Source organism: Neopsephotus bourkii, unplaced genomic scaffold, assembly GCF_033783945.1.
Source record: "Neopsephotus bourkii isolate Nb327-2 ecotype Australia unplaced genomic scaffold, CSIRO-AGI_Nbou_v1 NB_1624, whole genome shotgun sequence".
NCBI classification, from domain to species: domain Eukaryota; kingdom Metazoa; phylum Chordata; class Aves; order Psittaciformes; family Psittacidae; genus Neopsephotus; species Neopsephotus bourkii.
Window position 1 is genome coordinate 10,605,807 of NW_026902099.1, and position 144,179 is coordinate 10,749,985.

At 37.1% G+C, this 144,179-nt stretch overlaps 1 protein-coding gene across 7 annotated transcripts; it reads right to left on the reverse strand.

The window, feature by feature from the left end:
- Window positions 1–23,490: 23,490 nt before the first annotated feature.
- On the reverse strand, window positions 23,491–76,498 carry MDFIC (MyoD family inhibitor domain containing). Of its 7 annotated transcripts, none has more exons than XM_061373061.1 (6): window positions 76,350–76,497; window positions 74,111–74,266; window positions 63,713–63,844; window positions 40,924–41,199; window positions 36,417–36,455; window positions 23,491–27,142 (listed from the first exon to the last, which is right to left on the reverse strand). In XM_061373061.1, exons 2-6 carry the CDS (start codon window positions 74,199–74,201, stop codon window positions 26,895–26,897), a joined length of 786 nt encoding a protein of 261 aa, XP_061229045.1. In that variant the 5' UTR covers window positions 74,202–74,266; window positions 76,350–76,497; the 3' UTR covers window positions 23,491–26,894. The 7 variants fall into 7 exon arrangements, with proteins under 7 accessions (XP_061229045.1, XP_061229047.1, XP_061229046.1 ...); XM_061373063.1 differs by lacking the exon at window positions 76,350–76,497 and adding an exon at window positions 74,715–74,858; XM_061373062.1 differs by lacking the exon at window positions 76,350–76,497 and adding an exon at window positions 74,557–74,636.
- Window positions 76,499–144,179: the final 67,681 nt, after the last annotated feature.

Below are 144,179 nucleotides of genomic sequence, written 5' to 3' on the forward strand. Positions count from 1 at the left end.
CCTGTGCAAAATCTCATCACAGAGGAACTGCTGATATTCATGGAGCCCAAAGATTCAATTATTTTTCTTGTTTTAAAACGGAGAAGTAAATGTTCTCTCCAGCATAGGCTTTGGCACCAAGTAAGCACAAAGTACCAACTCCTAGTGTGGTACTACAGCTGTTTTCACTTTATATTCTCCAAATCTCAGAGTGACCTGTTTCCAGGCCTTTTAGATAGCAAAAGCTGGTTCCTTGGCTAAAAGCTGTACCAAGATCATAACTTAGAAAAGCACTTCAGTACTTCCTAGGTTAAAGCATACTACATATTACTTGAATTTACATTAAAATTTTCAAAATTATTAAACAACAGGAGCAAAACTAGAATATAAGTTAAAGGTGAAGGACAGAACCCTCTTGTGCCTCTCTCACGTTCTGTAGGGGAGAATGTAATAACTATCCATTCTGCCCAGCATATGATTACCAAATTCTTTTTTTATAGAGTGAACTATTATGAACTAATTTTGGATATATTTGACTGTGAATATGTAGATTTTTAAAATATATAAATCCAAATTTTACATAATATAATGGTGACAGTTCTTGAAAAAAATTATGTATTCTTAGAAAAATATTGCATGCAATTTATAGAGTATGTTTCCATAAGTTCTTCCAAGGTCAGGGACCAGATCATATAAGAAAGATTTCAGCAGTGGAAAATATTATCATTTGGCATATTGTACTTATCTTCCAAACTGGGATGTTGCTTTTTGTCTCTGGCAGAGGTCTGTACTGAGCACTACTGTCAACATTCCCACTAAGAAGAATACTACCAAAACAGATTTGGGTTGTCTAAGACCTACACAGGGGACAAAGCTGCCTATGGGGGTCTTTACCTTAATACTGGCATTGGGCCTAAGCCTTGATTTAAGTTCCCAGGAAACAGATCTATTAAAGCTATATTACTAAGGTTCACACTGCCCCTGAGAGCTTTATTAAATGATTATTTCACAGCATGGAGGGAAATCCATTGAAAATTAATATCCAGCATCAGCCAGTCATGGCTCAAAGCTGAGACATGTTCTTTGTGTCAAAAAAAGTAGAATTTGCCAAATAAGAAAGTTCAAGTGAAATTCCTTTCATTAACTTTAACTTTCCTAATCTGACTTCTCAGGCTATAATCAATGAGGAGAAATGGACATTTCTAGAGTTGATGTCATCTTTCCTCTGTCTTAGGAGGCCAGTCTTGGGTAGGATACGTTGCCCTCTGGAAATGTCCCACTGCTTCTGAAGACCACAGAAGTATCCCTTCTGCCTTACCAGAGTGGCTGAAGTTAAACAACATGAACCCCAACTTATGTGAAAAGAGTAAGATTTGATGTATCCATCTGACCCATGGGATTCTGACAGAAACAAAAAAACATCTTAAATACACACAGGATTTAGTCTATTAGTTTATCCTTTCTGTAGAAAACAACTAATACCAAGTAAAATCATGCCCACACATATTTCTTCAAAAGAATTGTCCAGAAACAGTTAATTAGCTTCTACAGTGTTTCCACAGTCAGAATGTACATATTTTCTCACATAAAAACACAATTACATGTTTTATGAAGGTGATTTTTTTAATCAACAGTTAAGACCTCTAAATAATTTAAAGATACAATTTAATCTTAACAAAGTTTGTCATTTTACATTATTACACTGTTAAGAAATGTAATAATTTGGATCAAACAGTCCTAAAGTTATGAACAATTAAGTAAATGGGTAAGTTCTCATGCTGACTTCAATCAATTTGGAAGGTAAAGATAAGAGCCCAGGCAGGCAGCTCCTACCCCTGTGAGCACCAGGTGGCAGTCCGGCGTTGACTGACAAGTCCTTATTTCCTCCTGCGCTCCCCAGACCAGAAGCTTTTCTTGTCACAGTACTTGTGTCACTAGCCCTGTTCTGAAAATCTTCTACACTTTTCTATCTGATAAATAAATATATTCATCCTGGGGACTTATACTTTTTGCAGAGAATAAGATTAGTGTTTTTCATAAACACACTTAACACCTCAGTGACACTAAAATGCCACAGAATTTCCCTCACACAAATCATGATGGTTTTTCAAACTAAGCTCTGAATTTTGCTGCTAGACCAGACCCTACTAACATGACCCAAAAGTTTAAACAACCTACAAAAGCACCCACAGGAAATATGAGGCATATAAATCTTTTATTTACTAGGTCACGATGTTTTTCACAGCACCCATAACAAAGATTGGTCAAAAACTCTGTTATTCAAAATAAAAAACAAAAACAAAAATAACCCACACACACCTAAAATCTTCACAGCTCCAAATTAACACTTAAAAAAATACTGCGTAAGAGATAAGCATACATTACAACACAGTACACATACATGTAAGTCAAGTTGAACTAGTGTAAAACCAGTATCTTTGTCAGGAAATTTCATGGTCCAAAAAGTCGTGTTTTGGCTATGTAAGCTATTACACCTTACAATCTGACAAGCTGAACTGATTTTATATACCTTTTCTTACTAACCTCTAGAAGAAAAATATATATTGTTATATATATATAAAAATATATATTAAGGTGTACACCAAATTTCTCAGACATCTATGGATACTACCCTACTTTGTTACTCATTACTGCATCTTTTTGATTAGCCTGGTGATCCATTTAATGATTGAATTTTGTTAACAATGGAGGTAAAAACAACAAAAAAATTGAAGGAACATTAAAAATCTTATAACCTCCCACATAGTGAAAAACATCTTCTTAATATCAGAAAAACAAGTTTTATTAACAAATAGAAATGTTTCACTGGAAATTTACTGCTAAATTCTATCTATATAAACATGCAAGTCATTCTTTCCCACATGAGCTTTTCTGATAAACCAAGAAGTCACTCTTCACCTTGCAAAATTGTGTTCACATGTGCAGGTAGATCAAGTTTCTAAAAAGTACCACTAATAATAATATCTTAAATAATTTATTTTTCATTTGTCCATTTGGTAATCTGTTATTTGAACTGCACAGTGCTCCCTGTCCTCATCTTTATGGAACCACTGAGGGAATTTCTTGCATCTTCTCCAGAGGATACCTGAACTATTTCTGAAGCTGAGAAGACTGCATTTTAATAAGAAATTTTGTTACTAAACATTGCTGAAAACATAAAAAATACATGAATTTATAACCTGTGACAGTATATATGAAAGTGAAGGTACTGAAACGTGTGGTGGTTTGGTTGGTTGGGTTTTTGTGTCAGAAAAGTTTGGTTTGGAAAGGTGTGACCATGTTTGTTGAATTACTAATTCTGTTATATTTTCAAAGGTTAAAGTTGGTAAGCAGCTATTATTCTAACAAGTATTCACCAACAAACAACTCAAGCACTGTTCAGATTACGTGCAAAAAAGCAGAAAGCCTGTGGTTATAATCTTGACCAGAGTACTGAAGAAGTTTACTATTTTTCTATCATATATACATTCATTTGGTGGGAGTGGATACATCAAGAATTTTAGCCTATGTTCCTCATACACTTTTGTTAAATTCTTCCCCACCTAATTCTAAGTTCTGTGAAATCTCATGTTATAATTCTTGTGAGATTCTGCTCACAGTGAGAATACGCAATACATTTATAAAAATTACATATAATTCATCTCACAAAGAAACAAATTGTTTCTTCCAGAGTGCTCTCATGTGATTATACTCCACTTTAGGGAGGTTTAAAAATTATAGACTGAGGACAACTTTAGTATGTTTTATTCTCTCTTTAAAATACACCTGTGGAAATTTCAATGTGCACAGACTATTCTCTTTTTTTTTAATGCTGTTGTGACAGCGTGAAAGAACTTTATAGCCTTAAGTAAGTCTATAAGGGAAAGCCTGTGATGCAGACTGTGTAAGACAACTGCTACTGTAGTATATAAATGCTGGTGGAGGACTCAAAGATGGAGGCCTCTAATGAAGGGGCAGGAACAAAGTCCATAAGGGATTCCAGCTATAATTATTTCTCAGGGAAGTGGGGACAGTCTTTAAAGGTCATACCTGCTCTTAAACACTTATACAAAATATTATATGATCAAAAGTAATAGATTTAATACTAACTAGTTTTCAGTTGTAGCTGAGGTGGGACAAAGATCATACCTATGGCCCAATGACCACTGATTAGCTGAGAGGCAATACATTGCTACTGTAACTCCAAAGCTTTCACTTTCTGTGTCCACACTCTTAACTTAGCAGAGCACAATGTTGATGTAAAGATTTTTTTCTCACATTTTGGTTTGAAAGTTGCACCTTAATTGCTTAGCTGGCAAACTTTAGCTAATATCAATGAGCCACAAGTAAAATAGAGTAGTCCAGCACTTCTCAGAAGTGTTTTTTTTTTACCCCTACCCTGAAATGTAACCATGTCTGAGTAATAATAGCACAGTTTTATTCCACAGAGCCAGTCCTTTTGAGCATTCTGAGCAGGATCTGCTGACTTCAATAAGGAGAAAATAAAAAGTTTTAATGCTTTTTATTGCATCTAGACCTGCAAAATGAGCACAGATAAGATGGATTCTGTTCCTTCTTGTTCATCTTCAATAGAATTCTTTAAAATGCCAATGAAAAAAAATGCCTAGCTGTCATAGGTCATTAAATGCAGAAGTTCCCAGGCATGAACTGTGCTAAAGAATAGCTGCACCTGCATATAGGCTTGCAGGACAGGTGCTTCATAAATGACTTGGAAGAAATGCATATCTTCTCTGAATCAAACATCGTAGGGGACACCCATCATGCACTAAAAACCAGCTTACATTCCCAAAGTCACTGAAACGCAATCATCAGCCTTTTCCAGACAAAATCCCAGTGGCTCTGAAGCAGCTAAGGCAACCTCATAATCAAGTGTCCTGTGCACAACTCTAGACCAGGCTCTGGTGTCCAGGCTGCCCCACACCATCTCCATACCATCCTATGTCCTTATCATCCACAATGCTGAACACAGACTCCCCCTATTATTGAAGAGAGAGAACTGCTGACAGAATGCTTTTTACAAAGGTCTATTGACACGGGAACTGGCTTTTGCCATTGATCTGCCACAGCGTTGACTTCCTACTCTTTGATATGTAACAAAGGCTGTTTTCCTCGAGTCACCTTTAGTACAGCTCAGAGCTTCAGTTAAAGGGATGTATATTTTTTTATGGACTATTTTCTATTATATTTACCTTCAAGTTTTTATCCACGTTACAAATTGAGACAATGCCTGTTAATATAGCTATGGAGCAAGAAGTGCATGGAAAGGGCATCTATTGAGACTTTTTCATCAATCAAAAATAAATGTTTTTTAAACCCCATATGCAAAATTCAATTTGCTATTACATGAACTACTGCTTGTCATTTTAAAAATTAGCTTTAATTGATTTTCAGATTTCAAGCATCATTGCAAAGACCTGTTTTTATTCTATTGCAATGGTTTCAACTTTATTTTTTCATTTTATGCTAGTCTGTTGAGATCTCTTTATGTGAGGTATTTTCTTCTTAGCCATATTTTATTGAAATGTCAACTAGTACTAGGGATCTTTCTATGTTTTTTTTGAAACTTAGAAATAGCTTGGCTCTTACATGATACTTTAATAATGTTGCCAATCCTCTGATAAGTTGTTCACATCAGATATTTAGCCCCAATACCTAATGCCTCAGAATCTACATTGATTCTCTTCACGTTCCGCCTCTGCATTCCAAGATTTATGAATATTAAGTTGTGCTTGCCCCAAAGCAAAAGTATACTCACTAAGATATTTGCTGAGATCAGGAGTCTCTCTGCCCCATTTTTAAAACAAAGGCATTAATAAGGAAGCACTATAAAATGTATGATACTGAAAAACTAAGGAAAATTCAGTACTTTTAATAAAGTGAGAAAAAAAATCCTCTAGTTTGAAACCCCTTATCTGAGCTATCCCAAATAATGTAAAAAAGTAACAATTTATGACACTTGTATGGGAATTATGACTGCTAAGTGTGAATAAACCCTGATTTCTATAAATATGACCATTATTTTAAAACCAGTCATCACTTATGTTGAAAAGTTATTGTTCTCTATAATTTTATCCCTTAAAAATAAGTGTTTAAATTCTACCTACAGCATCTACAAAAGTCAGTTAGAGCCACTGGAAATGGTTGCATCATTACAAAGCACAGAGAGAATTATGCTGTATACCAAGCACAATGCATAGACTTAGGTATACTGTACACATATGCATCTTTCAGTGCTGAAACATCTTCCACAAAAACTGAATTTTAGAATTTTAAATGCATATGTAAGCATGCTTACTTTTAAAATTCCTGAAATATCTTTCCTGTTATTTTCTAATAATTTCATTTCTTAAATTCTGTTCCAAATGCTCTCATCCTCCTTTGTGATTTTGTTCATTTTTATGCTTGCATGAAATTAGGGAATTTATTAAAAACAAGCTGAAACTGGTGTAAATGAGAAGGAAAAAAAAATGACAGAGGAAATGTGAATGAGGTGGTTTACAGGTTTACCAACAGGTGGGATAAAAGTGCTGAAGCAAAACCATCCTATTGAGATAAGTGCTGAAGCAAATACTAGTAATTTATGTAGGCATATATTAAGATACTCAAGGCTCAGTTTCTAAACTGTGACTACATGATATTACTTCTGCTTGTTTGCAATTACATTGCTTTCAGTTGTGTATATTAAACAGTTCCCCAGATGCTCTTTAGAAAATACTAAATTGGTTAATTTTAAGAGCAGCCACACATGGTTAAGATAATTCAAGAGATACAACTGAATAACGTAATTCATCTTTTTTTTTTTTACAAATCTTTACATTAAACTAAAAATAGAGCTCTACTGTGTTTATTACAGTAAATATTCTTACTGAAATCAATATCATATGAGCTATTCTCAGCAGGTGCTGTATAGCCATTATCGAAATATCTCACTGCAATTACTTTTCAGCAGTATCTTCCCACTGTTACTCTATATGTTACAATATATTGGACAAAAAAATAAGGTGTTGGTATCTCTCAGTATAGCTTCTATTGGGTTATGAATTAAGATAGGTATACACTGGATTATAAATTAAGAAACATGAAAGGCAAGACACCTATTGGATATAGAAAGCTCTCTGTGTAGCGGAGACCTCACTTCCCCACCAGCATCAGGGCTGACACTTGAGACACTTCAGAGTAACACTCTCATTCGCCACACCAGCAGAAATAAGAAATTCCCTGGCTTCAAGAAGACTAGAGAAATTTATTCTTCTCTTTACTGGCAATTGCTATGTAGGACATTATATGGATTCCCGGATAGCATTAATGGTTCTGTTTTCTTCATGCCTCGGGCCACAGGGCTGTGATTACTTTTAATCAGTTTCAAGACTCCCCACCCTTAGCTGTGCTTTGGTTATCTTCAGACTGGATCAGTACATTGTAGCCTCCCTACCGTAACACTTGCAAGTTTCCCCCAGGCTTTCAGGCTCCGCAGAATGCAGCCAAAATGAAAGTTTAGCTCTCTTTCCTCTCCTTCCTCTCCTTACAGGAACTTTGCTGACTGTTCCCCATTTCCCATGAGTAGCCTCAAGTATAACACAGGAACAAGAAATTCTGCCTTCTTTTGCAAGGCAATACCATAAAATAAAAATAAAGGAAAATAAATAAAAGAAAATAAAATAATAAAATAAAATAACAAACTATTTTCTTGGAAGCTTGCACTGTTGTTTCTAATTTATATAATTCATAAATTCCTTCTGAATACTCATGTAAATACATGTAAATTCACTTTATTCATGTTCCTGATAAAGAACAAATCTCAAAATCATCAGACTGTGTGATCAGAAATAAACTTTACCAGTCTTCAATCCCCAAAAGTCAGTTTAACAGGTTCAACTAGGACACAATCCTTGGTATTTGCCCATAAAAACAGTGAAACAGATTCTGCCACTCACGCTTGCTCCTCAGTTTTTAGCTTTCTTCATTTCAGCAAAGCTGAATAAAAAAAAAAAGTTTAATTCACCTCTGTCAATATAACAAGCACACGTTCATTTTCAAAAGATCTATAAATCCTTGCACAGAGGTGCTGAAACTTAACACAAATCTTTAAAGAGAGTGTACATTCTTGACAACAGTAAAATAATTTTCACTACCATGTGCTAACTATCAGTAGTGTAACAAACACCAAATTTTCTATCATTGTGGTAAAATCATGTCAGTAGAGGGGCTAGGGAGCAACTGGGAAGATGTAGTGACAGTACCCTCTACAATTATTATTCTTCAGAAAAAGAAAGAAGAGAAAGAGGAAATGTATTTATTAAAAACCCTGGTGAATAATATATTAATTATCAGAAAGGGCTCAGCCAAACACTCAGACAGTTTATAAGCACATCAGACAAAATATGCCAGCTATTGAGAAAAAACCGAGGCAGATGAGATTAGACTTGTGCAGGTTGTCTCACTGACATGCAGCATTCTAGACAACCAAGTGAACATGCTACCAGACAAGCAAGTGAACATATTACACAAGGACCTACGCAAAGTACAAAACAATCAGAGACAGCCTCAATATCATAATGTAAAATTGTAATGGGAAGGCAGACAGGATGATAAAAAGAAGCAGATCTCTTTGAAATGTGAGTCAAGAGAAAGAAAAAAAGAAAGTGGCAGGATCATAACATTTTCAGATGAGAATTTAAGATTATGGCACCTTCTGCAAGGACAACATAGGAAGTGAACACCAAAACATGCAGCTGTTAATACAACAAGATTAGCTTAATTTTTACAAGCTATAACTCCACTACTAGAGAACTCAGGTAATTCCAGAAAGGAAGATATCCAAGGACAGACGGATGGAAGAGCTAGTTAAATGGAGAGCAATGCTGCTAAATAAAGTCTAGAGTGGTTTTCTACCTTCAGTAAAGAAACTGTAGTCTCCTATAAAATAACAGGACTGTGCTCCTCTGATTCCCAGCAGCATTCCAAAAGCAAGAAGCTCAAAAGCTCTTTCTCTTTCAGTAGTTTTGTGATGAGCAGCCATAAACTCAGGTTTAACTGAGAGTTTTGCAATTGAAGTACCACTAGCTTTCTAAAAGCTGTCCCTTGCAGCATTGGCTGTGGGAACTCTAATGCAAGATTAAGACTCCAGCTGCAGGAAACCATGTGGGTTTTTTTTTTTAATGCTGACTATGAAGCTTCTCTTTAGTCATTGTTGAAATGCAGGCTGCAGGAAGAACAGGGGTTTTTTGTTCAACTGGAAAAGTACCCAAGTTCCAGTTAACTCCTGCTGGCAAGACTGGCTGACTGGATATGCTGTGCTGAAAGAACAAGGACAGAAGTGGCATCCAATTCAAGAAGAGATTGTCATAAACAGCCATGAAAAAGGCCAAAACACTTCACAGTGTGATAAAGGGGATTGAGAAATAAATACATAAAGACAAATTAGAGATAGAGACACAGCTGCATTACATTGAAAAAAGCAAAACTAAAATCACTGTTAAACTATCTGTGGGAAAGGTACTTTTCATACACTGTGAAAAGATGAATGTGGTTGCTTCACATATGTTGTAAATCCTCTGGTTCCAAAATAGTACAAATATTCCTGTTAAAATCCCCTGTCAAATCAAAGACTTGGGACAATTTCCTAGGTTTTGATGGATTCTTATTTTGGCTGCCTCTTACAGGATTTCTGTAATTTAAATCTCTATCTTGAGACACAGTAAAACACCAGGTAGCAGGTTAAAATTTCATCTCTAAGTATCAGCTGATTTGGTCTTACCAAGTTAACACAGTTTAATATATAAATACAACACTATAGAATCATAGAATCATAGAATAGTTAAGGTTGGAAAGGAACTTAAAGATCATCTAGCAAAACAAAGTTGCAGGTTCAGTATTAGGCTGTACTAATTTTGTAGTAAGAAACAAATGTTTGGTATTAAACAGAAAACAAAGTGAATTCTTCTTTTATGATCAAGCTTATGGAGACAGACATGGAGACAGACATAATCAGGAATATAAGCTGCTTCTTGTGTCTGCAAGCACGATTCAAATACCTGAAGAGGTGCATTGGTTACTTTTCAAGATGAAATATTACCTCTTTTATAATCTCTTTGAGTATCTCTTTCTTGACTTGCAAGTGAACACTGGCTCAAGCCCAAAGTAGCAACAACAAGAAATCAAAACAACGTATAAAGTAAATATTTAGAAGCACAGGTAGTACCAAGGAAACCAAAGGGGGAGAAGAAGGATAAGAAGAAATAGGTTTTCTCTGGGTGCCAGCTGGTAGGATGCATGCTGTAAGGCCCATGAGGAGACAGATTGTCTGGCTCACAGAAGCTTCAGAATCCACAACTGTGATTGGAGGCAGAAAGCAAAACTTCAAAAACCTTTAAACAAAAGGATCAAATTCAGCAATTCAATTGGATGTTTATTCAAAATTAAGATATATTTTTTCCTAGGGAGAGCAGCAATTTACTTCTGCTGTGTATTTACTTTGTATGAAAGACAGTGATTTGATGGTGTGTGCAGGGAGGGTAAGGAAAGAAAAGGTGTTCAAGTTTTAAAATACATAGTTATCAAGAAATGCTTGGCTTTGGTCCAATAGTCCTTTTGTTTACACACTGTGACCTTAATAAATTCCTAAGTAAAGCAGTTCCTGCAGAAGAATGTTGCATTTCTGATGGGCAAAACTTCTGTATTCATGTGTTGGCTTAGGAGGTCAAGGTGGAAGGCTTTTTTGAAGGCTTGGTGGGGTATACAATTTTTCTCATTTTGAGCTTTTAAAGGATAAATGTTCATAATCCTTCATTTCTGTGGAATCCTTAGAAATGTTTTTCTGCACTTTAGCTGCTATTGTGAATGATTCCCTTGCATAGCTCCACAAGCTACTCTTGTACAAGGAGCAGAAGGACAAGTTAAGAAAATGGTAAGAGAAGTGACTAGGGAAGACAGTACTGCACTGTACATTAGAGAGATCAGAGGGAGCCCAGAAGCAGAACTAGAAAGAAATCTTGGTTCACAACATGCATCACAGTACAGAAATTCCCAGAAAACTCAAACACCATCATTGTGATTTTTGAAATCAAGAAAGCTGAGGGAAAAAAACATTGCAGAAGGGATCTGATAAAAGTAAAATCTAACGAGTCACTTCAACAGAAAGATTTTATTGAGACATTTGACGTTAAACAATGGATACATTAGATTTTTAAGTCCAGAAAGCTACTAAAACTTGCATATTTTTATTTCCTCCTGTGAAAGGTATTCACTGAAACAACCAAACAAAAAAAAATTTTCAGCCTAAGAAAACAAACAGAAATTGCTTTAGAAAGAGTTCAGAGCAGCATATTCTTCCAGAAATATTTACCGTGACGACTTGTAAGCATTTGGTGAGAGAATGTGTCCAAAACACTGCTGTGTTAAGGAAACAACCCTTAAGTTTGTACATACACAACAATATAAATCACTCAGTTTCATTTGTTGTTGCCTCATTACAAAAGTGATAGAACATGTTTCATTGGTGTGTTTACCAGGTGTTAGAGAACACCAAGAATAGAAACCAAGTGGCTGTTTTTTTTAGAAATAGGAATGAAATTGAGAAAAATGCTTTTAATAACTAACCGGAAGAAAATGTGGAACAAGTAAGGAATCTACCTGGCAACAGACAGAAATCAGAAATCATTGTGAACTAAATGACTAGGGTGACCATTCAGAAAAGCTGAAACGCAATTTGTGCTGAACCTGATCACTTCCTATGTAAGTTACTGATCAATAAACTGAGATCCAGTACATGAAGGCTTTTAAAAATTATTTTAGTGATGCTTATGGAACACATCTGAGAAACAGGCTGCAAGTTGGTGCAAAATTTGCTGATCAGCAAAACAAGGAGAAGGAGGAGGTCTCAGCTAGGGCAAGCATTGCAAATGAAATATCATTGTAAGCTGCACAGTACCTTGTATTGTCTTTTAAATGCCAGATATTGGAACGATTCATATGAGAATCTTTGTTTTTTGACTTTTTCTTTTAAGTTATTTTTTGCTACTGCTTTTTAAGGAAGCAGCCTCTGTGATTCTGAAGCATGAAGATAAAAGCTGTGTTTGCAGGTATCCAGCTACTAGTTTGTAATTCAAACTCTACATAGTTATAGATCATAAAATAATAAATCGGTGATCTCTGTGATTTAAGATATTCTAATATATGACAGTTAATTAACATTAGTACATATAGATTTGTATTTCTGTACATAAACATTCTAGACCATTTTAATTTGTGATATTCTGACATTTTGTTTATTTGAAGAAGAAAAAATAAACCCAAACCAAATACGAATTACAGTGTGTCTAAGTTGGGAATTACAGTCTACAGAACGGGTGATGAAGTCTATGTCTTTCATTTAGGAAGCACAAATTAAAATACATTTTGCTCTTTCCTGGATGGTTAGAGTTGCAATGTTACTATGATCCAGAGATGTCCAACATCTCCATGCTTACATGTGATACTCCCCTGATGCAGTCTCTTCCATTAATCTTCTAAATGTTGTGTGTGATTCTTTCTGTGTGCAAAAGCTACAGGGCAAACTGCGATCAATGTGCAATTTGACTTGATGCCCTTTGAGTTTCCCAGTACTCTGAAACAGGCAAAATCACTTAGAGTAGCTGCCTCAATTTGTCAGGCAGCACTGTGTGTACTGGCCCTAATTCAGCTCTAGCAGAAGAGTGCGTCTTGTCAGTCTGTCAGCACATTGGGTCATTCACACGATCAGGACAGTGTAGAACATGAACCATAAGCAATCCAAGCAAGAATACTTACTTAGAGAGGAAGGCATATGCATGTACAAATATTAACATTTACAGATGCATATCAATACATTTTGTGGAGATAAATTCAGTGATGGTAGATACTGAAAGTTCACAGGACAGGTGCTTTTCCATGTACCTCACTGAAGGAACAAAAAAACCTCTCCCTGTGGCTGTTTTTGAACATGGTTTCCAGTTTTCTAGGCTACCACCTCTCAGAGGCTTTGAGGGTTTTCTTTTGGTTTTGGTTTCTGTTTTGCGTTATTTGGGTTGGGTTTTTTGTTTGGTTGGTTGGTTTGGTCCAGTTTGTTTTTTTTTCCTCTTCAACTGCCTGACACCATCTGTCCCAGTACTCAGAGGCATATTTCTGAGCTGGGAAAGGAAGAGAGAGTTTCAGGTTCCTCCTGCAATGGGGGGGGGGGGGGGGTGTGTGTGAAAGAAAAACACCTTAATAAAAAAAAAAGCCCTTAACATTGGTTTCAACAGTGAAGTTCTTTATACAAATCAGCAAAGGCAGAAGTTCCCATGCCATAGCAGACTGCTACTCTACTGTTAGACCTTTATATTCAGTGTTTGAAATAAGCTTAGCAATAGAAAATTATAATGGAACAAACAGTGCATGTCTGTTAACATATTAATGTCAGGAAGTAGCCATTCACACTAATTGTATCAACATGTGAGCAATAAGTTCCATTGTTCATGGTTTAAAAATCCGCTACAGAAGACTATGTAATGATACGACCTCCTTAATTCCAGGATTTACCTGAAGGCTATGGTAATATTCATACAGGTAGGCAGACAGTGGGCCTATGACAATGCAGATGCACATTTGTAATTCCGTTTCATAAATAATAGCTTTATAAAATATACAAATTAGGTGTTTGAATTATATCCCAGAATCATATCTTCTGCTTGAAATATGGTGGAACACCTTTGCCCTCTATTGAAAATACAAAAAGATCTAACCTGAGAAAAAAGTGAGATATCCTACATTTATTTAAACCACATACAACACTGAAGAATCTTTTACCAAAGATGCAGGAGTACTTACCTATCCTGATACACTATTCCTTGAAATGTCAGAATCCCAGAGAATTTCCATTAAGCCTCCAGACAGCATGTGCTTTCTCTGATTTTCTCCTCTATTGTTTATCTGAGCTCAGAATTGGGCCCAAATAATTCAGACACAAGGCTTCAACAAGCACATTAACCCAAGCAGTGCCACATACAGTGTTTCATACATCATTAGCAAAACATCAAGCATCTGACACACAGTCAGCACAGACACTGCAAACAAATTGTGCCCTTCCCATTTTAATTTTAACAAAAGGCTTCAAAAAGTCTTTACACTTCTGTGCAAATTGCCTGCCCTTTGTGCGCCAGCATCCTCACTGGGGTGCTGATAGACTACTCAGGGCACATACAGTCAACAAGATCTGCTTTTCACTACTCTGATTAAGTAAGTAATGTTCACTTTCCAAGAATCCCCCACAGAGCAGCAGCATTCCAATGTGCCCAGCTGTAAAACCAGTAATGACTGGATTTTGAGAGAATTTGAAAACTTTCATCAAACACTTATTTCTGTTTTTCAACCTATATTCAAAAGATACTTTGGCATTGTTATGTGATTTCTGATGGGGATACAGTAAATTCATCACGTTAAACTGAAATGTTTCTGTTAGATGTCTACTCTGCCAGCAATCAAACTATGTGTACAGTAAAATGTGACAACCACAGTGCTACTTCTACTTGTAAAAATTACACGTATAATATTTATTAATGCTAACTGGGAGCATAATTATGCAGTATATATTTTTATTTTATTATTAGAGATTTTTTATTGCAAGAAGTTGTTTCAGTATATTACATGGAATTAAACCTTTAAAAATTTAGTCTTGAGTCAAAAGTTGTTATTCTTAGAAAGAAAATAAACAAATGCATTCACTAATAGAATCATAGAATCATAGAATAGTTAGGGTTGGAAAGGACCTTAAGATCATCAAGTTCCAACCCCCCTGCCATGGGCAGGGACACCTCACACTAAACCATATCACCCAACGCCTCGTCCAGCCTGGCCTTGAGCACTGCCAGGGATGGAGCATTCACAACCTCCCTGGGCAACCCATTCCAGTGCCTCACCACCCTCATAGGAAAGAATTTCCTCCCTATATCCAATCTAAACTTCCCCTGTTTAAGTTTGAACCCATTACCCCTTGTCCTATCACTACAGTCCCTAATGAAGAGTCCAACCCCAGCATCCCTATAGGCCCCCTTCAGATGCCGGAAGGCTGCTATGAGGTCTCCATGCAGCCTTCTCTTCTCCAGGCTGAACAGCCCCAACTTTCTCAGCTTATCTTCATACGGGAGGTGCTCCAGTCCCCTGATCATCCTCATGGCCCTTCTCTGGACTTGTTCCAACAGTTCCATATCATGTTTTCTTTCTCAACCCCTCAAACTTTTTTTTCTTAGCCAATATCAAATTATCTTTTTCAGTCATCCTGAAGGCTACTCTGGAACAATGGATTTAGAAAGCTATTTGGTGGGGAAAACCCATAATCATTAAAAGGGAATACCATCACTTTTTCTAGAGCAAACATTAGAAAACAGGAGACAAAGAAGTAGCAATTATTTTGAAAGCAATTTAATTTATTTCTATTTACAGAAGTCAAGCTTATATCACACAGACCAAGTTGTTTCATGAGCAGAATTAATTTTTATTTGTGTGATTTCAGCCTCTCAGCTTGATTCCCTTGCATTTAATAAAATGGGAACTTCCTTCAGTAAGACTTCAGTAAGACTTACATTTTCAGTAAGTATCCCTTCTGTGGATTCTCTGACAGCTTATAAGACCTGAGAAAATTCTGTAAGTGCCCCCTCAGTGAGGTAAGAATAGCCTCATTCTCCTTTGTTAGGTTTTTCTTTTTTTAATTCTTTCTCATTTTTCTCATGGCATAAATGGGAACAACAGGTCTAAAAGTTATCAGCAGGGAATAAAATGGATAAGCACACGTGCAAGTATATACATCACAGTGGATTATTAAGCCCTTTGCTCTCTGGAAAACAGTCTACGAAGGGGAAAACTCATGTCTGTCATTGGAGAAACCCACGCATGTCTCACAATACAGTCTAACAAACTACTTATGATTTCCACAGGGGTCACTTTTCATTTTATCATTTGACTCCCTGAAGTACACCACTGAAGCACATGAGGGAGTAGCCTGAGGGAAACAAACAAACAGGAAAACAAACCGAATGGTATAGTTTGTGAGTTAAGTTTCTCCTGGAGTAGGGGAATGCAAAACTATTGCTGAATCTATGTAACACAGCATTGCACTAGCCTCTAACTGAGTGGGGAAGAGAAATATGCAGTAAAGGTTCTACACACGCCTGACCTTTCTACCTGCTCTATAATTTCTTGCATTTCAGCATGGAAAGGATAGCATACAAAAAAAGTCAGTATCCACTTCTTTCCCCCAGCCCAGAGGAACGGGACCTTATATTTTTGCTCTTTTAATATTTCAGAGTAGATCTGTAATGGTTATGCCAAGCCTACTGACAGCTCACAATACACAAGCCCCAGTGGTCCTTTGTTTAATACACTGGAATGCATTTTGTCTTGTAAATTTTCCATAAACTTCTATATCATAGATTAACTTTCCTGCTTTATTTCAGTGTGAGTGGACTATTTATCATAACACTGCTGCTAACCTCCTTTCACAGCCAATTTTATTAACTTTTTTATGCTAAGTAAATTCACTTTTTATGTATGATGTTTGTTTTACAGGTAATTCATCTAACTTAAAGTATTTTCTTAAGAACCTCAATTTAGCTTTGCCCTTGACATTAACATTTAATATTTTTTACATTTTTACAATAGAAATTAACCTTTATTTGAATTATTAGTCCAGAACTATAACCTACATTCACCATATCTGAATGTTGGTATGGGAAACATCCATGACTGTCACATTAACCCAGAGAGTTGCCATGACAAGAGGACATACACCTTTGTGTTGCAGAGAACCTGCACTAGCAAAGAAAAAGCACCATTTCAGTCAAGTCTGACATGGTCTAGGGTGAGGTGTCCCTGCCCATGGCAGGGGAGTTAGAATTAGATGATCTTCTAACCCCTAACTATTCTGTTTCTAAGTCTGTTTCAATGGATTAGACAGATATACTGATACCTCTCATGCTCCCACCAGTAAGGGGAAGGAAAGAAAGAATAAAACCCACCAAATAAAACCCCAACCCACAGAGATGTTGTAGAATCTGTTACAGGAGCAATCCACCTTGTAGGCCCATGAGACCTGTCCCTGCATTATCTGACGCATGTACCCTACTTGCAGAGCACAGATCAGAAAACGTCACTTCCTCATTAGGTAATCTCTCTAAACACTGGTGATAAAAATAGCACAGAATACTGTTACTTTTCTTATATACCTAGAGTATATAGAGATACTCTGCCAATGAAATTTTTATGGAAAAACATTTCCTTCTATATTTTTTAATGTTTGACAGAAATAAGAATTTTACAAACCTCACTCAAACAATTAAAAATGTTTACTACTGCTGTCAGACAACAAAACCATGAGGTATTACCTCACCATCTCATCTAACCTCACTAATATGAAAGGAAATAAAATTCCATCCAATTCAATGATTATTGATGATATATATTTTCTATATTTTGTATATATTTATTATATTTAATTTTTTCTATACATGCAATATATATGTATGCAGCCTTTGAAAGGTAAGCAGAAAAGCATTCAGTTGTGAGCTAAGACTGTCAGGAGTTTGGTAATCAAATTCTGGATTTGGTACTTTGCCCTACTCATTACTACCCTCACACTTACATTTGGGTAAGAAACTAGACATGACTTTTCATTCAGCCTTAGATTTTAGCTCTTTCTGCATCCATCTGGTGCTTCAGAACACTACAATTTGTGCCTGTGAAATTACTGGTACAGTGTGATGAAGTCACACCTCAGTCTTCTGCTGGATATACTTGAGTAGAATAACCTCTGCGATTCTCACTTTTAAAAGCAATTCTATGTCTCTAAGTAACTTCCGTGGCTCTGTTTTGGACTATTTATGTTTTTCAGAACAAGAAATGCTGAAAGCAGTCTTCTGAAGCTGATTTCCTAAGTACACTCTCCCCTCCTTCCACTCACTGCATATATATTTAAAAATCAGAAGGTCACCATGAGAGGCCACAGCATTTCTGCTGAAAACTATTGCTCACTATTGTTCAGAACACTCTTCAGCATAATTTTCAAGTCTTTTCAAAGTGTTTAATCCTTTTTCTATGAAGTAAACTCTACATATTTCCTTTCCATTTCATAGCATGAAAAAATACTTCCTTAGAAGAAGTCCATCCTACAGATTGCTCTAAATAAGCTCCTATTAACAAGGGACGTATTTAATTTATTGTTCCATCAGCTACTGATTCACCTAAAAATTCTGCCAGAAATACTTAGAGACTGAAGAGTAATAAGGTAGCATCCACCTTTGGAAATACAGTTAAAATCTCCTCTTGCCCAAGGTCTTAAAACCATTTTATAAGGCTACCACAAATTTCAGGGAAGTTCAATAAGCAAAGGCCCCAGTATTGTGCAGGGCCTTGGGTTTTAGGGTTTTTAGCTGTTGTTTGTTTGTAGTGTTTGGGGGGGATTTTTTCACCAGAGAGAAAAACATATTTATTAATATATATTTATCAACATAGGCATCAAAGAAGCAATGAGAAACAATGTAACTGGGAAGGAAGTTTTAGTGAAAACACAGAGGACACTGGATTAGTAAACAGAGTTCTGAACAAAAGTGGCAAGAAGCCGAAAGCTGAGACAGAGTAAAAATACAGAAGTAACAAGTGGAGATAAGTGTTAATGACATGGTAGACTTATTTCTTGTGTTTGTTTGTTAAGACACTTGTGGTTCTCAGCCCTGGAAATTTTAAAAAGTGTGGTACAAATCCCATTAAAATCTTCCAAGCGTTTATGTAGGAGATCATAATGCTGATTCTTTGGACGGTTTCCTTTACAAAAGTCCAACACCTATGTTTCCCATTAGCGGAGAAAGTTGCTTCACAAGTTATTTCCACAGTCTTAGAATCAGAATAGTTAGGGGTGGAAAGGACCTTAAGATCATCTAGTTCCAACCCCCCTGCCATGGGCAGGGACACCTCACACTAAAGCATGCGACCCAGTCTTGTGATACTTTAAAATGAGAAGCATAGCTCACACAGTCTATAATGGCTGAAATACTGAAGAAGACAGGTTGAAGAAACTGGGCTGGATTTCTTTGGACTAAGTAAGACAAAACTAGGTAGGACTACATAGTCTGTATGAAAGGTTATGTTATGAAAAGTCATGACAAGTGCATGGTGAGTATCCTAGACATTCACTCACTGGGAATACATTGGTCTTAGTTGTAGTAATGAACATAAGATTAAATGGGATGTTAGGAAAAAAAAAAAATCTATCTGTAAGATTACTATAGCACTACTGCAGACTATCTCTAGATAGGGTCCCAAATCCCCTTCATTGTAGGTTTTCAAGAATATGCTTTTAGACACTATTGGAGCTTAGACTGCTGAACTAGAAGTTCTCTAGAAGTTCCTTCCAACAATGTACTTGTGTTGCCAGAATATTTGTGTATGCATTTTGGAATTAATATCTTTCAGTATTAGACTTATTTTTACAAATGATTCTGCAAAATAATTTCCAGAAAAATTTAGAAGTTAGTAATAAACAGAAACACAGTATGTTTTTGTCCTTTCCAAACAGAATGTGAGATACAAGTTCAGTATATTATAGCCATTTTTTTCATTTACACATATATTAACTACAAAAATACTACAGTCCTGGTTTCAGATACTATAAAAATATCAGCTTAAAAAGGAATTGAAACATGTGAAAATATAATTTTAACACCAAAACATACATTTTCACCACAGGTTTTTGTAACAAGACTTGCATTCGCAATGTATGGAACAATTTAAAAGTCATTTTGATGCATTATGAATCATCTGTAAAAAAATAAATAAGTGAAGACATTCTCAATTTTGGTAAATATTTATAGAGCCAAACAATATGAAGTATATGTAACAATCAAATTTCTAGTGAAAATGTGTGCAAGTAGGTTTATTTTGAAAGGAAAATTCCTACTCCCAGTGTCATACCCAATTAAATTCTCCAGGTAATGACCCCATTTGCATAGAGAGCTGAACCCACAAGTGGGAATTTTAATGGGCACACCACCTGAGTACATTAATTGAGAGTGACACTACTTGAACTAGTTTTGTGCTTACCCCACTGAAAATTCTACTCATATTATTTTTAATGTCAAGCTACAAGTCAAATTTCAAGATGATGGATTTGTTCTTTTTTAAGCATTGAATTTGAATAAAAGAAAGCTTTAATTCTGTTATGCATTGCATAGCTTTAACTAATCTGTAGTTCTGATTCTCACCATTGCTTCGTTTTTTCAGTGATTGGAATTTAATTTCATTCATTAATTTGTGAATAATTAGATAGAAAATAATGCTTTCAGCAGCTAAATTGCTTTTGGATTGCTGTTTAATGTACTTTTACCAGAATACATGTTACAGTTAAACTGGCATAATAGTTTACTAAAATATAATTGCGTAAATATGTCTAATTATGCTTTCTGAAGAAACAAGACCGAATATAAAATTTCAGTCATGGATACCTTAATTTTCTTAAACTTAACCCCAAGAAAGCTTGGTAGCTGCAAAGCAGATTACTGATGCAGAGACAGCAGTTGTCAACAGTAACGGAATACTTGCACTGTATTTCCCTTTATCCTTCACACACTACTTGTAATGACCTTGAAGTTATTGTGGATTCTGAACCACTGCTGTTAGTGTATATTAAATATGTAATCAAGGTGTCTCCTCCTCACATGAGGAAACAGACAAATGGAGTTGTGTTTCCTAGGGAAGAAAGCAAATTCATGTTGTGTAATACATTTCTTTTTCCCGGCTTGCTCTTATCAGTAGCAGACAATGTAGAGCTAGCAATATATATGCCACTGTAAAACGTATTAAACTAATGTACCAGTCTTATTCTTGTGAGTAGAACTATTTTGAAGACTGCCAGTTTCCAAGACTCTGCAGAGTCCATCTCAGCAGAAATTTTGAGGTTTTCATTTGAATGAGCAAGACAGACTTAACGTATTTTGAACTGCATATATTCAAATATAAACCACTGTTGAGCTACAGTTACTTAGATACATTCTAAAGTTCCAAAGGTATCACTTTCACAAGTCTGTCTGATCTAGGAGTCGCATATAGCAGTGAACACAGAAAAGATGGAGAAATAACTTGCAGTGTAACTTATATCTTTGTATTGTTCTAGATGTCCATAATTAAAGCCCTTTGAACACCAAAGATTTAAAAAAACCCCAACTAAACAAACAAACAAACAAACCACCTTGTGATAAAGCATAAGAAACAAAGGTAGGCATTGTGGAAAAATACTACAATGTGAAACACTTTGGAGTTTGTGTTCCACTTGAAACACAAGTTGGAGTGCAGTGCATTCACAGTGTGGTCACTTCGTGCAACTTGGAGATGAGACAAATTGCAGAAGCCTACACCACTGATTGAAGAGGAATTGTATAGTGCTTGGGCACCAATTACATAGCCTACTGAGATGATATAAAGAGCCTCAATTACCTCAATTATAGTGGAGTATTTTGTCAGTTAAAATAGCATATGCATATCAGAATAAAAATTAGCAAGATACTATTACAGGTATAAAGATATACATTTTTTTTCTTCTAACATCCCATTTTTATGAGTATCGAATAGTAATATACTAGTAATAGCTACAATATACATACATAAAGAAGACAGAATTGTATACAGTGTTTTATTAAATTAAGTTTTAAGTGAGGTGAACTGATATACTAAAACCATATAGAGATTAAGAACACCTAATCAAACTCAACATCTGCCTGTTTTGTAAATGGTAATTCAGAAAAAGTTCTCTCTCTCCAACTATCGTAGAAATAGCCCATCATATCAAAGGCTTGTAAAGAAGAGAAAGGCCATCCTTTTATGTCACTATCACCAAATCACTGGTAAATAGCATAAGCAAGTGCTTATGAGGAGGCTGAATTTTGTACAATCAATCAACTTCACATTCAAGTGTACTGAGAGCAGTGAACAAGTGCATCATGGAAGTGGGTGCAGGGTATTATTTTGATTGAACTTCTTTCAATATCCTGATGCTAAAATCGAGTTAAGTTCCCCCTGCTCTCTTTGAAAGTGGTAAGAACTGGCAGAAGGGTTATGAGATAGGAAATAAAGATTAATGTCAGCAGGACTGTAGAGTTACTATTGTCAACATTTTCACTACCTTAAGTCTTTCAACACAAGGTGTATACACTCATATATAGACAAAGAGAAGGACAGACAGAAGATATCAGGGAGATATTTCTCTAAGTTTGGGACCAAGAGCAAGACTTCAGATATATGATTCATTCTATGATAACATGTGTTGCCTTTCAGAAAGTTACAAGACTGGTAACAAAAGGACGTTAACTGTGGAAAAACACCAATTCAGCTGGAATTGCTTTCACAGAACATGCATCAACTATTACAATCACTAAGACAATAAAAAAAAAAGTGTGGAAAAAAAAAGTTCAGAAAGGCTTCAGAAAAGATTAGAAAAGCAGTTCTTAACATGAGTAGTATGGCTGAAATAGAGTCATTATTTATTCCAAAAGCTCCCAAATGTTCCTGATCCTTCTTCACAGATGACATTTTTTCTAGAAATATTACGTATTATTGATACTGGCTAGGACACCTATAATAAGTCTCAAATGGTGCTATTTGCCTATGCATTTGTTAGTTCTCTTACACAATAATTTTGGCACGCAATCTCAATGGCAAGACTTCATGGTATGCACTTTAGCAAAAGTTCTGTCAGTTTTAAGATCTTACCTCTGTAATGCCCAGAGGGGACATATCAAAATGTTTTTAGACCTCATAAGCACCCATGTATATACAGTCATGGTAGTATGGTCAATAACTTTTTAAAAAAGACACAGCAAAATTAGTGCAAAATTAGTGCAAAAACTGTAGACGTGCAGTTTCTGCAGCTTTAAAGTAGCATGAGAATATTCACACATGGCCTAAACCAACATGGAAAAAAAAACTCAAACCAACCTTTTGCTTAAATCACAGTTGAAACAGTCTACTCAGTGTTTAACCTAGCCGATTCTAAAAACAAACCTTATTTTAAAATAGTGGTACTGTGGGTAAGTCTTCATTTCATAGGCCACATAGGCCACTAGACCTGAATAGGTCTACTGCAATACCAACTACAGTGTTGTTCAGCTTGGTTTTAGTAAACTAAATACTGTTGCTGCAAATGTATTAAAATAATATTAATTTTGATAAAATGCAATCATTGCTGGAATTTCACCTCGCTAACACAACTTCATTAAGGAATGACTCTGCCCTTTTACTGACAAAGTATTTTACTATCGGAGATTCATGCTAGCACAGCTTCTAGTGCCTGAGATGGCTCCACCTGTAAGACAACTCACGTACACTGGCTCATCCTCTGAACAAACCACTCAAAGGCCAAAGCCTCCAGGAAATGTTGGAACAGGAAAAAAAAGAAAATCACAAATAAGACATGAAATTATCATTCAGATGAGTAACGGGGCAAGACTAGAAGATCTCTCAAAGTTTCAAAATAAAGATCTTTATTTCAAAATAGTGTTTGAGAATAGCACATCCAGTTGATATAAAATACAAATAGCAAGTTACCATTTTTTCAAATGGGCCAGTTTGCAGAACTATTTACTGAAACACTGTACAAGTTCACAAGAACTATTATAAAATAGACAGTTAAGTTCTCATGTTTTAATTTTATTTAAACTGTATTTTCACATTTGACTCCTAATTCTGCTTGATTTAATTACACAAGGTGCTTACAAGATTGCCTATAGAGTGAAAATCACAAAATCAGCATTTAAGAATATAAATATAGAAAGGAATTACTTAAACTACATACTAATATTCTCTGCTACAAAGATATATTTTACAAAAGTGCTAATATCTCTATGACAAACAGTAGCAGACTATATTTAAATGTCAAAGAAATCACATATTTTTAAATTTTTTTTCAATTGTCTGTAACACTTTGATATTTCTATTCACTATGAGGGTTAAACAACACTATTTTCTCTTCCTAGTATTTCACAAACGAATTGGGAAAAGAAGTAATATATTTGCATACGTGTGTGTGCATGTGTGTGAGAGAGAGGCTGTACACATACACATATAGGCATCAATAAAGTTCTTGTAATTATTATTTGTATTTTAACAGTACTGGAAGTAAATGCTTAATAGCAAAGACATTTCCAAGGTTTTCATAATTTCAACAGATCAAAAAACCCTCTGAATTCCTGTAAGGAGAAACAAGGGTTTGTGCAGGGTAAATTGTACAGATAAACTTTTACACAGATTGGCATTTTCATTTTTTCTTAACTATATCCTTCTGTGGTAAAAATATTTTTTATTAGCATCTGGTATTCATTAAAAGCTGGATGCAACTGTGCAGTTTTCCAAGCACAAAAATGAAACTGCTCTGGCAGGGCACAGACATTGGGGCAGGACAGGACACTGGAAATCTTCTTCCCCATCCTCAATAGCACACTTGGACAGCCATAATTCATCTCTCCATGACCAGAAGGACATGAGGAAGGACAGTTTATGCTGCTGCCTAGCACCTGAGAGCACATCCCCATGACCATGGTGTCAACCACAGAACTACATTGGGTGAAGCACTCTCTACACTTTTTCCAAGGTGCATCAAGTCCCAGTGCTCAATGTGATGCCCCCAGTTTCCCCAGAGGCATTATACTTTACAAAGGCAAAATGCCTCCAGGCACTGCCACTCAACCAAGGCACCTCTTCCCCCTTCCCAGTGTGGTTCAGACTTTTAGGAGTCATAATTGAGCCCTGTGGGCCTGATTCTGAGCTCAGGGAATTTATCAATTTAACTATATGATTCCTTATTAGCCTGCCTATTACCATAATATCTTTGTGCTCTCTAGCTGGAGCTAAACCAATGGAAAATTCTGACATTAATGAAAATGCACTTAGTTTATGCAACACAGATCTGAATCTGGCCCAATATATGAAAAACTAAACAAACAAAAAAACTGAACCAAAACACCATGGTAAGAATCAATTCTTGTAGTAACTACAAAAAAAACAGGTAAGAAACCCTCTAAGTAAGTCTGCATTGTATGAGAATACACCACAATATCGCAGATGATAAGGCAAAACGTAACACCTCCCAGCTCCCTAGTATAGTTGAGGATTCAGCTATGTTACCTTCAGTGATAACTTGCAGTAGTAGGCACTACTAGTCAGTGTTCACAGAGAGAGAAGCTTTGGTTCATACCAGACCATTTGTTGACTTAGCTTCACACTCCTGTGATCTTTAGCTTGTCACATTTGCATAAACTGAATTCACTACAGTGGAAAGAGACATTTATGGTCAATTCACTCTACAGAAATATGCTATTGGCTCTCGATGACTCTTGTAACAAGGCCTAAACTTATGAGATCCAACAATCTACAAATGGGACATCTGGAGTGTAGACAGGAAAGTTTAAGTATGTGTGATCAAGATGTGTAGGTGGTTTACACTGAAAAGTTGACGAGCTACAGACATGGATGTAAGAAACTAGCAAGTGGTAAAGAAAATGGTACCATTATTCCCTAAATCTGGGAATGACATAAACCTCTTTCTGTGTTGGACCAAGTTCTTTTCACAATTACAATGACAAGCAGAGATTTTTCACAGAAAACCTTAATCATATACAGGGAAAAAGTTGCCATCAGATCCTAACTGTATTTTTCAAACATTTTAAATCCCAATCCTTTTATTTTAAAAGGATATCACACATTTTTTAGATTTCATTTTTTTCACAGTTATTTTAAAATAACACTTAAAACATATCTGAGAATAAACATTTTTGTATTTGCTTTTTACGTTCAATGACAGAATTTCTTGATCAAGTCAGTTTTAATTTTGTCTTTATACCCCATTTAAATTCTGCCATCCTCTGTAGATCTTTCGTGAACAGTGAAGAAATAAATACTACATTATGTGACTGGCTCTAATACCCCAAACACTGACAGGGCCACTTAACGTCAGGCTTAGATTCTTGAGTTAAATTCTGATAATCACAGAATCATAGAATAGTTAGGGTTGGAAAGGACCTTATACAACTTCCTTTTAATAGCCAAAACTTGAAGATTTGTTAGTCTATTAGTCTGTTAGTCTAAGGATATATTTCACGTCTATACAGATTTATGAAGTCTCTTTCTAAAAAGAAGCATTTCAAGTAATATTAGTAGTGAATAAAAATATACGTTCTCTATTCTGTCTTGATTTATAACAATGAAATCTTGTTACTCTAGCCCATGGCAAAATTTACATTGACTTTAGTTTGCCAATTCTTCCCATAGTATCAATACTGAGATATTCAAAACAAAAGAAATATTGCCAACGTGACTACTGTAGCAAAACCAACAGTAGATTTCTGTTGCTGACTTCTGGATTAAGTTTAAAACAAGAGAGCAAAGTTGATTTCAACCCAAACAGATTGAAATAAAGTTATTTTGCTTTTCAGAATGCCCGTAAAGGCATGTTATGCATGGAGGCATTTGAGCATTTAAACTTTAAACTAGGTAAAGGCAAATAGTTAAGTCTCTGCCCTGTAATCTCTTCTCTGACTAAAATCTGTCATTTTATTCAAATGGCAATTTTGCCCTCATGCAGCCTGTGGTATCAAGCCTATAATTCGGTCTCAATAAAGTCTTCCATTTGCAAAGCCAAAAGGAAGATGGAATGTAGCTTGAGTTTCACATACAAAACTATACGGTTTGTGTTAGAATACAGATTTGAGGACTGGTTTAAAAGAAAAAATAATATATATATATATATATAGGGAATTAACAGTGCAATACCAGTTGGTTGTTGAAAATCTTACCTTGTCTTTCTTCAAATTTATTTAAAGAAAAGCTCTCCAGTTTTATAGAGAATAAAATAAAAAGGGATAAATATTTCATGACGGGAAGCAGATCCCACAGCATTCCATGCAGATCTCTAAGCAATCTGAAGATTCACAACATGCGTCCATTATGCCACAGTCCATATCACACGGGCAGTTACAGTCATCTCCCATCTCGTCCCCACAGCAGCAGCAGCAGGCCTCCGATGTGCAGATGCCACAGGATGCTTGTCCGAGAACAATGTTACAGAGGGTGAGAAATTCACAGAACAAGCAAGCCAGGATACAGTGAACACAGCAATCTTCATATGTACCAGTTCAGTAGCATGTCATGTACAAACAAACAAAGCAAACAAACAGAACAAAAAAAACAACACAAAACAAACAAAAAAAAAGGGGGGAAAAAGAGAAATCATTAACATGTTGTTCTAAATCCAGTTATAGCACAATATAGAAAATAAGTAGCTGAAAGACAATGATTCAGAATAGACATAATCTAGCACCACAAAGAAGATGTTTCCCATCTTCAAGGTCACTTTTGCAGCCTAACTCATCTCCCAGTTCAGTTTTGGTGCAAGTTTCCTTTTGCCACTTCATGCAAATCTCAAGTACTAAGCATCTACTTAGATCTGTTTCTCCAGTCATTTATTGTGTAAAATATCCATATCTATTATCTTCAGTTGTAACTTCTGCAGGCCCACAAAGTGATTAAAAAAAATAAATCACCTTATGAAGGAATCTATCTAAAATTATTTCCAGCCTCTCTGAGTACATCTTGTCCTTCTGAATCTCTTTTGCTACTTATGAAGAAAAAAAGGGAGTTGCCACATTTTTTTGCACACCTTAAACCAGCACAACAACATGCTATATGTATTTCTGTACTTTCAACAATATGTAAAACATTCAATCAAAACATATTTTTCTATTGCTTTTCAATATAAATTCCTTAGCAACCCTTTAAATGTACTAGAATACTTGAATATCAACATCCATCTGTCATAAGTACTATTAAATTACATGGGATAATTGAGGTGACCCACAAACTGTCTGCACCCGGAGTAAATATATAAAATAACTTCAAATAATTAATACATTCACAAGACAAGAAAACAGAAAGATTGCAACTAAACATATGCCACTGAAAAGGAAACTGTAGGAGTAAGGGATATACTCAGTTATTTTCACTCTCCTTCACTAGTAAGCACATAATATGTATAAATTTGTATGTATAAACATATTTAATCTGTAAGAGGCAGTGAACAGTCCTCCAGAAAGAAAACAAAAACTTAAAAATACAAGAAATGTTGAGGATAGAGAACTAATGTTCTTTCCTAGCATCAGCTTTCCTTCTTTTTACTGCTTACTAGCCTTGAACTCTTTTAGCCACACACAGTTGAAGACTGGAAAAATGTGGAGGGGAAAATATTCTGCACCAGGCTCATCCTTTCCCTGTCCCTACATTCTGTCAAAGGTACCTGCTATGAGAGGCCAGTAGGAAAGAGCATATTGAGCTATACGGCTAATTGGTCTGACTACCTACAGACTTTACAGTTCACAGGCTGGAGACTGATCTCATAGGGGAAGGGTTGCAACTACTTGCAACAGTAATACAATTACCAGGACTCCTAAACAGATTTATAAATGTCAAAAAATGATGCAGTAGCTGTGGCAAGTAACTTGATTGATTCAAAGTACTTCTAACATTACAGAAACTCTCGCTGCAGGATAGCATAGCAATGACTTTACATGAGCAAGCACAAGTACTAAAGCAACGCAGTGATAGTTGCAGACGTGCAAAACGTGTCCTAAACAGCAAATAACTACCTGAGCTCTTAGCCCACTCTAAACATCACACTGCTGGGGATTCATTTCTTTACTTCCTACACTACTTAGATCACTGCGATCACAGGTTAGCTTGGGAATACCTGTACAGCAATGGGCTCACAGTCACAATATGCAAAATGAGCACTTATGTCCAAATGAACAAAAATGGAAATGTCAGGAAAAGGAAAAAAAAAAAAAAAGCAAAGCCACAACAAGAAAACTACAACCTCCCCCCCCCCTCCAAACCCCAACCCTACAACTACCAAAAAAACCAAACCACAAAACCCCCACACAAACAAACAAACCTCAGAAACTCCCCACTACTGTGCAGCATCAAAACTGAGAGGAAACTACAGGTAAGATTGAGATGTTTTTAAAGAAAGTTGTTGCTTGTATTAAAAGGCTGCTTTTCCCAAAGAAATACTGTCACTAAATAAATGATCTTCATAGCAAATGCAGAAGATATGAAATAAAGCTGAGGAGTATCAGTTCACTGAAGAGGACCAAAGCCAGAGTGATAGCGATTAATTAGCTGGTTGTCATGGAGATGGTGTTAAATTTGTTCAGGTACAATCTCCTTTCAGATTTTCTTTTAATATGAAGGAAAAAGATAAAGAAGCTAAGAGTTCTATATAAGAAGCCTTCATATTTGAGGAACTGAGATTTTTTATTATTTTGCATCTTTAAAATACAGCTAAAAGAAGACAATGCCACAACAAATTCTGTTCTACAAATATTGTTTTTTAAACAAAGGACCATAAAAAAACTTCATGTGTATCAGTACTGAAAATCATGTTCAGCAAACATTGACTGCTTCATGCAGGGATATGTAAAACTGCAGCGAGAGAAATAAACAGTCACAAAAATTATAATGCACATATTTATTATTGGGCAAGAGAGAGAATTATAGGTTAAATGAATGGGACTGCACTCAGAAAGCACTTTCTGGACCCACAAAAAAACTTTACCTTCCTAATCTAAAAACCCCACAAAATCAATACTTACAAGAAGAGGTTGTGCTGATTTAAATAAAGGTATTTCAAAGGTAAAAAATATGAAGACTGGCCCAAAACACAGAAAGAAATTTTGGCCATTAGTGCTATGATGAAAACTCTGGGGTACGTCTTTCTTTCCATCTCTTCTTCATTGACTGAAACACTAAAAGGATTCATTTACCAACTATTTATTTTATTTCTTTCTCCCCAGATGGCAAAACTAATTTTACATTCAGAAAATCTTTATATAACAATACTTTACTTAACCCACACAAACACGCAACAGAAAGTAAAGATGCCATTCACTGCTTTCCTCATTCTTGCAATGACTTATTTCTACAATGAACACAAACTTTGATCCACATTTCAAGGACAAACCTGAAATAATCTTGCTTTTATGTTCTTCATGTTATTGACTTTTAACAGCTATCCAGGTAGTCATTATTTAACCCATGACAAAGCATACTGTTACCTAGTGCTGCCTAACCTGCTGAATTTAGAATTATGACTCTAAAGGTCTAAATATTTGAATAAAATGGGTGGAAGAATAATTTCTTCCATGTATGACTCCTACTTCTCAGCTTCTTATCTACAGCAGCAATTATAAGGAAAAGATAGTCACTGTTGGTTTTTGTTTTTGGTTTTTTTCTGGTAATAATAACCAATCTACATGCTACACAAAACTCACATCCTTCTCTAGTACCCGTATTCCTACAGAAACCTGTCAGTTTTACAGGAAAAATTATGCAGCTAAACCCCACCTCCTTTCATTGCTGTTGCAGGGTGTCCTGATCAGTAGAATCCAGCCACATAGAAGATGCTTTATAAACCTCACTCTAAGAAAGATGATCTCAGGTTTTGCATTACCATGTTGGAGACCTCTAAAATATATTTCACTGCTTTTACAAGACTTTCTGATAATTCTTTCCTCCTTCTAAGACCAAAGAGTCTATTTTAAATTACAGATTAAATTTCAAAACTATTTTAACATATTAAGAATAAAGACTATACTTAACTTCTACTCTTTGACCTTACCATATCAAAATTCTAATGGCATTTGCACATGAGTGAGTGGTGGAACACATTAACTGAACTGGAACTAAACTTAATTTCCGTATTTGGGAAAAAAGTAAATTGGGCAACCTTAATGTCTGACAACATGTTTTCTGTAAACTCTGGGTGTATTTTAATATTTTCTGAGAAAGAAAATATAAAGAGATGCCAGCTTAAAATGATTTATTTCTTTGCACTCTTTTTTTTTTTTTTTTTTTAGAGTTAGAAGAATCATACTTCCTTTCCCATTAGGTATACCAATGTAATTAAGAATTATATGTGTACCTTTATCAAGGACCAAACTCCATCTGCCTTGACGTTCATGATGCAGTACTGCTGATAAGATTAAATACTTCCACAGAGAAATAACTTAGTCTATGTCTACTGCATAAGCCCAGCATTAATGAAGATAAGCTTTTCCTTAGGACTTCCATACTACACCACAAGTCTCAAATTTCCATAGTCTTTCTATTCTTCTATTATTACACTTTTCTCTACCGAATGGAGGAGCGCTGCACTACAGACCAGCACTATAAAAAAGTAAAGATATGCCGTGTCAAACACTGTACAGAGGTAAATTTTATAACCCCAAAATGGTACATCTGCTTTAGTTCTCTTATCAAATGCATTTAAGTTCATCAAAGCACACTATCGCATTTGTTGACTATGACCAAAACTATGTTGAATGGCATAAATTACAAAAGGCTTGATTTGTAGGAAGTGATAGTATAACTTATTAGATGAACTTACAGTTGGGGAAAAAAAAGATGAACTTTCAGACATGCAAGCTTATATTATCCTTAAATTTAGCCTGGGATGAAAGCTAGACCTGAAGTTAAAAGGGTCATTCCAAGCAGCATTTTTAAATACCAATGTAAGGATGTTTCCTTAGTCCTCTGGCACATTCTCGAAACTTACAGGTTTGTTAGTGAACTTCATCAAAACTGTTAAACAATGCCAAGGCAAACAGAAACCCAACCAACTTGTTAAAGGTTTTGCTCTTTATATTGCATACATATCCAGCTACTTTGTGCTGATTTAACCAAAGAGTATATATACAGTACATGTAACATCTACTTTGGGTTATAAATATTACAACACACAACACCCGGACAAGAAATAGCCTAAAATACCTTAAAACTGTTTTCATGCATTTAGTCAAAGTCCAGAGTCCCCCAGTCTATTCCAGTGTCATGGCTCTGAGACATAAGTTGGAAACAGAGTGCTGCACCAGCTACTACGAAGGATAAAAACAACTGCTAACAGCTGAACCCAGGACACTCAGCTGTAACAGCTATGCTCATTTAAGCAAAAGAAACAATATAAACAATTAACTTTAAATTTTGTCCATGTCTTTAAACATTTGCTTGTGCACACCACTCTTTAGTTCCAAAATTTTTGCAAACAGGCATTACCCTGATCTCTATTTCCTTTTAAATACCAAGATGCACATTTCTTTTATTTCAACTTCCCTTTCAACACCTCCTCTTCATTTTTATGAAAAGGTGTAGCTCTACTTAAGAAACAGACTTTTAAGAGAACTATTGACCATCGAAACTGTACAAAGGACAACGAAGTTAAACTGAAAAACATACAGAGAAACGCACACACAGGCTGATTTGTGCTGCTTTTGTAATGTTTGACACCAAACTGTCACAAACGGACCCAATGAGCTTTCACACCAAGCCGGCAGGTCACATATGATAAAAGGTTTTAATGTCTGCAACAGTAAATAAGCTCACTTACACAATGGTGACCCTGGTCAGCTTCTTACTAACTGTATTCACCGAGTTCAGACAACTCAAAACAAATCTCCAGGCACTCTGCTGTCTCACAGCAAGAACTAAGAAGGGCAGAACAACAATCAAAGTGGCACCTGAGGTCGTCAGCGGTGGTTCACTGCGGGCCCCTGCAGAGCCCAGAACAGAAGCCCCAGCAGGTGCTACAGGCAGCAGCAGCAGTGATGAACATGCAGTGCTGAAAGTGGAGAGAGTCCACAGCCAGTGTCACAGCCAGCATACAAGGAACCATCCCCCACAAGTGTCTTAAAGGTGGGCATTGCACTGAAGTGAGGCCTAAACTTCCCAAACAGCAGTCCACACACCATCACACCACTGTTCCTGTAATGTACAGGGTTCATGTGCACCTTCTGCTACCCATTCCCACCCAGGAAAATGCTCAAGGAAAAGTAAGAAATGCAGAAAGAATAAATTGACATGTCATATGGAGTATAGTTATCTCTAGATAACAGAGCTACATCTATTTAGACAGAGGAAAATATACTTACAAAGCATAGTGTATGTGACATTTTGGCATTTTAAAATAGAAGACTATCTCTATTGATCATGAAAACTAGAATGTTGCCTGAACAGGCAGATTACATCGCAAAACACATGGAAACTTTCATCAAATTCTCAATGCAGCTATAACTTCAGGAGTAAAATGATCCAGTTCATACATACAAATATACTAAAAAATAGGCCAATTTCCAGCATATAAGACTTCCTTAGAAGCTTTCTTTGCTATTGCTCATCACTGCAAATACTGAGACTAGTTAGGTGTTAGCTAGACTATGACCTTATAGACTCGATACTGTGAGAAGACCTTTTTATGTTACAGTCCCTGTTTTCCACTCACTCTTGTTACACAACATGAAAATGACCTCCCAAGACCTATGCACAAACAAAAATATTAGCCAGGCTTAAAACATACAACTCCTCAAAATGCCTTCTTAAAAATCACAGGTTTGACCATATTATAATGTTACCTGCCCATTGCCCAATTGACAACTGTGTTCTGATACAACCTTGTCCCACAATAAAAGCTGTGTGGCAATTCATGCTTAGACACAAATCCACTTTGAATCAATTTCTAAAAGATAACAGTGGAAATTTTGTCCCAAATAGACAGATTTGCAGAATACTAGGTAGCTGCCTAAATGCTACTTAATGCTATGGGATAGATTTCAGAAGTGTATGTATGTTTAAAAAAACAGAGAAATGATCAGCAGATACTTCTGCAACGTTAGGCAATGTGTGGTATAATGCAATTATACCAAATTTCAGTAAATAATACCAGTCCAATGACAGAATAGTATATAAAAGAAAACCTACTGCTGCTCTTGTGGCACTCAAGAAGGAAAAAAGTAACTAAAAAAAAAAAATAAAATCATAGGTCTAAAAGGAAAGTAAAGTTGACTGAAAACTATTTTTCAGTTTATACAAAGTTACATAGACCAAAATAAGATGCTCCTATATCAAACAGAGGTCTGCTGCCTTGCTAAGATAACTACCCGCTACTTGCTGTGTATAAGCACCTAGTGGTTCTTAAGACCGTGGCTTAACACAAAGGGTATTTGGTGGACTTGCTTCATCTTCAGTTAAGCCATCAATATCACTTGGGATACTGTAATAACTTAATGTAGTCAGCACCATAAGTTAAATAGTGCCCACCAACCCCATGCTTGGATTCAACACTTAGAACAAATGAAGTTACATTATACTAAAAAGGGGAAAAAATGTCTTATTTAAACGCACCCTGAAAGGTTGAATTTTAAACAATGGATTTAAAAAAAACCCTACAAGTTGGGTGAGATGGTTCACTGCATCTCTAAGTTCAGCAGCACAAGATACACAGTCCAGCAGGCTGAGGAAAGTTGCTTTAGGACTTGCTCCTGGGAAAGCATAAGTGGCAACTTCAATCTGGCTGTAAGCTTTCACTGCCTGTCTCACCCCTACACTGCAGGCTTTCTTTATCTACCTCACACATCCTGCATCTAGCCTTAGTACACTTCCTAAGACCCATCGTAAAAAAAACCAAACCTTGGAACAAAGATGCCTTCTAACATCTGTCTGGTTTAGAGAGTCTGGGAAGGAATAAAGTGAAGAACTCTCTGTACATACAGGTGGCAGACTCATGATCTGATCACAGTAGTTTAACAAGCTACCATTTCCAGATGAATACAGCAATTGTGTATGCTCTCAGCCTTTTGAATATGTGAAGTACCACCCTAAACTCAAATTATCACAAATTACTAGAGTGGTGAGAACTATCCTGATAACTAAACTTGTGAGGTCACAGTAACATGACCAGAAGCAAGAGCTCTGTTTCAAAACTGTATTAAAACGTGTGTTCCCTCTCTCTATCTCTAACTTTAATAAATGACTGCTTTTGCTATAAAAATGCGTAACATCAAGCTTCAAAACATTTTGGTAGGAAAAGGTTTTTCATTTTTAGAAAACTATTAGTGCCTACTTCATTTTGTCCCTTCCACCCACTTAATTAAATTCCTCTTCCATCTGTCCCACTTCCAATTTCTTCTGTTTCCTCCTCCAACTCTGCATGTCATTACAACTTACACCTTCCACTACTCTAATACATATACGCATGTAACTTAGCTACCCATTTTTCTTAATTTCCTAACATGTAGAATTACTATTAGCTGCTACGCTGCTATCTCCTTTAGAATTCCTCCATTGTTAAAGTTGCTTCAGAGAGGTTCCACTGCTTCCAAACACAGCAGGTAGGCTGCCGCCTTTTAACTTGTTTACAATTGCTTTTGCAGGTTTCCAGGTGTTTCTCTGCACTACACACGACAGGTGCCACGGAGTGACAATTCTCTGCGAGAGGGCTTACTAGCCAGAGTTTTGGGAGAACTGTGACACTTCCAACATAAATAGTTAAAATATTATTAAAATTTCTTTGAATAAAAAAATATTATTTCCAATATGCACTAAAACCTATCCAGTCCCTTTGAAAAATTGTTAGAACTGAAACAGTGTTTAAAACTTGTTTTTTTCAGGAGAGACACTCCTACTATTTCATAATTCCTTTGGAATTTTCTAATGTAAGTTATGGAGCTGTGTAAGAGTTCTTCAGGGACAATATGGATTAACAATAGATGAAGAGTTGGTGAGTGCATTCACACCCTCCTAAGCTTCCCAAGATGCGAAAGTGTTTCTAAACAGCATATTCTGGAATGCTGACACAACTCCATACACTACAGGCTCATTTAAAAAGGGAATTTTTCAAAGCTTCAATACTACTGGTACCAAAATTCCTGTTACATTTTAAGCACTTGCAATGCAACTTCAATTCCAAAAGCTCACACCACTTGGAAGAGTTTGCTGCTGGAACAATTAGTATAAGTGTTGTTAACTATGGTGGGGGATTTTGATGGGGTGGGGTACTGAGAGATTTTATAGCTTGCATTAGGGCTGTCTAGTACTCTGGAAACCAACAGAAATACTAACCTTCACGAGAAGATGTGCTATCCTGGGTAAAATAATACTGAACTTCATTTAGCTTTCCGGTATATATCCTCAAGATTGCAATATATGAAACAACATGCTTTTGCATGTCGAAGAAGGACTCTTCATCACGGACTGTAGCAGTACTACAAGGGGTAATGGATTTAAACTTCTATGGGGGAAGTTCAGGTTAGATACAAGAAACAAACTCTTTACTGTGAGGTTTGTGAGGCACTGGAAAAGTCTGCCCAGAGAAGTGGTAAATGCTCCATCCCTGGCAGTGTTCATGGCTAGGTTGGGCAGAGCCTTGGGAAATATCGTCTAGGATGAGGCATCCCTGCCCATGGCAGGGGGGTTGGAATTTGATGATTTTAAGGTCCTTTTCAATCCTAATCATTCTATGACTCTATTTGCTAACCTTTTAAACAAACATGAGCTACGAGACCTGGACTTACTTTGCATTACAAATAGGTGTGGTGCTTCAGAAATTTTGTCTTTGAAGAAGAAACAAGAAGAATGCAGTTGCTGGGAGGGAATAAGAAAGTGAAAAATATGTTTTCTATAGTCAGCTTGACAACCATAATTTTCACTTTTCTTCCTTCTGAGGACATAATCTATTTCTTTTTTCTGTCCACTTTGCTTCACTTAAAACCAGTTATTCTCTTCACTGGCAAGAGTGCCGAGCACTCATTGGGGAAGAGCAGGCAGATGAAGTAAAAATATATGGCATGTGTTTTCAGGTTTGGTTATTAAGAACAAACAAACAAACAAACCAACCAATCCCCCCAAAAAAACACCCAAACAAACCTCTCCCTACCCCCCAAAAAAAAAAAAAATTAGACCATAAAATCTAAGTTCATACATAAGGAACAGCAAAATTACAAGTGAACTGGAAAAACTGCAAAGGTCAAGGTTTATCTGTATTTCTTTCTACTAAAATCATTTGGACACTAGAGTAAATGGAAGTAGCTGAGTTAATTCAGGTGACTGATTATTCAATACTCACAGTATAAATATGAACATAACTTTTCTCTTTCTGCATAAGGTTACATAATAACCTGCACAGAAGTTATATTATTATACTGTAGAGATGTGCACAGAAATGCATACCTTCAAGTAAACTTTAACCCAGCAACTCTTCAGGTTCTGAGGTTAACACGGTACAAGTTAAAGCAAAGCTAAGTAAAGCAACACTGTAAATAATTTCCAAGAATTTCTTATCTTTCCTATCGTCCTGCAAACCTTTTTGCTACTTTCTACAGAAATGTCACTGGATCATAAGACACAACTGCTCACAAAAATGCCTCTTTGCCCACAAAATTATGATTCGTAATACAAGGAAGCTTTCGAAGTTAGGTTCAAATTAATGTGTACATCATTTTGAAATAACGTCTATGCAATCCTCAGTCACGGGACTTACTAAGGTACTCTTCTGGCTTAGCATAGTTAGATGCATTCATCAAGTGTGTATATATATATATATATGTATATATATATATACACAGCTGGTTTAAATGCAAATGAGCTCCTTTGAACAAATAACCTGGCTAATTATAACAAGTTATTAAAGTGTAGCCATCCAGAATTAGTCATAAAGGTTTAACGTTTCTTAGATTCATAAATTATTTTTAAGCTACAGATAAATCTACATTATTTTTTCCTTAGAGCTCTTTGTGTTATTTTACCTATTTCAACTGACCATTGCCAGAGTCACTGATTGTGCATCTTACAAAAAACTGAGGGATGACAGAACAAATTACGTATATATTGATACTTTCTGCAAGGTAATGATTTGATAAGAACACTACTTCTAGCCTATAGTTCCCCCATGCAGCCCAACAGGGTAAATTACTGAAAAGCTGAAGAAACTGTCAGGTGGCATGCACATGTTTCCATGTACATGTGCAGACACAAATATATGACTGCCAGAGAACTGTAAAGTAAAAATAAGTGTAAAAAATAGATACTTTTAAAAAACAAATATTCCTTTATAGACATATCAAAATACCTTAAATATACTTTAATTGTTGCATGATAGAACTTGTGCTTCACTACATTGGTTAACAGAAAACTCGGAGCAGCAGACATTATCAGCCAAGCTATTCAGAGCATATATCCAAGTTCCCACATTAAAAAATGAGAACACTGCAAAGTTAGATGTGTAACGTTGAATATATTTCATTTTAGCTATTAGGTGACTCAAGAAACTACCTGTTATAGTAAGGATTACCCTGCATTTCTGTACTTTGGAAGTGTAAGTCAGTGTGACAACACAATTTAATTATTTATACTGTAATCAGATATGCCTTTAAAAATATAACTTCTTATTGTATATAGAAAATTATATACTAAGAGTTTCAGGCAACTAACACAATCATGTGTTGGCTATTAAAATAAGACATTAGAACTTAGAGCTAAAATTAAGGTATCTTCTTAATTTTCTCCTCAAACATTTAGTAAGTTGACATAATCATTGCAAAGGTTGTAAAACAAACAAGCAAACAAAAAACCCTCACTGACTGCATTTATTCCACTATAATTTTAGAAGAAAAAAGTGTTTCTTATGCATAACTGTAGAGCAGCACAAACAGGGCAGGCAACATCTCCTTAGTACTCTTTAATATTTTTTTCAGAGGCTGAATTTCTTAAATTCAGAGGCCTGCACTTTGTACCAGTCCTGTGAGCAGATCTAGGTCTCTTCACTTACAGTTTTTTGATACTGCATGAAGGAGCAATATGTAACAAAAATATCTGGAGGCTGGAGGGTGAACTGGTTTTCACATAACAGAAAGAGATAAGGGGAATATAGGATGTATGAAGTTTTGATTTTGGAAAGAAATGTTAGAGGACTGCAAGTGCAAAAGAAAAATAACAGTAGGTTCTTGAAGATACAAAAATAAACCACAGCAAGGAGGACCAGCCCATGGCACAGTCTGAGTGAAGTTGTTCTTGATATTACTACATAAATTCACTGAGTACGTTTGACTGAAGTAGTTGAAGTCAAAATAAGTCACTCCACTGACATCAGTAGGCTTCATTCAGGCCACCATGTGCAGTCATGACCCTTCTTCCTTTTCATCTAGGCAAAGAATCCTCCCAGTTTCACAGAACAATACCATCTCCCAGCTCTCTAAGAAACTGTGTCAGTACCCTCCTCCCAGAGGTTTTTTTTTTAAGCAGTTGCATCTATGCCTGCCTCAAACCAATAAAATTCATAAAGCCTCCGCATGTTTCTTGTGATGCACAGGAGCAAAGCCCATTCAGTGTATTAGTGTTAAGGGGAAGATTGAGGGGAGGCTCAGTAACGCTGGGACCATTATAGTAACTGCAAGCAGTGAAAACACACACACAGCTAAAACATAGAATCATAGAATAGTTAGGGTTGGAAAGGACCTTAAGATCATCTAGTTCCAGCCCCCCCCTGCCACGGGCAGGGACACCTCACACTAAACCATATCACCCAAGGCTTCGTCCAACCTGGCCTTGAACACTGCCAGGGATGAAGCATTCACAACCTCCCTGGGCAACCTATTCCAGTGCCTCACCACCCTCACAGGAAAGAATTTCCTCCTTATATCCAATCTAAACTTCCCCTCTTTAAGTTTTACCCATTACCCCTTGTCCTGTCACTACAGTCCCTAATGAAGAGTCCCTCCCCAGCACCCCTAAAGCCCCCCTTCAGATACTGGAAGGCTGCTATGAGGTCTCCACACAGCCTTCTCCAGGCTGAACAGCCCCAACTTTCTCAGCCTGTCTTCATACAGGAGGGGCTCCAGTCCCCTGATCATCCTCGTGGCCCTCCTCTGGACTTGTTCCAATAGTTCCATGTCTTTCTTACATTGAGGACACCAGAACTGCACACAGTACTCCAAGTGAGGTCTCACAGGAGCAGAGTAGAGGGGCAGGATCACCTCCTAGAACCTGCTGGTCACACTCCTTTTGATGCAGCCCAGGATATGGTTGGCTTTCTGGGCCACAGGCGCACACTGCCTGCTCATGTTCATTTTCTCATTAACCAACACCCCCGAGTCCTCCGCAGGGCTGCTCTGAGTCTCTTCTCTTCCCAGCCTATAGCTGTGCCTGGAATTGCTCTGACCTAGGTATAGGACCTTGCACTTGGCATGGTTAAACTTCATGAGGTTGGCATCAGCCCACCTCACAAGCGTGTCAAGGTCCCTCTGGATGGCATTCCTTCCCTCCAGTTTATCAACCGAACCACACAGCTTGGTGTCATTGGCAAACTTGTTCAGGACACACTCAATCCCACTGGCCATGGCCGTGACAAAGATGTCAAACAAGACCGGTCCCAACACCGATCCCTGAGGGACACCACTCATTACTGGTCTCCAGCTGGACATTGAGCCACTCACCACAGCTCTTTGCATGAAGGGAAATTATTTATTTTTGCTTACTTAACTTGTGCATGTGGATTAGAAAGATTTTTAATGCAAATTATTTACTGCCCAAATACAGCATAAGGCATGTAAAACACTGAAGCACAGGTCCAAATCTAGTGTTCAGACCCAATGGCTAGTCAGAATATCTGCTAACATATAACATTTTCAAAAGGAAACTGCCCTCATGGAGCCTGCCATGACTGGATTTCAACATTTCCTATGCTTTGAACTAGTGCTTTAACCTGTTTTTCTGGTGTATATGTGACAATGTTGACAAGAGTTTCTATCAGGTCAGGATACTAACTACAGTGATCAAAACATTATCAGATGATGTTGACCAAATGTTTGAAAGCAAGAAATCTCCCATTGCTTCCAATTCCTTCAAATACTCAATGTTTTCCTTTGGGGAAGTAACTTCTATTTTATCATAATGATTTCTATTTGCTTCTGGAGCATGAGTCATGCTCTTCAATTATTTTTGGTTGATTGTGTAACTATTAGTGAGAATAGGGTTTGGCTAGTTTTTATTCAGTTTGGGTTTTTTTAAATAAGACTTTCTGCTTACCTTCAGGTGAAGTACCTGGCTTTTGAGAAAATGCAGAGCTTATTTTACTTTTTTTGCTGCCACTGCTGTTGACAGACAAGGTGGACTGAATTTTTCTGTGCATTTTTTCTGAAACAGGAGCTGAATGTTTTCTGTTGTCTGCAGGCATGTGCTTGATCCCGTTGTGAATTCCACTTCCATTACTCAGGCCCACATGACCATTTTGGATTTTGCCACTTTCTTCCTCACCCCTTTCCAGTGCTGAAGTATTCGGCTGAGGCAAGCGTTGAGGTTGTGCTTAAAATAAAAGAAAGAAAGGGTTAATTTAAATTCAGCACCACACAGAAGGTTTGCAAGACTCTGTGAATTATACAGGGAGAATAAGGCAAGCAATTGGAAGAAGGAAAAAAATCAAGAATAGGAGAAAAAGTAGCAAAACTGAGAAAAACTTGCTTTAGGGAAGACAAACAAAGAATGGGGGAAATGCAACAGAATGAGAGAAAAAGGTGTCGAATCATAGAATCATAGAATAGTTTTGGTTGGAAGGGACTTCAAAGGTCATCTAGTCCAACCCCCCTGAAGTGAGTAGGGACATCTTCAATAGATCAGTTGCTCCGAACCACATCCAGCCTGGCTTTGAATGTCTCCAGGGATGGCATATCCACCACCTTCCTGGGCAACCTGTTCCAGTATTTTACCACCCTCATTTTAAAGAATTTTATTACTTGCATCCAGCATGAATCTCCCCCTTTTAGCTTAGAACCATCACTCCTTGTCCTTTTGCGCCAGCCCCTGCTAAAAAGCCTCTCATGGATTGCTGGGAAGAAAGAACAAATCAAAATCTGGTTTTGTGGAAGAGGTGACCCAGTAACCAGAAGAAACACACATTCAAACACCACACAGCTGTGGCAAGCCACAGCTCAATTCAGAATGACAATTTTTAAAATTGCATTAATGGGCCAGTTAGGGGTCTTAATGGCAACAAACTGAAATGGTCAAAGAAAAAAGTACAAAACCTGTCAAAGCAGGAATCTGCCGTGGCCTGGCTAAGACTCCAAGAGTATATAACCCCATTTTAAAGAGAGGGCATGAAACTTAACCATTCTTTGTTGAGGTACTGTATCACAAAGGAGAATGGAAAAATATATTGTTTATATATTTAAAGTCTGTATCTAAAGAAAAGATGCAGGATTCAATTTGAAGATTCATATTTAGAAAAAAAACACCAACAACAGACTTTGAAAAGTAATTAAACTATACACATAGTAACACAATAATATTTCATACTCAAAAGCTCAGCCCAATAACCTCTCTTAATCACCACTGCACCATGCTTGGACATAGTCTTTTCAGACAGCCCACTCTTCAACTATTTATAAATCTAATGTCAAGGAAGAAGTACAGATACTACTGACCACCCAGGTGAAGAGAGATTGAACAGTGCCAGCACTAAAGAAAAAACAATGCTGCAGTTCATTCTCTTTTCAAATGATTCACATGCATTTTCAGATGATTTCACAGTATAGCTTTGAGTGTATATTATTACACTGTGTCCAAGATAACAATATGTACAGATAACTATACTTGTCTTTCTCTAAAAGAAACATCTCCACTGATCACTTCAAGTAAAAGTTACAAAACTTTTTAACAAATACTACTGGGACATGCATACCAACATGGTCTTTAAAAAGACTCTTGAGTTCTGATTTTGCCTTCAAACTCTAAATGCTCCCCTTTTATCAAGGATACTGACACCATTCTCAGACTGCTTCCTCCAACTATCACAAACTTGTCTAGATTAATCTTCATATGAATCTTAAAATTTAAGTCCTGGTCACATTGACAGACAAAAAAGAGATACTTCTCATAATAGTTTAAATATGAACTAGGATTTTAAGAAGATACTCTAGACTAGCCACATCTATCTAGGTCAGAGTAACCCTGATAGAACTTTACAAAAGTGATAATCTTGTGTTGCAGGACAGAAAGAAAGGGCTGGGGAAAACATTTTTGGTTTAATCTTTCTAAAGTTGTTGCAGGGAAGACAAAGATTACTCCCATCCATTACCAGAAGTAATTGCTCGTGAACCTCCAATCTAACCAAGCAGGAGCACAATGCTGACGCCTGAACAACTAACTGTTGCACAAAAAGTTGTTAATTGCCAAAACTGAAACTGCTCTTCCTTCCACTTTTGCATTAGTGTTTGCAGAACTCACAAAGAGAAGCATAAGCAAGGCACTTTCTTCACTTTGGAATTTGATTTGTAGTATATATTCTGTTCACTTTTCCAGACTTTTGTAAAGGAACCAAAGCAGATTTTTAGGGAGTTTTCACTTACCTGAATAGGATTCATTAAAAGAATACTATTCAGGAACCCTTTGTGTAGGTTCTTTCCACGTATGTGCACAACCAATTTTGTTAAAATTAAAAAGGTTTTCATTCCATTTTAAAAACAGTCAATGTAGACTTAACCACAATCAAAAATAAAAATTATGCTCTCTGAAATTTAGTGTTCATACTCATAGTTCCCTATAGCTTTTTTTTTTTTTTTATGACCCCATTCAAATGTAAAATGTACTATTTAGAACAGTTTTTCCTCACATTCCATGAAATGATGTTTCCTCACACTGCACTGCCTGATTCCCAGCTGTGGAGTGGTGCAGTTACACCAATAACCTGGCATTACTGGGGAGGGATTAACCTTCCTCAATAAATAAAAACAATAGCTCATACTAAAAATTCTGCATGTCTGGACATAAGTTTCTAAAACTGACAGTTATGACCTTTTCCAAGCCAGCTAAATTGGTGGTGACAGTTTACAACTGTTTGTGTATTTTTGGTGCTTTGCTACAATACAGTTACGTGACAAATTATCCAAAATACAGTCTCCAAAATTACGTGCGTTTCTGTCAAACTGGGGGTGAACGGGAAGTCTTGGGGAACCTAAACAGTTGTTGGCTTTTGATTTTATTACTATTTTTACTAAAGGTTTGGGGGATATTTTTGGTGTTTTGGTGAGGATTTTTTTTTAATCCTTTGTTCCCAAAGTACTCTTACTTCAGTCTTTTAGCATTAACATACAACTTTTTAGCTGACTGGCTTTACAGTATTCACATGTGATATGCAGGTCAAATCAAAATGGAATAAAACCCCAAATGGATTAGTTATCTCAATTTAAATTTATTTTAACTTTATTGATAATTTTGCACTAGGGAGACTTGAATCTTATGGTTAAAACACACTTGAAACCAATTAGGAACCATATGACTGCATTCTAGCATAAAGAACAAAAGCAATTGACAGTTCTAAGATTAAGCCACAACCACTCAGTTTAAAACAGAAATATTTTTACCTTATTTTTTAAAGGTTGTGTATGTCTTAAAAAAAAAAAAAAAAAGGTGTAATATGGAGAACGACACAATGATTCTTAAAACACAGTGATACCCAGGGACTCTCACTCTCTCTTTAATGATCCACTGCTCTCATTCAGCTGTCTTTCTTTTTTCAAATCTTTACATATGTGACAGCTCTCAAAAGTAGACCATAGACCATCTGGCATTTTCCGAGGTGTAACTTGTGCAAATTCAGCTCTACTGGGAACACAATGCTATCTTCTGCCTGCGTTATAAAAGATACAATAGAATGTAGAACTTATGAGTTGTTTTGAATTATTCATTTTTTGCCTGTATATTCAAGAAATTTTACAAACTCTGCATTTTGTACTACATAATCACATGCGTTAAAGGTACAAAGAAACTTTTTGACACCTCTTTTCTACAGAAAGATGGCATTTTGTTTGATATGTGAACATTCAGCGCCTGTTATATCATTCTAAACAGGCCGTGTGCTGCTACAAAAGATCCCATTTTATACTCTATGTCTGAGCAAAAAATTTATTCTTGATATTCAGTAACTAATGCAATACACATCAAAATTTAAAATATGAGTTGGATGAACATTCAGCATCTTTAAATCAGGATGGCACTGGTCACTTACTATATGTTAGAGATTTAAAAAAAAAAAAAAATCCTTCCTCATGCAACACAGAAAAATTGCCATTTCAAACATTCACAATGAATACTTTCAAATGTCCTAAGAAATACTGTGCTTTTTAGGTTAATATGTTTTTAATCTTTAGCAAAACCAGTAGATTTAAGTCAGTATTTTATACAGTGCTAACACTAGTGGATTTTCAATAAGAATGATAAATATTGGATTAATGATTCAATAGACTGAATCTTTTTTGATAGAAAACTAGCAGATAATGTAGCTAGTAATAACTGTACATGAATCTGCTGCCTGTGGAAAAGCAATAAAAAGGCAATATATTGCTATAGCATATAATCTATTAGCGTGTTTCACTGCTTCCCTGTCATTGGTTTCCTTGCAAAGTGGGCCTTAATACAATAACTTTTGCTGTTATTTAACTGACTTTACATAATAATTTAATTGTGAGGTTACTATCTGGGGAAAAAATATTTAAGTACCAAATATTTACTTGATGGTTTTGAAGTAACTCTGCACATTCCCATTCAGACTGTAAAATTCTTAGCACAGTTTAAATGAATATGCACATACGTATCCACACTGACAATATCTTATTTACGTCTTTCAAAGCTATTCTTAGGAGAAAAATCCTGATGCAGGCATTTAGTAGAAAAATGTATGTCAACACATGGAAACTCTCAACCAAAAGAGGACAGTCTAAGCTATCATTAGGGATTCTATACAAAACACAAAAACAAACATACATGCAATACAGACTCCTCTGAGTCAAAGTGAATCAAAAGAAAACATCAGGAGGGAGAGAAGAATTGAGACAGCTAATTAGTAGCCTAATCACATGAAAAGCAAATCCAAGGCAGCTGAAACAGATGCCCACGGAGCTTGCTAGTGTGGCCAATGCCACCAGTGGAAAAAATACTTTCCAGTTTACAACCTGAGTCATCTGACTGTACACCCAGAGAGGTAAAAACACTGTTTTTCTTCGCTTATGCCACAGTAGTTTATGACATCAGATCAGGCTACAGAAGCAATGTTTTTGCAGGTGGACTAGGGAGGAATAAAATGCACAACTCCTGGGTGTAAAAAAAAATAAAATATAACCTTCGGTATTTTCAAATATTGAGAAAATTCAAAGTATCATTTAATTTGAAAATATCCTCAAACCTCCTCTGCCTCCTAAAACAGCTGAAACCTCAATAAGGGTGTGAGCTCTTTTTTAGGAAATACAGAGGTCCTGTTTGGGTCCATTAATGTTGAAAGCCAAGATCTACATGCTAATTTGACCTGGGGAAATTGTCTATCTCAGTGGTAGCTGCTCCTACTCCCTCTGCATGGATCACACAGAGCAGACCATGTGCAAGGGAAGTAGGAATCAGGCCTCTGGTTTTTTTTATCAGTGCTTCTTCATAACACCAACCTAAGCTTGAGGGGAAAAAGAACTCAAATGACAGTCATGGTTTGCACAGTAAAACCTGGCACTGCCTGGATTCTAGAGTAAAATTAAGGTGAATCCAAATTGCTTCTGGAAAAGATATCAATTTCTGAGATATAAAAGGCAACCTTTCCAACTGACTAGCAAATACCTTACCTTTTCAAAAATACTACAAATCGTATGCATTTATACACTCAATAAGCATAAAATTTCAGTGAGGCTGGGAGAACTAAAATATCTCAATCTCTCTCCCTCCCCACTTTTCTAACCAAAATCCTGACTAGTCTCTATGTGATCTTCAAACTACATCAATAGTTTGCTCTGCCTAGCTATCCAGAATATTAGCATTCAGATTACAAGATGTACCTCTGAGTCAACCTGTGAAGTGGCTTTTGTCAGCAATTATTTTTGAATATTTTCTAGGACATAAATAGCATATACTGCAGCTTCTATATCACAGAAGGCATACATTAACTAAATAACAAGGTACCATCAAGGTACAATCTATCTTTTAAAATCAATTTTTTACACTGAATTTTTTATACCATGCTGACTTTACAAGGAAAACAAAGTACCAACTAACAGCATCAACCACCTTTTTAGAATTGCTTCTTGTAAGACATGAGACACCTTCAAAATGAATACAATATATTATTATGAAACAGGATGTCCTTTGTAATGAAAATACTGTAGTAAAATTGCTGGTACAAGTTTTACAGGACCCACACTGAGAACACTTTGTTAAAATACGTCTGAGAACACATCCAGAGAACACTGGCTGTAACAGATAGGGGGCTGGCAGGGGACAAAGGGAAAAGACATTTTATCCCGTCAGCTCTCAGTTGGTGAAGGGCTGATGCGGGTGGCAAACGCCTGTATTCGTGTGTGTGTGTGTGTTTATGGGTTGAGAAGGCAATGCAAGTGCACAAAAAGGTGCCAAGACTACTCTTAAATCTGTGCAAAGACACCTGCAGTGCCTTCCTTTGGAAGCACCGCAGGACCTTACACGCTGTTTGAAGGATTGCACGAATTGTATAAAGATGTCTTTGACATACCCAGAAAGAAGCAGTTACCACAGTGAAGCATGAAAAGCGCTGGTAGCCAGAGGTTTACAAAGTTGATAGGCATTCCTATTGAAAATGTGGAGCGAATTTCTCTATTTACAAATGCTCTTTCCTGACATGCTTTTGCAAAAGGAAGAGATGCCTGCTGATTTTTCTTCATGATTATCAACAGCAAATTTTTAATCATTGCTGAACTGAACAAATGCTTAACATTTTTAATTACCTATCTTTTAACAATTATCTCAAAATCCAAATATCCTTTTGTCTTCTAATTACCATTAGATATTCAGTGAATTCTCCCTCTTTATCCTACACAAATCTTGCCATCATTAGCAATGTTTTTTGTGAGACTGCAAATATTGGCATCTATGATAAACTTTGCAGATAATTTGGAAATTCTTGCTAGATCACAATATAATTAGAAATAAAGATGTTTCACATAATGCAATGATTTTTAAGCCACATCTACATAAAGTGGAGTATAGCTCTTACTCTAGGATACAGTTTTCAATTCTCGAGAACAAACAGTAGTAGCTCGCCACAAAAAATCCAAGAAAAGAGCCAAACACAAAATAGAACATTATGGGTAATAGGCACCCAGACACCTGGGAAATAAATTTCTATATAAAGCTGCATTCAGAAGCGGGAAATTTTACCACAGGCTTTCTGCTTGCAAATTTATCTACCCTTTTTTCTCTTCATACATTCTGCTAGAGGACTGGAAAAAAAAAATATTGCAGTGTATTTGCCCTTATCTCTTGTAGCATTACAACTAACTACATCAGTGGTGATCATTGCACAGAGATGTGCAACGACAGATTACCTCACGGCCACCATTCCAACATTCCACTGGCGTATTTATGTTGGTTTACACCATTAATTACTATTGAAGCTGATTTTTTTTTTTTTAATATAAGGTGAAATGTCTAGGCATTTCCTCCTATGCTTTCTGTATAGGTAGCTTATTAAGAGCTTATTATTATCTTAATCTACTTGATTTTTTTGTTAAATCTTGCTTTATAGTGTACGGTGGCTTGTAGAAGTTGGATCTGAGAACAAAATAATAAACACATTAAGAATCGGATAATTTTTTGTTAATTTCTAAAGTGCTGAATTTGATCCATTTCTTTAAACACATAGAATCAGTAATTTAATAAATGTGAAGACAGTCCCCCAAACAGTAAAGGATACAAAGGGGTGCAAATCCAATACAATCACATCTCACTGAGTAACAGAATGCTTTGCTTCTGGAGCTCTGATTTTCAAAGGAAGGTTAATTAACCACTAGACGTAAAAAAGGTAATCCAAGCTGCTGGCATGACAATTACAGCAGTTATGCAATTAGTACCTGTTACAACATATGGTTATACTACTGCATAAAGACACACTGGTGTCCCATGGAATTTAAGACATTAAGTCATATATTTGGAACAGTTTTGATGCCCCTCACCATTGTGTTACTGGTTCCCAAATCAAATAACAAACATCAAAGAGAAGCTACAAACAACAGGATATCGCTTGCTGGGTACTGCCTCATAAGCAGCACAGCAGGATGTACCAGGCAGCAGAGATAACCTCAATGTCATTAACAGCCTTAACATGGGCAAGTGCACCAGCATGTCCTCTTAGCCCCAGCACCTCCTGCTCCCTTCCTCAAAAGCCCAATCACCACTGACAAAACTGACGCTGTTTCACTGCAGTAAAGAACATCGGATGGTGATTCAAACAGCTTCTCAGTCTAACCAGTTCACTGCTTGCCTCTGAGTGAGAAAATACTCAAAGGTCAGATTCATTCTCCACTGACCATATACACTGAGTTTTCAGATGACGAGATTATAGTGTTCAGTTAAACTCACACAAATATACATGAAAACTGGCTCTACTTGGTTTTTAAAAGAACATAAAAGGAAATGCTGGAATGAGCATTTCCCTTCGGGTTCATTGCTCCCTTGATTTCTAGTCCTCCGCTCACACAAGATTCCAAAAAGTGTTCAACCTCAAGTGTGAATCTGACCACCTGCTCTCAGCGTTCTGTCTTTTGTCATCTCTATGATTCTAAGGAATAACCAGTAGCTACTATTAACAAAACTAACATGCTGCAGAAATAAATTAAAAAAAAAAAAAGAATAAAACCAGAATGACAGCAGCAAAGAGTAGGTAATATGAAAAGGTAGCAGGAAAATACAGAATATCAATACAAAAATAATAATACATACATTGATAACTGAGTTTCTGATCCCTTTGGTGCACTCTCTAGTATTCTTTTTTACTAGTGAAAACACTCTCTAGTATTCTTTCTTGCAACCTAGAGCAGATGCTAAGTTTGGCATCCACTGACATCAAGTATCGGAAAACCAAAGAAAGAAAGACAGAAAGCACAGCTGCAAGGAAAATTGAACAGGAGAAGCAAATGGGCAGTAACCACAAGGAACAGGCTAAAACTTGGGATTTTACATTATTAAAACAAGAGTAGGGCAAAAACATCAAAAGAAAAAAGAGCAGATAGCAACCACCTAGAAGAAGACAGCACTGGAGGGGAAGGAGACAGAAAGGGGAGAAAAATCCCCACAGTGAGCTGAGCCACTTTCAGCCTGTGAGGGCAGAAAAGAGTAGAGAAGAAGAAACAAGAAAAAAAAAAAAGCAAGTAAAATCCCATTCAAGCAGAAGTGTTTTATTAATTTTTACAAAAGAAAAGTATTAAATAAGAAATCATTAGTTGATAAGCAATGAAATAAAATAAACACATTGTACTTATACAGTGATCTCGCACTGAAGCAATAGTTCCCATTCTGCTTGAGGTCAGAGAGGCTACTGAAGCCTAAGCCAAAAATCAGCTACATTCAGCAATAGCAGCATGATGGAAAATGGACATTCTGTGTCAGAAAACAGGATGAGGACTTCAGGACCACAACAATAACTCTTCATGACCCAGCTTGTCATTACTAGAGACAGGATAGCTCACAGAGTGATTGTCAGTAGGAGAAAAAAGATATGGAAATGTAGCAGAGAGTGCAGCAAGTGTCCAGCTATTTAGCCATCCTGAAAAAGCAAAGGATGATCAGAAAAAGAAGCAACATGCATCTGCACCAGTAACATTAAACACATTGAGAAGGGTTAGTCTCTGCTATGGGTGTCCTTCAGCTAAGGGAATTCCCTCATAGCAAACAGGGTCTAGGAGATGGGTGCAGGGGCCCTGTCACCCATCCACCCAGCTGCTATGCCCACAAGTGGAATGAATGGGGCTTTCCCATCCCAAAGCACTGCAGAGAACCCAGGTCACCAAAGGACTTTGAGCACACACAGGAAGTCCAGGCAAAACTATCATAAGCTGGGTCTTGGGCTGCTTTATGCCACTAATGCAGCAGTTTGGCATTAAGATGAAATGAGAGCTCCTTTTCCTTTTTTCAAACTGTTTTGGCGCACCTTGAAGAGGTATGTTACAGTCTCACCTGAAATGTTTTTATGCAAGCTGTACAAAGCAGATTCTTGAGAATACACCTTCAAAGTCTTCTTATCAGAGTCCTTAAAAAAACTACATTCTCTTTTTCCTTACTTAAATTCAAAATTGCAAGCAACCATGGACTGAAGGCTGCATTTCTGCATCAGAGCTCACTGCCTTGTCCCTTCCCCACCCCACAGGCAATTTTACACTGAAACAGTAGCTTCATATATTGAAGAGAAAGGGAACGTTGTATTTCAGAGTGCAAAATTTTATCAGCTAAGAGATTGGTGTGTTCAATTCAAAGCTGAATGTGCTTAACACCTAATCATTGTCACCAAGACTTAGCACACAGGAAAATGTTTTTTCCTTGCTTCTTATTTACTGTATTCTACCAAAATGACACAGGAAGTCCTCTTTCTGACTCAGCTGGACAAACCCACCCATCCTGGCCAAGCTTTCACACATGACCTCCATTACATGAATTCAGTATAGTAAAAAAACCAAACCAACAAACAAAAGCTGCTAAATGAATTTTTGCCTGCTGATCACGCACACATCCCTTAGAACAGTGCAAAAGTCAGATTGCTGTCCATGCCTGGTGAAGACCGAACTTCCTGTAAAAAATGATGCACTTAGTTTCCTGAAAGGAAGCAAAGCATAAGCTGCTCAAACAATTCACAAGAGAGCTCTGATACCTGAGCCAGGCAGTTACAAATCTGCCCTGCTGCAAAAATACAGTGTCACATCAGTGACCAACAGCTACAAGCATAGAAATTCAGAGAAACAAATGCATTAATGCAAAGGAAAAAGCACCAGGTTATCTGAAGAAAGAGATAAATTGTCTTAACAAGACAAAATTACCTGTAAAACCTTTTTCTTTCATCCACAACTGAGTTAAAATTCTGATTCTCCACTCGACTCATGAAATAAGATAAAAATCTCTATGAAATTATTATGCCCAAACTATTTCAATATAGTAGAGGCGAGTAGTACCTGCAAGTCCTTATACTGCAGAACTGACTGAATAGCAGCAGAAAACTGGTTTTTATCTCTAACATACAGAAAGAGAGTATTCTTATTTCAACATGCTTAAAGGCATTCAATATTACACATGGAACCGTTTTAATTCTTTACTAAAAATATAACAAATCTTTCTTCCAACTCATAAAACTATACAAATTGGCCCACTGAATTTTATTTAGTTCACCCTCTGTTTAAAATACTTCTGAGTAGCATTTAAATTTGGACAAGGCCCATGCTTTGAATCAGTGCTTCTTGCAATGGGGATCTTTTTTTCTGAAAATCTTGTTTTGTCTTATTTAGAAGACATACTTCCCTTTATTTGCAGAGGTAAAGACAATCCTTCTCCACTAATCACCATTGCTTATTTCTTTCAATGGAGTAGACACAGCAGTGAAATCTGTGGTATGTTAATGTTATTCATAATACTGAAAAGTATAAATTTCTACATATAAAACCATTTTGCAAATATGCTTAAGGATTTTACAGGAAAGAAACAACATTTAGAATTTACAGTTACTTTTTTTTGTCCTTTTACAATTCAAAAGCTTTAAAAAGTCACAGCTGAGGCAGCAAGCTCCTCTTACCCTAAAAGACCCAAAGTGCAGCAGCAAACCTTGTCTTATAGCAAAGACAGCAACTACATCACATGCAAACAACCTTTCGTCACTGCTTACACAAGCCTTCAGCCCCACAAAAGCATTTGTGTCACCATGAACAACAGCGGCTCGACAGGCTGGCTATGGGTGAGCCAAACTGCTGCCTCCATCCCTTTGTGCTGTGCAGCTGTTCCTTGCTTGGGAAACATCTCAGCCTCACTTCTTGCATTTCTTGGCCCTGAACAAAAAAGCCCTTAGGAAATCATTCAAACAAGTGCCAAAAGGACAGAACTGCACTGTTTTTTATGCACCCTTATCCACTCTACTAAAGATTCATGCCATCTGCCATTTTATTTGCACTGCTATGATAGCCATGCCACTTGCAGTTAATTCCAGCACCCTTTTCTTTACTGTTCCTTTAGCACAACTAGCTATATTTTATTAGGCCATACCATTTTCTCAGGCTTCTGGAATTAACAGCTCACAACGGAAACATCTCCCTACCAGCTTATATTTAATTAGTGATATATTAATCAAGACAAAATTCCTTGTTTCTGATTAGTATGGTACTGCCATCCAAACTACTCAAAAATCTTCAAAAGTTTCTTTTTAAATACATCCTTTTTATTGGCATTGTTACTTTCAAGTCTTTAACTGTCAGCTTTTGTCAGTACTTACAGACTAAGACCAGGTTAATTTTTTGTTTATTTTACAAAAAATTAAATCTCACACTATCACGACTCCAGAAGCTAAGATTTTCATAGTGTGCTGTAATATTTAACAGTTGTTTTGTTTTCTCTGAATACACAGTTTCTTTTCATAATGTTTAATTTACTGTTAATTTTCCAGTAGTCAAAATAATCATTCTAATAACAAGGTTCACTGCTACTTACAAAATAGCTTAAATGTTGATGTTAACACACAGAAGCTGAACTGAACAGTCCTTTATACTGAGGCACTTTAAAAACATTTCCAGTCAGACTCTAAGAACAACCCTGCTGTCATTGCTTACAAGTACATAACTGTAAAAAGTGGGGAAACAGGAAAAAGGAGTGTTTAAACAAACAAAAAAGAGGGAAAGGGGGACTAGAGAAAATTATACAAACAGAAAAGAGAAAGATGGCTTAGAGATAGTAACTATAATAAGGATGGGTCAGTCTTTTTTTACTTTATAAAATAAATATGGGGGAGGGGACGTAGAACCATTTATTGCGAATAGGATCAAATCTTAAACACTCTTCCAAGTTTGACTCTACCAAGATAACCACCACTTCTCTTTCTATTGTATCAGCAATCCATATACTTTATTCCAAAATTATCCTAATTTCTAAAGGATTCTTTTTTTACCAATCAAAACCTTCACATGCCATTATGTTACAGTCATTGTGAAATGGGTATCTAACTCTGCCTTCAGGTTTTCAGAGCAAAGTGGATTATTCTACAGGAACCTTGCCTATGCTATCAAACAACTTTTCTCACCTTTTCCATAAGGACCTGTTCTACAAATACCCAACAAACTACTGCTAATGAGACCTAAATTTCTTGTCCTATTCCAGCTATCCTAGCAGAATCCCTGGTCACCTTATAACAAAAGAGAGCTATTGCCAGGTTATTTTCAAAGAGGTTGTTTTGCCAGGTTCAAGGAGGGAGCACAGCACAGCAAGTGAGGTCTCTCCATTATGTGGCTCTTCTCACAGAGCTAGAGTAGTGGATACTATGCAATATACAAATGGACAAAAACAAACAGTAAACTATTTAAAATTAAGATTTAATTTATTGAATAAATTGTAGGGAAAAGATTCATCAGGTATAACACTACCCTACTGATGGGAATCAGAAAATCAAGTAGATAGAGAAATAGAAGAAGTAACAGTCAAAGGAAAGGAACAAGAAGAGGAAGGGAGGGGGAAAAAGAAAAAAAAAAGGTAACTTATTAGAATTCCTCCTTTAAAATGGTGTTGTGTGTTGGTTGTTCCCTTCGATACCTTTCCAAAGGCAAACACTGTCTTATTTGTTGTGAATACAAAACTCATACTAGTTTCAAATTTCAAAGTCTTTGATCAGGACAGAACTGTTTACAAAATGGCTGTGATGAGAACTGCTTTGAAACATGTAGATCTTTCTAACTTATTCAGATGCATGAACTTACTCTGCTAGATACTTTATAGAATGATTAGTGCAGAGTCCCACTGAAAGATCTATTCCCATATAAAAATATTTCTCAATACTGATTTTACATCATAAATATGCTATGGACTTATCACTAAAAACTCAGCACACAATAAAAAGAATATATACCAGGGAAATACTTTATAAAGTTACAGTTACAAAGTGAGCTAGGAAATACTAAATTGTTAGATGAGCTGGTGTAATTCAGTAAAATCACATATATGACAAGTACATGTGCATTACCCCAAAGTTAGCTCCATACCCTGCTGTGCCACACAAATATGTATTATTATTTTTTTTATATCACCTTGTGAAAAACTCAGTTTAATCACTCAGACAATCCTTCCCAAGCAGGATGATCCCAAATCTTCTCACCAAAGCTTACTGCTTCCTTTATTTTGAAATTCAAACAAAAAGAGTATTCATCATTCATCTCCTGATTGTCTGAGTTGGGCTGACGAAAAAGATGTTCAGTCTGGTTTGACACTGCTCTTATGGCCGATTTTGGTAAACATAATAATCTTTCATTGCTTTTCTGTTAAAACGTGAGTTTTATTTTAACTTGGCAGAATGCAGTTAAATTACAAATTTGTCCTAATAAAGAAAAAAGGAAAGGGTACACGCCTTCTACCTGGCTAAGAGCTTTAGTTTCTGAAGAAAGATGCATCTCAGAGCTACCCATACTTGAAGGCGGACTTGCTCTTGCTCTGCTGAGGAATGGGCAAACAGCTTATGCTGTATCTCAGGGGCAAAAACTTGTCCTGAAGGTTAAATCTGACTCAAAGGCCACGTATCTTATAGGCTTGCCTAACAGCTTGCTCTACTTGATTTGTCTCAAAAGTAAACTTCATAACATTTTATGCAAACATTATACCACCTTAAGTCTAAGCTATAAATCAATAAAACTCACTTAGGCTTGAAGAACTTCTGCAAGAGGAAATAACCTCTCAGTTGAAATTCTGCTCTAATTAACACTAGCGTTGCTAAATCTTACAATTTTCTCTAAACAAGTATCATAATATTTATAGCTTCAGATTAAAGTAATAACATGATAGTTGACATACTGCATAGAATTTGAGGAAAACAGGTTTGAAAGGAAAAATTTAAGCCTCTAAATTTCATGGGTCCAGACATAAACTTCCAAATTTGAAACCTCTCGGTGTCAGAATGCCATGGGTTTGCATTTCATGATCAAAAATTACAAGCATAGTTTCCATGCAAAAACCTGTTTCTCACATGCCAGAACACTACTGTTTAATTAAAAATAGTTAAGACTCAGGTGGCAAATAATTCATTATTCTCTTAAACCAAACCTCTATTTTTGGAGGCCTACCTGATCAGTATAATGAATTAACAAAACCAGTATTAGAAATAGCCCAAGTGACCACAGCTGTTTGACATTTGAATGTTTTTCAAAGGAAATTTTTGGGTTTGGATCATGAATAATTTTTGTTTTAGGGAAAACAAAAAAACACCAGCACTAGCACCACAACAACACGTAAATAGGTCATAAGCTCCTGTTTTTCCTTGTCCTTTACAAAAATACCTTCAGGGAAAGGTACTTGTGGCTACTTTTGCACTGCAGATATTACCAGAATGCAGAACAAGTAGTATTCAGACCTTTCTTTCCTCTGGATAGCTATTTAAAGAAGAAAAATATTTAACCATAATTACTTGGCTAAGCCTTCTGCTGTGACCATAAGCCTCCCTTCATCTTCCATTTTTTTACCAGTAAATACAATATTTGAAAGATTAAAAACTATTTACTCTCTAAATTTTGAAGAATTAATCATTTTGATGTACACAGAATATACAGTACTACTTTTCAGCAGTATAAACTACTCCAGGTATTCCACATACACAATAGCAAATGTAAAATAAGATTTTAATCAGAAAAACTAAGACAGTTTTTGTCATGTTATAAGCTTAAAACATCCTTGCCAGAAGCAGGTTCCTAAAAGTACAAGTTGCATGATTATACTTTTGCACACTTTGTAATTTGGTGTTTGCTAAAAATGGCTTACTGAATACCAATAGCACAGAAAATAGCAGACTGAAACCACACTGACTCATTGGTGTTGTAGGGTAATATTTCACATAGAACACAGTTAGAATTTTATTACTCTTCCTTTTTAAGGAACTACTACAAATATATTGTATATTTTCCCCTATAAGAGGAACTAATCAGGAAAAGAACATAAATATTCTTTCCAATCTAGGCAAAACAGCACATTAATTCTGAGACAGTACCAATACAACACAGGAAAGTATTCTGAAATTAAGATACAGTTTACTTCAGGCTCAAACACAACAAGCACAGTAATCTTCACACTACTTGAAGAATTTCACCTTTTTCTGCTACTGATGATTATTGCCATTCAAACTCCCCCAGCCTCAGACCACAAATTCAGATGTTGTGAAAGTCAGAAGTAAGGTAACATAGAAAATGAAAGGCTTCAGGTAATTCTATCTACTAGTGATATGCAGAATACATGCACCTATCTTACAGTCATCTGGTGCAGTTGAAAGTTCTCACTGAAGTTTGACTACTGTTCTGTAAATGGATCAACAACAGTAAGTTTATTTCTCCACATGAAGTCACCATAGAGTATACAAATTCCTCACCCTTTGCAGTCCATCATTAACTGTATTGCTTCAAAACATTCAATCCAGATTTGAAGGGAAGAGGCTACACAGAAAACATCTGCATCCCACAGCAGCTCTGTTTATAAGGGACTACTAATTAAGCAACACATGTGTCTTTCCACAGATATCTTCTGTAAACACCAAGGACCAAGTCTTTGAAGACTAACTGTAAGGATACAGCTACCTGTGAAAAAGACTCTTTGCCCAAGAGATGGTGAAATGAAAATTAAATTTAAATGCTATGGTTGTGCAACAACGAGGTGTGAATTTCCCTCTCAACTGAGAGATTTGATCCCAGAAATTCCTAGGGGAAATGAAAGTGGTGAGATGGATACACTTTCAACAAGAAAAGGTCTACCTTTCTGCAGAAGTCTTCCAGGCAAACACTGGAAAGAGTGTGTCATCTTTATCCATTTAAAAAAAAGGGGAGGGAAATCTAAACAAGCCCAGCTGAATCATCAAGACTCAGATGAACAGTAGCAAACATGAGCTCCAGTTGAGTATGTGTGCACAAGCTGCAAACCCTGATTAGTCCATCTGGAATACTGAAAATGTTTGATCTCTTGGTATTCTGATAGCACTGGCTTCTGACTTTTCAATTGTATTTCTCAGCCCACTGCTAATGTACTGTTGCTCATTTTTCTCCTCAGCTTCAACTGGTGTATCATCAGTAGGAGTAAATCCATGGGTCTTTCACAGGCCTTAGTACTTCTGATGCACACAGCACACTGACCTGCCTGTAAGCCAACTGAATTCCAAAATTTTGTTAAACAGCATAATTTTCACTACCACCTTTATGAGATGCTTTATCTTGACTGGCATGAGTACTCTGAATATGCTCTACAACACAGGTAACTTTCTTCCAGTTTATATAATCAAAGTCATAGTTCACTATTTAGTGGCTGAAAACTTGCCACGGCATAACCCTGGTAGGCAGCTCCAAAGAAAATTAACTCTTTCCCAGCAGAACCAGTAACAAAACTATTATAATAAATCACATCTCCTGTGTTGTGCTAAGGGACTAGCTCATGCACAATATTTTTAAAGAATGTTTGCAAAAATGCTTGTGTTGTCAGTCATTTACAGCTGGTTGGGAAGAAATTAAAAACATCAGGCTCCTCAGGAGACATGAGCGGAGTTATCAGAGGACTTTTGGAACAGAAGTAGTATGAGATCTGCCAGGTCAGAGGGAGAAACAGAAGTAACACAGGCTAGTTCTATGCTTGGGAGAGGATTAGAAAATCTCTCTGGGAGGAGTTCTTAAGGAAGGCCTTTACATCTCTCTTCCTTCTACTGGCCAGATTCCTCAAAGATTTATCCTTTTTAAAGAAGGATCTAAATATCAAATACTGCATTCCTGTAGTTAAGTATTGAACTGATTAAAGTTTTTTTTCATTCATAGGTTTGCAGTTTTTTATACCTGGGCATATTTGGAATATTGTATATAAATCACTTTTTTAACTAAAAGAATACACCTTTCAAATTTAGCAATATATTTTGAATAATTTCCATTAATCTATTCTGCACAATTTCTGTACTCACACGCTCAGTTACACTGCAAGAAGACTATCATACTTTCTAGCTTTCAAGAGAACCATTTAAGTTACTTCAATCTCTGTGCAGTATTTTATAGATAGAATTAAAAAGGCAACTGAAATCACAATAACTGTAAGATGACTCTGCACCATAAATTAGATAAATATAGATTAATATCAAACAAAAAGAACGGTTCTAACAGCAGATTATCTTCATTTTCTTGGAAAAAAGTCCCAAACCCAAACTGCGTAATTTAAACTACAGAAATCAGTCACTTAGCCAAAGAGAAAAGGGAATCTCCAGATGTTAAAATTAAATAAAGTCTTTATTTATTTAATAGTAAATTAAAAGTAAAAATGTAAACATAAAAATATAGAAAACAAAAATATTAGAATACCTAGGTTTACATTTAAATAAAACACAAGAAAGAACGTAATAAAATAGTGGGCACAAGAACATGTAAAATTGTTTAATCCCCACTGATCTGAATGAAGCATCCCTTTCTCTGAAGAACCACTCTTATCAGGCGGGTGTTTCATGGAGGAGAGAGAGGCAATTGAAGCTAGGAAATGATGGATAGCAATGACCTTTCTATCTGTAAAACATGGGCATATTTTAGGTATTTAATCTTGAGAATTGGATTATTATTAATCAATTATTAATGACAATTTGAATCTATGGTAGATGTTTTTTGTTTTCTTAAATATCACATAGCTAAGGTCCTGCTTGAAACCCAGAAAGGAGATTAAATCCTCACAAGCAAATAGTGTTCAAGACTGGCATTTTCTTCCCTCCTAAACATTTTTTCCCCTGCATAACAGAACACACTGATGATAACCTAGTACCCTCTGTAAAAATTCTGCCTAAGTATTCTGAAACTCACCTTTATGTTTTTTGGGGGTTTTTTTGTTGTTTTTTTTTTTAAAAAAGAGCAAAAATGATCCCTAACCTTTCCCAAAGAACAAAGCAGGGCATTGTGGTAACATGGAGAAGCAAAACCACCCATGGCTTCATTTCTATAGCCACTAGTTACTCAACTGCATGTTTTAACATCCACACTTCCTCACTTGCCAAATCTGAGTGATAACAGAAGCAGAACATCTCCACTACAAGCCACCAGATCATATAATGAAAATAAGCAGAAGGTGTTTGCAGATATTTAAAATGCATTGACAAAGAAGGAAAAGCAGATGGAGTGATTCTAAGGCTAAGGTCTTTTGAAAAGCAGAACCTCTACAGCCTGCAATAACATACAAAATATGTGTGCATCTGTGAATGGAAAGGAATAGGTCTCAATGTTGCCTTGAATACCTGAGCTGAAAAATATAGAGGTTATGCCAGTTTGGAGGAATCACTATGACAAAGAGACTCTTCCTGACTCAGGTTCTAAAATTGAAGGATACAGATAGCAATGGCCACCTTGTGAAGAAGAAAGCCAATTTAACACATCTAGGACCACCACATATTTGGCAGGTCTTCCTGTACTTAAATTCTCTGTTAAAAACATACACCTGATTTCTAGCCTAACTGAACTTCCAGGCATTACATCGTTCTCCCTTTGTCTGCTTCAGTTAATGAGTTGTCTTAACATATTTCTGTGTTTTGTGGTATCATGCTTCTTAGTAACTAGACAAGGGCCTCTTTACTCCCTTGTTAACACTAAACAGATTTAATTCTAGGTGGTTTTCCACAATAAGGCATATTTTCAACTACTCCAGTCATTCCTGAGATATCTGTGGTTCTCCCCTCACCCTTCTCCAATTGAACACAGTATTCCAGTAACAGTCATGCAAGTGCATTAACAATTAATACAGAAAGGTAATATAACCGTTTTTTCTCATTTAGCTATTCCCTGCCTATATAGCAGTACACTGTAACCTTTTGACTCTCAAGCTCTCTCAAAAACAATTAATTCCTTGGTTGAAGCTTCCCATAAGATTACCCATTTACCCAGGGTATTATGAGCTTTTCCATTTGGGGGGAGAGAAGGGATGCTCTAAAGGAGGTGAGAAAGACCTAATCTGGAGAAATCTCAATCTAGAAATTAAAAAAGGGGGGTTGAGAAAAGGACTGCAGGGGCAGAGCAAGGTGAACTGAAAACGTCATACTGTGGAAAACGGGAGCAGCATTTTATTTTATTGATGTTGCCTGGTAAACTGAGTTCACAAGTGCAAATGAGAAATCATACATAATGAAGTCATTACAGAGCCTCTAACACTGGACTTCGTTGTTGGTGTGCCAATAAAACTGACTGATTAATCTACTTCCATATAACAGCAGGATAAAACAGCTGCAAACAAAGAAAACCTTGGAAATAAAATACTGGAAATATTTATAAAGTGAAAAATAAGGCTAACAAATGGAGTATGTATCAACTGTGGGGGTGGAAAACAATCTGTATGGGAAAAAAGAAACTGACTTATTAGGATAGTGAATGGTTGTTAATACCTGAGAAAATCGAAGTATGACTTGTCTAAAACAATTTAAAGGGGTTTTAAATATACCATAATGATCAAAACATTTTATTTCTAACCTCAAGCTTCTTTCAATATGCAGCATTCTGCAAACTTTAGTCTAGTGGGGTAATAGATCTGATTGAATCACAGACATTATGAGCTATGATACTTGTTATTTTAGATGAAATGCCTAAGTAATATTGTGATAAACAAGCTTCTCTTTGCTCTCCTTGTTCTATCTTTCAAACTTGAGTTATGAAGTAGATTGACTTGTTAAACTCCTGCAGACTACAAGAAGTACTTGTAACTGAGCCAGTGTTCTTCAGTTCTTTTAAGTAGAACAGACTTCCCTACTCATGGCGACAGCCTCCAAAAAAAGAAAAGAAGCTGTTTTAAGTTCATCATTTTTGTTCCTTCCATCTAGAAATCATTAACATTAAAGGTTAAAAGAAATCATTAATTTGAAACAAAGACAGGGTTGCGCCATAGCAGCTACTCAAACATATCCCATAGTAAAGCCACTACTACACAAAACTTAGTTATTAAGACCAGGAGTTATTAAGACCAGGAGTTATTAAGACCAGGAGTTATTAAGACCAGGAGGTTTAGAAACTTCTAGCTTTCACTTAAACTTGCTTTTCATAAAATCAAAGGTAAAAAGACTAGTAACTCCAGGAGGAGCATAGCTGTACACACTGGAGCAGTACATTACACTTCGATTTTACCCTGCCTTTGCCCTTGTTCCTCATATTTGTTTTTAATACAGCAGCAGATAAGCCTCCCATCACAGTCACCACAGATATACAACTGCACAGAACTGTCAAGTCACTTTACGAGGGACTTGCACAGTCTGCTGCGATTTCTACTATACCTTGAAAAACATGATCTTTTCCTCTCCCTCTTTCCCAGTAGAGCCACTACAATATGTCCTTGTGGTGAACAAATTAGAGGAAGAACAGCACCATCCTACTATCCTTGGTTCTTTCCTCCATAGCTCGGGTATGGTGCTAGCTGTTACAAGATAAATCTGCTTTCCCACTGTTCCAGGAATAAGAAAGGCTCTAGGAAGAGGGAAGGAGAAAGAGGCCACTCCAAAAGCAGCAGGTTCTATACATGCACCTTCCCATGTCCTCAACACAAGCACAAATAAATCACTTGTTCAGGGACAGTTAGGTTTAAAACAATAATCTTTTGGGATTAAGTAAACTCTGAAGCTGTTCAGGACAATTCTCCCTCTTTAGAGTCCTTTAAGAATTATTATTAAATTGTGAGATAAATACCTGACATGCTAAATTAATTTCCTGTAGAGGATCTAGATAAGTATTCAATACATTAAGGGTATAAGTATCTACGAGGATTATTTAGAAAAAAGGATTAACTAAGGTTTGAAAAGAACTCCAAACGCTAACACAAAGTTCACATGTAGAATGCATAGGTAAGACTAAAAAATGAGCAAACAAAACAAACCTAAAAAGAAAAAGGTGACTCCATAGAAAATCACCAGTATTGACAACAGTGGGTTCAGAAATACGAATTTACCCCACTGCGTACAGTGTAGTACATGTGCAGTGTAAAGGCATACTGACCCCAAAGTGTGTGGTCAGACAACGATCTCGAAGAGCTGGCTCACTGCTCAGCATTTAGTCCATTTGCTTTCTGAATACACCCTATAATTAGAGAACAATTTCTCATGCAGCCCCTCCCTTGAGCAACTAATGTTCAAGCATCAACAGAATTTTAAAGTAGCATTAGCTCTGGCAGTTGACAGAAATATTTTTGCCTCAGGAGGGTGCAACTGTGGATGATCTTTTGGACAACATAAGATCTCCAATTCAAGACAAAATTGGGAACAATCTTGTATCTCTTTTCATGTTTTAAAGCATCTAAGACATACACTAGGAACATGGACTTTCAAAAACTAATTAAAAAAACAGTTCCATATCTTAGGCCTAAACCTTGTCTTGCAGCATTCTATAGTTTTGAAAGGCATAACTGCTTTAGGATTAAAAACTTTTCATAAACTTACACCTGACCAGTACCGAGTGCATCTGGAAGCAACTGCTCTCAGCATAGTTTACTCTGCCACTTAAATGTGTAACCTGACAAATCAAGGGCGGTAACACCCAGCACAGCTGCATTCTGCAGCTCATGTGCCTACTAAAATACCATGATGAATGGTAAGAGAAGAATATAACAATAAGGCTTTAAAATGTAGATGCTACAGAGGCCTACATTCTACTGTACCACTCAAATCACCTTTCTTTTAACTCGCTGTTTATACATGCTGACAGGAGTCATTCTGGGAAATAAACTCAGTAGGCATGCATTATAGTTGCAACACAATTGCATTTGACACACATTTAACAGAGTCAACAGGCAGTATCCCGTTCCACTGCGAAAGTAAGCTTAAGTGGCAGCAATTTGCTCTGGAAATACTTACTTCTGATGAGGTCACCATCAGTGCGATTTCCCCAGATGGACTGGTCTTGTATCTCTGGCTGTACACTTTGGTTACTGGAAGACTGGTTTACGTCTTTATCTCCTGCCGCAGTATTCTCTTGGTCTGCTTTTTCTAAGTCAAAAGAAATTTTAAAGTATTAGTTTCTATGGTGTTTTTCCTCTATGTGAACAAAACTCATCTTTGGAAATTTAAACCAAGAAAGAATAAAATATAACTCATCTCAGCCCGTTACGTAGCTTCCTTAGAAATAATTCCTAATAAAGCTTATTTTCCATTTGTTTTCTTGTCTAGATCAGAGCAAATTTTAAGAAAGTCTTTTAGTCATATTATGTTTAATCATGCAAAATAATACTCACCAGCGTTTGCCACCACATGGTATGGTTCAGTTTGTTTATGTTGAGTTACCTTCCACAACATTTACAGATAAAAATTTGAATTGCTTTGTCACATAAAAAAAACATTATTTTTTTTTTGCCCACATACATGTGGCTCTGGCTTATAAAATCTACAAGAATTCCACAAACGTCTGTTTTCTATTATTTAAAATTGGAAATATAATTAAAGACAAATATTGTTGAAACTTCAAAACTGCTAAGTATAAATATTCTGAAAATTTATTATAACACAATCGCCTTTTTTTGTTGAAAAAATAGCCTTTAAAAACCATTTTTGAATAAAAGTCAACATTTAGCCTATGATGAAAGGAAAAATTATTTTTTCTCTCCAAGTAGATACAAGATGCTGGGAAATTTCCATGGTAAGGTTATTTGAGGGATTCTTCAACTTTTTTCACAACATAGCAGATCTTGTTGTTTTGATGATTTCACCAGTTAACACACACAGACCTGCATTTTCTCAAACCAAGGTAAGTGACAGCTTTCATTCTGACTGTCATTAATGTTTTAGCAATCAAATTCACGTACACAAATCTTTCTGATCTTGATTGCTACAGGTTTTTCCTATGGGCATTGAAAGAAACACTTCCAAATCTGGAATTACTTTGTTCATTATTCACAGTGACAGATTATCAGTTTATATCACTTACTCAAGGGATCTGTAAAACACTAAACATTTTGTCTTAAGCTTTTTTTTCTAATATACTTGCAAAATTTGATAGTTACAGTATATCTAAATGAGCAACTGTTGAAAAAGTCTGTCAGGTCTATTTATTTGTTTCAAACAAGAATGTTTATAAATCACAACGTAATGACACCATATCCTCTAACAAAGCAATGATTACAGTCCTGAAACCCAGGAAAAACACTTACTGCTCCTGCGACATATTGAAAATTAGTTTCTTTATGTAGCCAGCAGCAGTTTGATTTTAAATCCTAACTTTCTGCCTTTGTTATCTACCCTATTAAATTGAAGCACTGAACATCACTCAAAATAATATATGCCATATTGTATGTATAGTAGCATGTGCCTTCAAGCACTGCTGCTCCCCTTCTATTAATTTCCACCTCTGAAATATCTGACCCAGCTACCTCTGTGGTACTTCTATCTCAACCCTCCCTCCCCTCACCATTTCTTCAACAACTTGTCAATATTTCCTCAAGCCTGTCCTGAAATGAACAGTTTCACTGGGATTGGCATAGTTACTAAAGCAATTGGAAAGATACCCATCGACTTCAGTGAGTTTTGCATCTTGCCCTGATGATACCTAGATACTCATCTTACAAACAAACAAAAAAAAAAAAACTCAAAAAACTCAAACAAACAAACAAAAAAACCCTAGTTTTCAAGCCCTTTGACAGGCATCAGACACAAATCAAACTGCATTGAAGTATGATGATTCTGTCTGTGCAGTTATGTACTAGGTGCAAATGAGCTTTAAAAATGTCTGAAAAGTGTGCTGAAATAGACTGAATGAAAATAAGTAGTGTCCTGGAGAGAGCTAGTGTAAAAACTCTGTTTTCCACATAGAGAAAGCTTAAATGAGCTGTTTTAAGAGATTTTGCTCTCAAATTACTTTATTGCAGTAACATTACCAAGATTACCACAATATCTTCTAGACAGTGGTAGTACAAAACTGCAGAGTTACTGGACACAGTTTGGATATGACTTTGCAGAGCCCTACTATTTCTTGTAGTAAACAATGAATAGCCCTAAGGAAACATTCATGTTAATGTTAATATTATGGGTCTTTCAGTGTTCCAGATTACATTTTTATCCAAGAAATCTAAAGGAGTATGGAATACAGTCATCATTATTCACAGGGATTTAGTTTTCATTCCTCTGCTTGGTTACTTGGTTTTGGTTCAGTATCTTTCTCTCTCTCTTTTTTTTTTTTTTCTTAAAGGTTGTACATGTATTTTTCATGTGTACTTTTATTATTCTAGCCAGATATGGTAAACAGCCAGGTATAATTATTTAATTTGCAAGCAACTGTAAATTATAATAATGGTTAGCAAGAAAGTAGTAAATGGCACCATTAAAAGTAAAAAACCACAATGCTTCAATTGAACACCAACCCATTTTGATAGGAAGTTTATAACAATTAACATTAATTGAATACCTATTCTTTGATCTACGTAATTCACATGATTTCCCCAGGAATGTGCATAACAGAAACCTACATCACTTCTCTGTTTTAATCAAGCTTAACTTTATGGATTTTTATGTAATACTTCCTTAGTATTTTAGCTTCTGCTTCCTTTAATAGACCCCTCCACTCTCATGTGATTAACCTCCAAAACTGAGAGCCAAGAAGAAAAAGAGATGCTCTTCCTAGCAGTTCAAATAATGGAAAGAAAAGACTCATTATGTTCTGAGTCTGGCAGTGCTGAAGCAGAAATACAATCTCTCTTCAAAACCGCAAGTTACGTCACAAAAGCAACATAGTCTTTTTACCTACCACCGTACCACCCCCAGACCAATAACCCATGTGGCTACATACCACTGCTAAACTAACAGGCTGAAGAGCTTCTAGCCAAAAAAAACGCAGGAGTGGTGTACAGCCACACAGAGTAATCATCCTGAAGGTAAGCAGGAGCACAAACTCTGTATACAGATCAATGCAAGTTTAAGGTTCCAATAAGGAAGAGATACAACATGGTGGCAAAGTATAGAACTGAGATGGTTAACAGCCCAAATCATTTACAGACAATTGGTAAGCCACTTAATGAAAAAAAAAAGTTTAATCACATCTCAAAATTACTATTTCATTAAATAAGTGAATTTTTTTTTTTACTTGGAATTATTAAAGTATATATAAATCACTTCTATAGTATATGCTTTCATTTTACAATAATCTTGTTATATTTGTTTTTAAAGTTACACAGCAATACATGTATTTCATAGAATCAAACTTGCTTTCACTGTTGAGACTATTGTAGCATTGATTGTTAGCTCCCATTTTAGTTTAGAGCATATGCTTCTTGTTACATATAATGCTTTGAATCATGACTGATAGATTCCACAAGCCTGGACTAACAGATCATTGTCAGTAGTCTGGGTCAGCAACAAGGCTACTATTACAACAGCCCTCTCAAAAAGAGAATTTAACAAATAGACAGAATTGCTAAGAAAGCCTTAGATACAGTTAGGCAAGAAGGGTATACAAGGCAATCTCTCTAAATCCTTTCCAATCCTTCCTTCTATGCTTTTATAAAGTTGCTGGGATATAGTTCAAACTAATTTTTTAAATTTTCTTACAACACCCCAGTGGAATATCCTTCTTTTTAGAGCTATGTTTATTCTATCTTCCTCTTTGATAGAGAGTATTGAGTGGACATCAAATTAGCATACAAAATTGATAAAAAATACAAAATATATAGGTAATGGATATACATTTGCAGGACACACCTGGAAGAACTCAGGTCTTTGTCTAAGTGCTTGTCCATTCACACTTCAGCTTCTCCCAAACACCCCACTCTCTTGAGCTGACTCAGAAATGGGTCTCAGTGTTGAAACATGCCCTAACGCATCAGTAATTATGCAATATTCAATCTCTGAACACGCAAAAAAAATGGAAACAAGTGCCCACAATAAATAGGTTGCACATCCTCCGAGTATGATTGGCAGCTGATTTCTATTCATTGCATGACACATAAGCGTATGTACTCACTAAGCCATCTCTTCCAAGCATGTGAATTGTAAGACTGCTTGACTAGGAACATGGTAAACTGGACTTGAGAAACAGGTTTAGAGTTTGTCTATTGACACAGGGAAACTGTGAATGTAAAATGAGTTAAAAATCCTGTCACTGCAACAATAGAAAGCTCTGTTGCTATGACACGTTCATCTTCTTTTCACCAAAAACGTGGTGGACAGCACCAAACAAGTAAATCAAAAGTAACTTCTGGGAAAGGCTTCTGGAAATCTGAGTGCATCATTCTCATCAAGGAGAGAGGAGCAAGAAGAATGGGCTGGCACAGTGTAGTCATTGTGACCTGCAAACATGCAGAGTCAGAAACAGCCCCAGAGTTTTACTGTTTAAGGGTGGAGGAATGGCTGAGGCACAGGGTAAAGCTTATTTATGCACCTAAATTTGACCCAGCTGCTGGAATGTAAACATGAATCCTCAGAAGGCCTGAGATGTCCCTGAACAAGCAGAGGCAGATTTAAATATACATGGGCAAAGTTTAAACCATCCCAAATGGAATTTTGTCCTTCAAAGCACAGAAATCACAAAAAACACCCCCCCACAAAAAACAAAAACAAAAACAAACCACAAAACCCAGGAAGAAAAAAGAAAAAAGAAAAAAACAAAAAAACCCACACACACAAAAACCCCCAAACAAACATGAAAGTAGACCTATAAGGAACAAAGTTGAGGAATATTTCCAAAAGGAAGCAGTATGGTTCTCTGTCTCAAGCATACAGCGGTTGGGAGGGACTGAAGAGCATGTGACAAACACTGCATTTCTAGCACTTCCTTTGTTCATTAATATCCTTGCTGGCAAGGAACCACTGAGGATGCTCTTTCTTACCGAAAATTCCACTGTTCACAACAGCAGCACAAAGGAATCGCAGTAATACCAGGTTTCACAATGCAACCAGTAACAGCAACACCCACTAGCAACCTAAAACTTTTAGGCATTTCACATAACAGGTTCGACTACACTGTTCATGTAATACAGTAACTATTGCAGCTCATGATCTGCTTGAAATGATCTCATTTCACTAATGACTGATTGTACAATCTAAATTTAATACTAATAATCCATAAATTATGGAGTTGAAAGCATCCATTTAGATGTTTGCTTGTTTTAAAACTAATTGGTTTATTTCAATGACTTTCACTTAAATGTCTTACTGCAACTTTCAGTGGCTTCAAAATGCCACTGAAAAAAATCAGTCTCTTAAAATTAGAGCAATTCAACTGAACTTCTTGGAAAGCCCTTACACAGAACTTTCCAGGTGCAAGCTATACAACAGCTATGACTGTACTACAGGTTTGGCAGCCCTAGACAAATTTCACTCATGATAAATTAAAAATTACTAGCAATATGCACACAGGTACTCAGCATTAATTAATTAAAAGCATTAAGAAAGTCAAATACAGAAGCAAAAACTTCACAAATAATCACACTATTTGTCATGTGATCAGTTATAAATTTATGTTAATCATCCAAAATGTTTCACATGTGTACAAAACTAGTTGCTCATTAAATGCTAAGCAATACTTGGCTCAACATTAGCATGCTAATACTTGGTATTAGCAATAGCATGACCCAATAAAAGTGGGCCTGTACAGTAAGAGCTGATTTTAAGGACACATTCCATATTGTGCAGGGGATTTTCTTCTTTGGACTAGCTCTCAGATTTAATCTCAAAGGCTGCAGGCTTATTAGTGGCTGGAGTGCATTAGGCACATTCCGGCAGTGCATCTTTCAGATTATACTGTCCAAAAGGAATCCAGTCCAGGTCACTCCCCAGGATCACTCCAAAATGCAAACCAAACCAGGGGCGCACAGGAGATTCATTTCAAAACTGCATTGCTGATCCAAATGAAAACACTAGCATAACACACTCGTTGCTGGATGCAACTTAGTAGGTAAAAACAAGTGTTTAAAACAAAGAGAAATCTAACTTCTGAAGGCCTGGAATGGAATTTGAGAAGAATTATTCTGGTATAAAATTAGCCTATGAGATGGAACAGAAATATTTCAAATTTGATGCAAGACCTTTACAGTCAACTTGATGAAATACAAGTCTATCACACCCATGTGGACATGAATCACTTAACTGGAACAGCATGAACGTGAAACTGAAAGCAGAAGTGTATTTTTATGACAAACCAGAGTTAGGCACTTATGAAAGTTTTAGGTATTTTAGTCAGTAACGTTCAATAAATCTCTCAGGACTGAGACAGCAATGAAACAAATTAACATGGATTCACTGAACTCTTGTCAGATTGCAAGTAGCAAGACAAATATAGAGGAAGTATTTGGTAAATTTGGGTAATCTGAGTGCACTGGTTAACCGTTAAAATAAAAACCCATTACTCATAACACTGAGGCACTGCTGGTAAAGTGCAATAATTATGATGATAGTAATCGCTGCCTCAAGAATGTCCAAATGTGCATTGCAGTAAGTCCTCTGTCACCCCATCTCATCTAGTCAGCATGTTCCTTTAGTGCTCATCTTGAAAACAGCTAAGCACAGAAAACATAAAGAGGTTTGAATTATATTCTTGAAGAGGAGTACATGCTTTTTGTACTTTTCTGAATGGAGATATTAGCTGCTGAATATGGTTTCTTCAGACATTAAATCTGAACTGCATCTCCCTCCAGCACCAGTGACATGATTTGTGCCAAAGAGAACTGTCTCTTACAGAACTTGACCCTTAATATTTCTACTGGACTTCTCCATCCTCCTCCCCACACCATTTAAAATTTTAAAAAAATATATATATATGTATATATATAGAAAAAATCTAGTGGATTTCTATCATCTAAAGAGTTATCAGGAAGTTCTTATAGTTAAAGTGCAATTATCAGGCTCAATTTCATTAAGAGGGTAGTAGCAGTAGCAGTAGTAAATAGTAGTGAGAAAGCTAAATATTATTCACTTGTTATTCTAGGTTACACTTAGTTACACACAAGCAGAGGTAAAAGCATTTCAAATACTTTAGAGATGACAGTCCTCCATTGTCAAAAACATGGCCCGATTCTCTAAATGGTTCCATGTTCACTGAATTTATCTCTTGTATTCTATGGATTATCCAAACGCAGAGGACTTAATGAAAAAAGTCAACCCATAGCCCAGGCAATAACCATGATACGACCTCTAACACATGAAACCTTTTCCTTAAAGCAGAGAGGGTAATGGTCACTAATCGTCAAATTCCTTGCTTAGGGACATTTTTTTGGTACCTACCAGTGAAGAAAATACTTGATTACAGCCAAACTGAAGTGGTCTGAATGTAGAGATTACACTATTCACTGACTACATTGCACAGCACACAGGTGTGCAATGAGCTAGTCACAATTTGGTTTCAAGGCCTGTGGAGCTATAGAAGAGAAACGGCATGAGCAGGGTCTTGAACAAGGGTGCACAAGTAGAGCTACACTTTGGGAAGGATGTGGAAAAAATAACTAAATGCTTGCAGAAATTAGGTTAAACTTTAGCTTAAACCTGTAGCCTGTACCTTAGAGCAACAGTCTCCATTGGCACAGATAATGGTTTAAAGACTGAAATTAAGTACTCATATTGCCACAAAAGAAGACCCTACGATTTCATTTGATCTCTCTCATGGCACACATAATTGTGGTGGGGCAAAGTCCAACAATCTCAGGAATACTTATGCATTAATTCAATAATGAACTAACAAAGAACAGTGACAGGGCATATGTTGAGAGGGCATGCTGGTTAAAGTAGCAGTCTTTAAAGTTGCGAAAGCCAGAGCACACCACATCTGTAGGCCAAACTATGTCTCAACCCAGAATTTTCACCATATCCACAACTGATGCATATCCCTGCAATCTGCCTAAGTCTTATTACTTTTGTCTGGTTTTTTAATTAGGTTGTGGGATAGCTATTTGTTGGATATTTAAAATTCAACTGAAGTCTCTTTTCCTTTCACAGAAGAATACAATTTGGCTTCAGCATCTGAATTTACATGATAGAGAAAAGAAGCACTTTGAAGCTCTGGAAGTTTTGATGATACCTCACAGAACTACAGAAGAGAAGTTTGTTCTCAGGTATCTACACCAGTTAAACAAATATTAAAAGCATACTACAGCATGCTGTTATCAATCAAAAATTCTTTCTCACTAGAATACACTTAATACTTTATTATACATACAACATAAGCCAGTTTTCTCTGATTAAGTAATCTTTATTTCTAGGTGGCCACAGATTTGAAGTACCTCACTGTAAATATATGGAGTCATCGCATAAATACAATGAGGTGAATCTAAGTAAAGTAGCAATTATTTTAAATTATTGCAGAATTTTCCAAATACCTCTAGCCTATTTCCAGAAGTACTATGAATTTCAACCACAGCTTTTAAAATTATTGATGAATTCTAGAGAAGTCAGTGTAGTTTCAGATGTTCTGGGGGCAGTAGAGGAAGATTAGGGGGTGTTGAAAGTGCCAAACATACTATCTTAGATCTCCAGTCCTGGAATATCTGGACTACCTTACCCTGTAACTACACACTGCAAAGCTGACAACAGAAATGCTGGAATATAGACTGGAAATGTTATGAACTCACCTCTTCCTCTTTCCACCCCCATTTCCCCAACAGACTTAAGCTAGAAAAAAGTAGCAAATAACCACAGCTATCCTTAAACCTAAGTTCATTAGAATAAAAATTACATATTTGAGTGATGAATTCTGGAAAAAAAAACACAAAACAGCCTTGGCTTTCTATGAACTACACACATGGTTTAAAATTGAGCCTGTGCCTTGAAAGGTGTGGCCAATGAGCAAACCTGAATCAATATATTACACTGTTTTGTACCTTACTGATCCCTGAGAAGGTAATTTCAGAATCCTACACCTCAACAGCTGTGAGCTGTAATTGTGTCACTGGGATTTTCTGCACATAACTTTTCTCTGGACAGATCAGTATTTGTTTCCTTACTTTTCATAAAAGGAACAGCAAGTACTGAATAAGACTATTTTATAGTGAAAACTCAAAGTGGCACTGTAAGAATGAGACCACTTTCCAGGCTAGTTAGCTCACTAAGTTACAACTTCAGTAACTTGGATGTATGGCCCACATGCAGAATGTAACCAGCGTGACCACCTGATCACATGTCAAATAAAAACAACACACTGAAAATAAACATGTATCACAGCTATTGATGTTTCTGACAAAAACATGATTCTAACAGATCAGCTCTGTATGCTTGATATTCTGTATCTAATAATTTTTCTTATTTTCTTTTTACTGTTTAGAAGTTATGAGTCATTCTCTAAGACAAAAAACAAACAATAAGTCAATTTAATATGTATCCCTGCCAGAACATTTTTTACTTAGCTACGGATACTTTCTGGTTTCTCAAATGAGTCTTCAGTTTTCATTTCACACGGCTATTGACTTTCCAAGTTACAAAAACAAGACTGCATCTTTAATCCACAGTTGCACAACTGTGCTACCAGGCGCTGTTCCAGTTAACCAGTTATGAATAAAGTCACAGTTTTTGAACAAGCTTATTTGTCTGTTCTTCAGAGACTTTTTAAACTCCTGTCAGAATTCTGGAAAACAAAATTGTAGTTGCAAACTGGAAAAAAAAAAAAAAAGTCTCCTCTTCAAAGACCAGGACACAGGAAACAAACATACTTCCCTACCTTGCAGATAACCTATACTACACCTTGTCAAGCTTCCCTATATAAAGGTGATCAGAATATCAATGTATTTTGTGAAAATGCAAACAAGACATCACTTAAAGAACTTCTCTTCAAGATGAATGTACTTTCAAACAACCTTTTGAATAGCTGGCACAAAACAAGCTTACACTCCTAGAAATTGGTTTCGACTGAAGCATCACAAAGTAATCTAAGAACAAAACAGCAAAGTGACCTCCAACTTGAACAATGTTCCTGCTCCTGGAACAACCTTTCTCATTCTACTGCAAGACCTGGAAGAGCTTTACAGGAAAGAGCTTCTAAACACAAATACAGAGCTGAGAAGCAAGAAAGTGATTTTAAAGGAGCAGCATCTGCCTCTGAATGACTGCAGTTTGTCAAGTACTGAAAACCAGTGCTCACAACAGTGCATTTATTCTTTTCTTTTTCTTTTTTTTTTTTTCTACATAGGAATTTCTGGTTAAAACTCTAAAGAGGTGTTACAGAGTTACCGAAGAGGGGAGGAGGGGGAGGAGGAGAAAGAGAGGGGTTAAAACCCACAAAACAAATCCGTAAATGTATCATTCAAATAAAAGGTGCAACAATTACAGAGAAACTTTAAAGCAACTTACCTCGAGGGAGAGAGATCAAAGCGCTGTTTTCAGTCGGAGCTTGCTCTGGCCCTTCAGGCCCCGGAGGAAGAGGTTCTCTCACTTGGGACATCTGCCAGCTCTCTCACCGAGTAACAGACAGCCTGCACACCCCTCCAACAAAACTAACGCGCGACCCTGAAGGAACAAGCAAACGAAAGCACTCGTTAATGTATTTCGTGCTGAAAACTCGCGGCTCGGGGGTGGGGGACTGAAACTGAGCAGGGACAGCAACGAAGCAGAGGCAACTTCGCGGCGCTGCGGCGGGCGAGCCTCCCGCCCCCAGCTGCGAGCACCCGCGGGGCCGGGGGGCGGCGGCTGCGGGGCGGGGGCGGCCGAGGGCTGTCAGCCGGACGGTCGGGGGTGCCCGGGGCCGGGCTGTTGGGGGAGACCCGGTCGGAGGCGACCGGCAGCGCGGCGCGCCCTACCTCTGCATTTCCTCCCGCTCCGCCCGGCCCTCCTCCGCGCCCCCGCCGCGGGAACTTCGCGCCTCCCGCTGCCGTTCTGTTGCCCCGGCGGCTGCCGCCTCTCCCGCCGCGCCCGCGGGCCTTCTCCCTGTGCAGGGCCGCTCACACTCTCCACTCACACCCGCTGTCCCCCCGCCGCCACAGTCACTCCTTCTCCATCATTTCCGGACAATGAAACATCCCACTCCCGCTGGCGCGGACGCGGCTCGCGGCGGCGGTCCCGCAGGTCCTGCCGCCCGCCAGCGACGGGCCCGCGGGCTGGGCTGGGCGAGGCTGGGCCGGGCCGGGTCCTGGGGGGGAGCGGCCGGCGGAGCACCGCGCTGCCCCCCGCCCTCAGCTGGGCCTCCAGCCGCGGAAATTCCCCCAAGAGGCCGAAACCCGTCAGGCAGAAACAGGGAAGAAGGAAAAAAAAAAAACATCTGAAAGGGAGGCTTTCATGCCTGCACAGGGTTTGCAGCTGTAGCGCTTGGCAGCGGTGCAGGGGCACTTAAAGGTGCAGCCGCGGGCTCACAAGTTGCCCGCTGCGGGGACTGATGTCTGCCAACCAGTTGCGCCTCCGCAGCGGGGTCAGCGGGCACGCGGAGCCCCGCAGGGCCCCAAACCGGGCTCCCGGCCTGACACTCCGCTTCTGAGACCGGGTCCAGGACAACCTAACCCTCCCCTGCACCTTAGAGTGCAAGAGTGTCTAGGAAATGGACTTTAACGGGGGCATACTGAAACATTCAACAGGAAGAACAGAACAAGCATTTTCCAAAAGTACAGTCCTAAAGTGCAAACTACTCCCTCTGCTATCATCTGCCAAGTGGTGGTGGTACCTGTGCTTCCTCCACGTAGGAAATACCTTTCTTTCCCATGGCACTGATTGATTTTATTGTTAGCATCATGCTCTGTTCTTGCACACACCATAGGGTAATGCAGTTATTGCTCATGTGGGTGGTGGTATCCACCCACCATGAGCTGCAAGCTTTACCTTGCTTATGCTATCACAGTATGTTACTTTGTTGAAGTGCGTCCATGTTAAAACTTACACTTTAAAAGTGACAAGCAGATTTTTTTATTATGGTTTAGCAAATATATTTTACTAGTATGTCTCATTACAGTGTACAGCCAGGTATTTTGCATAAACAAACACAGGAAAACAAAATAGGCAAGTTATAGACAATTTACAGCCTAACATAAGAGACTACAACTGATGTATACTTATTGATATCAAAAGTGCAAAGGAGTATGCTCAGCTATTAAAAGTTCACTTCTTAAAGTTTAGCATTTCCCCACAATGCTTGCAAACCAACCAGGGTAGAGCATAAGTATTGAGTAGGAGCCAGCTCTGTGTGAGACTTTACACACGTCAGGGCCTTGTTTCAGAAGTCATCAACTTGCACCACTCTGTAGCTTTATTACTGGTTGTTATTGGTTCAACAGAGAACAGGGTGGTGAAAGGTGCGTATGCTTTGCCCCAAGAAATACAATCATTTTTAAGTATTTCAGTAACCTAAGATGTTCTTTGGTACAACATAATCTTTCTTTAAACTTTTTCATTACAAAATGGAGAAGAAATGTTTTATTTCGGGAAGAAGCTATGTAAAAAATCCATTTTGGGCACACAAAATTATTATTTTGCTGCATAATAATAATAATACTGGTCTCAATATCTACACTTTTCATCTACAAAAACATTGCATAACTTTCCATAGTTCCTTCTCTCCTTGCTGTCCTGGGGCAGAGCGATTGAGACATAAGGTAGAATGACTTACCTCAAACTCCCAAGTGAGTCAGGAGCAGAAGCGAGGTTATGACTCATACTCAATCTACAAGCTTGTATTTTTCCCTCTGAAACTGGAAGTGTAGCAGATGACAGTGGGAGGAGCAAAAAATTAGCCAACCACACCCTGCCTTCAAAATATTTCATTGGATAATCAATGCCTATGAAGACCAGATAGTATCTGGGGTTGGTGTTTGGTGTTTTTTTAACCTTATCTATGAAACCCACATGGTTGCCTCCATGTCATTCAGTTTATCTTCTTAAAAAAGATGATGGGATGAGCTCACCCTGCCAAAGTTCAACTGCGTAGCTGCCTACATAGAATTTAAGCAGCTAAGTGAATGGAAGAGGATCCAGCTGATACTGCAACTGGTGCAATGGGATATAACCCAGGAAAAATCAGATTAGAAAAAGGTAAGAGAATTCAATATAACTGTCGTGGTTTAACCCCAACCAGACAACTTGTTCACCCACTCCCCCCCCTCTTCTTGCCCTCCCCCTACTCCTGGAGGGACAAAGAAGAGAATCAGACAAACTGGTTGGTGGGCACAATTCACTAAAATAGTACATTAAAGATATTGTGCAATGCAAAAAAAAAAAATTACATAAAGACTGTGATGATTGTAAAAAGATAGGTCCAAATGTGGACACTATTAATGAGATACCACAGACAACTAAATTCCATTGACATAAGCCAAATATGCAGCACTTCCTGACAGTACAACATAGTTTTAGCAAGTACACAGCTAATCTAAAATAATGGTTTTATTATTACTTTCCATTAAGATCTATATAATTTTAAAATGTTACTGAAGATTCTTAGGAAGTGAGTAGTTCAGACGTTAACAGCAGCCTTTCAAGCAGGCTACAAATATGAGATATGCTGTATCTTACTACAGCAACCAAGTTACAAGCTGTTGCACATATGTATTCCAATATGCTCTTTCATTGCTAGATATAAAATTCAGGTATGGTCTTCTAGACAATTAATGGCAGATTTGGGGGTAGATGTGAATAGAAGTTCAAATACTGGTAAGTAGGTAATAAATATAGTTTGTAGGCAGGTAGAAATTTTCTGAAAGAAAGCAAAACAAAACACAAAACCACCACCACAAAAAAAAAAAAAAAAAAAAAAATCCCACCCCTAACCAAAACCAACTAAACAACAAAAACACCTCTGAGGGTTTTTCCCTGTTAAAAAAAAAAAAAAAAAAAGAAAAAGAAAAAATTAGAATCTGTAGAACAGATTCCTATTAAAAGTGCACAAAATGCAGAATATAATCGTATATTCTTCTGGACAGATTTGGTCATCGCTGCTTTTTCGTCTGAAGTCCCACGCAAGCCATACGATAGGTTTTACCTCCAACCAAAATAGACTTGTGACTGAACATGAATATGTTTTAGAAAGGCACAAGATACGTATTTAAAGTAAGCCTACAATATCACAAAATTAACTGATGCAAGGGTTATTTACTCATATTACAAAAAACATGAGCTATATTTCTAGCTTGAATTTTTCAAGGCAAACTTTTAGTCTTTGAGGTTGTTTGGATATCAGATGGGTTTCTTGTGGAGGAAATTTTGGATAGCAGAGTTGCTTGGCTCAGCGGCACTGCAGAAAATTTGTGCATAACTCTTCAAATAAAAAGATTTTATAAAAAAAAGTTCTGCTTACACAGTGAAGTGATTGTAACTATTACTTATGCGTCAGTGCAGGGGTAAGTACCCAGATTTCCTCCCCACCATAGCACTTATCTTTCACTCTTCAAGGCTTATCTTATCTTTCACTTCTTCCTTCCATCAGCAGGAACAGAGGAAACTGGAAATATTTTACATCCTTCGTAACACCCTGGATCACTTAAACAGTTTTGAAAGATGGACTGTAATATTTAATAAATCTGTTTGTGATTGTTTCTACCTTAGTACCCGTGAGTTCAAGTTATCCTTCTGCTATGTCTAAGAACACAATTTTCAACTTTGTAATATACATTTTAACATATGTCTGTTACTCTAAACTTCATAGCTCTTTTCAGTATGGGGATCAAGGCAGGATCTCTTTCCTAAATATTTTATAGTGCAGCAATACTAAAATGGGAAGACTTACAGTTGAAAGAGCTAAATAAAAGACGTGGAGTTAAAACCAAATTATATTATAAATTAACAGTATTAGCAGTGAAGCTTGCAAATTTGTTTTGTTTTGTTTTAAATTTCAGTCAAAATCAGAAATACACGCAGTATATGCATAAAACACAGTAAAAGGGAATTTGATGGTAACTACCACGCCTGTTTTGGAGTACTTTTGATTCCTGGTGTTCACGGCCTAGTTTGTATATTAACCCTCTCCAAAACATCCTGTTTCAAGCCATGTATTTTGTCATGCAAGAACAGAGCTGGATGCAGCTATGGAAGCATAACCACTGAAGTGTTGTGGGATTAATGGTGCCTAAGGCACCAGCTGGTCCTAACAGGGCAACCAACCCCTTTTAGTCCAAGGAAATTTACCTCCAGAAAGCACAAACAGTAGCAAAGAGTAGGATGAATGAAATTAGAGACATGCAGGTTTAACTCTTCCCATAACCAGAAATAGAATGAAGAAATACATACTCTTTTAGAGCAGCAATTCCTTCTAGTAATGCTGTGTATTGCCCTGGGAACAAGAAGAAGTCTTTCTACCATATATGATTGTTGTCTAGGTTTGATTTTTTTTTTTTTTTTTTGCCACAGGATGGAATCCACAGTGGGGAGAAAGGGAATAAGAGGCCTAACGAGTGCTTTTTGCTGGCTTGAGTGGCAAGTGAGAATTAAACTCACTCTAAACATGAATTTTAAAATATGACAAGGCATTTTTCCCAGTTTTATTTTTCTGTTTGCTGGAAGTACAATAGTATAAGAAATATTTTGTTTCTGTAAAATATTTTGTAGTACAGATGTCAAAGATTTTGTTAAAATTTATAAATTAAGAAGTAAAGCAAAATAAAATATTCTGAGATAAATAATTTTAATGTAACTCCAATGCAGTCCAAGCAGTTGCATGAAGATGAATTCAGCTCAACAAGCTTTATCCTGGTTAGTACAGAACACATCACATGGAATGGTTTATGGTAGTTTCAGCTATTCCTTAGCAAGCTCAAGCAAGTAGCTCACTCAAGCAGGTAATAGATCTCACATGAAAAAGTAACAGATCATATACTGAAGCATGCAAACTGACATTTCATCACAACAAAATGTCAACTAGTAATTCATTACATTCCTACAAATAAGTCAAGAAGAAATATCCAGTATTCAATTACAACTAAGTGTGCTGGATTGCAATAGTTAATTTATTTGCTTATTTTCCTTTTAGTTATCCAGCTTTTCACTTTGGAGTTAATATTGCACATTAATAAAGGACTTATTTAGGACTTTAGAAGAATCTTGAAATTCAGCAAAAATAATGTTTCAAGCTATGTATTGTTTTTTAATGCATTCATAATTATTTGGAACTTGTCTTGAGGTTAAAGTTCATCCCAGCAAAGGCAAAGGATGGACTAAAGCATCTTTTAATTTAACTGGACAGGAAGTTTAAGGAAATATTGATCAAAAAGTGTGGCTAACTGAACTCAGAGTATTGTAACATGAACTATATAGAGACATAGTAAATTTAGAATAACTTAATGAATTTACCTGAATCACTTATTCATAACAATCCTAAAGGCTGTATTTATGGCAAGCAAAAAAGAAAAAAATAAAAATTCTGTTGCTTTTCAGGCTAATAAGTCTCCTTTTGCTTTGCAAACTGAGCAGTATCTGGTTCTGGCATTATTCTACATTAGTATTTTATGCACATTCCTTACAGTTGTAAGTATTCATGAAATTTACATTACTTTTCTCGGCAGTATCAAACTAATTGCCAATATCAAATGACATTTGAAAAAATATTCTATCTAAAATCCTACAAAAATAAAAATATTTCCATATGAAAAGAATGGGAGTAATCCTTCCCCTCCAAAATTGAAAATGAAATTACTAAAACAAGCATATTTTAAAATAGAATATATAATGCAGTGGAACAGAAGACTGTATGTTATATTGCTGTGCGATATCATGGTATCACATCCAGAGATCTATAAAAATTTAGTTAATTTTGTGCATCTTCAATATGAGTTCATAATACACGGTGCAGTTGCTCCTTTAGAGCTGCAAGAGAATACGTTTGAATGAGTATTTAAAATATTGGGCATTCTGTGTTATATTTACATAATATAGAATGCTCTTAGTTGCATGTTGTGTATTATTCCTAACACATATTCAGAGCATATATTGTAACAGCTCCTTTGGAACCACTAACGTGTGTTGTGAATGTGTATTAACAGCAGAATGCATTTGCATATTATGAGTCCATAATACTGAATGCACAATCAAATCTTTTATAAAAAGTCATTGCTATACATACATGCAGAAGTTATTTTCTCATGCTTCTTACTCACAACTGTGCCATCTTGCACAGTCATTTCTCACCCATATCTTTACAACTCACAAAGAAAAATATACACAGCTCTGCAACAGTCCTGTGAATTGCAGTTTTCTTGGGGTATTTCATGAGGTCCTTTTTTCCTTTCATTGTTCTATCTCATAATAGATATTTTCTTTAAATACCTCAATTTAAAGAAAACGTTGGTTGTTTTCTCTTGGTTTTTAATTTTGGAATTCATATAAATGCCTGGACTAAAGTCTTAGCATTAAGTACTTATTTGGATATTACGTTTAAAATGCAGGTCATTGGAAAAACAAACATAAGGAAAACCCTCAGTCAGTTGCACTAGTATTTTTAACTATGATGATTTTATTTGTTTGTATATTTGCCTAAAATAACAAAGTGGGGGAGGAGGAAGGGAGCAGACAGACACAAGCAGGGGAGAAGGCAGGGAGGAGTGTTGCCAGCTAGGGACATACAATCGTCTAGATGAGGCAGAACTGAAATTACAAAATACAATTACCAAATAACATGATTTCAAAACTTCATTTGGATGGAGAAGTTTTTGTGTTTCTACATTGACAGATGAGCATCCTGGCAACCTGTGCAAGTAAAGGTGGAAAAAGACACATTTACTTTCTAAAGCAGGGAATTTAGTATCTGCCTTAGTTTCCTGTTTAGCTAAAAGAAAGTTATGCAAATCTTGGGCCCAGGTCTGATATCACTCTGTGTCTATGCTCCAAGTGTAGGTTTTTTTTTTTCCCCAGGAAGCAAAAGAAAAGAACAGCTTGGCCTTTGCCCAGTTCCCATGCTCATCTTATAGATTTGCTGAAATAACTAAAAGACACAAGAGGAAATCACCATACCATTTCAAGGACTGCTTGTGACCACACTAACTGTTAGTTTAAAATTACTTTCAGATGTATTATTTTAATAACTAGTACTGAAATGTATTTTATAGTTCTGATATCACCACAGAGATATTAACTTCAAAAAGTATTCAGATAAGCATTCTGCAATTCATGGCAAGTATAAGCTACCAGCCGTGCAAGAAGCAAATATTTATGCACGACTATAATAACATCTCAGCTAAAATATTAATAAAATCAGAAAATGCAAATTAGATTCAAAAGATCCCCCATATAGCTTTTTTTTTGTATCACATAAATGGGGATGCAGTCCTGCCCACTGAATGATGGACATAGTTACATTCTGCATTAATATGTGTAATATCTGCCACATATCAGAGGGAGAGAGTGTGTGTATGTGAGTATAAAATGACTGGAATTTTAGTGTTCTCCTTTTAAAAGAAAGGTTACATTTTAGTTTAGTGAGGAAATCTATTACAGTGAACAAATTCCTTCATTTCTCTTTTCCTTTTTCTGTGGTTTATTTCAAATATTTTAAAGTATTAATGAAAATACTGTAAAAGTCATAATATTAAAGTATAATTTTATTTAACATTGTTTTACATTATAAGAGCTATAAACAGGCTCTTGTAAACTTATACAAGCAGTTATTTTTAAGTCTGAGCTTTTTTTTTTTCTATTATGATTGTAAATAAAAGTAAGATAGTTTGGATTCAGTTCTTTAATAATTCTAAAATACTAGCTGCTCTCTATCAGAGATTGTTTCAAGATACACATGCCACCAGCCTGTAAATTACCTTGATCACCAGTGATAAACAAAAACAAATTAAATACTTTTCTGTGGTTTTCCAAAGTGAGCCTCATATCTTCTCATTAAATTATTTGGATTTTCAATTTAATACTTTTTATTATAATAGAAGTTCTAATAACAGTGATCTGCATCCAAGTGAAATTTAAGCAACTGTGTCATGGGTGCTTTCACTGCAGAATCTGTTGTTTTCAGTCCTGAATCTCCAACCAGTTTCCTGAATTTTGCCCGATTTTGCTATATTAGTAAAATAAATAAAAAAATAATAATAATTTTAAATGGAATTCTGATAAACCAATCCTGACTTGATCCAGTAATCTCTAGAGTTTACTTAAACTTTCAAGTAGACTTACTGTGGGTGTCAAGAAGATTTGATGCCCATCTTTTACGAGAAAAAGTATACTTTTGACTTGTTTACACCATAAACATAATTAAGGAGTAAATCAAGGGAGTAGCAAAAATGCTACTGCCATTATGTCTCATGTATTTGTCACTTCCAGTGGCAACAGGAGGTATCACAGCCTGCTCCATTTTTCCCCTCTTCAGCATCACCCTGTTCTGAGGCTGGGAATAGGAGCGCTGCTCCTATGGTCACCCCACGCTCTCAGCCCAAAACAATAAATGCTGTTCCCCAGAATTCTATCTTGCTTTTTTGCAGTACCATTTGTGAGTAATTTTGAAAAAGAATCATATAAAACTTAGAAAACGGTTATTGAAGTGCTCTCTCAAAACACCATAGCATCACCAAGGTCTTATTTTCTTGAGGAAAAAAGTACAATTTACAACTGGAAATTTATGTGAAGGAGCACTCAAGGCCTATATTCACTAAGTATCTGCTTCTGCCTGACATTGTAATGGGACCAAAGATGCTAAGAATTAAAGAAAGAACATCTTAAATAATTTGCAAGTATGTGAAATTATGCAAGTCAATCTGTAAAAGCTTGGTGCCATATATGAAGAATTAGTACAAAAAACCTGAATCTGACAAAACATCTAAGTTAGCAGCAGTTCAACAACTTCCTATGACAAAGGGAGACAGTATAATACTTTCTAAAATAAAGCAGAAAATATTTTTGAAAAATAAGATCTCTTTTTTGAAAAATAAGATCTCTTTTTTGAAAAATGAAGTCTTTTTCAAGAAAAATATCTCATTTTCTTAACATAAAGGAATGAAATTGGGAAAAATGGAGTGGTTTTGGTGCATCGACGCAAACAAAATCAGAATCTTGGCCCATGGGTGCAGCAATCTGTAAAATATTGCATTTATTTGCTCTGTAATTTGCAGGGAAATATACAATGAAACACAAAGGTATGCTACTTTTTTCTTTTTAATACCAAAGAACAACTCTCTTATGACAGCTTCTAATGTATTGTAAGACTTTAAATTCTTCTCCTTGATGAGATTTGTTATGGATTGAGAAGTGGTAAATAGCACCAACAAGCTCCCATGACAAAGTGAGACAGTATAATACTTTCTAAAATAAAGCAGAAAATATTTGATCTCATTTCCTTAATGTAAATCAGTGAACTTGCAAACAATGGGGTGATTCTGGCCTCCATCACATTGATGCAAACAAAATCATAATCTTGGCTCATGGGTACAGCAATCTGTAAAATATTGCATTTATTTGCTCTGTAGTTGGCAGGGAAATATACAATTTGGGAATTTGGCAAAATAAAGTGATTTTTTATAAATACAGAAGAAATTGCTGTGCATGTACATTAATGTTTGTCTAAGTATCTGTCTGGACACCCTTAGTTAATGCACAATGTGCATGCTAAAGGACATGCTACAGTAGACCATGAGATTATACATTTATCCTCATTTGTGGAGGTGGATGCCTAGAACTCGTGAATAGAAAAAGATACATTATAGAGTATTTAATCCTAATCAATATTTATTAAAGGAGACAAAGTAATAGGAAGGCAAACCTACAGTACTCTAGAAACAAAGCAGTAAGCTGGTGTTCTCACCTTATAATACTTAATGAAGTTTTAGGACTTCTTTTAACCCTGAAGTGGGTTTAAAAAAAATGTAATTATATTAATATACTTAAAGAAATACAGTTGTCACTTACTTTCATTAAGCATGACAGATGACAGTTCCAAAGATAAATTCTGAAACTTGTAAAAATTGTAAGTTCTGGTTGAAGTGACAACATGGTAGCAATGGGATAGAGTTGTGCTGCTCCCTGCATTAAGCAATACTACAATGTATTTTTTAATATATGAAGGATATTTAATGTCATTAATTTCTGACCTGGTTCTTTCTATTAAAGTCCTTTCCATCTTTGGATTTTGATTTCATTTTAAAACATAGTGGCTATTTATAAATCCACAGCTGATCTCATAAAATATCATGGTTGGGAATCAGTTTTCTGAATGGCATGTACAATTTGAGAAATTGATAATATAACAAAAACAATTAAACGGGATATGACTTTATTAAGACCACAAAAGTTATACTAGTAACCTGTGCTAATAATTCTGCAAAATTAGATTTAAATTTGTTTGGTTTATGATACCTCACTTACCTTTGCAAATCACAGGCTACACTTTCAATCCCCAGGAAAACCTATCTCTTTTACTTCCAGTTGTGAATACATACACTAGTGGACCAAGTCGGTGTTATAGGAAAGGCAGACGCAGGGACTGCAAGAATGAAGACCTTGAGCCCCCTGTAGGAGAGGAACTGGTTCGGGACCATCTTAAAAATCTGAACGTGCACAAGTCCATGGGTCCTGATGAAATCTGTCCATGGGTCCTGATGAAATCCATCCATGGGTCCTGAAGGAGCTGGCAAATGAAGTTGCTAAGCCCCTGGCCTTCATGTTTGAGAAATAATGGCAGTAGGGTGAAGTTCCTGACAATTGGAAAAAGGGAAATATAACCCCCATTTTCAAGAAGGGGAAAATGGATGACCAGGGGAATTACAGGCCAGTCAGTCTCACCTCTGTGCCTGGCAAAATCTTGGAGTAGATTCTCCTGGAAGGCATGCTAAGGCACATGAAAATCAACAAGGTGCTTGGTGACAAGCCAGTGTAGCTTCACTAAGGGGAAATCCTGCCTGACCAATTTGGTGGCCTTCTATGATGGGGCTACAGAACTGATGGACAGCGGTAGAGCAGTTGATGTTATCTACCTGGACTTGTGTAAAGCATTCGACACTGTCCCACACGACATCCTTGTCTTTAAATTGGAGAGACATCAATTTGATGGATGGACCCCTCGGCGGATAAAGATGGATGGCCACACGCAAAGAGTTGTGGTCAATGGCTCAATGTCCAGCTGGAGACCAGTAACAAGTGGTGTCCCTCAGGGATCGGTGTTGGGACTCGTCTTGTTTAACATCTTCGTCGCTGACATGGCCAGTGGGTTTGAGTGCGCCCTGAACAAGTTTGCCAATGACACCAAGCTGTGTGGTTCGGTTGATACGCTGGAGGGAAGGAATGCCATCCAGAGGGACCCTTGACACGCTTGTGAGGTGGGCTGATGCCAACCTCATGAAGTTTAACTACAACAAGTGCAAGGTCCTATACCTGGGTCGGAGCAATCCCAGGCACAGCTACAGGTTGGGCAAAGAAGAGATTCAGAGCAGCCCTGCGGAGAAGGACTTGGAAGTGCTGGTTGATGAGAGAATAACGTGAGCCGGCAGTGTGAGGGTGGTGAGGCACTGGAATGGGTTGACCAGGGAAGTTGTGAATGCTCCATCCCTGGCAGTGTTCAAGGCCTGTTTGGACAAGGCCTTGGGTGATACGGTTTAGTGTGAGGTGTTCCTGCCCACGGCAGGGGGGCTGGAGCTAGATGATCTTAAGGCCCTTTCCAACCCTAACTATTCTATGATTCTATGATTCTATATTTAGATTAGCAGAGACTGTTTCATAGTGTCACAGATCTGAATCTTGAATTGAGATTGAGATGATCCTGCCATAAAATATTTCATTACAACTTTATGATTCAAAACACAGACACACTCCATGCTGCCATGCACGGACAGGGTTTGCTTCTGTTGTACTTTGTGATAGCCCATGTAGTTGAGTTTTAGTACTTTGAGATATGTGAGCAATTAAAAACTTCTAATACAGTTAATGAGCAGTGGTAAGGTACAGTACATTTATGGATGTACAGTACATAAGGATGTACAGTAAACATTTATGGATAGCTATCAGGTATCGGGTGCTTACAGCACCTAGAATAAGCAAGTATTTGGACTTCTGGAGACAACCTTTAGATCAGGTTTGGATAATTTGAGTAAAAATACAGGCAGGACCAAGTATCAGACAGTACTGAGAACTACCCCTGTCAACAGGTCTAAGCTTCTCTTTGACACCATTAGGAACAAGAAATAATGTATACGTTTTGATGCTGAATGTAAATGACCATGAACTTTCTCTGCTAATATTACATATTTCTGTTCTCTGCATGTTGTATAAGCTTCATGTTATGGACTTGCAACTTATATTGCTCTTTACATCTCCTGTACATCTGGCTCATTATTCTTATGACTTACCAAAATTCACATATAAATGGATAATGTCTCTTAAACTTATTAATCCAGTTTGATTAAGAGACAGTGTTCATAGTAGAGGAGTATATGAGGCAATTTATGGCTTTTGAGGGTGATTAAATGCTGAAGTGGAGCCAAAGGATTTGATAATCACAAGAGCTATTTATTGCTGGAATATTCCAGCCATATGAACATTTTTCCCATCAGCCAGTAAGAGAAGCACATTTAACAAACAACATTAAAAGGACGGATATTTCTAGGTAAAAGAAGGTTTGAAATTCTGTATGTAACTGCAGTTAAGACACCCTGCTTGTGTCCCATGAAGGGCAGGTAAAGGATATATAGAATTCACAAGGATGATGGTCCTCTCCTAAAAGCAGGGCTAAGGACAAATGATTACATGATGGAGTCACCTGTGTAGAAATAGGGGGCTAAGATTGGGGTGTGAATGTACATGATTTGAGTCAGGATTTATGATTCATTTTCATATTGCTACTGTAAATGAGTAACAATTATCATCTTCCAAACTGGCCCGTTAACACATGTTGGAAGCAAGTCCAGAGTGGCTGCAATTCTCTGGTCTCATGGGAATAGGCCTGTTTAATTTATACCTCCAAAAATATAAATGAAGTAAGAAATGACGTCTTAGGAAGAGGCCACTTCAGGGTTAGAAAAGGGAGGTTCTGGTGGAAAACTTTTATAAGAGCTTGGAGAGGAAGCTGGAGTTGAGGGTTTGGGGGATTATTTTTATGACTTCTTTTTTTTTTAAGTTAATGCTATGAATCATATGTAAAAGGCCAATACAGGGATACTTCTTCATATTTATTTAGACAGTGAATACCAAGAGACTCAAATCATTCACAGATCCCTACAGTAATCTACCATACATGTAACAGCCATGTTTGGTTATTTTATTTTTTAACAAAAAAGGCATCAGTACTACTCATGTAAAACCCAGGTAATGTCTTCTGCAGCTGAACTGCTAAACCCAAGAAAGTCAGGCTGTAATCTGTGACTTCCAGAACTGGGGAAACCAGCCAGTATATCCCCGGTGATATTTCTGATCATCCTCCTTCATCCTGTTCATCTAAACTCATATGCATCAGTCTGAAGCTGCATAAAATTCAACCCTCTTTTCATTTAGTGAAAATGAAGAAGGTAGGTGGAAGGAAGATGCTAAAGAGTTAAGCAGGCAGGTTTGGAGAATCTGTTCAAGTAGACTACACAGAAAGCAGGTAACTTTGCTTCTGCAGGCAAGCTGGTCCTTCCTTAACTGTTAGAAAAGAAATATAATGTGGTTTTCCTTCTCAGTGGTTGTTACATAGAAAAAGAAGGCCACATTTGCTCCATGAGTTTTTTGTCTTCAGTATTCTGAAGTTCTTACTTCATATCCACTAGCAATGATTCACAGAAATGAAAAGAAGGAAATGTGAATTGCTGAACATACTTAGTAGTCTTTTTTTAATAGCATACTTGCAAGGGCTGGAGATGGACTATTACTGCACAATAAAATACATGCGTATTGTTATTTACAGTTGCTGGATGTCTAATTTCGATGTCTAGATTCTTCTCCCTGGACAACTTCAGAAGGGAGAGAGGAACGATGTAGGAAGACCGAGGAACACAGCAGTGCAAAGGGACATTTAGTTTCTCTCCCCTTGCTCACAGATGCTCTGTAACTCCTGTTTGTTGCACACATGGTCTCACACAGTGAAAGGGCAGAACTGAGGAATTGCCATGTTGAGTCACTCCAGAGGCTCTCCTAGAGCAGGCTGCCTCAGAGAGTAGACTTCAGGGAAAAGTGCACAAAGTCAGTAAAAAAACATGGACTAATTCTGTCACATCCACACATGATGAGATCTTATGCTAATTTGCAAAAAACTGCTTTTTCTTTAACTCAGACAGTAGACTTTGTTCATACAAGACACCATCCCTACATAGAAATGCTTTATACAGTTCAATCATTACATTCTGTTCTTCACAAAGAAATGTCTAATCTCACTCTTGCTCTAGCCTCAAACTGAATACGATCTCAGTGCATCTAAATTTCAAGCCCAAGCTGCGTTTGTTTGAACACAAGTTTCTTCTGCATCTCCTTTGCCTTTTTTTCTTTTCTTTTTTTTTTTTTTTCAATGCAGGAAACCTCAACTGTCTTCTAAAATCTACCACAAACTTTCACTGTGTCTACAGGCAAAACACTTCATCTTTGCATGTCTTTTTTTCGTTATCTGTGAAAGAAGAATGTCAATGTTTGCTTCCCAAGAAGGTTATATTCACCTGAGATGCTGGGATGGCAGCTACCAATAAATTCCAAGCAGTGATTATTTGTTAATAGTCTCAGGACAAGGATTCAGAAAATCAGCAAATATACCTATCAATTGTCTTCCACAGGACCATGTCAGGAGGCTCCATTAGGAGGCACCAATGCCAGATTTTCAGTCTTGCCCAACTATCAGTGTTCAAGTTTGGCCTACCTCACATATGTCTTTACCCACTTTTGCTTTCCCCAGGCAGCCAGAAAGGATGTGATGACAAAATAAGAGCTACCACTGAGCTAGCAGGGTAGTTATCTCCGAAAGCATACTGGGCCACGGTTTCAGAACAATCCCACAACACTATTTAGAAGTTGACTGGCTTCTTGTTAAGGACATAACAAATCAGCTTGTTCATTCTTGGGATGATAATGCCATTTCACTGAAGTACAACTGAGATCCTTTTACATTTTCTGTGTGCCATAAAAAAACCCATAACAATACTGTTGAGCCTTCTGAAATGAATACCTCTTGAAGCAATAAACCTGTAAAAGAAAAAAAAACGGTTCCTGGGCACCAGGGCTATGTGTTTAAGGAGTTGAACTTTCTTAATGCCTAAAACCTGGAAAAAAAAGTCCAGAAAGGACACCCAATTAGAAGGATATTGACTCATCCTGACAAAGGGGGGAGGGAGGGTGACAGGGAAAGGGAGGAAGGAGGGAAGAAATCAAGGCTCACAACAAAAGACCTATTCATTTATAACAGCTTGGCTGTAGAGCCATTCCAGCATGTTTAAAAATAATTTATCCATTAGTTGGGAACTATTTTCTAAATCACAACTTGCTGCCCACATCTGACCACAACCAGCTCCCTGTTCACATTGAAGGTAGCAAGGTTCACACTGTCAAACGCAGCTCTGCTACCTCTTCTGGATGTTGTAGGGGGGGTAAGGCAGAGTAAAGCAGAGGTGCCCTGCAAGAAACAAAAATCCCTCCAGCGTACAGAGAGGAGAAGTACAATGCTATTCAGTCCCTCCCAGGCTAATTTAAGAAAAGAGGGCAAAGAATACATTAACTAGAGTTCTCCTCACACGAAAAACAGGAAAAGCATTTTAGGTTAATCAAATTATTAAAAATAAGATCATTTAATGCCTTGGTATATGAGCTCAACAGTAGCCCTTTGCAATTTTATGAGGCTTCTTTATGTTAAGATATCTACACACACTTGAATAAAATCAAGCATATATCACCAATGTTCATATGTATTAGCCAACAGATAAACATTTTTAATTACAAATACTATATACTTGTTGAACAGCAGGGGTTTCTTAATCAAATTATTCTTCCCTAGGAACACTTCCTCCTCAGTTATAAAGTGGTATAGCTAGAACTTATTAATATTTTATGCCAGGGATTGTGGATACAACTTCATATAAAAGCTTTTCTTTATCTGAAATGTGACTGTTGCTGTAAAGTTGGCATTTCTACCTTTTCCCAGTATTTTGTTGCATATGCTTTTAGAGCTTAGTTGGAGGAAAATGAATGTCTGGCTTAATGTGTGTTTATTTCTCTTAACACATACGTTGCATGCTTATGTTAGTTTGCATTGAGACTCTGGAGAAGATTCTGGGAGAATATTGTGCAGTTGATCTTCTCATCAAAGTATCAGCTTTTCTAAACTTGTCAGTCATCTACAGCAAAAAGTATTCTATATTACAGTATATGCTATCTGATTCACCTTCTTACAAGGATCATCTTTGTAACCTTTTCTCATGTGGATATTGTTAATAACACCAGCACTATGTAAATGCAAAAAAGACTACATCTGTATCTACAGCATCTGTTTAAAGTAAAAATGCAGTGAACAAATGCTTAAGTTCTTAAAACAAAGTATTCAATAATTTATATTTGGGGGTTAGATTTTAGATATAGAGCAAGGTTAGTAAGAATTCCTTGCTTTCTTTTCTTAGTTTAGTTGATTAGTTTCAACCTGGGATGGGGAAGCAGTGATAAAAGATGGCATTGCAGACAAATATTAATGTGTCCAGTTGCTCATGAACATGGTTGTATTGTTCAGAACTCAATGAGTGTAAAATAGCTACCTTTTTAGCTTCCTGAGATATGATAGCTCTTAACCTAGGTTTTCAGGTACCTTGAAACATTTATGAGTAATACAATACAGGTTCTAAAATATATCTCCTTTTATGAGTACTGGCACATTGTAACGCAGTTCTGCAGAAATCCTAAGAAAAATGGCAAGGCAAGATCAAACATTTGTATACATCTGACCTCCAACAAAATATAATTTTACTTTGGCTGACCTTTAAGTAGATACAACAATTATGTAACGAAGTAAACCACAAGACAAATAGAGAGACCACATAATACAAAATATACAAATGGTTATGGTTTTATCATAAGAAGTGCTATCTATGTTTTATGTGCAATGCTGGACTTGTAAATGTTTCTAATTTAGTGGGGAAATGTAGCCAGATTTTAATAGCTCATTTCATTTTCTAGGCTACATCAAAGAGTGAGATGACCTCAACGCAATACCAGGAATGAAAAGAATTCCTGAATCCTGAGCCCAGCCGCAGGGTAATTTCAGAAGCCTTCTTGTCACCGTCTGGCTCCTGTCTTCTGACAGGTTGGGTGGTTGGGGTTTTTTTATTTAACAGCAACATTTACCTACTGCATAGGAACACTCTGAAGATTAATTCATTTGCATGCCATATGAAATGTGCTGGGAAACAGACCTCAGTCACGGAAGTGCAAAGAGCAGTTACAGTGCTGCTAGCATATTGCCCAGGAAAAAGTGCCTGGTTGTCTCCATTGGCTGTAAGCTCCTTGCTCTGTCACTCCTCACAGAACACATCAGGGCAGAAAGAAAGGGGTTTCACGGACTCTGCGGCCCTCAGCTCGACTTAGTGCAGACTGCTTCCATGTCCTGACAGCAGGTCAGGTGTTGAGACTTGCATAAACTTCTCTCTTGTTCATACCTGGGTTTCTCAGCCAAAAGTGCTTTTAGCTGAGGTTGGAGCTTAATATATGCAGAGTTGCTAATCAGACAAATTTGACCCTCAAGCAAAACACAGGATGATCAGCTTGGCTACATAGGTGTAGCCCATATATCATGCTCCACTTCATCAGTGAATTCTAATCTGTGGGGCTAGTGGACTCCTTAAAAAAAAAAGGAAGGCTTAGAAATCCCTGCCTCCTCAAATGTGAAAGGTCTTAAAGATCTTAGCACAACAAAAGCTAACTATTAATAGGAATAACATACGTTTGCAATAAACACCTCAAAATCGAAATGCCACTATACTTTGTGTCTATGGTAGTAATGTCCTGTGCTCCATCCATAGCATGAAAATTGAGGTATATTTGCATATCTAAAGAACTTAAATAAACTTGCCTACAAAGAGAACTATACCAAATAAAACATGGAGCAGAATTAAGCACTTGTTATTTCTGTTTATAGGGATATATAAGAAAAGGAATGTTTGTTTAAAGAAATATAAAATATAAGTACAGTATGATCAGTACCTCACAGGGTGTTAAATTTTATTTGCTTAATAAGTAAGACAGAATTTGAACACAGAAGTTGGATAAGGTGATAGCATTCAGTATTCACTGCTACAAAATCATTTATTTATTATAGTATTTAGGTTTACTACCAAAAAGCAATTCAGAATGTAGCCAGTCAGGGAGCATATTTAATATTTGGCTTACAATTTGGAGGATCCCAGCCAGACCTGCAACACTGGCTCTCCAGGACTTATCCTTGTGTCTGTTACCTGCAGCATGCGTAGTCTCAATCAGCTGTTAATGCTTCTCCTGTAAGATTATAAAATTATTGCAAATAGCTCAGGTTAGGAGGTGTGAATGTCACTTAAAGCTCGTTTCTGTTTTGTATGCTATCCAGCATTCTCTGTAGGCAGCAGATGAGGGTCTACAGGAAAACAGGAATCTAGAAACAAACAATAATAACAAGGACTAATCAGAGTGTAATAATCTTTTGAGTTGCACTTATGTTAAAAGGTAATCACTGATGTTCACATGGCACTGTATAAGTAGCATTTCATATGGACTTAGTAACAGAAAGAAAAGAAAGAATTTTATTTCCTAAAGGGCATTAGGAACAAAATACGAAGAAAGCATAGCTCTGAAGTTTTAGCACTGGCTTTCTGAGAGCTGCATTTTCTGTCATGGCATAAGATCCTGTTCAAGCTTAATCAAATTTTGCATCAGTTCTATAGTAACACTGTGCTTGAACACTTTTTTTCAGTTGCAATGTTGCAGCAGATGGGTGTCCTTGAAGTCAACAGTACAGAAATGAGCGTATCTGGACATACTCAAGTGCCTAGGTAAGTTACCTGGTGTAAAATCCTGTTTAAAAGAGTATAAACACCACTCTGATGGCAGGTGAGTGAATGGTTTCATGACAAAGAGTCTTGAGATACACCACCAATGTGAGGATTTGCCATCCCTGTGTACCCTGTTCTAGTGGCAGCTGGGACTAGCAGGGTTTGCCATACTTCTGAGAGCTGCTATTGCCACAGCCTCCACATGTGGGCTGAGAGGGCTTTCAACATATAGATGCAGTTAGACACCTAGATCTGTGGATCTAACCATATAGTGCCCCCATGTCTCACCTTTCATGTTTTAAAAATACAGTTATAATATGTTTACACACTACTTCACCAGTGTGTGTAAACATTCTTTTCAAATGTATATGAGGTATTGGAAGAAAGGGGGTTGCTGAGTAAGAATTACTTTTGTATTTCTGTTTCAAATGCAAGATGGCATTCTTCAAAGCACCATTAAGATTTCTTCACAAAATTGAGATGCCTAAAAGAAATAAGAAAGTAATAAGAGAAAACTCAAAATTAATTCCAAGTGTAGATGCACATAACTAATATAAAAAACAAATAAGATTTTAAACCTCTGCTCTATTTTATGTCTTTTTATATGCATATATGCTAAACCAATATACACGTGTGGGCATAATGTTTGTATCCTTGTCACTTGAAAGCTTTTTATCTACTTGAAAAACAAAGCAAATCCACAATATGACACTGAATGCATACATTTTGCAGGGATTTATTTCTTTGTTTGATTAAGATTAAAAAAAACCCCATGATTTGGGGTCTAAAATGTAACAATTAAATATCTGAAAGGAAAGGAATAGCCAGTAAATTATTTATATATTTATCATATTCCATCGCATAATATTTGCATTTATAAATATGGTAATCAAGAATTGTGGACTTTAAAATCAACGATATATAAGCATGTGAAAAGTAGTATAGTATTTTTCATGATAATAACCTTAGTGATACGAGATTCTTTATATACACAAATATGATCTTTAAAATGGCCTCTATCAGCTTAAAAAAATGGACAATATCATGAAACTTGTTAAAGCCAAGGTGAACTGTGGCACCATATCCAAATGCAGAAAAAGACAATCACATTTTTCGACATTTCTACAGCTGATGGCATTGAAATGTCAGCAAAGCTTAAAGCAAAAGTACACAATAAATTTGATATTACACCACATGTTTGATTAAGCCCAAGGGTGAAATTGTAGCCTGCAATTTTATTCTGACTCAGTAGATTTCTGACACATTTTGATTTTTAACAAAGGGAAACTCAGTCTTAAGGCTTCACAGAATTCAGCAGAACTGTCATTGTTTTATTCAGACTCTGCTGGAAATTGGTCTTTACAAGCCCAGTGGACACAAGTACGTTAATAAATTTTATTATTGTATAAACTGTTCCCAAAGAATTGTTTCAAATACCAAGGCTATGATTATATTGAAAATATGGAGTATTAACTAATGGCAAGGTGTGGTGAAACAATAGCAATATTTTCTGATAAAAACTATTTTCAAGTTCTGATTTTTAATACATTAAAAAAGGTTTTATACATGTACATGAAGTTGTTCATGCTTAAAATACAAAAGTGTTGCCTATGAAAACAGAAAACAATTTCTGCAATACTTGGTTATTTTTTTAAATCCATTTATACTCATTATAAAGTATGGGATAATTCCAATAATAGTTAAAAACCCCAACTCTGCCTTATAACGAAGACACAGGGAAACTGTATCACTTATTGTGACAGGTCTTGGAGAAGAAATGCTTGACTACAGATGAAAGAAATACAAATGGTGAAATCCGCTCTCATTTATGACCACGGAGCATGGTAATTAAATGAAACATATTCAAGCAGTTTTTAAGAAATAGCCTATTCAAAAGCCACGCATTGTTTTTGTTGTTTTCTAATTTTTATCACTCTGCTGGATAGCTCAGAAGTGATGCTGTCAAAGCAGCAGTCAAGGACCGAAGTAATTGGAACTGCTGGGTGAAAAGACAAGCTCCATACAGGAATTTCCTGCTACTCCAGTGTCTGTGACAGAAAAGCTCTGAAAACGACGGTAGAGGTTTAGAATGATGAATAGCTGCTATGGTTAGTGAGAAATCTTGGAAGTTCAGTTTTGTTTTATTTGCTGAAATATTACCAAAGAAGGCTTAGAAGCCTGTGACTTGTAAAACGTGACTCCAGAATGACCTCTGACAGTTGGGGTTGCTGTGGATGTTATGCTTCTATTTATCTGTGAGTATTGTCAGGTCCTTTGTCTCATTTCTCAAAATAAAAGCACAGCCTTTGTCCCCCTGTTTGTCATTATTTATACAGTACAAGGTCAATTCCTTATTTTGAGATCTCCTAATTTTCCTGACATTATTTGTTGGGGCTGTCTTTTCTACCATTCTTGATAATTACCCCTGTATTCCATTCTCCAATCTTCAGAGATAAACTAACAAGGCTATGTCCATGTAATGGACTTCAAAGTAAATTGTTGCAATGTTGAACCTAATTACCCTGCTGGAATCTGTAACCCTGCTAGGCACATGGATTCTTGATTCCTTGCAGTTCCCAAAGAAGGGTTTGTGAGCATAATATCCACCAAAAGCAGGGAAATTAATGAAAAGTAAGAAATGTGAATAAAGATATCTACCAGCACTCCCAGGCAGGAGCCACCCATCTTCTGGCTGAACACTGATTGACTCTTTCCCTTGAGGTTCTCAGATGTATGCAGTCTTCACATTTTAGGTGCTTAACACAGGTTAATCCCCATGACTACATTAGAGAGCCAAAAGTAGTAAGTTAGTGAGTATAAGTAACACAGTAGACCCAACTATAGCATCCACCTGCAGGAGACCCACACTCAGATCCCAGGTCTGAGGATTTAAACTCTTCAGTCTCTCAGGTCTTTGGAGAGTATTCCCTATGGCACCGTGGTTAGAGCAACATGGAACAAAAGCAACCTGTTTGTAGGTCTCTTTCATGCAAGGAATTATATGGCAAGTACAATTCAGTGATTTCAACATGATTAGATGTAAGAGGCAAGAGGATGAATTTGTGAAATCTTCAGTTATTTAACTGTTGGCCTGTTTGGCACCACCAGGACTGTGGCTGTAATATCCAAAAATATATGTCAAGTACTTCATAGACGGGGACTTGGACACATACAATAGCAGCAGAGCAATGGCTTTGAACATCTACCTGAAAATACTAAGAACCTGCAAGTCATTTGAAGTGAATGGGGCTTGACATGATTTCACCCATACGGGTGTTATTGCAGAAGCAGGGCCTGAATACTTATCTGAAGAACATCTTCCAGAAACATTAAAGCTTAAGACTGGGGAAAAAAAATCCATTGGTACAGAAGGAGTGTCTGCTAGACACTCTTAGATGTAAAAATAATACCCCGAGTAAATGCTAAACCAATTTTATTTTGTATATGATTTTTCAAGATAGCTACAAAACATTGCATGGAGCAGACAAAATGAAAGCAATAATCTTCAAAGCCTAACACCACATCCTCTTCCTTCCTGGCATAAGTACAAAAATGCAAGCTAAAAGATAACTTCTTACTGAATGAAACTGCTTTCACAGAGACTGGATCTTAACTGCTTTTTCGTGTCTGCTAAAGTATCTTTTAAAAACAGAAATAAACTAATCTGAGGGGGTGGGGGAGAAGGGGCTCCAGCAAACCTAATACAAAAAGAAAGAAACATATAACATGGAAAATGTAAACTTACTGGTACAGTTGAACATTAAGTTCTTTCCTAACTTCTTTCTAGGAATTACTGTAGTTGAACACTTCCAAAAGGAAAAGTTCACTTCAAACTTATAAATAAAAATATATACAATCAATAAAGTTAATTGTCAAATATTTAGGCTCTCTCTTTCTATCTCGATTGTAAAATACCTAATCCCACATAAATCCACACTTTTCACAAAACTGTAGTAAAATAAATTTGCCGGCTTCTAAAGCATTTTTCTCTCAGTTTCTCTTATTTCCCTCATGCTATTCCCATGGCATTCTGTTTCCTATACAACTTCTGTTTTTTAATCCTACGTCTAAGTATTATACTGTATTCCTGTTTACATTATCACAATGAACGTTTAAAATACTAAGTCTCAAAAACTATCTACTTAATAAATAAAAAAGACTATGAAATTGTTTACTTATTGTTACTACCCTGTTTTATTTTACCTAATTATAATGGGTGCTGTGCTATGCCACCAAACAAAACACCCTCAGACTTTTACCCATCTTTAATGCCAAAAGTGATTCAATTGAAATAAGAAAAAATAGTAACAAGGCTCAATACAAACAACACCCACGACCACAGGAAAAAAAAATGTTAACTACAAAAAAAATCCTTTCTAAATTTAGGATGCAATAGACATTGAGAAGATGTGAATGAGGAGTCAGCATAGCACTACTTCCAGGACCTTTTTGTTAAGGCACTGCTCAGCTACTTATCAAAGCAACAGATAAACAGATGAGAAAACATTTATACACAGGCCTGATGCTACTCCTCAAGTTACCAGTAATGTTCTGGTAGTAACCTATGAATGTTAATGTTAAGGCCCATTTCGTCGCTCCCACCGGTGTTCCCAAACTCACTGTTTTGTTCTAAGTGTTCTGAAATGATTCAGAGGGATCTCGTGCCAAGTAACTTATAACAGGAACATGGGTCTCAGTTTGAGCCAGATTGATATTTTCATTTGTTCTATGTATATGTGTATATTATGAGCTGTCCCACTGTCTTTACCCTGTCTGACAGATTACCTAGGAGCAATACCATGGTCATTGTAGTCTTTCTTTCTGCTCCCAACCTACTGGAGCTGCTTTTTGGAAAAAAGAGTCACAAAACATCCTGATACATTTATAAAGGTAAATACTCCTTGGCCAGTTTTCTGTTACATTCATATAATGTCTGAAAGTTATTAAAAATGCTCTAAGGCATGCAAGTCCCAGGAGAAGTGCCAATTGAAGGGAATATCATTTATATTGTGCCTATTTAAAATATGTTCAAAGAACATTAAAGTTGAATTGCCAGTGTTTCAGACATTCACATATTAGGGAATGCCAGATGAAAGGCTATCTGCCCAAACTTCATATATATCTGTGTGTCCTTGGCTCCTTGATCATGAATTTTTTTCACTTCACAGAACATCGTCTGGACCTTATGTGGAGCCTTTAGACCACCAAAAATAAAATCACTAGTCCTTAAACAAGTATAAACACTCCTTGCCAATTGTAAGAGAAGCTATGGAACAAGAGTGAAATACAAGTTAATTCTCATCCATTGTCCAGGAAGAGGTTGGTTTGCTGTCTATAACCTCTCTTAACTAATAAAGCCAACCACATTGATTTGGCACATTCATTCTGAAGCACATTATGTTTTCACTGAAGTCTTTCATGTTAGACTATGTTCTTTAATATTATGATTCAATATTATAAATCAGTATTTTATTCTTTCTGCTAGATCTCAGTTAGATTGATTCTAGCTGTCTTAGCTCCATGCGGCTTTACCAAAGCAAACAGTTTATTTTATGGTTATCTCAAACACATGGTTATCTCAATCTTTGTGATTTTACCTATAGCACGGTGAAGTGTGACAGGAATGTCATTGGTGTGATCAACATATGAAATCTGTCTGTTTGAGACCAGATACTCAGATGTGCTTACTCCTGCCATTTCTTGTCTTCTTTGACTATCAGGACATTGGACCATCCAGAAACCTTATCCTGGTTTTAAAAGAAAGCTAGAGCTCTCACTGTTCTTTAACTGCTTTTAATTTCTCCAGAGAATTTCCTGTTTTTATTCACTTTCTCAGAGAAGGGTAAATTCACATCCACCCTTTGTGAATGGTGGGGGGACATTGTGTATAGTCTGGGGACACAAATTTCAGCAGCAAATGTACATGAACTTTCCAAGCAGAGGTTTGCTAAATAATTTTATTAGACTTCCTCCAAATCACCCTTGTTCTAAGAATTGACTCAAAGCCAAAAGGGGAATATTTAGAGACACAGCTGTCATTAATTTGGTTGGTTTAATTAACATATATCATCAAGTATCATTATCACTTAATAGCTTGATACTGTGGTCCCGTAATCAGCAATCTCAGGGTCCTGACAAGCCCATGATCACAACTAAACCTATGTCATTTCTAAAAGCAGGCAGTCTTAGCAGATGTCATAGATCTTTATGTGGCTGTATAGATCACACAGCTGGAAAATGAGAAAAGCCTTTAAAAATGTCCTACTGTACACTTTATCCAGTTAAAGTGAAGGGAAATGAAATATTCATACAATATGAACCTTTCTAGGCTGGAAATAGGGTTTCTCTTGCCAAAGGAAGCAAGCACCTTCTATAGAATATTTTGCTTGCCAGAAATATGGAATAAGCATTACGTGACTTCTTAAAATCACCCTTTTATTTGATTTCTTACCAGACTGAAGTGAAATGTGAACTGTTGCTTTAAGGCCTCTCCCAGACTTAATAAGCTCCAGGTGTACTTGCAGCAGTTAATTGCTTCTGAAGGGAGCTAAGAGAATATTGTTCCAAGAGCCTGTTATTTCTGCAAAGACACTATGATCAGGGTTTGCTGCCTCAGTGAGTTCCTATGGTGAAAGAGAAACTCTTCTGAATTTTATGGAAATGGGCCCAAAGTATGAAGCTGCGCTCATGATCCAGGTTTCCTTCTAATAGAGGGGGCTAAATTTGGTTTTTACATAAGGCTCCTCTCCAATTCTGTTAACAATGAACTCTAGATGGCTCTTCTGACAACTGAACTGAGCTGTCTTGGTGTAACTGACTTTCTTTTGAGAAAAGTAAAACTTTGCCTGATATTAATTCTGCAGCTCTAGCATGTTCTGATACAGTTTCTCTTTTTTCAACACACTACAATTAAAAATGTATTTGTATTATATCTGGTAATTAATAATAATGAGATATACATGAGAAAAAAATCTTCAAGATCAGGTCTCTCCTTTCTACCTTCCACATTACCTCATCCTAGTAACTACCAAAATATTACAGCCAAGATACCATAAATACTTAGCTATGCTGTTTCAATTTTATGTGACTCTCATGTTTAAAGTGTGGAGGCGTTAATACAAAGAAAGAACTTTGGCAAGTGCTTCTCTAAAAAGACAGATTTTCAGTAAATCACGTTGAATTACAAAACATACATGTCACGTAGATTTGTAAAGAGCTACCTTATGACTGAGACACTACACTGCAATTTCTAAGGTGCAGGCTTATTTCGTCTTTTTCAGTTTTCCATCGTGGCCGTGGATAAGTCATCACATTTTTCAGTCTAATCTTGTTCTTGGAAGAAACTTATCTATTGGGATTGAAATTTTCCAAAAATTCAGTCTGTATGGGAAATTTTAGAACAGATGTTTCAGGCTTGGCAAAATTACAACTAAAGAAAACAGGCTTTTATTTTGAGAAACGTGAAGCAATTTTAATGACTGATGAGCTCTCTCTATTTGAGTGTAAACAAGTTGTACCCAAATGACTTAAAAAAAAAAACAACAAGCCTGACTTTGCCTAATTTTTTACATCCCACACTTTATCCTCACTCTACTGTCTTTATTTTTCTGCACTTGGTTCTTTACTTATAATTTCAAGATCCCTAGCACTTTCAGAAGACATGAAAATGTCATCTTCAAATCTGGTGTGACTCAAGTACTATAATATTTGTGTCATTTTCTTATTTAAACTTCCTAAAGACCTTTTCCAGGCATGAGGTGAAAAATATCAGTGAGACACTATCTCCGTATCTAGCTGCATTTCAACTCAATTTCTTCACACTTCTTGTCATGCTAAACTTAAACATTTCTGTCCTAATAATATAGCTGTGTTTCTGAGTTATTATATATACGGCCCTTCTACACCTTTCCTTTCCACAACTTTCAACACTACTTGAATTTCCACCAAGTCAGAAATCTGTTCATAATTCCAGGAAGGTATACACAATCTCTTGTTTTTTCTGGCACTCTGTCTCGGAGGTTATTCATTGTTTGCAGGTGATTGGCAGCTTAGACATTATTTCTAAATCCAGGCTACTCTTGAGCATGATTAGAGTGTCATTAAATATTTTTTAATGTGCATAAAGTGCTGGCTATAAACTCCAACCATCTGGCATTGCTGTGTCCTGGTGGTTGGTAAGACAATAAAAGAATATATTCAACCCATTTTGCCCCTAGAACAACAGTAATAAACCAACAGAAATCCAGGATTTGTTTGCCAGAGAAGGAGCATTTCAGTGCTGCTGAATTTTTAAATCATTCTTAAATCATAATAATTTTGTTATTAGAAATTATTATTATACAGTATGAATATAGCTGCAATTTGGAAGGCTTCAGTATCAAGATTTCAGACACTCTAGTATCAGTAGTTTAAAAAGACACACCCTACTCTCAAATTATATTACAGTTAAGAATCTGAAACACTTTGGATTTCCAGGAAATTCCTGAAAAACCTCATTGTTTATTTAGTTTTACAACTAGTAAAGTGTGAATATGTTCAAGATGCACCCGGAGTGTGCTTGACAAGGAGGAGTGTGTAGATGGAGGGGACATGCAGGGACCTCACAGCAAAGCAGCTATGTCACTCTTTGAGTCATACCTGAGTGAGTCACACTCAAGTCATACTTTAAGTCATACTAGATGTGAGGAGAGGGTCTGCAACCCACTTAGCCCCCCTCCTCTCAATAAATTCACTTTAAATATATTAACTTGAGGGCTTCATCTAATTTAGACTTCTTTTTATCTTCATTGTTTTGACCTCAAAAGAAAATCTCTTTCATCCAAAACAGGCATAAGGACGACAATAAGTAATACTAAAAAATAGAACAAACAAACAAACAGACAAACAAAAACAAACCGCACACATAATAAAAAGAAACCCCAAAACCAACACGGGTACACACACAAAAAATCCTGCCTGTTTTCTGTCATACCTTAAAGCGCTATTCTACATCATACTTTGCCTTCCTCAAAACCTAAATACGATCTGGTTTTCCTGTGTTTCCTGTAAACTGGTCTGTTAGAACAATTTCAGACCAAGGCAACTAGCCAGTTTGAAGAACTACTTTGGAGAACACCAAGTAACAGATCCCCTGCTCATATGATAAACTTTGCTTTAAACATCCTTCCAATTGCAGTTTTGGCACTGTATCCCACAGAGAGATAAAATCCTCACAAATAATTTGTTTTCAGACTGTTTAAGGTTGCATAACCCAAAACTTTAAACTCTACCCAAAACCAAACCAATTAATCTCCTGCTTTACTTAAAGTGCATCTCCCCATAGAGAATCTGAAACACTCCATAGCTGAGTTGATAAAAGTTTGGATTTCCATAACATCTGAAACAAAACAAGACATGTTGCCATTTCAGGAACTCAGCAACATGGACAACCATCCTGGCACTTTTCATTTAATTGACAAGTACTGTGCCCTTTCTAGAGTCCTTATACCCTCACATTCCGACAGGAGATTGAAATCTTAGGATGAGGCAGCTCTGTCCTCGTCACAGGATTTCTTAGTATATCTAAAATTATGCCATCTCAAATTAGTCATGAAGCCATGAATGTGCCACCCAGGAGAATATTTTTTTTTTTTAGATAGTCATCTTGTTCTACTAAGATATTTTAAGCCCTACAGCAAATTATTCAAACATCTCACTGCCTTTCCATTCTGCCTAGGCTGTATTTAAATGCAGGTAACTGAAGTGAGGCAAAACGGTGTGCCCAGTGGAGTCAGGCTAGGACTTCTAGCAACAGCACTGACCAGACGTGTTACAGGAATTTTGCAATATAATGTTTGAAACGTATGTTACTATTCAACCTGTTCTGTCAACACTCAAATCCTGCTGAACAGTGTCTGCTCGTATCATGAATCTTTTTTCTACATGTCCTGTAGTGGGGAATGGCAAGAAAATGAGCACTGTCTGTGATGCTAATGCTATCACACACATAATAACGGACAGTCTGTTTGCCAGACTTTGCATAGCAGAAGCAGCAGGCTCAGAAAGTTTTGCAGTGACAAAATTAGTAACGTTGTCATTTGCATTCATGGCAGTGGCTAGTAACATTCTGGGATTCCCTAAGGGTTACCAGAGCATGTGACTAAGAATGGAAATCTCTGTGGTGAGGTGGTTCAAAGGCATTTCTTAGCATTTGCTAAGGGTCTTTTTTTTATCCATCCATTCCAGGGTGCATGAAATAAAAATAAAAGCTATTTAATGCACACAGAAATTGAAGAGCTGTGCTTTCAAACACCTATTTTCTGTGATAGGAACCAATCCAGTATGAAAAGATTGATCCAGCACTAGTTTTGGGGTTTTGTTCTGTGGTTTTGTTGTTGCTTTTTTTTTTTTTTTTTATCAGTTTATTGACACAGAAGACACACTGAAAATACATAGCTTCCCATTCCAAATTTGGCTGTTGTCCACTTTACAGGTCTGCTTACTAAATGTCTATTCTAATAGCAGTTCTGCAGTTATCCAATTAGGTAGAACTGGGAAACACACATCAGACATTCACATCCACATCTGTATGTGACAGACAGAACTTCTGATAGTCAGTGAAGCACACGGAAAGTGGCTGATTAAATTCTTCCATCTGAATTCGTAGGCTGAAAATCTGATCTCAAGTTTTTCCACTCTTTCTAAAATCTGACAGTTCAACATCCACCTCCCCAAATTCAACTGATTCTTAATGTGATTTAGAATGACATGAGGCTGCATTTTTACCTGATGAAATGTGCACTGTAATTTGTTCTAAATGTTAAAGTAGGACGATTAGTTAGATTTCTGTATTAATAACCACTCAAGCTATGCAAAAAATCAGTAACTTCTACCTGTTTAGACTTAGGTAAAGTATGGATGGATTTTTTTTCCTATAATAAAAGCGTTATAATTAATATTTATTTTAACAAAAGTTAAATTAATAAGCATAATTAATACACATCAGCTTCCATGTGTCTTGTTATGAGAATGTATACCCCTATCCTCTTATAGTTTTTGTTGAGGAAAACCAAGGAATCCTTTCAGAGGATTAATGCATGCAATGTGCTTTTAAATGATAAAAAACTCACAACATTTGAAACACTTCTGAGCAGAAAGCACTTAATAAAATCTATTAGAAGTAGTAACAAAATATTCAAAAAGTCAATTTGTAAAGCATTTACTTATATTTCCTATGTGCAAATCATTTTGTATGGACTACAAGGATCAGAGAATGAAGTGTCAGCAAATAACTTCTGAAACACAAGATACCCTTGTAGTTAAATATTTCATTTCTGCATGAGTGGTCATGAACATCTATGGATTTACCAGCCTTTTGTAGCCTATATAGCAGGATAATATGAGAATACCTTCTACAAGTGAAATTGAATTTTAAGATATTCAGATAAAGTGGGTCAGAATAGTATGGAATTATCAACAAACTTAAAACACTTCATGTCAATTTTTATTACATTCAGTAGAACAGAGCTCTCAAAAATGATATAATCTAACCTTTTCAATAATAAAAAAAAAGAATACTCCTTCTTTAAAAATCTGATCTCACAAGTATTTTTCTTTAGGGAAATACAGCTCATCTCAGAAATATCCCTCTCTTCCTTTCACTGTCATTTATCATTGAATTCAACTGAATCTCTTTCACTGAGACTTTATAATTTCATCTTTAATACCCCCCACTAATCTCCCTCATGGTGGCCTTCAGCCAACAAATGTTCTTTACATTACAATGCCCTCATTTATTCAATTCCCAAGAAACAGATCTGTGAAAGGGTTAACCATTTGATTGTCAAAAGCTTTGGGTTCTGCTGAGCTACTAAATTTCCTGAGCACTTATTACCCAGGTTAGGTTCAAGCCATTGCTGGGCTGGCACAGCATTTGCCTAACAGGGATAGACCCCTGTAGGGAAAACTAGACAATTAGATGATACTGTGCACACCTAGCATTTATTCAGCCTAAGCCATACTGGCATAAACTCAAAGGTAAACTGTCTTCCCCTGATTACTCACTGGGAGTGCCAGTTCCACAATGAGGGGTTGCAACTAAATCTAAATTAGAGGAATGAAATTAGTTTACCAGATCACTCGCTGCCCCTCCATGCAATAGCAAGTTGACATTCTACTTTGTTTCAAAAAGAGGGTGGGGAGAAATCATTTCAAGCTTAGATGGATAATATGAAAAGACTTATTTTTCACAATTTATTTAATCAAAAGGGAATCACCGACCAGACATGCAAATGCAATATCACAAGGGCTGAAGCATCAACAGCAGTGTATTTGTCTCCTGGTCAGTCTTCCCCCTTTCAGTGTGTTTATCTGACAGCTGTTAGGTGACACACTCCCTACCAAGTGACCTGCATTTCATATAAATAATTGAGCATTCCTTGGTACAGGTATGTGAATATACGTTTCCTGTGCTCCAGAAGAATGTCCTCGCTTCCTCTCCCCTTAGACTTTCTCCCAGTTCACATGTAGTTATTTCAAACAGCATTTAATTGCCTTAACAGGAAATATTGAGGAAGCTCTACCCACTTTTTGAGAAGCCTGGTGATTAGGATGTTCCCACATTAGATGTGGAGGATTTGGCTTCAGTTTCCTGTTTCAAATGACACTAATTGCAGCATCTTAAGGAGGTCCTGACCTGTACATTGAGACACATGCCAAGTCTTTCCAGATATTTTCTGCTGAAGTGTGCAATCTCTGCAAGGTCTGAGAACATTTCTGAGGTCTGAACTTATGTCTTGGTCTCAAGCTTGAGAATTTTGCTGGTATTTAGGCAGGTGGAAAGTGTCTTGACTCAGAACATCAGCATGCCATCATGCTCGCTGGCTGAAACTTGTGTACTTGCACATCTAGCAAACAGCTAGCTGGGCTGAGGATCCACATAGTGCAAAATATTTCTGTCCAAAGTGGATTCAAGTAGGCAGGTGCCTCACTCTCTGTACTTCTTTCATCCAAAGACAGGTCTTCATAATTGGCCACCCACAGCCAAATGAAAAAAATGGACGTTATTTATAATCTTCCTGAAGAAACAGTCTGAAAAATGTTCTTAACCCCCTTGTAAAGGCTCTTTCCTGAGTTTCTGATGATCTTGTCACTTTGAAATAGGAAAAGAAAAATAAGCATCCTGTGATTTATTTACCAGCCTATATCATGGTGTTATGAAAACCTGAGTACACTGTACAACTTTACTGGAACAGAACAAACGATCCAATCACTTGGAAATACAAGGGATAAAGTTCAGGCATTATAACACCCTATTTTGTGAGAACGTGAGCATATACCACCCATTCAGTCAGTAAAAATGAAGCAGAGAAAATGGAGGAAAAGGATAACATTTCCTGTCTTGTACCAAAAGAGAGCGGGTGCATTCCGGACATAAAACTGATACTTGTGATACCAAATGGCAGATAAAGGTTGTTTGATTGCATGGAAGAGGGGCGAACAGCTTTTCCAATCTTAAAAATGGTCTTATTAGAGACAAATGAAGGAGTTCTAATCATCATTGAAATAACTCTTTTTGATTAAGTCAGACAGAAGAATCATTTAAAATACAGGAGACAATCAATCATGCTCAGATTTGAAGAGAGCATCTAACTGACACAGCACAAAACAAAAGAAATGCATTCAAATAATTTTATTTATGAAATATCTCTTACTTATTAAAGGTACATCTGTATGAAGCCACAGCATAATAATAACTGATATTTAGGCCAAAATGGGTAGGAATTAATATCTTTATAATATAACTGGTGAGTTAATTAAGACAGAGAGAAGGAAAATGATCTACTTACGGTCATACAGAAAGCCAGTGAAAATGGTAGGAAGAAGCACCAGATGTCCTGTCTGAAATCTCTGTTATAACCATTAGATCAGTAATTTGTAGTCTGGCAGCCCGTAAGGTCTTCTGGTGTGCTTCATGCCAGTATATATTAAAAAGCTAAAACCAAAGCCAACAGCAAAACGTTGCCCGCAGCATGTTACTTGCTTACTATTTGGCTATTAAATGAAGCCAATTAGAGGCCACTGATGAAATTGCCCAATTCTGCTTTAAATGTCTTATGTCCAGTCTGCAAGCCTGCCTTAGTTGACTTGTTAGAGAAAATGAAAAGGCATAAAACACTGCCAGGAATGATGCAGCAAAGGGAAGCAGCTGCTGCTATGGTAAGAAAGCGGCTGCAGTCAGTTGCATGGGCACCACCATGCTGAGGGATGGCAGCAGCCACCAGCTCCAACTGCAACACTGACCCCAGCAGCTGCTGTGCCTGGTCCAGCAGCAGAGGGTCATTGCTCTAACCCAGCCAACATGTGCCTACAGCAAGCAAGTTACTCACAGAGATTGTCAAATAAATAGGGACCAAATATAAGTTAAATTGAAGCAAATATGACTGACCGCTGCACACTTTAAATACTATTTCATGCCAACTTACAATTTTTAGCCTGATTCTTTGCATGTATTGCAGTGCCACTGCATTAATATAGCATAAACATACATTACAGGCTTTTCCTTAAAACCTTTTTATCCAAACTTGATTGTTGTAGTCACAACAGGAATATTAATCAAAATTCATTGCAAAAGGACATATAGCTTCTCTATGAAGCTATTCATTGAAAGTTCTCAATATGTGAAGAACCACATCATGTCATAGTAAATTTGTTTTGTAGATTGCCATCTCTCCCATAAATTAGGAGTAATGGATGTTTTAATGTTCTTTCAGCTATTTAAAATGAACGTAAATTATACATTTTGAGAGCAGGGTAAGACATCTTAAGAAAATAACTACATGTTTGTCTTTCTGTTGACCATAAATATGAGGAAAAAAATAAACATAGAGAAATCAATTTGTCAGTTATGATCTTTAAAATAATACAGGTTTGAAAAAAATACAAGTTATCCACAAACTTAATCTCTCAGAGTGCATTTTTTTTTCTTAACAGGCTATGTGACCAGAAACATTCTGAAGGGAAAAAAACCCAACTTTAATAAGGCTACTGTATGTCTGGGTTTCCCTGGTTTTGGTGATTCTCCTACTATAAGTTTTGCTTGAGCAGGATTTATGCTTCTTCATTCAAGATTCTAAATGTCTGGTAACATCAGAAAAGCTGAGAGGTCATGGGGAATTCCCGAAAGGACCACAATCCTGTGCCTAACTGTCCAAATATTGCCCCAAATTCTTCTCTGAAACTCACATTTTCTAGGGTTCTTTTCATCATATGACATACTGTCTATTTGCTTTTGGGAGTTCACCCACATTGTCTTGACAATAAACCGTAAATCTGAACTGGAGACAGACTTGTTCAGCCCCTAAGTCAATTCATTTTAATACCTTTTCACTGACACTGCAGATGTAGGTGGCAATCAGACAAAAAGTGGTAATAAGCTGTCCACATGATGTGGACTCATATGAAGTAACTAATAAAGAAAATTATATTCGTTTGAGTCACCCAATTGTTCTTTATTTTAAGATAAACACAGCGTAAACCCTTCTTGGGTTTTGAATCATCCTTTCCCTTTGTCAATCGATATTTTATATGGGATTAAAGACAATAATAATGAAGAACCCTGAGAAAAAATATATTTGCCCCTCATACTGGTTCTGCCCTCCAAATATTAATGAAATCTTAAGAAGTAATTGAAGTTATCTAAATGAAAATGGTTTTCCAGTTATCTAAGAATGAGCTTGAGATTGCCAGTAATTTGTTTTCCTCATTTACATGGAATATTATACTTTTACCTATATATACTATTACAGTTACTTGAGTAAAAGCAAAAGTGGCTGTTACACATTCTTGGTGTTTTGGTAAATGAATGTTACAAATGAGAGCAACTCACTTTTCGTACATTTTATGTTGTCTACATTTTGAGTCCATTCTGTTCTTAGGTATCAGGAACTATTTTGAAATGCTTATAGCACATTAATTATGACTGAAAAGATACCTGCAGATGGAGGATGAATGTTGTCAATGCTTCCAAACCAATCGGTCATTACATTTAATATGAATATACACATTTTACACTAGGGTGGGGAGGGGAAGGTGGCAAATACAGACTTTGCACTGAACTTCTACCTGTTTCACTTACAAAGACAGAAGGTCAAGTCTGAAAAGGACTGAAAATAGGCAGAACTGAAGAACAAATGTCATGAAGTGAAAGCCTGAGTTCCAGTTACCTACCTCTGTAGCTAATTTTAGCACTTTATATGTATATATATATATATATGTACAGTCTTTCATGCATTGAAAGATGTGTCCTGGTGATTTAATTTGAGGTACCTGAAATACACAACAAAATAGTACAGAAGACATAAACCAATTCAAAACAGGATCAGAGCAAGTGCTTCACAAGGAGTAAAACAATGAAGCAAGTGCTGAAGCTAGATAAGGAATTATACTTGGCAAGTCAGACACAGAAAGAAACTGTTCACAAGATCTCTAAGGAACAGTCTGTCACTGTCAAAAGCACTGAATCTACATTTTTTAGGTTAGATATCTTCAGCTTTCAAAGAAATAAATGTTCCCGTATCCTTTTCAAGTGAGTCCCAGGTTGACCCAATTTGAGTGAAAATGTTTACAGTTCCTTCAAGGTAAATCATCTAAACTTTTTACTGCATTGAAATGAAAACTAATTTATCATTTCCCTATTTACAGCACTGGATTATTTACAGCCAAACACGTACCACGCACAGATATAAGAAAGATTTAACCAGCTCGAATTCTTTGCACTAATAACAACATGTAGAATAATCCCTGTCATAAGATTTTTTACTTGCTTTCAGTAAATGAAATCAGTCTTTTAAACTACCAGTAGACATGGGCTTTGGCTCAGGTGTATGAAGGAGCTGAAGCAAGAGCAACATTCCCATATTTTGAATAAATAAGAGCCAGCATAAGTTGTGGCTCTCACTGACTCGAGTATGCAATCTGTGAGGAATAGCTTTGGTCATACCTTTGTGGTACCTACTGCAGGATCCTCTGGTTATTTGGTTAGTGCCTAAGGGCTAGTGCCAGTGACACTTCTTAGAGCATCTTTCCAGCCCCCTGCAGGAGTCACTACCAAGTCCAGGTTCAGTTAGACCTCCAGGACCACTGGCCTGTCTCCTAGGAAGAGGTAGCACTGCTAGTTTGTTTTAAATTGAGACATTGTCAATCATTGCCCCACTTGTGTGGAGCCCATCAGGGAAGTCATCATTGACTGATTGAATGGACTGACTGAGTTTTAAACAAAAAGCACCAACACAGCTTAGAGCAAGTGTGTGGTCTATGGGACATTAATGCAGCATTATGTTTGTGTGGTACCCAGCAAGATTTGTTGTTGTAAATTTCTTGCAGTACTTAGACATGCAATGGGAAATAGCTTGTAATATCAATTTAAGTGTTGAGGGGAGCATGATAAAACTTTCAGGACCTGGCACCACCATTGCATTTCCCAACATACATACCATTCTGATTCTGGCTGTACAAGTTAGCAAGATCTCACTGCCCTCCCAAGCTTCAGAGGGAGCCAGGCTTAAAGGTCAGCAGGGCAAGAAGAGCGTGAACTCAGTGTAGTATTGCCATGCAGCAGCTGTACTTCTGTCCCCGCTGGTTCCCATTTACTGGCACCATGAGGCAGAATGGAGCTGGGGCCACAGCAGAGCCAGTGTACAGTGGGTCCAGGTATGTGATCAGCAGTGCTGTCACTGCTGCATGGCAGAGTTGCTTTGCTGTTCCACCAGTCTGCCAAAGTGCTGCCTGCTCTTCTCATGCATATAAGCTTCATGTCCTCTGGTCCTCTGGACTGTGCAGGAGAAGGGGAGGGTTAGGTATGAGGCACAGCACTGTGACACACCTTCAAATGTGAGATTTTTGCCTCTCAGTGCAAGGATCTCTTTGCATTCAGAAAGAACCATAAACTCTTTCCCAACCAGACAGGCATGAAAATATGAATGTGTGAGTGTATGCATAAACACAGATTAATAAGCTTTGACATTCAGAGTTCCTTAATTCAGGGGAGCCCTTGCTTGCCAGTATTTTGAGCTACAAAAGCCAGCCCTGATAACTTTATTTGTTCACCAGTTAGTAATTACATATTTCAGTCACCCAAAGATGTTCAGATGCTGGAAACTGGAAAGAAGTATCAGACATTTTTATAAATACAGTGACTGATTCCATGATTTATTCATGAGGTTATAAGGTACTGTTGGGTTTAACAATCACTCCATAAATAGGGCAATAAAAGCACAGACCAACACCTTTCACTTACCCTAGTAAGTAACTTCATGGTCAGATTTGTATGGTATACTGAGCAGAAAGCCATTTCTATCAGATAATGAAAATATTTAGGAAACCTCTAGAGCAGTGAGGGCTATAGAACTCCTATACACCATTATTAAAAATGAAAATATTAGGAAATTGTTAAAGTTTCCCAATAAATAGGATGTTACACTAAATAAACTTCAAGCTGCTAAGAAAAGCCTTTTTGAATTAAATGAAAAAGAGAGTGGTTATTTTTTCATCTATTTTCATCTATGGCATAAAAATGACAATATGTATAATATCCTTGTTGTCATAAATCTTGTGTTATAAGCAAAGCAGCTATCGTTTAGAGTACGGTGCATTTTACATAATTCAGAATCACAAAAATAAATTAAACTAAATTTTAACAAATGTAATTGTGTAAGGCGCACCGAATGCAACCACACATGCTCTGCTATAACTCTTTAGCATATCAACTCTTAACTGTAAAAAATGTTAAAAACAAATGATAACATTCCGTATTTAATAAAGGATAAGCTATTTGAGTTAACGTAAAAGGTGGGCCTGTTCGAAGCTGGTATTTTTACTCGATGTGATGGAGAATTATCTTTTTTCTGAGATGAGAACTTGATCTAAATCTTTCTCTCCCACGTGGAAAAGGGAGCAGTATGCATAAGTTTTGATTCTATGATGAGTTTGTGTGGACTATGCTTGATCAACAACTGAGGCATCTCCAGGAAAACCTGGGGAGGCTCAAGTGACAGCAACAGTTACTCTGGTTTATATAACCCCACCAAACTGTTTTAAACCATTTGCATTCACTAATGATTCATTCTATAGAGAAACAGATTTCATGCTGTAAGTTTCTGTACAACAGAGACTCCAGACCTCAAAATACCCCCAAAAGCCTGGAGAAAACCAGAAAATTATATTAATGTGACGAAAATATTCTTAAATCGACAGAAAAACAAGCTTCTGAATTTCTATACTGTGCTCCAGTGTACTAAAAATATATTATCAGAAAGTCTGCTAAACCTTTCTTAACAGATTCAGCTCAATGACTAAATGTAATATTCATGTCACGCAATGGAAGCTGTCCAACATTATTAAAAACAAATATACTTTGTAATAATTTATTTTACCAGCTTGTTTTTCATTCAGTATTTCTGTATATTTTTGAAATGTTATCATAAAGTTAAATTGCTTGTAAAGGATGAATATGTGGCATTAAAATAATTAGCAGATTCACCAGAAGGTACGTTAGTGACTGCAAATCCTTTTTAGGTGGTGAGTTTTGGTTAAGCTCAGCAGCAAGGCAGAGGGGGCTGTGATGACCACATGGTAAGTCATCACAGGCCTCTCAAGATCTGGCTTCCTAAAGACAACTGGATTGGATTTTGAATACAGAAAGAAAATATTTAGCCCCACTTACTTACTTGATTTTGGGGGAATGCAAGCAGTGATCCCACCTGCATTTAAAGCAGTGACAGTGGTGCACTACCAACACGAGATATTTCATACTGTGTATGTCTGGAAAGCAAGAAGCTTCCCCTGAGAACACCAGCTTGGCTAGGTCAAGGGAGGTAGGTTTCTAGTTACAACTAGCCAAGGTGCTTTAATAAGTGTAAAATATTCTTAGTGATGGGATCCAGTGTGATTCCAAGGCTAAGGAAGAATCTTAATTAAAGAACAAAGTAGGGGTAAGTTGGTGGCTCTCAAACTACCACTAAGGGCTAGATTGTTTCTTGTCCATCTTGGGCAGCAGGATCATATGAATAAAGTCTGCAATTTTATTTTTTCTTTTTAAAATGTGGCACTTCAAGATCTGGGCCTGCTAAAATGGCTCATTCTCCCTGATAAACAAACCAGCAGATAGGTTCATGTTTAGCTACCATCTTCCAAATCTTTCTTCCTGCAAGAATAAAAAAATCTGCATGTCTAATTCTCAGACAAGCCATTAGCAGTGTGAGTGGTTTTACAACAGTTAAAACTAAGGAGGTTACACATGATCAGCCTAAAACCACAAAGGCAGCCTGTGTCTGAGCAGCACATAGAGCTGAGCTAAATAAAATGATTGTGGGTCCTTCTACCTGACTACCTTCAGAGGCCAATCAGCTTTGCGCCAGGGTGGGAAAAAGTTACTGTTTACGCTCTATGTTCAAACATTTTAATATACTGTTTATTGTATTGTCAAAAGTTGTTCTGTCAGATTCTAGGACCCCATGTGGGGATTTTTCCACTATTGGCTGCATCTGTGCTTCCTGTTTTTATGGATGATCCATTTCAGGAAGTGTTGAGCCCACAGAAAAAAATGCACAAATTTATCAAAATAAACCAAACCCAACCAAACCTATGTTTTTCATGTAAAACTGAAGCACAGTCTCATGACTTTGTAGAAAAAGCTTGAACTTTGTGAAATTTCAGGAATTATTTTCAGCCTTTTTCAGCACCTCACCATTTCCTTTGTTTGGTGCTGAACTTGTAGAGTTTAAAAAAGCAGATTAAAAGGGGAGAAGGTAAAGTTATTATGTACAATTGAAAAGAAACTCACTGCTATGCACCAGCTTTTCCCATCAGTCAAAAAAGTGTAACTGTAAATAGTTCATTTACATCAAATTAATTTACACAAGGACTTTGCAAAGTAAAATATAGTTGCACTCCCTATAGCTGCAGTATACTTCACACAAAATAATCTATTCCTGCATTAGCTGCCTGATGCAACTTCCATGAGAATATCAAGGCTGCACTTTGTTGATGTAGTTGGGTTTTCTTCCTGAAAGATGTTTAGAAAAAGTCAAAGATTTCCTTCCTTGTCTGTGACGTTACAACGTCCTCAGCGTGCTCACCTCTCAGGAGTAAACTGTTTTGCTCGGGTTTTTTTCAAGTCAACTAACAAAAAATCATCGTTATTTTGGTTACTTACTAACCTTTTAAATGTTGTCATAACTATGTGCTCACCGGCATCTTTCCCATACAGCTTCTGTAAGAATCACAGAATTGCTGAAAAAATTACAGTGCAGTAGAACTGTTAAGCTTTAGCCTCGTTTTTGATTAATTTCATGCCTGACTCAGTCAGAGATTAGGCCCTGACACAGGTTATAATTAAATATTGAAATCATGAAGTGCAAGAATGTTTAATTTTTAAAATATGAGTTTTAATTTACCTCATACAGAGAATAGCTCTGGTCACCTGCAGAGATGCATTACACACTACATTGCCTAATGTAGGATGCCTGAATAAGGCTGAGCATACAGTTAAAGTAAACTAATGCAATTTACTGAACAGCAGTCAAATATTTATCCAGTTGATGAAGCAGACTTTATGTGAAACTCAGACAATAATTAAAGAGAAGCCTTGCTTAAAACATGCTTATTCCAGTTTTCACAAATATGTTATAACAAAGCAGTATCTTCCTTTTCTCAAATATTGATGTTCTCCTAACACATTATACAGTGAGCTTGTCCTTGGCATTCTCTTGACTATTTAATGAATACATTTCCTGGCATTTGCCTTATCTTTGTTATGTTGTTCTTTGGAGAGCTAAAACTATTAGTTAGCCCTTGACAGAAAAACATCAGAGCAAGCTAGTAAAAGGTCTTACAGTATCAGAGTTATTAACATGGTATTTGATTAAACCATAGAAAGATGGGGAACAGATACTACAGAATATGTCCCCTGCACGTAGACTTTCACAGCCTTGGATGCTTTTTTCATAGAACTTTCACATTTGTTTTTGCCATTTCATCTGAGCAATAGTCTGAATAGTCACAAGCTGAATTCTAATCCTACGATTATTTTGTAGTGCTGTATCACTGTCATTCCAAATAGAATTGAATATGTGGGATATTCCATTTCTTCAGAACAAACATTTTTTCTTCAAGTTTTAGTTTTCATACTAAAAACAAATCCTTTTATACCAACAACCTGAAATATGGGATACATGTTTTACAAAAGGTAAACAGCATGCAGACATTTATAAAACTGTAAATGGTCTCAATTTTTAATTTATAACATCAAAGTTTGCATACTGCATAATTTACAAGCATTATTAAATCTTCACATCTCAAAGCACTATTAGAATCAGAAAGCCAGAGTAGTTGTTTATCAGAAAGACCTAATACTGACCACAGTAAGAGAGGAGACGGAGTTTTGATTTGATCTATATTCCCATAATAGATGGAAGTATATTTCCATAATAATCTACTGACAAATAGGTAGTGAAGAATGTATACTTATTAGCTATTAACAATAATTAGGAGATCCCCAAATTTTTCAGTAATACAAAGCTGATGACGTTTATGTCCATCACCTTCAAAATATACCATATTTCAAAACACACCCCACAAATGACAGTTCACTTAATCCAAAAACTACTATTATTTGCAACACAGCTGCGTAATTCAAGATAAAGAAACAGCATGAGTTTTCTCCCACACTGAAGTAACATTTTTGTTTTGACAGATTTTTTTACTTTGACACTGTCACATGTACAAAGAGCCCCTGAATCAGGAAGGCTAATGTTGCATTTTCAAGAGATCAGGATTACCTTACCTAGATCAGAAGAGCAATAAAAGCAAATGCTAACAACACCAAGTTAGCACATCAGAAGAGGTCTTGAGTAAGAGCCTAACTGGCATAAACTACCCTAACTACTTCAGCGAACTTGTGCCAGTACACATCAGCTGGGGTTCTGGCTCAATATTTAGAAGCTTCATCCAGCCACACTTCATTTTCAGCTGTAGCCTCCAACCCGAACCAGCTGCATCTGCAAGCAGCTAGGAGGCTCTCATGCAAACTCTGTATCTGGACTGTATCTATTCTTAAATATGCAGTATTGCTTCAGTCATTGCCATGTTTAAAGCCAATGTACCACAAACAGTTACAGATTTAATTACAATGCTGCTGTTCTTACAGGCCCCAGGGGTCAGGAAGATTTAGAGGATTTTTGTGTTTGCAAACTGTAAAGTCAGAAAATGAATGCTTATTAGGAATAGGACATCACAACCACCAGTTTGAACTGCAGAGAATTTGGCATTGTATCCTGCCATTCTGTTTGATGTGTTCATGTCATTGCTCAAAGCATATAGAAAAAGGGGGAAATCACGAAGTTTTAACTATTTGCTACTTACCAGTAAACTAATATGGGCATTATTCACCAGTATTTATTGTAGGGTAAAGCAACAATCCCATCTAACTTGTTTCCTCTCACCTAATAGAAGTTGCTGTCAGCCCATCCTTCTGCCTGCTTTTTCATTGATGATTGAGGAACTGAGAAAATGAAGCTTTTTAATTTGAAATAAGACATTTACAAACCCAGTGGCATTCACCAGCTGTATTACTGTTCACATGATTTCATAAAGAACCTCCTTGCTAACACAGGTACAACACACACAAAGAACTCAAGCACCAGAAGCTCAAGCAAAACTGTGAGTGCTGTTATACTGCGTCAGATTTTGTGGTGATTTTTACAGCCTGCTCTTGTGCTTGATTTGTACAAGATCTTCAGATTTGTTACAGTATGATTTCAGGTAGGATTGAAGTCTTGGATTTCCGGGATTAATTGCGCAATTACCCATTTAAGCAATAAAAGTATTGATTAAACTGTAAAATATAGAAGTAAATTTAAAACTATTTTGGCTACAGTATTTTATAAACAAAGTGTTATAAATGAACACTTTTGAATGCTTTTTGGTATGATTGGGTTTGTGTTCTTCTCCTCAAAAGGTTTCAGAGCTAGTAAAAAGATTTGAGTAAATATTGTAAAGCACCAAACAGACAAAACCCTGACCTTTTAGCTAGGAGTAAACCAGGGTCAGATTATGGGGTATCTGCCATTTTTTGAGGATCACATTGGTTTGTCAGCAGACATTCTTGAATGTCTAAAAACTCTCAGTCCTGTTCACAGCCAGCTCTGTGGGGATTCACATTACATGACTGATATTTTTTATTATTTTTTCTGTTCAGCTATTTCCTGTTAAAGATCTTGTTTTAACACAGTAAAACTTTTTAAAGGACATAGGAGTTTTATGGCCCCTTTTTGCCCCAGAGTCACTGAGACCAGCCCAGTCCCTACCTCTCTGTCCATAAATACACAGACAACCCCAGTAAGTCACATTGTAGCTGATCAGTCCACAAAACTTCCACTCTCCTTTTCTTGGTATTAACAACCACTGAGTGTTTCCCACAACCATATAAAAATTCACATCACTGCTCCCAAAATTACTGACACTGCAAAAGATGTAATTAATTCCAGCAGAAAATATGCATCACATGCAAATGCCTGAGGTGAAAATGCCCAAAGATTCTTGTCTCTAAAGCCCATGTTTTCACACCATTACACCTCCTTTGTGTATACATACCACTGACCTGTTCTCCTTCTGTTTATACCTGTTTACTCCACAGATCTGAATGAGTCTAATTTGTGTAAGAGCACCTCATGTTTTCCTGGTTTTTACACCATTTTTAGCTGTAATCCTTGCGCTTTGTTTATCAAGATCTAAGATTGTATGTCAGGGACGCTGCCACAGGATTGATTCAGTGTTGTCAAAAAGAAAAAAATAATGCTAGAAGGGCTTAGTACTGTGGCCCTTAATTACACAACTAATTGCACTTAATAGATCTACTCCTAAGGGCTGTGGGAGTGGGTCTGAACACATTATGTATTGTCCCTAGAAATCTGCACTTGCTTGGCATGCACCCACTAAGAGCAAGGCTGATTCACATGCCAGAACAGATGCCACTAATACAGAGGGCTGTGAGTTTAGTCTGCCAGAAAGGATTCATTTTCATATTTAACCATTCACTGCAGCAAGATACATGGGTACACACTGGCTTGTGACTGTTACAGCCCCGTGCTATTTTACAGTGCATAGAATCTGTAATGGAAGAAATCATTCCACAATAAAAATTATTTAAGATGGCCTTACTTAGCCTGTATGCATCACAGGGCATCAAATTATTTTACATGGTGCATAATGACCAGCTATTGATGTTCTCTGCTCAGGCTTACCAAGGGAATGGAAAACTTCACCTATGCAAAAGGAAGGTTCATTGTGCCATACTGTTCAGTGTCTTGCCTTGATAGCTACTACTGAAGATTAAATAACAGCTAATGGCTACTTAAACTAATTCCAATATTCCTACAAGTATTTCTCCTGTACCTATAGGCATGTTTACACACATATATATGTGTGTGTAAGTGTACAAATAGTACAAAATATGTCATATTCATGTAAGCAGCACTGTCGGGATCACATTAGGATGGATGTCACTTCAGTATTAGAATCACTTTGATTATTGCAATGGACCACCATCTCACTATACCAATGAACAACACCTTTTAATAAATAAATGAAGATTTAGAAGACTTCATATTTCCTTCAAAGGCTTATATTTTATTTTTTTAAAGCAGAAATGTGGCTGCTAAAAGAAGTCCTACATACAGAGTCTTACCTGGAGTCTGTCTTCTTGATGCTTTGGAAATGAATATCCCATGCCCCAAGCCATTCTTAATGCTGCTAGATCAATTAGCTAGATTGTTTTTTCCCAGCTTATATATACATATATGTTTGTGTGTGTGTGTAGACACAGACAACTTCTTTCATTTGAGATGTAAAAATAATGCCAAGTTCTCGTTTGAAGTTGTGAGATGACAATTGCTCGTAGAACTATAACCTTATTTATGCAAATCACTAGAGTTCATGGTAAGTCTGACATTTACAGAATTAATGAACTAAATGATTAAGTGACCTGGTAAGTGAATTGGTAAACCAGAACTATTAATCTTTTAATGAATTCTTTACTATCACTTAAATAATAATTTTTTTGCATAATTTTAAAGGATTATATTAAAGAAACATTAGAACAGAAAATCCGTTTTGTAAAGGAGCGTTGCTTTTAAAAATCTGTCATTATGTCTCTTGTTATTTAATTCACTTCTATTCAAGGTTTAGAAAAGTGGCAATTCCTGCACTGGTGACTAACAGTCCCCAACATTTTAGTGGTAAGATTTTTTTCTTGCTAAGACAAAAAGTCTAGGATCATTTAATGCTTCAGACAAAGCACTGCCCAAAGTGAGTAATTAGCATACAACTGTAATTTAAGAAATCCCCTATTTGATGGTGTGCATCATACATGTTTCAGATTTTCAAAGCACTAGTAAGTTAACTAGGCACAGTAAATGATGTTTCTGAATCAGTTTCTATTAGAGATAAATTTTTCTCCTACATGTTGCTGGCTTTTACCTTTCTGATACCTTTGAACCACATCTCTTACTTTTTCATGTTAAGAGTATCCTGGACTCGAATACTCTTGCAAACCCCAATATACCAGTATTGTTCATATCCCATCCTGAGTGGTACATAAATTTTTCTTTCTCCACCTTCTTCTCTATTTATGTCCACAATGTAATTAGACATATTGAAATGGAAATAGTAGACATATTGGACCATATGTTTCTGTAGTTGTCATTTCTCCTGTTCAGGAAACCATTACTATACGGATTTGAAGTATACATTCTTTTCTACTATATCTAGATGTTTATATGTACCAGGGGTAACATACAGTACATGTGCATTTTTTTTTTTTGCTACATAATCTGATTTGGAATGACTGCCAAAAATGTCAAGGACTTGTAAAAAAGACTCCAACATTTCCCCTCTTTATATTGCAGCCACTGAAAGCAGCCAGGTAAAAACAACAGCATGGATCCAAAATTAAAACAGCATTTCAAGTCATTTTTACAAAATTAATACTTACACTTAATTTTCTATTTATCTCCTTTGAAAGATGCCACACAGTGTCAGTTGTCTCAAGGTTACAAAACATTTCAGACTTATATTGAAATGTCATAGGGTGATACAAGTAATAATGAAAATAATGAAATTAGCATCTGACTGGGATCTTTCTTTTGAAGAATTATCTCTATGATGTACAAAAAAAAGCAGAAGAGCTACCTGCTGTGAAGACAAAAACAGCACTTGTTGGCTCCAGAAAGAAAGAATGGGGTTCTACACAATTTAATTGGCATGTGCCAGATACCCAAACATCTTTCACTGCAATCCAGCAAGTGAATTGGGTCAACACGATGCCCCTGTGAGCTTTCTGAGTAGCACAAAACCATCTGAGATATCTGTAACATAATGCAAAGCCTTTACGTTTTGATCTTATGAGTGTTTCTAATGATGTTTCTTTTGTGAGTACAAAGGAATGCATAGAAGATTGGCTATGGCTGATGCTTACTCTATCCAGGCTTACTTTTTATAAATAGATCCACTTAAATGACAGTAAACAAAAAGGACGAAGGTACCCGACTATACTACCGTTCCCGGTGTGCGACTATACTACTGTTCCCGGTGTGCTTGGGGAGCAAAATCCTAAAAATGAAATACCACAACCAGCAGAGCCTTGCTATTCAACTTATTTCCAGAAGTTCAGCCGAGTTCCAGAAAACTGGTGAATCTTCATTATCAGAAAATCTAATTCTGCTGACCTATGCTGCACCCACACAGCGGAGCTCTTGCGGGCCATTATGCAGGCACAGCAATTGCAGCAGGCAGTAACACCCACAAAAAAATTCCTGAAATCACAGAGTACTATTCTGTCCCTCAGAACACTCTATCAATAGATAAAAAAGCTGCAAGAAAGCAAGAAGTAAAACACAGGCAGTATGATAGTCTGCAAGTTCAGACACTAACTGTAGTTGGTCAAAATTTTTCTACAAGGCAAACAAACGTTTTTAAAAATCACATAAATTTAAGGTTTTCATATATTTCATTAGGAAGAAAAATGGGAAGCATGCAGACAGAATCAGTAGGGCAAGAGAGTAAGTGCACATGAGTGGTATACATGTGTGCACATTTGTGTTTCATCAACTCCTCTGAATCAACATCCATGCAGAAACTTACCTTGTGTTAAACATCAAACGGTTTAACTTTTCAAGTCAAATGGCATGTCCAGAATAAAATATCTATCATATAGAAAGGGTTTTCTAGTCTGCAGATGGTAATGTAATATAAAGATACCCAAGGGCTTGAGGAGTCAAGCTAGAGGAAACTGGAAACTAAATGGAAGGACCTAAAGAGTTGTGTGAACAGTGGAAAGACTGCTTTCCAAAGACATCGTGTCAGTTGACAATTTTACTTAATTATATTAAGGCTGCAGTGTACACCAAGGCTAGCTATCAAATTATCCAACAGTAAAATGGCTTAATCATAGCAAAAATGTATGCCAAGGTATGATCTCCAATGAGAAATAAAAACTACACAGGACAGAGAAACGTAATGGTGCAAACTTCAGTTTTATAGAAGTACTTTTTAGAATATTTTTTTCTCTTTCCCACAACTTCTTTGTTTAACATTGCAACTGTTTCTGCTGTAGAAGTATTACCAGCATCTGCCTTAAGTATTTTGATGAAGATGGCAGACGTTTGAAGATAGGCATTGAAATAGTTCCGTAGGTATTAAAGATCCTGGATTTCCCATACATGTAGCATGAACATGTCAGATGTGAACAGGGTCTTGAAGCTAGCATATGCTAGAACAGTGAAATCAAGACCTGGCAGAGAGATTATCGTCGGAGGTTAAATGCATAGGTATATATCAAAAGGCCAATAAACAAAATGGAATTTAATCTTGACCCTGAAATTGAGGTAAAAAGTCACTAAAAATTTGTTTACCTTCCATATAAGGTTTGGGGACTTGGGGTGCTGGTCGATGAGAAAATGAACATGAGCTGGCAGCATGCGCTTGCAGCCCAGAAAGCCAACTGTATCCTGGGCTGCATCAAAAGGAGTGTGACCAGCAGGTCGAAGGAGGTGAATCTGCCCCTCTACTCTGCCCTTGTGAGACCTCACCTGGAGTATTGTGTGCAGTTCTGGTGTCTTCAACATAAAAAGGACATGGAACTGTTGAAACAAGTCCAGAAGAGGGCCACGAGGATGATCAGGGGACTGGAGCACCTCCCGTATGAAGATAGGCTGAGAAAGTTGGGGCTGTTCAGCCTGGAGAAGGCTGCATGGAGACCTCATAGCAGCCTTCCAGTGTCTGAAGGGGGCCTATAGGGATGCTGGGGAGGGACTCTTCATTAGGGACTGTAGTGATAGGACAAGGGTTAATGGGTTCAAACTTAGACAGGGGAAGTTTAGATTGGATATAAGGAGGAAAATCTTTCCTATTAGGGTGGTGAGGCACTGGAATGAGTTGCCCAGGGAGGTTGTGAATGCTTCATCCCTAGCACTGTTCAAGACCAGGTTGGACGAAGCCTTGGGTGGTATGGTTTAGTGTGAGGCGTCCCTGCCCATGGCAGGGGGGTTGGAACTTGATGATCTTAAGGTCCTTTCCAATCCTAACTATTCTAAGATTCTATGATTCTAAGGTACTGATAAAGTTAATTTTAAGAGTACAAAGAAATGGGGGGAGAGAAGGGGGAAGGAAGGTAGTGGAAATTCTGAGTTAGTCATCTGAAAAATATTTTAGGTGTCATCTAACAGGTTTTTTCTATGTTATCCAGTTAAATGCTGGTAATTGCACTTTATTTCACTAGCAATCTCTACAAGAGTTTCCCAGCCATACAATAACAACAGCCTTCGGCTTATGTGGAATATAGCATATCAGGCCATAATGGGTAAATGTGTAATGAAAAAAGAAGCATATGCAAGTAAAAAGAAATAGCAGAAAAACCAAAGCAAACACAATTTGTTAGAAAGACACTGAAATAATCTTTTCGAGCTCATTGTTTCAAGATTTCAGATAAAGTGACTCCAAAATTGTATCAGTTTAATGTGCACTGGCAGAACCCAGTTGTCAGCTCTTGGATTGGCCACCGACAGCATATGGGAGAATTCCCCAGGCTGCTGGTGCCTTCAAAAAGAAGCTCTTCAGACCAGCAGCATGGGAATACTCCCTTTGAACAGCTGAGTGATATGCAAAAGATATAAAAATGGATATAAATGCTAATAATTAAAAACTAAATGAATGATACCCAGTGCAGAATATTTAAGAAGGCTGAGAAGGCTTTGGCATTCAGAGGCAGTGCAGCCAGCTGTAGTAATCATCTTTAAGACTGCTAGAAAGGAGGAAGACATTCTTAGCTTTATGGAAACAAAACAAGTTCCCCTATGGATGAAAGTGTGTTTTTACAGTAAAAGCTTCTGTAGAAAGCTTCTGTACTAAACTGAAATGGTTATACAGTTGAATTTCACTGCTCCGAATGAGCAAAACAACATTACATTTATTGGTCTGAGGACACCCTGCCAGAAACATATGGCCTTTTATCCAAGTCTACCCAGAGCAATAAAGTGAAACACCATGGTTGTGTTTGTTAATTTATGGGCAACAGAGTATTATGAAATAAACATTTTTAGCACTGTACTATTATAAAATGGAAACCATTCAATCTCCTCTGGAGCCACCTAAGTAAGGTTTTGCTTTCATTTGACAGTGCATACCCCTCAGCTGTAAACCTTTGCGTAAATTATTTTGAAATAACAAAATACAAATTAAACAGCTGAAATAATTTATTTTGAAAACTGTGAACTAAGCATGTTTTGTATGAGCTCTGAGAGGAGTTTGATTTATGAGTTTGCTGTGCAATCATGTCAGGGATATCTACCCTGCAGCTTTTTGGCTGATTTTCTTCATCCCACTTGCTCTTCCAGCACATGTCACTACCAAAAGCTTCTGCAGGCTGTCCAGTCCGTTCCCAGACACCACACAGATCTACTCACTGCTGCAAACAGCCCAGGAATTAATTATGACAGAAACAGAATCAAGTATAAAAATACAACGGAGATGGAAAAGAAAGTTAAGCTTTGAGCTGGGAAATCTAATTGTATGTATTGTACGTAGATTTTGAGCTGTTCTTTCTCTAAAAAGGAAACAGGCAGGGTCACCAGAAAAACCCAAACCCAAATTTGCCCAGAGGCTCTGGATTTTAGTGATATTTAAAATATGAATTGAGATCCAAACTCACAGATGTAATATAAACCTGCTGGTCTGATAAAGAGATAATACACACAGCATCCTGCCTCTATAGACACTGTAGTGAAATAAAAAAAAATCACAGACCAAAAAACCGTTTTATCTCCAAAATTTGTGAAGAACTGTGTGTTTGGGTGTTGATTTTATCCTTGACAATAAATAATCTTGTCACATAAGCAGCAAAAAGAAGCATAACTGTGTCATGTTCTTAAACTATCTAGGGATTGCTTGACTAGGAAATCACTAAGAAAATCACACCATAGCTGATCGATGGCTGCAGCACAAATGTCACAGCATGAATAACTTCTCATTGAAAGCTCTGGACTTTATGCTTCATCTGAAACATAACACAGTGGTAGAAACCCCCTGGTCTACAGAACCTGCCAGTGGAGAACAGCAGATCTGGGTGCTTAGACTGTAAAGTGGGGAGGGTGGGAGCCGGATATGAAAAGTCACCCCTCAGCTCCTCTTTCCAAAGCTTAACTTTCAGCTTTATATTTTGCTTTCTGACTTTAATACCACTGGGAAGAGAGAGAATGTGGGCCATGTCCTGTTCTTCAGCCCAACCTACTGTGATGAGGACAGAGCACCAGTGTCTACAGCATATGTAAATATTTCTTCTTTGTGGTATTTCCTGGCCACTATTACTGCAGTTTCTTGCTGCTGATGTGCAGCCCTCCCTCACGAAGTTACATGGAAAATAAAAAATAAACATAGTGGGAATCTTCTCATTTTGGGGACCCACTAAGATGAGATTTTTAGTAAGAGAGGGACAGGAATAAGAAAATTCCAGGGAGCAGCAGCAGTGTTGGGAAGCAGATGTGGTGCAGTGCTTGCCATACCACAGAGTGAACATACTCAAGGAAGAAAACTGAACCCTTGTATCTTGCCATTGATATCAGAAACATGAACCTTTATCTTTCCTTTAAAAAAAATTCATTGAATTTTTAGGAAGCCAAAACAAAGAAAATGAAGAAAGGAACCCCAGCCAACCTCCAGCATTCTTCACTCTTAAATTGATAAAATGCATAACTCACTGCCATGAAAAATTCAGCTTGCCAGATCAGCAGACCCCAGATGTCATCCTACCAACAGGATGGTTTGAAAGACCAGCAGTAGAAGACACAAATGAATATTTGTATATCTCCTGAAGCATAAGAGGGCCAGAGCTTTCCTCAGCTTGCATCATGTTTTCTAACGCTATTGAGACCCGCAATGTCAGCCAGCCTGGGACACCCAGCAAAGTGCATGACACATGCAGCTGATCCCAGGGAAGGGAAAGGATATGTGTGGGGACCCTCAAAGCTGATTACTACCTGCAGCCTGTCTGCAGGTAGTAATCCTTCATGCTCGAGAAAGCAAAGGAGAGGAAAAGCACATCTGAGTACATGACAGCCTGCACTGAGCAAGGCAGTGCTAGGTTTTTCCTGTTTAATAATTTTGAAACCTCATGCAGATCCAAATATAAACTAGTTTTCCACAAAACTAATAAAGCACCTTCTAGAGGTATTTGAAAAATGCTTTTAAGCCATTTTATTTCTGCAGGCATGATTTCCTTTTGTGAGCAGACCAGATTACGCAGGACAAACACTGTACCCTCAGTTCTGCCTTTGCTTACTCCTTGGAAGTGTGTGTCTACAGTAGGCACCATCCAAGACAGGGCACACCTACTTCAGGTTAGCCAGATTGCAGCTTTCCATTTTGCAGCCTCAGCCCTTAGAGCCAATCAGTTTTTTGGGGTAGAGAACTAGAAGGAAATAGATGTTTTGTGTTCTTCTGTGGGATTTTCCAGGGGTTTAGGTTGCTTAGAGACAACTTCAGCCCTTACTGCAATCCACAACAGTATTTGCTAGACTTCAAGGCTCTGAACTCTGAGCAAGAACTGCACTTGGACCATAGGGAGGGCAGAGGTGTGTGTGCCTGGCTGCAGGTGGATGTGACACCTAGCAGGGCATCTTTCGTCTGTCCATAAGCTATAACACATGAGATCACAGAGTCAGGAAAAAGGCATGTCAGTAACTATAAATGCACAAGACACAATTTCCTTAGTCAAGAAAGAGGAAGATTATCTGAACTGCACACTCAATATTGAAGACTTCACTGGTCAACTAAGGAGCCATTTCACCAGCCGGAGGAGAGCAGCATAGTAAGATACCTCCCATTGCCTGACCATCCAGCCCAACCCAAAAATACTTCCTTGCTGACTGTAGGACAGGGTTATAGTTCCTGAACACTACTAGAGCAGTGCAAAGGGAATCTGGTGAAGTCTCTGCCTTATTTTAGTTTGCTGTGGCTCTAACATGGTTTCACTTTCAACAACTCATACTTTTCCATGCTCCTTTCAAACTTTCTTAGGTGTTAAAAAGCAATAAGCAATAATTTTACACTCAAGGAAAAAGATAAAAATAATCATTCATGTTCTAAAAATGACTGAAAATGATTAAAAGGAAGGCCAGATCCATATTCTCACCATTTCAACAGTGTAAGGCCATTATTACTACAGGTACTCTTTTAGTTTGGGGTTCAGGAAAATCCCTTCTGGTTGGCATTGTGAATAATTAACGAACTTTCATAAATGAAAATCTGTAGTCATTTTTACATCATGAAACCTAGACCTGACTGCACAAACCTTACCTGATACATATAATGATTATAGGACATTCCATCTATCTCAGCTGGTATTTTCTTATTTATTTCCCAGATCTCCAGAGAATTTTCTGAACTGTCTTGGAGGACTGGAAAAGGTCTCTGAAGAATTCCCAGTGCTCTAGAAGGCCCAAGGCAGCATTTCCAGTGCCAGAGGTGAACGAAGGGCTGTAAGCTTGCCTGTGATGACTAATGGCAGTGTTGTGAGATGAAAAAACAGTGTACAAGACAAGGTTCAGATGAAACAGGTTCTGACTTATCTGGCAGGTCTAAATAATTTAAAAGCACAAAGCATAGCTAGCCTGATAGAATAAGTAAAGCACATCCTGCTGTGAATGAGGAGACCTACGTTTTATCAGTTTAACATTTTGGACTACAAGGAAAGAGATTGTGGGGTTCAGAGAAGTGCAAAGATAATAATACTTGCTCATAGCAGCAAGAAATAGCAACAGTTCTGAGGAACACAAAAGATGTGGCACATCAGTGATTATTTCTATCACAGTGGTCTTCTGAAACCCTGACCAAGGCTGAATTCTAACTCACCCAAATGGCAGCTCCCCTGATGGTTTCCTTTAAACAAATGCATTGTGAGGCAGACAAAAGCATATTCACTGTCCTGTGATATACAGGCTGGCATGAGAGATGCTGGGGTCTGGGACAAGTATTAGGCTACAAATGTAAGATCATTCTGTTTAGTCTCCTATCTTAGTGTTTTTCTTCATTATCTTTCCCAAAATCTCCAGAACATATAAATTCTGGCATTCCTTATGTATGAAGAGTAGAGGATATTTTTAAGCCTCTTTTCTCCCATGACAGTACCTTCCAGCTCCTTTAGTCTCTCCCAAGCAGGAATAGCCATGTGGCCCTTATTTAAACCTTCTTTCCCTCGAGCCTGCCTGTCAAACACCAAGCTTCCTATTTCATGGCTAACTCCTTTGGACAGCTCAGAAATGGGTAGCACTGTCTTTGAAGCTTTCCAGGCTGACACTATCCTACTAGTTCATCCATCATAGAAACTGGGAATACTGATCGTAATGCACACTCTGCAAATCATCAGTAGTCATTTCTCAGGGATGTACAGCAAAGTCCACCTGCTGGTGCCTTACTTACAGGCAGATTTTGAGCATTAATGGTGCTAAACACATAAGGGTTTTTAAATAAAATAACATATAGAGCAAAGTTAGCAGATTCTGCAGATGGCCCTCACCTCCTAGGAACCTCTGCAACAATGACAAATAGAGGTGTATCCACCCCTAAACTTAAACTAAATATGAAATTCTCTGTACTTAAAGTTTCATCTGTGGTTTGATGCATATGTATTTTACTGAGCTGTAGCACGTAAATTTTCTTATAGATTCATTACTTGAAGACCAGTCAGGCTCACCTCTGTGCCTGGCAGAATCTGGGAGCAGATTCTCCTGGAAGGCATGCTAAGGCACATGAGAAACAACAAGGTGCTTGGTGACAGCCAACGTGGCTTCACTAAGGGGAAATCCTGCCTGACCAATTTGGTGGCCTTCTATGATGGGGCTACAGAACTGATGGACAGCGGTAGAGCAGTTGATGTCATCTACCTGGACTTGTGTAAAGTGTTTGACACTGTCCCACACGGCATTCTTGTCTCTAAATTGGAGAGACATCAATTTGATGAATGGACCACTCAGTGGATAAAGAACTGGCTGGATGGCCGCACGCAAAGAGTTGTGGTCAATGGCTCAATATCCAGCTGGAGACCAGTAACGAGTGGTGTCCCTCAGGGATCAGTGCTGGGACTGGTCTTTGTCTTTCAACACCTTTGTCGCTGACATGGACAGTGGGATTGAGTGCGCCCTCAGCAAGTTTGCCGATGACACCAAGCTGTGTGGTTCGGTTGATACACTGGAGGGAAGGAATGCCATCCAGAGGGACCTTGACATGCTTGTGAGGTGGGCTGATGCCAACCTCATGAAGTTTAACCATGACAAGTGCAAGGTCCTACACCTGGGTCGGAGCAATCCCAGGCACAGCTACAGGCTGGGCAGAGAAGAGATTCAGAGCAGCCCTGTGGAGAAGGACTTGGGGGTGCTGGTCGATGAGAAAATGAACATGAGCCGGCTTCAGTGCATGCACGCAGCCCAGAAAGCCAACCGTACCCTGGGCTGCATCAAAAGGAGTGTGACCAGCAGGTCGAAGGAGGTGAATCTGCCCCTCTACTCTGCTCTTGTGAGACCTCACCTGGAGTATTGTGTGCAGTTCTGGTGTCTTCAACATAAAAAGGACATGGATCTGTTGGAACAAGTCCAGAGGAGGGCCCCGAGGATGATCAGGGGACTGGAGCACCTCCCATATGAAGATAGGCTGAGAAAGTTGGGGCTGTTCAGCCTGGAGAAGAGAAGGCTGTGTGGAGACCTCATAGCAGCCTTCCAGTGTCTGAAGGGGGCATATAGGGATGCTGGGGATGGACTGTTCATTAGGGACTGTAGTGACAGGACAAGGGGTAATGGGTTAAAACTTAGACAGGGGAAGTTTAGATTGGATATAAGGAGGAAATTCTTTCCTGTGAGGGTGGTGAGGCACTGGAATGGGTTGCCCAGGGAGGTTGTGAATGCTCCATCCCTGGCAGTGTTCAAGGCCAGGTTGGACAGAGCCTTGGGTGGTATGGTTTAGTGTGAGGTGTCCCTGTGTACGGCAGGGGGGTTGGAACTTAATGATCTTAAGGTCCTTTCCAGCCCTAACTATTCTATGGTTCTATGATTCTAAGAATGAATTCTTCCCTTTCTTTTTCAAAGCTCCCTTAGAAGAAACACAGCTTTTGCCTGTTGAAGCCAAAGTAAGAGATTTTGTATTTAGTTAACAGTTTGCAAAACTCCTTTGGTGCAGTTATTATTTTTTTTTCCAAAGTGAAGCTGTACATGAAGTAGCATGTGCCAGTTATTTTTAAATTTTTAAATCCAATTAATTGTTCTAGTTACAGTACCACTAATTTTTGTCTCGCTGATTAACTAGAGAATAATCCAAATACATTTCAAATTATAAATCTTTCATGATTTGGGAGATTTTATACTAATGTACATTTGACAGTGCTAATTTAAAGCAAATATCAAGCTTGATTAAACATTCCCAAGATAAGAAGGATAAACGATTGAATTATTTTATAGATTTAACTACTATTGATATGATGTTATAAACAGAAATATTTTGATGTTCATCATTAATTTTTAAAAATAATTCTTTGGGAAACAGCCAAGAAGGACTAGAGAAGTAGGTCAGAATGTATGCACAAAACATTTGTATTCTTTACAATATAAACACTAATTTATTTATTGAAATAATACACTGTTAATTATTTATTAAAGAAATTATAATTTTGCTGAGCTTCCTTCTGACAGAAAAAGAAAATCATTAAAATGTGGCTAATGCAATAGATTGTTTCACATCTCTGCCTCCCAACTCTTTGCCAAGTATTTATTTGCAAATCAGTCTCTGTTAAAACATAATCTACATCAAAGCTTTTCCAGCAAGCAAATGAATTACAAAGTGTTTTAGCAAGATTTAAGTGCTTCAAAAATATTTAAGATTCCCCATTACATGTTCTGTCCCCATATGTGGGAGACCATAGCAGGGGAAAAACTCTGTAGGGATCTGTTTTCTGGGATTGTTGCTGGAGAAGGCAAATTTCATGATACCACTGGTTATTTCCCAAAATTGAGGCCTTAAAAATGCAGGTATACCAAACACTATTATGCAATGTGGGAAAGGAAGGGAAAAGATTTTGTGAGAAGTGACATTACACAGACAGAGGCTTTGGCTTTTTTCTGTTTTTAAATTTTCCTTTTTTTTTTTCCTTTTTTTTCTTTTTTTTTTCTTTTCAAACCAAGGAACATGACTGATTCACCAAAAATGTCTAGAATGCTTCTGAGCACAATCAATCCTACATATCCATCATAATTTGACAGACTTCATTCAAACACTTAGGTAAACAGGGAAAGTAGAAGTATAAAAACACCCATTACAATAAAAAATTGAGCACATGTTCCCAGCTGGAGAGTGAGTGGAACCATAGTCAACAACACAGAAATATGCGCCAGCACGTTATTCTCCAAGGCAGTGCTGTAAATGAGACAGTGTCCAGGGATGGTTTGCCTACACTAATCTCAGTTGGCCTCTCTAGTTAATACATTTAAACAAAAACATGGATTTTCTGCAATCTATTACTATGCTTGATTCATTTGGGTGCTGGGATAGATAACCATTTTTCTCCTATTTTCCATATGATGCACTTAAATAGAACGTATTTTTCTAATGATGTGATTTCATTTTGTTTCATTAATTCTACAGAAAAAACAAGCAACATTGTGTCCAGCTAATGCATTAATAAATATAACATGAAATTGGTTAATGCAGCAGACATTTCTCTCTGTATCAGTTAGCTCTGTGTTATGGTGCAAAACAAAATTAAAGTGTGATGGGTTTAGTTTACTTTTACATTTTCCAATAGTATGAACTGTTTCAGGAGGGAGGAAGGGAGAGCAGGTTGGTTTTTTTGTCAGACTTACTGATATTTTTTCTTTCTTATTTTGGAGATTCTGATTACCTGCATTTTACTAACATTCATTGAACCACTTTGCAAATGGTGCTAAATCAAATTCTTTACAGAATTCCAATTAAATCAAAGCTCCTGCATTTCCCTTGCCTAGAAAATCAGTTATCAAAGAAACAGATCAAGTTAATCTGGCAAGATATCCCTTTGGAAAGTCCAGGTTCCATTTTATGTGTGTTCCTTAATATTCCTTTTAAGACTTCCCCTATAGCCTTATAAAATACTGAAATTGAGCTAATGGGCATCCAGTATTTAAGCTATCCTATGTCCACACCATCATCTAAAATATAAGGGTTCTATTTGCTTGTCAGGAACTTTGTAACTCCACTTGACAGATGTGCTCAGATCACTGCCACCGTATCTGTACTTTGATGCACTTATTTGGTTATTTGGGGGAATGGAAATGTTCAGGCTTATGTGATGTAATTACATTGGGATTTTAGCCTGATTTTCAGCCTGGATATTCCAATTTCCAGCCTGTCCTCACTTTCCATAATCAGCACTTCTGTCCTTACAGAAAACAATACCTTTGATTTAAATTTAATACCGCACATGAACCTTTTATTCTTGACCCCTTATTCATTACACTGTGGTTGAGCTTCTCCTTCTGTGCTTTCTTTTATATTTATACATACATGACTTGGGGAGCAAGGGGGGGGGGAAATAACTTTATGCTGTTTGTTTTAATTTACAAGGTCTAATTCAGCTTGACTTTTGGCACTCATCTCTACCTCTCTATTTCCTGGCCTTTCAGACATAAAATACTCCCTATCCCTCTAGGCTATCTGCTTATTTCTCCTGCCCTTTCAGAAGTGGTTATTTATCCAGGCTGCTCTGGAGTACAAGATTTTCCCCTTGATTAAGATGCAAGTTCCAGACAGTTTTCACACCTTTGATTTAAAGAAATTTCACGCCTTCTCCACATTAAAATCCCTAAGATCTTTAATCCAGTTGACCTCATTAACTAGTTTCCTTAATTTTTCAAAGTTTATCCTTTTGAAATTGAGATCCCTACAAGCTTGGATGCAGCTGTGCTGGTGGGGGTGGCAGCTGCATCGTGCTACAGCTTCTGTGCCAGCACATCGCTTGGTTCCAACGCTGCACCAAGTGGTGCTAATGGGAGAGGACACAGTCCCCCCACACCCCCACCCCCCAAGCTGCTTCTCTTCCAGTTAATTAAGATGAATAAATTGGTGATCATTTGTTACTAGGCTATTTTCTACCAGCTCTTTCTTTATTCCCCCACTGCAAAAACTCAACATACAACTGTTGTCTGGATGGAGGAGGACTCTATCAGTATTACTGACTTCTAGCCTGCTGCATTACCTTGTTCATGACTGTAAATGCTTTTAGGTTTTTTTCTGCAAAGCTAGGTTTTACCTTATGCTTTAAAAGAAAGTTCAAACATGTCTGTAGTTGGTAATTGCTGTACAATCAGGAAAATTTCTTCTTTAATTGAGAGAGAAGTTTGTTTATGTCTTATGACCCAAGACGCTGAGGGTTTGTGTTAGAAACCTGTTCAAAGTGAAAGTTGTCACAAAAATAATGTAGTATTGGGAAATGAAAGGTTAATATTACTGGTGATTTGTCATTCTACCTACCAATACCGAGAAAGTACGTTATCTCCTTAAGAACTGATGGCTAACAAGATTCTTAAATCTAGACATACACAAACAGCAACTAACACCACAAAGCTAGAAGATGGGGAAGGCTTATTATTGCACCTACGACTTCCTAAGAATAGAGAACGATTAATTCTTGTACATTTTGTCATAGTCTCTACTTTCTAAGCCTAAATGTTGCAAGCAAAGGGATCTTTGTTACTTCTCTTGGGAGACAACTGCACACCTTAAAGGGTCTCAGTAAGTACAAGGTTTTCACTGGCCTACAGGAATGTTTTTCCTTTCTTAACTTAGTCTCAGCCTTCCAACCAGAGGCAAGAAAACACAACTTAAGCACTTACGGTTATACCTACTTAGTAACAGTAATAGCAGAAAGACATGTCTCAAACTTCCCTTCCCCATCACTAGCCTTCAAATGGCTCAGCCACTATGCTTATGTGCTTGCTGGATCAGACTTGGGAAGCCAGAATGTACACCATCCATTAAGTGTCAGGCTCCCCTGTGTTAGATACCAGCCCCAAGGGAATAACTAAAACACAGCAGAGCAAACCTAACAGCAAAATGAAATGCATTTTTGCACTTGCCTGGGAAGATGGGCATACAGTTCAGTAGGTATAGCCAGGTATTGCAAAGAACAGGGTAGATGTATGTTGTCTTTTATGTGGGGCAAGCAAACAAGAAAATTTTTATGTTGATGCTGCTCTGATTCTGTGAAGTATAATGAAAGATAAAAGTACACAAGACAGAGCATGTGTCTCCTAGGCACAGTCATGCTGTGGAGAGAAGTAATTTATCCCTGCTGGGTACATCCATCATAATCCAGAGCCTGGAAATACCTGTTATTAGAGTGCATTCATTCCAGAGCTTATACTATGTATGTTTGCGGTTTAAGATGATTTGCTGCAATGCTGGTGTCAATTAACTTCTGAGATCCCTTCCTATGATTTCACTAGTAATGAACATGTTCACCTGTATAAAGTTAGCAAACTAATATCGCAGACACCTGAACGCGTGAAAGTTGTACCTGTGCTTCATTGTACCTTGGAGTCAGCCAGAAGAAAGGAAGTTGGAAGAAAAATGGCTCTTAAGTTAATGCCTTCCTCACCTGTAGCCCCTGAAAACCCAGCAACTCACATCATGAAGATTAAGATGAAATGTATTCAGAATTTTGCTAAGCTTACCTGTTAATGGCTTATCAGAAACCATTAGGAGTCTTTGGCAACTGTTTCTACCTGAGTGCTCTGTGGGAAACAAACACACCAATACTTCTTAGCTCTGAATTACATTTAAAGACAGGCAAATTAACTTTCTCTTTTTCTTTTACATTTCTCTGTTAAAAGTTCTTTAACATGGTCTTAAATAAGTTCAGGTTTCACCTTATGCTGGTAAGGAATGCAGAAAGACTGAAGACTGAAACCCAACATTTATGGGAAACCAGTGAGGAATTTATTAAAAAAAAAAAAAAAAAATCAGGAAAATTATAAGGCTTTGAAGTAGAAGAAAAAAATAACTTCAGTAACTTCTGCTGTCCATTAAAAAAATAGACATAAATGAAAATTTCCACTTGCTGTTTTGCACAATGAAACATAGAAGTGAAGGAAAGCAATTAGTGCCAAGTAGTGATGGAAAGAGACTGATTCATTCATTTCATAGGTTCCCCTCTGAGTCTAGCAGCAAAGAGGAAGATGGTATTGACTTCAGATGGGGAAGTGCTGAGGAGGGAAAATCTTGAGAGTGGCCATTCCTTCAGTTCTGAGTTTGTGGAGCTCAGAATGAGTGATCTGCAGAAACGGGCAACTGTCTGCACAGGGAGTCACCAGATGGGGACTATTCTCTGTAGCACACAGTCCTCTTGCCTGCTCAGTGGAAATGCTCAGAATATGTCAAAGACAAATCAACATCATAATTATCTTTATTTCTTGGTTCCCTGGACTCAAAGCTCAACCCTTTCAGATCTGTTCTGGCCAGATGTCCAGTGGTTCAAATGTCCAAAGAATAGAAGCTTCCTAGCAAAATGGTAATGTCCTAAAATATGCTGGTGTTTTCTTTAATGTACAGTATTGCTTTAATGCTGACTCTGAGTAGAGGAAATATTTCTAAAGCTAAGCTTTTGATAGCATTATTAATATTTTCAGGTTGACAGCAGAGAGGTAAGCATAACCAATAGTTAAATAAATGGCTGAAGCTTCCACATACATGCAATATTCTAGCACAGCTTTTAACTAATCATTAAATAAAACAGAGCTAGCATATTGCTGTAAGCAAAATAATCTTTCTAACATGACTCTTAAACAACTCAGTAAATCACTCTTCAGTAATTTCTTTATCTAACTGGCTCAGTATCCTTGATAGATTCCTGATAGCCCTAAGAAATATTTGATCAGTGGGTTGCCTACGTGTATAATCTTTACTTATTTGCTACACTAGTTTATCTCATTTTTTCCTAACAGAAACCCCTTTTTATTATTTCACTTTAAAACATTTTCTCTGCTCAAAGGGTGAATTTATTAGACAGCTCAGACTCCTACAGCCCTCTGAAGGACTGAGTATTTTGTGGTGCTTATGTGACAAATTAGACAAGAGAAATACCTTTGCCCAATACTGCATATTGGCTAAAAAGCTATGCAGTACAGGAGCAGTCATAAAGCCCTGTCTTTAAATACAGGACTTACACTCCCCTTTAAACTGTAAGGAGGAGGACAAGGAGCTGGAGTGAGGGGTATGTGGGTCATCATGTTGTGCAGTTTGTGAGCCCGTATGGTTGAAGCCTTTTCAGAGGCAGCAGGTTTTTAAAAGAATTGCCTAGATGCAAGCAAAAGTCCCTCATGGCTAAAATTCACAAATGTATCTAAGCAGGTTAACTCTTTGAAGAACGTAGGATTTCCAGCCACTACATATCAAACAAAAAGACAAACCCACGGCTTTTGTGCACACAGATGGCATTGGACTTTGCCTCTACAACTTCCTAATGACAACATTCTAAGTCAATACCTTAAAGTGGCTACCTCAAGGCACATTTCCTGTGTGTCAAGAGAAAGGTTAATGTTGCATATAGTAGTTTCTGTCTTCTGTCAGTACTCAGCAGTTTACTCTCACTAAAATTAAACAAAATCGGCATCCAATTAATGGCACGAGTTTCAGATTGCCTCCGGTATTGCACTTGGTTTAGAATTAAATCTAACTACACCATTAAATCTAATACATGGTTGATCTGTGGTTCAGAGGGAAATAATTTGCTGGAAGATTGGTTATGGGTGAGATTACTCCTTGGAAAAAAAAAAAATGTTTCAGCATTTAAATAGTTTATCCTTAGAAATAAAATACCTTCTCAAAATGATTTGGAACTGTGGGTATATATAAAGTTACACACACCAAAAGCAAGCATCCTTAAAAAATGCCTGGCTCCTAAAACTGAAAAGACCAGAATAAGGAAACATGAATATTAAAGAACGTTTTCCTTCATTTTTGTAATATTAAAACTATATTAGATTAATGAAGTTAGAAAGTGATTAAGCACCTGGATTTCTGGTTTTGCGTATTTTTTACACTGGAATGATACATCCAGTGCGCAAAATGTGGTGTGAGGGGAAATTAATGTTCAAAATATAGCTGTATTTTCAAATAGAAAAACCTACATTTGTCCAGTTAAAGTGCTGCCACTATGAACAATAAAAATATTTGGTAGCTAAACATCCACATGGTTATTTGCCTTAAAAAAAAAATAAAATTATGGATACCATTGCGTCCAGTTCTGGGCCCCTCAGTTCAAGAAGGAGAGCGCAGAGCCACAAAGATGATTAAGGGAGTGGAACACCTCCCTTATGAGGAGAGGCTGAAAGAGCTGGGTCTCTTCAGCTTGGAGGAGACTGAGGGGTGACCTCATCAGTGTTTACAAATATGTAACGGGTGGGTGTCAGGATGATGGAGCTAGGCTTTTTTCAGTGATATCCAGTGATAGGACAAGGGGCAATGGGTGTAAACTGGAGCATAGAAGGTTCCACGTTAACATCAGGAAGAACTTTACTGTGAGAGTGACAGAGCACTGGAACAGGTTGCCCAGGGGGCTTGTGGAGTCTCCCACATTGGAGATATTCAAGGCCTGCCTGGACAAGCTCCTGTGTGATGTACTCTAGGTTACCCTGCTTTGCAGGGGGGTTGGACCAGATGATCTCTTGAGGTCCCTTCCAACCCTTGGGATTCTGTGATACTTAGGATTCAGTTAGTTGAAAACAACTCATTCACCTCAGTCACTAGAGCTTTTGGCATGAAAATGAGCTCCTGGACTAAGTGACTTCTAGTATCTATTGTCTAACATGGGGCAAAAACACAAGCAAAAACTGAAAGGTAATTCTACTTCATTCTAATTTTATTAATTTTATTTCTTAGGTTCTTTTCTCATACATTTTTCTTCCAACAAAAGTAAAAATTAATGGAAATCCCGTTCTTATGAAGGGAACAATGCCCCAGATCAATCTTAATTTTCTAAATTGAGGCTATGAGTCTCGGAACATTTTTCTAGAGCTCCCATTGGGTAGATTTCAATATTGCCATCATCTGAATAACTCAACACACACACACAAAGTTATTTCAAAGGGAAAACCACAAACCAAGTCATGGTGCTTGCAGTGCTTTCATTTGTTTTCAGTTGATGGCAAATCTTGTGATATTTGTCCCTGTTTTTGAAGAGCTGTGCTTCAGACATGATAATACATATGTGTATGAATTTTCACTCATAAATAAAAGTTTTGGGATTCCTGATCATTCTGTTCTTTGAGGAGTAATCAGGAAAACGTGAACTCCTGAACAGAAGGCAGAGATAAAATCCTCTTATATTAGGAAAGAGTGGATAAAAAGTGAATAAAAGAGAGCCAGCTCCTGATTTGGGACTGTCATTACTATCTTCTCCTCTCTTTTCTGTTGTGCAGAAAACAAGCAAAAAATTATCCCTGTACTTTTAGAGTTGTACCTGTCAGATTAGTTTTCTGGGTGCAGATGTTGATCCCCATATGAAGGGGTTTGCTTGCGTGTCTGCAGCACCTCACATGTCCAGGAGATGCTATATTTATGAGAGCTGCCAGACACAATTGCTTTGCAGGCTGTGACTTGTTGACTCTGACATCTGCTGATGGTAGAAAAAGAACCATAAAGCCTGTGGTACTGGAAGGCTTGCAGATTGATGGTGTCAGCAGAGGCTTAGGAAGCACAAGTACATAAGAAGAATGAGAGAGCATACCATGCTCCTGCAGTCAGCCCAAAATCAGTGGGTATTGCCATCTTCTCTAATGCTTTGTGCAAGGAATGAATGGTGGTGATTCCAATCTTCTGCTGCCACTTCAGTAGTAGCTTGCCTGTTCTTTCATTTCATGTTGATCCCCTTTCACAAAAGATGAAAAATTGGTAAGTCTTGAATCTGGACCACTGCCACTATGGCATTCACAGCAGTGGATTCTAGCAAATCGATTTCTGCTTTTTGTGGTCTATTCTGTCTATCTACCTACACAGAATTAGGAAAGAAAAAAAAATTAGCTACAAACCAAATGAAGCCATTCTTCTATAAAAGCTTCAATATCTGCACTAATATAATAAAATCCATATTTCCCTTTCCTGATGATCAGATTGTCATCGCATCAACATTTTTTTGTTTAGTTTTGACCGTGCTTGTAAGCATTGTCTGACATTAGGGTCTTCAGAGGTGGTATATCAGGTTGCATCAAAAGGACAAAAAAATGTTTAACATGCTGTCTTTGGAAGAATGAGTTCCAGCTCTTACAAATCTATTTCAATTAGGCTTTTAATTTCAAGGAACAAACAGATTTTAGTTCTGACATGTAGACATCTCAAGCATCAGTACATTTACAATTGCATTTACTGTAGAAAAGCTGGTGCCATCACAGTGAAATAATAAACTTCTAAACAAACAAACCCCCCCCCCCAAAAAAAACAGAAAAGGGTTATTAATCATTTGACAGGACAAGTATCACATTCATTGCTTTAGTGTAAAACTAAACCAAGTTTCCTCCTAGTGATGCGATGTATAAATACAGTTCTCAGGGTAAAGGACTCAATTGTTTTTACAATAGTGTAAGATGAAGCATAGAAAGGAAAATTCACATTCATTTTTAGTGTAATTATACTTTATACTCCCCCGCCCTCCCAAAAAAAAAGGAAAAAGAAAGAAAGTGCTCATTTCAAGATTATTCTGCCATAAAACATCTAAATCTTCTAATGAGGTCTCAGCTATAATGCAGCTGTACCTCTTCTGGTGTCATTTTTGCTTACTTACTAAAATTTGCTCTTATTTATAATTTTGTTCTTAATTTGCATATTGCATACTGTAACCACTCTCATTTTCCTAGTTTAAACTGCACAGAAAATCATTGCCTGACAAATTTTTAGCAGAAGAAGTGCCTGACCCTCTGAAAAACACGATGCTGTTAAGTCTAGATGGCTTAAATAAATACCACTGTGCAAACAAAACCTCCTGAAGAAGCAGCCTAATGCTTAGACCTGTGGTCATTTTTGGAGACAAGGCATCTCTCGAATAAGTAAATATTCCCAGGACACTGCAGCATCCTCTTGGATAGGATGGTAATAGTTGACAGAGCACAGCAGTTTTAATACAGCACCAGAAGCAAATAGATTGACATGCAAATACCAGACTCAGGAAATTATGTGTATCACTTTGTTTATTGCAGCTACCTAAATACACCTGTAACATGAATTGTAGTTCATCATAAAAGATGTAAAATATCTGCACTTTCATGTTTTCAGCTATTTAAAAATAACAAAGTTCCAGGTCGTTTACTTTTCAACAGAAAATAAATCTAAAGTTGTGGTTATTTTTCATTAGCTCTTAGATACAGTGGCTGTGCTAAAAACCATTATCTAGTACATTTTGCTTTCCAGATAAAACTTTTAAATGATCACATTTCATTGCAAGTTGGTTGATTGGATAATTTGAACATCAAAGGAACCTTTCATTTAATATAAGACGAAAAGTTGTCTTTTGCTTTATTAACTTTCGATCAATAAACAAGCAATTTGGAAATGTAATCAGGAAATGCTTCCAATTGGCTGACAATGTATCAAAGCCAGTGCTTGAAGGCAAGAGCAAGCTGTAACAAGCAGTTTATTACCAGTAGCTGTTACTGACATTAGTCAAAACCAAGAAAGATAAAATGGAATAAGAAATGTAATGCTGGAAGAGCCTTGGGCGCTGTGTTCTCTTCTTCCTTTTGAAAACTGCAAGCCTGTCTTTGATATGATAACAAATATAAACTGTTTAAAAACACCAAATGCAGAAAAACTGAGACTAGCCTGTCATGGAGTTAATCCATTCTAGAGTGACATACAAATAGTGTAACATCCAGCGGATATATGTTATGGAAATATTTTGAATTGGATTTACATGTAGTGAACAAATTGGAACTTTTGATTTTATGTGATATTGTAATGTGCATGTTCTCATATTAACTGAGTGTAATCCTATTTGAAGATAATGAGTTCTCAATAGGCTCTCCAGTCTGAAACTGCATCAGAACATTTTGATTTTGGCTGGAGAAGGTCCAAGTAGACTTAGAAAAAATTGCCTACCTCAGACTTGGGAGTAAGCCTCAGATCTGAGGGGAATTTATGTATTTTTTGTCCCACACATCATCCATAAAACTAACAGAATAGTGAGCTTTTCTAGTTTGTTTTGACAGTGAGCTATTTGTTTTGCTCTGTGTTGTCTATAGCCCAAAGCAGAACACTGGGCTGAATTTCACCTCTGTTTTATTGAGCCTGTCACTGAAAGCATCTTGTAGTTATTTCACAATTATTTATACATATTTTTAACTCAATTAACAATAAATAAAAAGGAAAGAGAGGAAAATACGTTTGACTGGGATTGATTTGAAAAGTTAGTGATGAGCATAGAATAACAGATTTAATTTCCCTGTTCTACAATGAAAACAGAACAGAAGGATGCAGGAAAAGAACAAAGAAAGTGTTTTGGCTGCTTTTTGAAAGTTCTGTGTGCTGGCACACTGGGCATGCTGAGCACGTCACAAGGCATGCTGACACACAATTCACATGTTTCATCAGCTCAAAGGGAAGTAATATTGTTATGTTAGATGATTGGTTTTCTGGTTCTTCCACTTAACTGTTATACAGATTTCACAAAAGTAGCTACTCCATGTAGAAGTATAACCTCAGATGTACAAAACCCATTAACAGGTCTAAATTTCATCTCATTGGTACATTCCAGTAATGCCTTAAAACTCTCTTAGGCCTGAAAACCTGGACACTCGTTACACTGATGGTGCATCAGCTGACTCTGCTGCAAGTTGTTTCTCAGGCAGGAACTATAGTGCTTCTAGGTCAGGGTGTCAGACCACACTGCTTGCATGTTTGGCATCCCCATCCCCTGACAACCTTGTCTTTGACTGTTAATAACTAGGTTATTAACTAGGTTTATGATTGTTGCTATCATGTTTTCCCTTGAATTCCACCATATTTGGCCCATGAACACCCTCAGTTGGAAACAGTTGAATCTTGAGGGATGCCAAGTAGACCTATCTCATAACTAGACCCCTTATCAGCTGTAGTGGTACGGAGAAATTAAAGTATCATGTTTGAGGAAACAAACCAGTGTAGGTCCACAGATGCTAAGGATGCTATATCATCTTGTACTGAGATCCCATTTAGAGTTGCTTGGCATAAATTCCAGTACTGTTCATGAAATATTTTTGAATCAGAACATCTAATACTAACAGACAACTACCCACTGAAATCAGAAAGTAATTCATGTGTCAAGCTACACCAAAGTCTCAGAATTTGTACTAAATCACATACATTGAAATAATCACACTAATTAGGTGACATGAAGAGAAGGGGTTTAATGATTTCTCATTCATCAACCAAAACTAAAGAGAAGAGTTAACCTGATCTCATTTGCAGGTAATCTGCACTATCACAAGGATTTGCCCACCAAAAAGACTTCTGAAAATTAGCAGACCTTCACAGACACCTGAAAGTGTGAGGAAAACACTGCAATCACCCTGTTACATCATACCAAACCAAACCAAACCAAACCAAACAAACAAAAAAAAAAGAAAGCTCAATTCGTTTTGAATTTTTTTTTTAAGTGTGAATTTCAACCTTTGATTTATTTTTTTATTTTTTTTTAGAGCTTTGGAAATTCCTAGAAGTCTTTATCATTTGTTTCAGCAATGGTTTCTTCTTAAAAACAGCTTACAAAAGTATGTACAAATTATATCTAGAAATGGAAAAATTAAAATAAACAACCAAGAATGCTGCCTAGAACCATCTCTTGTGTCCTTCTTCATCTTTTGGTCAACATAATGTTTTAGAAACAAATGATGATTCTAGGAGTATGGGAATGAGACAATTTTGGCTCTATTAGGGTAAGTTAGCAAAAGTAGTGAGCATGAATAAGATGATTGAAATAGAGACAGGAAGAAAAGTTCTTTTTATGTGTCCTAGAAGATCATGTAATTTTATCCCTTCCTACTTTCTGCATGCTTAATAACATATCCGGGAGTGAAAGAATTTGTTATGAGCTATGAAATAGTTATGTTAACTTCTTCTGAGAAAAAAATGGGGGGGGAGGACGGAGGACTAGTTCAGGGCTAGTTGTACTATTCAAAATAGTGGATATGAAAATTACTCCCAGTGGACTCTGGCACTGCAATTCCATTCAGAATTCCCTTTTTTTTAATTAAAAATAAAAAGCAAGCTTATTTAATAACTTTATGCATCTGTAAAATGATCAAAAATACAAATGAGCTGTGCTTAATATTCTCAAAAATATATGCTCAGTCATTCATCTGGACATAGATCCCCTAAATCCAGAACGTTGTGAGAGATACATAAATGCTTCTTTGCTATTTTTTGTATGGGGTGTGTCAAATCTTTGCCATGTTGTAACAAAAAGGTTTGAAAGACATCTTTATGTGGCCATTTTTGCTATAGGATCTGTAACAGTAATATAAAACTCAATCGAAGAGACAAAGCAAAGCCTTGTCATAGAAAGAGTCATACAACCATTTAGTTTGGAAAAGACCCTTAAGGTTATCAAGCCCAACTATTAATCTAGCACTGCTAGTCAAGTTCACCATTAAATCATGTCCCTAAGCACCACATCTACATGTCTTAAATACCTCCAGGGATGGTGACTCCCCTGGGCAGCCTCTCCAATGCTTGACAACCCTTTTGGTGAAGAACTTTTCCTAATATCCAATCTAAACCTCCCCTGGTGCAACTTGAGGCCATTTTCTCGTGTCATCATCATATTAGCAAGATAGTGGAGCCACCCTAAGAGAAACCAGTTGCACTTTAATGCTGTGAAATAATTGCATCTGGGAGACAGTGACATCTACAGTGATCAGCATAAAGTCACAACAGTATACTTTTAGACTCCAGTATACATTTATTTCTCCTAGAGAGGAATCAGTAGCAGCTCAGTTTTTTAAGCA

Coding starts and splice junctions, on each gene's coding strand:
- MDFIC (XM_061373061.1), bottom strand. CDS start 74,201: ATGTCCCAAGTGAGAGAACCTCTTCCTCCGGGGCCTGAAGGGCCAGAG. Junction 63,845..74,110: donor TTTGATCTCTCTCCCTCGAG/GTAAGTTGCTTT, acceptor CTTTTGACTTAG/AAAAAGCAGACCAAGAGAAT. Junction 36,456..40,923: donor GCCAGGTACTTCACCTGAAG/GTAAGCAGAAAG, acceptor TCTTCTTCAAAG/ACAAAATTTCTGAAGCACCA.